Source organism: Blennius ocellaris, assembly GCF_963422515.1.
Source record: "Blennius ocellaris genome assembly, chromosome: 16".
NCBI lineage: Eukaryota > Metazoa > Chordata > Actinopteri > Blenniiformes > Blenniidae > Blennius > Blennius ocellaris.
Genome location: NC_137665.1, coordinates 6,948,863 through 7,068,126, shown reverse-complemented (window position 1 = coordinate 7,068,126; position 119,264 = coordinate 6,948,863). Strand labels below are relative to the sequence as shown.

General features: G+C 42.8%; 12 protein-coding genes across 14 annotated transcripts; 8 read left to right on the top strand and 4 right to left on the bottom strand.

The window, feature by feature from the left end:
- Positions 1-3,874: 3,874 nt before the first annotated feature.
- Positions 3,875-5,581, bottom strand: smim10l3 (small integral membrane protein 10 like 3). The gene is made up of 2 exons (XM_080512249.1): positions 5,219-5,581; positions 3,875-4,190 (listed from the first exon to the last, which is right to left on the bottom strand). Exons 1-2 carry the CDS (start codon positions 5,396-5,398, stop codon positions 4,170-4,172), a joined length of 201 nt encoding a protein of 66 aa, XP_080368375.1. The 5' UTR covers positions 5,399-5,581; the 3' UTR covers positions 3,875-4,169.
- Positions 5,582-7,547: 1,966 nt separating this feature from the next.
- Positions 7,548-10,967, top strand: LOC308141466 (ras-related C3 botulinum toxin substrate 1-like). The gene is made up of 6 exons (XM_080511642.1): positions 7,548-7,888; positions 8,680-8,751; positions 9,115-9,232; positions 9,382-9,444; positions 10,495-10,654; positions 10,789-10,967. Exons 1-6 carry the CDS (start codon positions 7,854-7,856, stop codon positions 10,917-10,919), a joined length of 579 nt encoding a protein of 192 aa, XP_080367768.1. The 5' UTR covers positions 7,548-7,853; the 3' UTR covers positions 10,920-10,967.
- Positions 10,968-12,761: 1,794 nt separating this feature from the next.
- LOC308140838 (inactive serine/threonine-protein kinase 19-like) lies at positions 12,762-15,839 on the bottom strand (the record flags this gene model as incomplete). 2 transcript variants are annotated; one of them, XM_080510781.1, is made up of 7 exons in its annotated part: positions 12,762-13,038; positions 13,539-13,686; positions 13,779-13,876; positions 14,066-14,301; positions 14,396-14,538; positions 14,633-14,734; positions 15,756-15,839. In XM_080510781.1, the coding sequence occupies 6 exons, from the start codon at positions 14,730-14,732 to the stop codon at positions 12,993-12,995; spliced, it is 771 nt and encodes a 256-aa protein (XP_080366907.1). In that variant the 3' UTR covers positions 12,762-12,992. The 2 variants fall into 2 exon arrangements, with proteins under 2 accessions (XP_080366907.1, XP_080366906.1); XM_080510780.1 differs by lacking the exon at positions 15,756-15,839 and having other exon boundaries at positions 14,633-14,747.
- A 93-nt stretch (positions 15,840-15,932) lies between these two features.
- Positions 15,933-19,309, top strand: dxo (decapping exoribonuclease). The gene is made up of 7 exons (XM_080511433.1): positions 15,933-15,992; positions 16,565-17,030; positions 17,123-17,349; positions 17,877-18,096; positions 18,186-18,321; positions 18,411-18,505; positions 19,035-19,309. The coding sequence occupies exons 2-7, from the start codon at positions 16,567-16,569 to the stop codon at positions 19,168-19,170; spliced, it is 1,278 nt and encodes a 425-aa protein (XP_080367559.1). The 5' UTR covers positions 15,933-15,992; positions 16,565-16,566; the 3' UTR covers positions 19,171-19,309.
- Positions 19,310-19,360: 51 nt separating this feature from the next.
- On the bottom strand, positions 19,361-24,391 carry slc25a17l (solute carrier family 25 member 17-like). The gene is made up of 9 exons (XM_080512103.1): positions 24,192-24,391; positions 24,044-24,104; positions 22,944-23,010; positions 22,609-22,763; positions 22,225-22,341; positions 21,956-22,101; positions 21,775-21,870; positions 21,360-21,442; positions 19,361-21,263 (listed from the first exon to the last, which is right to left on the bottom strand). Exons 1-9 carry the CDS (start codon positions 24,264-24,266, stop codon positions 21,116-21,118), a joined length of 948 nt encoding a protein of 315 aa, XP_080368229.1. The 5' UTR covers positions 24,267-24,391; the 3' UTR covers positions 19,361-21,115.
- A 1,170-nt stretch (positions 24,392-25,561) lies between these two features.
- On the top strand, positions 25,562-28,051 carry anks4b (ankyrin repeat and sterile alpha motif domain containing 4B; the record flags this gene model as incomplete). Its single annotated transcript, XM_080511738.1, has 2 exons — positions 25,562-25,722; positions 26,905-28,051. The coding sequence occupies 2 exons, from the start codon at positions 25,562-25,564 to the stop codon at positions 28,049-28,051; spliced, it is 1,308 nt and encodes a 435-aa protein (XP_080367864.1).
- A 7,408-nt stretch (positions 28,052-35,459) lies between these two features.
- On the top strand, positions 35,460-42,236 carry LOC308140953 (kelch-like protein 24). Of its 2 annotated transcripts, XM_080510932.1 has the most exons (11): positions 35,460-35,874; positions 37,222-37,356; positions 37,455-37,646; positions 37,919-38,062; positions 38,630-38,816; positions 39,679-39,825; positions 39,916-40,044; positions 40,189-40,365; positions 40,822-40,968; positions 41,063-41,228; positions 41,443-42,236. In XM_080510932.1, exons 1-11 carry the CDS (start codon positions 35,557-35,559, stop codon positions 41,600-41,602), a joined length of 1,902 nt encoding a protein of 633 aa, XP_080367058.1. In that variant the 5' UTR covers positions 35,460-35,556; the 3' UTR covers positions 41,603-42,236. The 2 variants fall into 2 exon arrangements, with proteins under 2 accessions (XP_080367058.1, XP_080367057.1); XM_080510931.1 differs by having other exon boundaries at positions 39,679-40,044.
- A 389-nt stretch (positions 42,237-42,625) lies between these two features.
- On the top strand, positions 42,626-50,520 carry uqcrc2a (ubiquinol-cytochrome c reductase core protein 2a). Its single transcript, XM_080511171.1, has 14 exons — positions 42,626-42,737; positions 44,064-44,165; positions 44,337-44,486; positions 44,731-44,795; positions 44,919-44,975; positions 45,073-45,197; positions 45,865-45,962; positions 46,154-46,211; positions 46,684-46,779; positions 46,858-47,057; positions 48,169-48,249; positions 48,346-48,422; positions 48,513-48,666; positions 49,468-50,520. The coding sequence occupies exons 1-14, from the start codon at positions 42,705-42,707 to the stop codon at positions 49,549-49,551; spliced, it is 1,380 nt and encodes a 459-aa protein (XP_080367297.1). The 5' UTR covers positions 42,626-42,704; the 3' UTR covers positions 49,552-50,520.
- Positions 50,521-51,346: 826 nt separating this feature from the next.
- On the top strand, positions 51,347-75,450 carry mosmoa (modulator of smoothened a). The gene is made up of 3 exons (XM_080511425.1): positions 51,347-52,419; positions 61,988-62,200; positions 71,234-75,450. Exons 1-3 carry the CDS (start codon positions 52,314-52,316, stop codon positions 71,416-71,418), a joined length of 504 nt encoding a protein of 167 aa, XP_080367551.1. The 5' UTR covers positions 51,347-52,313; the 3' UTR covers positions 71,419-75,450.
- An 18,079-nt stretch (positions 75,451-93,529) lies between these two features.
- Positions 93,530-105,516, top strand: sdr42e2 (short chain dehydrogenase/reductase family 42E, member 2; the record flags this gene model as incomplete). Its single annotated transcript, XM_080511910.1, has 12 exons — positions 93,530-93,949; positions 94,741-94,836; positions 95,919-95,976; positions 97,085-97,203; positions 97,328-97,403; positions 98,858-98,940; positions 99,757-99,894; positions 99,977-100,042; positions 100,122-100,185; positions 100,280-100,353; positions 102,704-102,934; positions 105,433-105,516. The coding sequence occupies 12 exons, from the start codon at positions 93,530-93,532 to the stop codon at positions 105,514-105,516; spliced, it is 1,509 nt and encodes a 502-aa protein (XP_080368036.1).
- Positions 105,517-106,315: 799 nt separating this feature from the next.
- On the bottom strand, positions 106,316-112,641 carry cdr2a (cerebellar degeneration-related protein 2a). The gene is made up of 7 exons (XM_080511184.1): positions 112,461-112,641; positions 111,240-111,352; positions 109,947-110,095; positions 109,648-109,821; positions 108,298-108,612; positions 107,910-108,192; positions 106,316-107,820 (listed from the first exon to the last, which is right to left on the bottom strand). The coding sequence occupies exons 1-7, from the start codon at positions 112,537-112,539 to the stop codon at positions 107,545-107,547; spliced, it is 1,389 nt and encodes a 462-aa protein (XP_080367310.1). The 5' UTR covers positions 112,540-112,641; the 3' UTR covers positions 106,316-107,544.
- Positions 112,642-113,079: 438 nt separating this feature from the next.
- Positions 113,080-117,669, top strand: mfsd13al (major facilitator superfamily domain containing 13a-like). The gene is made up of 7 exons (XM_080511658.1): positions 113,080-113,418; positions 113,650-113,964; positions 114,058-114,477; positions 114,794-114,948; positions 115,100-115,183; positions 115,355-115,498; positions 116,126-117,669. The coding sequence occupies exons 1-7, from the start codon at positions 113,218-113,220 to the stop codon at positions 116,265-116,267; spliced, it is 1,461 nt and encodes a 486-aa protein (XP_080367784.1). The 5' UTR covers positions 113,080-113,217; the 3' UTR covers positions 116,268-117,669.
- Positions 117,670-119,264: the final 1,595 nt, after the last annotated feature.

The window sequence follows — 119,264 nt, the reverse complement described above, 5'->3', positions numbered from 1 at the left end:
CATTCGCCTCGAGTATATTACCAGCAAGTTGATACTACAGTTTTACAGTGCCAATACATTAATTAGACAAACATAAATAAAACAGAAAGTAAACGAAACCTATAGACTTCATTGCAGTGATTATCAATGAAGAGATTACACCATCAGCATGCGGGCTTCCGAAGACATGGGGGTGCAACACACAGGATCAAACAAGCATGAGATAAAAGCATGTCTGTCCCAACAAGCACCAATGGCTCAACTTTGACCCTTTAATTCCACGGTATGAAACATAAGCTTCTGAGAGTTTACACAAACAAATCGGAACATATTGTGTTTACGCTGCTGCTGCTGCTGCTGCAACAAAGCTGTGTCTTTCTGGGATACTTGAAAGTCACGAGAATGAGATGATGTTGCGCTCGCAACAACATGAAACTGTGCAAGTCCGATGAATAAAAACATGAATCCACAGCGACATAAGAAAATAAAGTTCACACATGAATATAGACAAATGTCACATTATAACGCCTCCCAAAATAGGAACAAAGCTTAAAGCATGTTTGTGTGGCCTATTTCAGTTTCACAATGTGAAGACGGATAATATAAGCCTCCCTTCCTCTTCCCCCTACTCCTCTTACTCCACACCCCCCCCCCCCCCCCTCTCTGTCTCTCCTCCTCCCCCACCCCTTTGATTTAGTTTTCAGGTCAGCTTGGAGCTCATCTCAGCACCTGATCTCATCCTTGTTAACATTTTGCATATGCCTCGCTTCCCCGGTCAACAGCATTTGAAGTGCAATTGTAACCTCGGTTGATTTGAATCCCACAAAGACGACATTAAATCCCCTCTCCAACTGGAAAAAAAAAACAACCCAAAAACCGGGGGAGGCGAGAGGCTTTCAACATAAGTCACAGTTTAAAGACTAATGCATCAGGAATTTTAAATCGTGTGGATTAATGTTTGATTACATTTAACATCAGTAATCTGTTCTCCATGCCCTCACACGTGCATTCATGTGTGCCATTTCAAAAAAAAAAAAAAAACTCATGCATGTCAGTCATGCAGTTAGACGTGTCATTTGGTGAGCAACCAACTGATTGTAATTTCACACACAGGAAGTCACCATGCACATATGAGAAGGTTTGTTTTCTTCATTTTTGGTGTTTTTATTCTCCTGGTAGCTTGAAGAAGTAACCCAGAGCTGCTCCAAATGATTCACATGCAGATAGTAGCTATCTGGGTTTGTCCTGGGTTACAGAATCTACCCACCAGCACCTCTGAGGATCGTGTCCCTACAAGTGTTGTCTTGTATTTTTAATCCACGGCAGAACTGAAGAGTTACGAGTGCATAATAATCTCCTGTAAAATAGTGAAACGTTGCATTTACACTTCAGTTTTTCAAAGTATATCCTTGTTTCCCGTGTTGAATGAGAGGAGCTTCGTAGATAAACCCTGCAGACATCACAGTAATTCTGTTTTTTATGAAGACGTGGGCAAAAATAAAACTTTCGTCTATGTGGAGAAAACAGAACCTGAACTGAAATGAACAAAACCGATGATTGGAACACAAACAAACAAACAAACAAGCAAAAAAACAACAACACTGCGCTGGATAATGAGCATCTCTCCAGTGCTTAAACAACTGGGTAATGAGGTTAAATATATTCACATCTTGAGTGAGAAGAGGAGCGTCTATTATCCACCGCTGGAGGATTGTAAAGTTCGACTGTGCAGGCTTTTGGAAACCCAGAAAAATAAAATCACTCTCAGCAGTTTCACATGAAATCTAATGGGGGGGGGGGGGGGGGGTGTTTGTGTGTAAAAGACAGTAAGTTGGAGGCAAAGGCTGCAAAACTGTAATTAACCCGGCAGAGAGGTAAACAAAAAAACAACAACAACAAGAAAACACTGAAATCCAAATGAATTGAAATACAAATCAATTACACGTATGAATAATGTGTTCCTATAGAAGTGGGTCGCGCATTGAAACCCTGCATTGCAGCTGTAATTGAATCCCTGCCATTTGTATTTGCGGCACTATCACCCGTTCACACTCGGTCAAATAAAACGTGTGAGCTACTGCGAATGCCAAAGGCTAAAACTCTGTTATCGTCATTCAGCTACCCCCCCCCCCCCCCCCCCCCATCTTTTTTCTAAGGTTACAATTAGTGGTTGGTGAAAAGAGAGAAAAAAAACCAGCGTAAAGATAACCCGACTTATCTTTCATCTATAGATCCCTCTGTCTCTCTCCATGATAACCCTATTAAAATATTTCCTGTAGCAAATCCCTGAGAAATAAATCCTCTTTTTTTTTTTTCTAGAAAAGGGGGGCAGGCACGGAGGTTTGTCAGTCAAATGGAGAAATGCAGTTGCCGTGGCAACCAGTGATGGTTTAATGACTGTAGCATCAGAGTGGCTGCTGGTTACAGCAAGTTTAGTGGGGACATTTTTTTTTTCAGCACCGAGTGAGTCTTGGCTTAAAAAGAAAGGCTCAGTCGAAGCCAAATATTTCTCCAGAGTGTGTTCATGCCTTCTGTAAACACAGACATGAATGGCATGGGATTTTCTCTTTTAATATAATTGATGGTAACAAGAAGCGAAAGAAATGTATGAGTAAACTCAGATTTGTGACACACTTTGAATGAATGAAAAGCAGTAAATCACTGCAGGAGTGAAGCTGGTGATCATTCATTCCTATTGGGCCATACAACAACAGCACTTCTTCTTTCAGCGGCAGACTAGGTGTTGTTATATTTGAGCTTCAGGCACTACTTTCTTCTTCTTCTTCTATTTATTTATTTTTCCTGCATTGACACGTTAACTTGAAAGAGGTGGACAGGAATGTGATAGGCTGCTTCCCCCAAGTGGACACTTGTTACCACAACACTCCCTCAAAAAGCAGAGCTGAGATTTATGGGATTCAATAATTCAATGAGCCTTATAGTGGTGACCTGCGCAGGGAGAATATTTGTCTCATGCAAAGAGCGGAAAATCGTTTATTTTCATTTCTGTCACTTCAACATATTTGCTCTTTTTTTGGAGATAATAACCTTTCCATCTTCATTTCTTCCACCTTTCGGTCTGAAAGGCTGAGGATGATCCCAGCTGACAATGGTTTAAAGGAAAATTACCACCTGGACATGTCAAAACTGTCATGATATAACATGGCACATGTATTCGGGTGATGGTTAAAAAAAAGTGTAGTAGAAAGGCCACAATTGAGAATACCTACTGGGAGTAGAGGGATTTGTTTTTAACATTTATATTTACATTGTGCTTCAAGATTAGATAATAAATTTAAAAAAAAACATTATAGAAGCATCACTCTGTATGTAAATAACAGACAAAAGGCTGAACATTTGATTTTATTCATTTATTTCTTTCAAAATTCAATCATTCCCACCTTCAAATGTTCTCTCTCTCTCCCACATATTTCTCACAGAAATGAATACTTAAGACAAATGCTGCTAAAAAAACAAACAAACATTGAATTTTGCATGTAACACATTCCATTAATATCACCGTTCCGGTGCCACTGAACGTGTGAGTGTGACAGCCCGTGTCTACAAACACAAAGACATGTGGTGTTGATGCTGCGCCGCTGGACAGACTGCGTGGAACGCACTGTTGCTGCAGCTGCGCCGAAAGACCACGTACCGCGCACGCCGCTTAAATAAACCTAACGATAAAGCGTCCCAGCCAGAGAGGACAAAAAAACATGCTCGCACGTGTCATGCAGTGAAGATATTCGCTGTTAAAAAAACAAAGTGAGATGATTCCATGTTCTGAGATGTTTATAACAAGCAAACATGAGGAGCAACAAAGTTTCCCAGCCACAATCATCTTTTTTTTTTTTTTTTTTTTGGACTTTTCATTTTCACATCTATGCCAGTCCACTTTTGTTTTTTTCCTCCCCAGAGTGCAGAAACCGAGTCGAAATCCTCCCGGACGTGTATCTTCCTCCTCCACCTCGTCCCATCTCTGCCCTCCTCCTTGCAAAGGCACTGAGCTTGTGTGACGGGAGCCGACGTAAACAACCAGCCGAGTCACTTTGTTGCATCGTCACGAGGTTTCGCGGGATTAAATGTCGTCCGCCTCCACATTTCTGTGTGCAGTCAGCAGGTGACTCTCACCGGCTGAAACATTTGGCAGTGCTCGCTGGTCATTGTCTTAAGTGCACAACGTCGATGACTCAATGGATTTCGATGTGGACCTGGGAGGAGACGGAGACCGTTAGTGAATCAAACACCTCAGACTCTGTGGATAAACTTTAAATCAACCATTTATAAAGGGATTACTGGTTTAACACAAAGATTACTGGTATGGGGGCGAAGTGCAGAACCACGTTTAAGGGGCGCAGATTAAAAATAAGGAAACAATTCAGTGAACTGAGAATGGCAAGTTGTTTTCTCCACATTTTCTTAAACTGACAGTTATCTAATACTTATTAGGCAGAGATGTTTCACATGGATTGGTGAAAAAAAAAGTCCCCCCCCCCATTTTGCTCCAAAACACAGACAAGGGATTTGCCAATGTGTCCAAATGATGAGCAAATGTCTTTTTAGTCTTTCTGTGATGCTAAAAAAAAAACACCCCAGCAATATTGAAGCATGATTATGAGATAAGTTTAGTTTAAAATATTTTTTTAATTGCTCCAGGTCACATCAGAATATCAGAAAATTGAACGAATTCAGATTGTTTACATATTAAGAAATTATTAATAATTTGAGCATTTTTATGAAAAGTGAACATGTTTTCAACAGTATGCCATTTGTAACAATGCTGCTTTGTACAAAATACAGTGAAATTGAAAACTGCTCTCGTTTGTGGGCATCTTAACTACATTTTAACATAATTAAATGTGATTTTAAATACTGTGATACACCATGACATCTAGGCAATACCTCTGTATCGCAAATGTTCTTCTTCAGTATGATTATATGTGACTTATTAAATGTTAAAATTGCTTTGCAGTGATATCCAAAGTGTCATCGCATCACAGACAAGCTGACACTTCATCTCAATCCTAAATTTGAAAGAATTGGCTCGAGGAAGTTCCAAATGTCATTTCATGCCACGTTCTGAATCAGAAGTGGACGTTTAATTAGATGATCTAACGTTTGTTTAACAAAAAATAAATAAAACACGTGGGGGTGTCTTCCACCCCTCCCGTCAGGCCTGCGATCAGCTGTTTACATTACCGATCAGCGGAAGTAACGTTTGGACAGGTGAGACGTTTACCTGTAACCTGACGTTAAACATCATCGACGCCACCAGGTAGATGTATGGGAATCGGATCCGCAATCGCCACGCCAGATCGAAGAATATCAACAAAGTCCTGGTCAAGCCTTTGGAAAACACTCCATATGTCCGACCAGCGGAGCCCGAGAAGCGGAGCACTAAATAAGACAGACCCGCCATCGAGGCCCCCGTCCGTCCGGTGAGCTCTTCGTCACTGCGTCCGGGGGCGAGATCCGACAATGAAAGTGCTGAGCGAAGGGTGACAGTTCATATTTCTACCGAAGACGGACATGGACATCCATTTTTTTTTCTTTTCGCCGTTTGTTATGCTGGCGGAGCAGCTCCACCCAGACAGCTCCTGCAGACTCCTGTTATGGTATCAGGCGGACTGAATACGGTGTGACACGCGGAGGTAAAGGGAGCACTGCGCCCCGAGTATAGACTGGCAGGAGTGAAAAGTTATCAAAACATATAAACCAATAATATTTTCAGCGTTGCATACGTGTTGATAGGGATGACATGTGCTCTCATACGGTCCCTGAGTATTAACTAAAGTCCAGTTGATTCAATTGCATTGAGATCAACCCATCTGTATGAATAAACAAAGACATCTCGTGAGAATGAGCTGAGTCTGATGGAACCAATGTGTGCAAACAGACAGACGGCACTTTCCCAATTCAGTGAAGGTACCAGATTGATGTAGAGAATTATAATATAATAAAATAGAATAGAACTTTATTTGTATAGCACCTTTCACAGACATGAGTCACAAGGTGCTTTAAAGCACAAAAAAATAGAAAAAATAAATTGGCAACAGAAATCCCTCAGCATCATGTGTTTTACTTATGACAATTTATCCTTTATTTTTATTTTGACCCCCTCGGGATAAATATTGTGTATGCAACCAAGGCCAGTGACAAGCAACAAAACTATGACTGTGTCCATAAACAATACATTCATATTATGAAGACCTTTTAAATGTAGTAAAAAGAAACACGTCTGTGAACCAGAAAGTAAACTACTTGAAATTAAAAGAGCTTGAACACATTCTTTCAATCTTAAAATATTAGGTTCAGACCGGAAATATAGATTATTTGATATTGAAAAATAACATTGTCTCGTGATTTAGCTTAAACAGAAAGTCATCATTCACGTTCTTGTCACATAGCACAAAGGTAAAAGAATATGATTTGTTCTGCTAATTATGGAGACTATTTTACCAGAGGTAAAGAGGTGTCACTTTGTGTAAGATAAAATGATCTTGCATCATACAGTGATCATCTCGTGTAGAATTATAGCAAGTGATTAACTTAATTTCAGAGCGTATTAATTTAAAATATTAGCGTTTCCCACCTAAATTATGTGGACTGACATAATACAAAAAGGTCTCCAGCCAGTTTATCCTTGCACACATTAATATGACAGGAAGGATGATGTCAAGATTTTAAAGAGCAGCCTTAAATGCCTCACTCAGGGAACAGAACATACAAAAAAAACATACATACATTTTTAATCAGCGAGGCCTGTAACAGTGACGTCACCTCCGCCTCCCGTGTCACACCCAAAATAGTCCGTCTTCTTTATTTTCTCGTGTTTTGATTTAACAGAGCGAGTGAAAGTAAGGTGTTTTTGCTCGTGTTGTTATTTGGTAATAATTGATACTAGCACATGGGTAACCAAAAGCCCGTATCTGCTCAGTTGTTTGCTCAAACGTCTCGGATCATCGGAGTTTGTGTGGGCGTAGCAGCCGAGAGTGCTGGTGTTTCGGTTTGAGTGGTTTCCCTGTGAACTGCTGACCGACTTCCTTGTTTACGAGCGATGACAAAGCACCATATGAGCTAAACCCAGGGCATTTCATTTGAAAAAAAAATCTGATTGAAAAAAATAACATTTGAAAGAATGTTTTGAAGGTGAAAAAAAACCTAAAAACAGGATTCCAATGTGGGGGAAAAAAGATCCTGATCAGAAACCATTAAATCTGCAACTGATAAAAACCACACCCACATTTTTAAAAAAAATACATATTCAAGAGTGAAAATGAATAATTGTATCAAAAGAATTCTAGAGCTGAATCAAAATTTTATTCAAGCATTGTCATACAATTATTTTTATTTTTAATACAGGGTTTAAAAAAAATTTTTAATTCAAGGTCAAACCTTGAAAATTCAGTTTCAAATTTTAAAAAAAGTCAATAACTTCTTTTCTTTCCATTCAAATGAACACAATTTTAAAGAATCATTTTAGCCTGGATTCGCTCCACAGTCACGCTCAAGGAAGTCCGTCATCAGTTAACAAGGAAACCACTTACTCCGAAACACCGGATGCAGCTTCTTCTTTTTTTCCACAGGGGTGGTGGCTGCTGTTTGGCTTCACAGCTTTCAGCCCACGAAAGCATGGGAATGTCGCGAGCCGATTTCTGAGCAAACTTGCGTTAAAGTGCGATCTAAGTGACCATAAGTCGCCCCGCGTGTTTTCTCCACAGCTCAGGAGCTCCATCCGCAGCACCCAGGGCCGACAGCGGGACGCTTGCTCGGGCGGTTTCACCAGAGAGCGAGTCCGGACAAAGGAAAGAGAGAAGCCGAGCTAACGTTAGCTTGCTCCCGGGCTAACTTAGCATTCCTCCAGCTGCGGCGCGATGCAGGCCATAAAGTGTGTTGTTGTCGGAGACGGGTGAGTTTCGCCACCATCCAGCCCGGTCGGCCGCCGGCTCACTGTAAAGCGAAATCCCAGCTGGATGGCTGTCACCGGACCAGCTCACGTTTAAACCTCATTTATTCCTCACGGGTAAAGTTAGCTACCGAGCTGTTAACTACCTGTTATACGAGAGTCATAAACTCCGTCCACGAACAGCGAGCCTTTAGATTCCTGACCAAACTGGTTGTTTTTTTATTACCAACTTGTTCAGTGGCTAATGTTTGACCTGGTTTCATTGTCTCCCTCACATTTGGGTGAGTCAGCTCTCGCTGGGCAGCTCAGCTCTAACTTGAATTAAACCTGAGTTTGGCAACAGTCTCACAGCAGTGGAGTGATTTCAAGATTTTAAGCTTCTTGTTGCTCATACCTAACGTGTGTGTGAGACATTATAATACACGTCTTAACTGTTTACCTCAAGTTGTGGATGAAGTTGTGATTTGCCCCTGACAGATGTGTTACATTGACTGGGAGGTAAACACTCTTGAACTCCTCGACATAGGGTGTGGTAGCTGCCAGCACACTCATTCACTGCCTTGTGTTTGTGATTTCTTTTTTGTTATTATTATTATTTTCTTTGCAATCTGAATATTTTCAGTCCTACCAGGTTCACACTGAAGTGTCTCGTGACTCATTCAAATAATACTGTCATTTCAAAGCGTATAATCAAGCGTATATAAACACGATGGACATTTATCGTTGTGAAATAACCATTGCTTATATTCGTACGGGAGCCAAGCGATTCTTAATGAGTGTTTTCTCTCCTCCAGCGCTGTGGGTAAGACCTGTCTGCTCATCAGCTACACCACCAATGCCTTTCCTGGAGAGTACATCCCCACAGTGTGAGTGTCTTGAGACTGCACTGCAGTGTGTATTTATTTATTTATGTCCAGCCCAGCAGTCAATCATTTGTCTCCACCCTTGTTTCTCAAGCAGTCAATTGCTGTGGCATCCTATCCTCTGGCTGCCTTCGTTTTCAGATAAGAATTATGTTCGCTTTCGCGAAGGGGCTGCAATTACTCTGATGACACATTTTCAATTTCTGAGGGAAAACACAGTCATTTTCTGATTCCAGCTCTGCTTCGCGTCTATCATTTGAGCTCGAAGTGGCTCAGGAGGCACTCGCATAAACAATGTTTTAGTGACATCTCGATTTAAAATCACCCTCGGCCAATGTGAATCCTGATGAGGTTGCCTCTCATCAGGTTCGACAACTACTCTGCCAATGTGATGGTGGATGGGAAACCAGTGAACCTGGGCCTGTGGGATACAGCGGGGCAGGAAGACTACGACAGACTCCGCCCACTCTCCTACCCACAGACGGTAGGACAGGCGACACCGTTATGTATTCGCTCAACACACTTGTGTTTGGGAACTTTCATCAATAGGCTCGAACGAGGACGTGAAATAAAAAGCACCTTTGTGAGGCAGCCCGCAACAATCCTCACGACTTGTATTCTTTGTCGCCCCAGGATGTGTTCCTCATCTGCTTTTCGCTCGTGAGTCCCGCCTCCTTTGAAAACGTCCGTGCCAAGGTGAGTCAGGAACACGCAAGGTGGCGTTATGAGAAGTTTGACCTCTGGATACATTTATTCTAGTTTATTTGAGTTTGACTACAAGTGGGATTTTGTTCAATATGCCCTTGAATAACCAGGATCGTGGGTGGGTTATGGGGATAAATGTCAATTTCTTGAAAGGCATATCCCACTGCAACCTGGACTCTTTTTTTTTTTTAATCATTGACTCAGCGACAGATTAGAAGTAAAACTTCTCGTTCAAAGTAAAAGCCTCACTCAGCTGGCAAATGATTGACACCCCTGCTTGCTAAGGAAGTGTATGTGTAATCAGTAGTGCACTAGTGAACAAGTGCTTCCCGTTTGAAACATTGATATTAAAGTTAACAGTGAAATGACTCGGCATAAATTCAACATGTTTGACATGAAACAAATTATTGCTGTTTTTCATATTGAGGGTAAATCTGATCACACGTTAACACGACGACGAAGTTAATCAATAATTGGATTGTTTTTTTCCTTTTTGTTTTTCTTCCTGTTTGTTTTTATTTCTTCCTTTGACAGTGACTCAGCGATTTATGGGCAGTATTTACTTCGTCTCTCCTCGCATTACCCTAAAGATCTTTGTGATCAAATTTTTCGGGGGCTAAGATTTGAGATTAAAAACAATCCATTAAATCATATTTCCACTCTGGACACGAATGCGTAAATATTTCCCATCATCAAAAACAGTCACGACGTGAACGTAATCATCAATTGTGGCTTTGAGTTCCACAAACTTTGACTTGTTCCAGTAATGTGCCGAAACATTGTCAGAGCTGATGAAAGTTCCATATTCTGGACAATATTTTCTTGCGTTAACAAGGGTCACGATCGCTTGTTTGCGAAGGAAGTTTCTCCTGGAGATAAACCCACAGGAAATGATTATCTGGCTCTCCAGTTCCCCTCGGCTCTTGTTTTCTCAGCCCCACTGAGGAGCACACAGCAGGCGGGGCTGGGGGGGGGGGGGGGGGGGGGGGAAAGAAAGAAAAAAGCTTGAAGTGCTGATCTTGCTGTGTTGTCTCGGTGCAGTGGTACCCCGAGGTGAGACACCACTGTCCCAACACTCCCATCATCCTCGTGGGCACCAAGCTGGATCTGAGGGACGATAAGGACACCACCGAGAAGCTGAAGGAGAAGAAACTCTCCCCGATCACCTACCCTCAAGGACTGGCTATGGCCAAAGAGATCGGTACCTTAAACATTGTCCTTGTAAAGGTTTAGGGAGAAACGGCAACAACAACAAAAACCTGAAGTTAACCAGCATCTCTCTCTCTCTCTCTCTCTCTCTCTCTCTCTCTCCGCCTCTCCGCTTGCCTCCGCCAGGTTCTGTCAAGTACCTGGAGTGCTCCGCCTTGACTCAGCGTGGCCTTAAAACAGTTTTCGACGAGGCCATCCGGGCCGTGCTGTGCCCCCCGCCCGTCAAGAAGAAGGGAAAGAGGTGCTCACTCCTCTAAGACTTCTCCCACTGGAGCATTTATAAGGGGGAACATGACCGCTAGTGGCTGAGGGGGGGGGTGGGGGTGGGTGTGGGTGTGGGGGGGGGGGGGCGAAAGACAGGAGAAAAGCACCAGTATACACACTTCAAAAAACAAACAAACAAAATAATGTACTTCAGATTCTGTCCTATAAGTGTAGCTACAAGTTATACCAACCGCTTCCTTGAAAAAAAAAAAAAAACTCCATTCATGGTCAGATTAGGAGAGGCAGGGCTAAAAGACAACTGTAGACCCCAGTTCTTTCTTAACAATGTATCCTGTATAGACGAAACTCTGAATTTCTTGAGGCCTTCTTAAATGGATTGGATGTTTTGTAAAAACAAAAAGACTGTGGAATGTCTCCAATTAATGTTTCCACTGGTTGTCCACCTTTTGATTTAAATCTGTTTGTTTTGTTTTGTTTACAGTCTTAGTCGTTTGTTGAGTGGAAGAAATATTGCCAAATACATTCTGCACACTTGCTGTATTTTAGCCGTAAAGGAACTTTTGTTCCATTGTCTCAACAAACAAAAAAAAAAACCCAAACAAAAGAACAATCCCAGACCATTAAGGGTTTCCGATCAGTGGCATCTTCATAGTTTCACTTTTGCCTGGTTGTGTCGTCGCTCTTGTCAACAAGGAGTAAACCACCTGTGAAGTTCATTTTGTTCTGTTTTTTTGCCTGAAACAACCGTCTGTGCTCCGTGTCCCAGTAGCCTGTGTGATTCTTGTAAATCCATTCTTTTTTTTGCATTGAATGATGCTTAAAAAGTTCTTTAAAAAAAAAAAAAAAAATCCAGACTTTGTAGGAGGCGGGGGGAGAAAAGGTCTGCTGACACCAACAGTGCTTTTATTCCCTTCGACATCCAGACACTCCAGTATTGTCCACATTTGGCTCCAATCGGACCCGTCGACTCGACGGCGTTCCTCTTTTGTCGTCTTTGTAAGATTTCCCCTTTGAAGTGTCTGAGCTGCGCAGGAGCGACGAGCCGAGCGCTTGATTACATATTGGAGTAGAAGTCGCCGAGGTGCTTTGGTGACGGGGGAACAAGAGCACCTTCGATGCTCTGCGGGCATTTATCGGAAAACCTAATGTGCAGCACAGTTGTTGTTTTTTTTTAAAATTTATATTGAAATCGCATCACTACTGGCTGAGCAGCATCACTAAGAAGAGCATCTCCGCCTGCTAACAGCAACGGGGCTGCCGTCGGTTATGATGTAGTATAAAGTGTACTCATCTTTTCTTTTTTTGTTGTTATAATCATGTGATCTGACTATTTTGTATCTTTCTTGACAGAAGTTACACTCACTCACTGTATTGTTTAACTAACACTATGAATATCCTTTTGTTTTATTACCTCCACAGTTAACGCTACCTTAATCTCCCTACAAGCCTAGCTTTTTGTAATTAATGCTGACAGCATGTATGTGCATCATATACTGAAAACTAAGATTAGAATTGCTACAGTTATATTTTTTGCCTATTTACAAGAAGAAAAAAAAGAAAATGTATTTGAACTACTAGATCAGGGGTTAAGTACATGTTGCTCATCTGTCTTGTATTCAGACATCAAGCTGTGCTTTAATTCAAGCCAATGTTGTGACTCTTTAGTTTTATGGGTAAAAGCTATTGTCACTTTTTGAAAAAGCCAATAAATTCCTTTAAAATCGATTTGTCTGCCTGGTTGTTTTTTTTTGCCCGTTCCAGACACACCTGATAGATCAAAACATGTGATTCATTGTGCGTCGAGAAAGAGAAACTATCCGAAACAAGGTAGGGCTTGCGTGCTTAGACTGGATCTGAAAAGTAATTTCTGAAGAAACGTTTCACATTTTTATTACAATATAAACCAGAACCTTACACAGCCGTGTCAAAAAGAAAATTTGACAATTCATCAACCCACAAGGGTTTTTGTAGCGCGTTTAGCACCGAAGCCAAAGTAACAAATCTTAAATTAAGATCGCTCGGTCGTCACACGAATACTCTTCACAATCTTAGTACATTGTTCAGTCATCTCGTCGTTTTCAGGCTGACGTTCGCCTCCCTGCAGCTCAGGAATCCACAAATCGCAGCAATGTGCCTGAAGTCGTCGGTATGCTGGAAAGAAATGCAGAGGGAGGTTCAGTGAGTCAGATCAATGTACATTTGAACAGAAAGTACATTGAATCCTCAGATGTCTCATTAAATGCACATGTGCAATACATTTGGTTTTTGGTCAAAACTTTTATCATCTGGAAAGGGGTCATTATTTTAAAAGCTTAATCTCTACAGATTTTATTTCTCAAGTAAAGCATCTACTAGAAATGGCAAAATCTAGGTTGTTTTTTGTTTTTTAAGATACGTTAGTATAATTGGAATGTAAGGGTGTGTTGTTATACTGGCTTTAAAATAGCAGTTTCCACGCAGTTTATTTGTAAAATATTAAAAACTGCATTGGGTTGTGTTCGTTTGGAGATGTGAATGCAATCGATTCCTGACATTAGTGCCATCAAAGCAAAGTCAGTTACTGAGGCAGGTACGACTATAAATACTTTTCATTTGAAAAATCTTGAATCGCACACACAAAAAAAAAAGGTCCGTATTAAGTCAAACATCACCTTTCTACTAGCTCTGCACCGACAATATCATGGATGTGGTATTTCATGTGGAATTTCACTTGAGAGTTTGTCTTCCGTTCTTCTATCTCCGCCTTTAAGACTTCACCATATTTGGACTTCTTCACCATGGCGAGCACCGCTTTACGACCTGTGTTCAAGTTAGCAGGACACCGTCAAATACATTACAAAAAAAAGAAAGAAACGTGAGAAAGTTACGCCGTAAGCAGGGCGAAGCACAACCTTTTATGAAGTACTTGGTGAACTTTCCAGAGTTGGGGATGGAAAGCCACCAGCTGCCGGCGTCCCTCACCGTCAGGACACCCGACTTCACCAGCTGCCTAGGTGGGGAGGGGGGAAAAAATAATCTGCTGACCTTTGAAAATACAAGTGTCTGGTGTCAAACGTCTTTTACACCGAATACTGAAATTCACAGTGACATGAGGTGAAAGGATCGCGAAAAAAACTAATCTTGACCCTTGGATGAAGAGTAAAATAAAGAATAGAATCAGACACTTTGCTTTTCTTACGTTATCTCAGAGTCCGTGAACAGGAACTCTCTGAGCATCTTGTCTTTAGTGAAGCTCAGGTCGGTGCAGACGGACACCACTTTCTCCAAGAATCTCTCCACCGTGGCCTGCGTGACTTTGCCCTCTTCCCCGGCCAAAACTTTGGCCTTGTAGTCCGAAGTGAGGACCAGTCCGAAAGCGTCCGCGTCGAACCCGAGCTGGAACATCAGCAGGGATCCTTCTTCACGCAGTCTGTTCTGTGTGCGACAACAAACAAAAGAGGATAAAGCAGTCACGCAGGGAAAGGTTGAATCAAATGTGACGCTTCCGCGAGCGGAGAAGCCACCTTACCACCTCCTTGTCCACCAGGGTCTTGTCGTTGTGGATGCTGTAGAGTTGATGCTTGAGCACAATTTGTGGCAACGCGTCATTAAAGAGCTTTCTGGGAAATAGCGTCCGGAGATACTCAAGGGTGGATCTGACGTCGGTTGGTCCTTAAAAAATAAAGAAGTGAGCATAAAGTGTGACTTTATTGAGTTTTCTTTGAGAAAAAAAAAAAAAAAGCGATTCGCTTATTTTTGCAGTTACCCAAACCGTCTCCGTCGCTGACAGCTCCAAATGTCTCTGAGCCATTTCTTCTTTTCTTCACCATGAAAGTGTCTGAAACCAGAGCTCGTTTCCTGTTCATTACTGGATGAGACATAAAGATTGTCAAGAAATAACCAGCATTGGGGAAAAAAAATATGAATAGTATCTCTGATGTAAGCATGTAGTAGTAGTAGGAAACATGGATTCGATTTGGCTTGAGGATTAATTTTGGATTGTAGCGTTTTGTTATTTTAGTAAGTTCAATAAAATGTGGAAACCTGTTTGACGTAATCAGTTCAGGTCAATCCAATCCGTCCCTACACCCAATAGTTAATTTTTTTATACACAATCAAACAAACATGGTGCTGCGATATTAGGTCCCCTGTGCTATTCTTTTGTTGTTTTATCAAAATAAGACAAAGCTTTTTTTTTTCTTTTTTTTAAGTTTTTGATATGATTCCAGTGCATTAATTATTAACAGATGGTAGCAATACAACAGCACATTTTTACAAAAATATATAATCAAAGGAGATTGACGACTTGGTTTACACCATATCATCTCAACGGAAGGTAAACCACAAACTGTTGAAAAAGACAAAACATTGGATGTCATCCCTTGCACGTTTTTGTTCGCCTAATCCCAATACTATTTGGCTGAATTCTGCTGTTCGGCGAAACGCCGCTATCTAAGATTTTTGCATTAAGCATAAAAACGGCATTTATGTAAAGTCGGGAGCGTGTTTCGGATTAAATGGTTTCCCTGTTAACTGGTGACCTACTTCCTTTGTTGCACCTTGTTCCAGCAAATAGAAAAAAACCCAACAGAAGGCCGTAGCTGTCCTGGCAAACTTCGTTTGAAGTGTATTGTATATACACGATTGAATGGAGTTCACCAGGAGGACTACGGATTTCTGTCGGGCTTTTAAAATCTGGTGTTCCTCGCAGCAACCAAGGACGATAAAGGAAGTCGGCCACCAGTTAACAGGGAAACCAGTTAAATTCGAACACCTGACAACATCCCGAAGTGCATTTAAATCAACCTACCAGTTTTATTTCACTTTTTGTTGCGAACTAGGCTCGCACCGTATCGTTAACGACCAAGCGCTTTAAAACACTGTCTTACCTGATGATAACTGTTAATAACCGTTCGGTTTATCATCGTTTTGGATCCACTCAAGTCTCACACGTACTCACAGTCACAGCAGCTAACGCTGGGTTTAAAGGTTATTTATTTAGAAGACGTGTCGTGGGCGCCACGCAGCGGCGTGGAGGAAAAACTTACACCCGGAAGTAGCCTTACGTTTTGTTGTTAGCATGTGATGCTAGTTAGCTGCCTTGTTCAGGGAAACCAAACATCCCGGTTTGTAACGTTTATTTTGACGTTTTTTCGAGGTTATCGCTAAAGATCTTGCAGCGTATGATTAAATCAGTTTTTGTTTTAACTTACTTTACATTGCTACGATAACTTAAAGTTACAATGATTTTATACAACATGCATGCGTGCAGTGAATCACAAAATGTGAGTGATCTGGATTTGCTTCAAGTTAAGTTTGTACATCTCATGCATCAAAATGTGCAACAGAGATGATCGGGAAAGGAGACTTTAAGCTCAGCAAATGAGTTACTAAACACTGAGAATGGTCACAGCCATGTTATTGTCTGTTAAACAAAGCCCACCGTGAGACCAAGCACACAACCACAAATAAAATGTTTGTAGTAAGAAAAATGCAACTGCGTGTGGAGGAATTCTCGATGTTCAACAAAACAGCTATACTTTATATCTATATATATATCACCTTAATAACACCTAACAAATAAACATATGCACAGAGAGAAAAGGCATGACATGAAGCATTACTTTAAGCTGTTTTTGTATTACTTACGGTTACATTTCAGTAAAGGATACTATTGACTATTTGCTTCTTTCCTCAGCAATGGACCGCCACAGATCACGCAGTCCAAACTCCAGCTTCCACAGCCGGCAGTCCTCACACAAGAGAGGAAGAGGTGACAGTGGGAGAAGTTACAGTGAAAATAAAAGCTTCCAACCGACTGAACGGCAGCATCAGTCTGGCTCGGCGCCGGGGCAAAGCACACCGAGAGCTCCATCTCTGAGCACCAGGAGGGAGTTCTACGAAAGAGACTTTCCCCTTTACAAACAGCCCGTTGAAGTGGGATGTTTTTCCCTGGATTCCGAGCGGCGGTTCTTCAATGACAGCAGGCAGATGAGGTACTACGTGGAACCGGACAGAAATCCCCACTTTGACCTGAGGGACGGATACAAGGACCGCTTCATAAAGAGAGACGACGGCGTCAAGGAGAAGCTGGACCATCTTCTTCGCTGGGTCGTGGCCAACAAATCGAAGCTGAAGTCAAAGGTGCCCTCGGCCTCGCCGTGGTGAGTCAACGCATACAGACGTTCTTCTCGCTGCTCGTCATAACTGTACCTGCCGGGAACGTGTCCTTTCATCAACCTCCTGCTCCTTCCAGCGCTTTAGACGTGGACTTTGTGACGTGGAGGGGTCACCTCACCAAGCTGCTGACCACTCCGTACGAGATGAGGGACGGCTGGATGCTGGCGGTCACCAGGTTCGGAGGAACACTTTACATCAGCGAGGTGGAAACAGAAGCTGCACGCAGGGAACAAGAGAACCGCACTGAGAGGCACGAGGAGATGATGTACTGGGGATACAAGTTTGAGCAATACACATGTGCAGGTAGGTGGGCCTGTGGGGTTCTTTTTTTTTTTTCCCCCCACATTTCTTTACCGATCTCAGTGTTTTTATTCAGCTCTGCAGTTGACTTTTACCTCCCAGATCAGTCAGCCTAAATGTGAGTTATCTATTTCACATAAATTCACATTTTCAGTTCACAAACTCAACACAAAACCGTCAAGCAAAGACTCGGGACGGGACATGTCCTCGCTGTGAGTCGACAGTGCTAACCACTACTCCATAGTGCCCTTCCAATATTACTTGAAAAGCTCTTTATTTTTGTTATAACATGTCATGTTCTGGGGCTGAATCAAAAGTTTATTTAGCTACGAATTGAGTCCGATTCAATGTTTTTGTTTGTGTTCTAATCGTTCTTGATCCAGAGCAGTTAAATATAAAACCCACAAATAAATCAAAGTAAAGTTAATTCAGAAACAGTCCACAGATTCTACATATGCAGGCCTTATTTATTTATTTGAGGAGGGGGGGGAGCTGAAGCGATGACCCTTCACCTCCCGCCGTCTCTGTAGATACCGTCCACGCTCTGCCGGACCCCGGGGGTGTGGTCAACACTAACGAGGCCTTCTGCACCGTGGTCCAGACTCGGCTGGCTGACCACAGACTTCTGTTCTCTGGTGAAGTGGACTGCCGCGATAAAGACCCCGAGGCTCCTCCTCCTCCCGCCTGTTACGTGGAGCTGAAGACGTCTGCGGAAATCTGCACGCCGAAACAGCGCAGCAACCTCCACCGGTAGCCGAAGTGCTGAATCAGCAGGTTTTTTTCCCCGTGTCGCGATTTGCCGCTGACGACCCCCCCCCCCCCCGCTCTATCCTGCTCAGGTTCAAACTACTGAAGTGGTGGGCGCAGTCGTTCCTCCCCGGGGTGCCTCGTGTTGTGGCTGGTTTCCGGGACCACGAAGGAGTCGTCGTTTCCGTCGAGACTTTTCACATCTCGAAGATTTCGCATCTCATCAAGGTACGGCGGCGTTGCGATAAATGAGCATTTAAGTTATTTTATCTGCCGGTCATTTAAGAGAAACTTGAGCTTCTGTGTCTCTTGAACAGAACGAACACAACTGCTGGAAGCCAACAGTGTGTATGAACTTCTGCTGCGAATTCCTGTCCTTCGTGAAGCACGTCGCTACTGAAGACTGTCATCGGTGAGCCACATCAACCGAGGGCTCTCCAAGACAAGCGCTCCATACCTTCTCCTTTTTTGTGAATCCTTGAGGAAACATTGAGGGTCTTGAAAACCTTGTTTACATTCATAAAGTCATGCTGCACGATGAACCAAGTCGGGCTCCACAAGTGAAGGTCAAAACACAAAAGACGTCTTTGTGAATTTGTCATCGATGCTTCACAGTCTGTGTGGGGAGACGTCTTGAGGCTGGATGCAACCAAATTGGAACCTTTTAGTGATTCAATGCATTAGTTTGTTTGTAGAAATTGTGTTGATACCATGAAAAAAAAAAAAAGTTTCTTCTGGTGCGTTCAGTGTCAAAGTGAAAACTGCTGAAGATTAGCACTCTATCCACCAGTGTCAGAAACATTTGGATTTTTAAGCAGGATGAATGAAACTGGTGCACACGGTCCTTACATTTCTTTTATGTCACTCTAGGAAAAAAATAATGTTTTATTAATTCTGAATATTTGGATAAATGTTCACATTAGACTTTGCTTCCGTTTCAGTGTGGTGTACCTGTTCTCCTGGGATCCACACAAGGATGTGACCTACTCCATCCACAGGGACTCTCAGTATTCCTTCCTACCGCAGTGGTACGTCGGGGAGATGGCCACGAGTCCAGACTCACGCCACCAGTCGTGATCCACGTTCAGATCCGACGACTGAAGACGGGAGTTTCACGAAACAAAGCGACTCTCGAGGAGTCTCCAGTCTCAGTGTCAATGAACTCTAATCCAGGATCCAGTGGAGATTTTTATCTGTAATGCGCCGCAAATCTGAACACAGCATGTATTTGTTTTAAATAAAAGGGAGCCGTCACAACCCGTTGTCAGTATCGTTTCTCAAACTTTATTGTTCCCTGGCGATCGCAGTAACTTAAACCTCAAAAAACATTATTTGTTATTTAAACAAAAATGAGAAAATGCATCTTTCAAAAACTGAAGATAGAAACCATTAAGTATGGAGAGATTAGTGGCAAAGTGTTTAAATGTAAACATGTCAAAATCCACTTTGGAAATTAATACCGGTCATTAAACAAACGCTGGACAGCTTTCAGAGCAGCTAAACCTGGTGAACGTGTTGTTCAGATAAACAGTCGCTTCACACCAGACCACGGCAAAGACAAGTACAATGAATGGTGCAAAGGCTTAATGTGGCTTTGGGATCCACAGCTATCGTGACGTCATTACAATTCACGCTGAGTAACTGGTTGAACCGCAGCAATAAAGTGTTGATGTCAATAGAAACTCATTGAATCAAGAGAACCGTGACAGTCGATTAGAATAATAAGAAACCCATGTGAGAAATGGTTGGTATACTGACCTGCAATAATAAAAACTGTAGAAAGAACTCAGTGCATTAGATGTTTGTCATTTCACATACATTTAAAGGCACTTAAATAGCTACTTTAGTGTACACATATCTTTACTATAAAACTGTTAAGTTAAACTATTTTACAAGCAAATTAATTTACTTTCCAGTATAATTTAACGTGACAATGAAAATTCATGACATTTCTGATTCAATACATGCAAACCGATGTATTCGCGGCCTTTTTGTCTGTATAATTTCATAACTACCATGAACATGTTTCTGATGTGAAACAGTAGGTCCAGGTTGTGCACACTGCAATAGTAAACATGACATCTCAAGTAGACTTATTTGTGGAACGTGTGGCAGTGACTTCTTAAGGTTTCAAAGTTGGAAACACAAGAAAAGAAGAAGAAGAAAGAAGTGAACGGACTTCAGAGTGTTTGTCACATTCACACACTCACAGACACAGACAGTGACAGCTGCCATACAGTGAACACGGCACTCAAGGTTACAGTGGTTGAAGACGGGTGACACCCCTGGATAAGCAAGTATAGAGTTAGATGTCCTTTTATATATTCATCTAGACTGGGAGTCACACTGCTTATCCAAGCTATGATTAAAAAACAAACAAAAAAAAAAAAACAGATTCCACTGCATCTCATACACACACACACACACATTTAACCCTACTGCATATGTCACTAAATCAGTATCTTTGAGTTGAACCAGGAATGTTGCCGTGAGTCAAAATCTGATTTTTCACCCACAAATTAATTTAAAAACTATGATAGGTTTCAATATTAACAAATAAATGTTTGTTTTTTTTCTTCCAATGACTGCAAATGAAAGAAGTTTAACATTCATTTTTCATGTCAACTATTCAATTCAAGATTGGTGCCATGACACCTTAAGGAAAAAAAATGATCCGTTATACAAGAGCTCAGTAGGACAATCTGCTTTGAGACTAAACTGATTCCTTAAAGAAAACAAACAAAAAAAAATACTTAGTATTAACTGGTATTTACCAGTGGAGGTAAAAAAGCCTACATGTAGAAGTTTAGAGTTAAAATGAGAGGGTAATAAGCATTAAACCCGTCATTGGTCGAGGCTTGTATGGTAATCTGGCTTGAAAAGCCACCAATCCTATCTCCTAATGTCATGTGCATGTCAATGAAACAACTTTGAGCAACAAACAAAAAACAAGCCGTTAGGCACCAATCACACCTACTGATGAGTACAACGATGCTGATCCACTTTCAAGTACTACACCTTCTCAGTGCTTGACTTTCTTGTTCAGGCCCATGGCTTTGAAGGTGGCGGCAGTGATCTTCTCATACACCACGAACATGAGCGCAGCCGTCAGCACCGTCTGGAGCAGCTTGGCCTCCAGGCCTTTGTACAGACCAAGAAACCCGTTCGTCCTGGAAGCAACAAGAAGTAGACGTTTTTCCCTCAGTGGGCACCGTTCAAACCCGGTGAGCAGCACGGCGCGTCCGGGGTCACCTGCTGCAACTCACTTGATTCGGTCCATGAGCAGGAACAGGATGTTGGCGAGGCTTCCGAGCACGCCGCTGCCCCCCTCACCCCTGTACTGGCCAAACTGACGAGAAAAGCTCAACGTTACTGGAGTTCATTTTTCATTATTCGACCTGAAATACACCATATTTCTATATTCTCACACAAAAGAGTCAACATTTTATGAATACTTCCTCTAAATAATCAGCAAACTACCGTTTACTACCAATCGACAAATAAATAAGGGTCAGCATGTATAGCTCACTGGTTTCGATGGCTTGGAACACAAAGAGTTTATACATGTGATACAGTAAATGTATTCAGTTTCATTTTTAGTCTTTCATTGAAATGTGGCCATCAGTGTAAAGAAAAAAAAAAAAAAAGGAAGAGCACGAGTTTGCATGAAGCCGCACTCACCCTGAGGACGGCCTGAACGGTCTGAAGAGGATACGTCGCAGTGGTCGCGACGGCCTTGGCGATGGCGCCAATGACGAAAATCTCTGCTGAAGATATCTGTGGTCGCAGAAGATTTAAAAATTATTATTGGGTTCCCCCCCCCCCCCAAAAGATCTTTCAATCGTGTGCTCCATCCTCTCACCCTTCTCCCTCCCTTGCCCGCTCTCCTCTTCATGGCCTCATAAAACGTGAACTGCACAGCCGGGTTGAGGACGAGGATGAGCGAGGGCAGCGTGCTGCTCCACAGCGTTCCCACCCCCTCGTTCGCTATGATCTGCGAGAAAGCATCTGGAAGGGGGCCGAAGAACAAACAAACAAAACGAAACAAAAAAATCCAAACTCGTTCAAGTTAAAAAAAACAAAACAGCAGCAAGCTGACAAAAGAGAGCACATGTGAAAGTGTCCACATACCGAATATGCCTCTGTAGCGGGTCTGATGGAGATCTTCATTCCTGAACTTCACCCCCTGCAGTTTCAGTCGAGTGTTGACCACCCACATGGGAGTGGTGAGGATCACGTTCACAACACCTGCACAAACAGCAGAGGCTGAGCATCGTCCAATCTCGGAGCGAAGGGCTCCTTAAAAAAACTAAAAAAAACTCCTTTACAGGCATCAGCAACAAAATGGGAGCCGATGGTGGAAACTTTTGTCCAAAAAGGTTCCCTTCTCTAGACACTGCTGAACAAAACACATTTTGGTGAACGGCACAAACGTTTGCTGATGAAAGCCAAAGCCACTTTGATCATGTCAAATAAATGACTATAAATGATTCTTTTTTTGCATTATGCGCTTACCCGACACAACCCCCATCAGCAGGTCTTTGCCGGGTCTGGACTTCCCTGCACCGGCTGTTGCCAGCTTCTTCAGCGAGTTGAACGTGTAGAAGTAAACAAAGTTGGAGCAGCAGAGGCTGGAGATCACCGGGAACCAGCCTCTGTACAGAGACCGGCTGGGAGAGGAAGTGGAGAGTCAAGTCTCAGATGCCCAGTGAACTGTTAAATATCTGGTGAACAAATGACCATGGTCCAATACCATTTTGTCCACTTAGATTGCAATTGTTCTTAATCAAACCAGAAATATGCATCATTACTTTGAATTTTGAGACAGCAGGAATGCCAATGTTACTTACAGGCCTTCTTCCTTCACGATCTCAGCCAGTATGATGTGGGTAGATTTCGACTTTCGTTTCTCATCCACTACAAGACACACAGAGGTTCTTGAAGAAGACTATCAGACACAGTACTTTGCCCATGCATAAATACATTTCCTACAATATTACATTTTCATGAACCTATATGTATATTTGTGGGTTGAAATCTAATTTTTATATTCGAAGAATGATCTGATTTGCAAAACTGCATGCCCACCAAATTTCAAGACTGCTCTAAACCAAACTTATGGTGGTATTAATAACACAATTTAATGTAATAACTCCTAATAGGGGAAACAGAAATGAGGGTCATTCAGCATGATATTTGTGAGCGTAACCCTGTGGCAACAAAACATCAATATATATCCCTATCTGGAAGAAATGATTGACGCTATGGGCTCAAAGGTCAAAAAGAGGCCTGAGCCTGATCCGTGGCAAGATTAATTTCCCTTTATTTGATTTAAACAAGGTTTCAGAGGCTGTAATTTGATCATTTGAATAAAAATAAAACTCTGATTTGATCCGACGAGCAGGTATATACACTATTCACCCAATAGACCTAACCTGAACAAATACATCTACCATTCAAAACCAAAAAAAAAACCTCAATGCTACCACCCAAGGTCCAGCCATCCATCCTGTGCACTGTCACAGGGCGCTAACTGTGGGTGAGGTCAGGGTACATATGCAAAGGCCACCAGTCCATCACAAGGCAAACACACACACACACATATATAATATATATATTCACATCTATGTGCAATTTAGGGTGATCTATTAACCCCAGACGTGCATGTTTTTGGACTGTGGAGTACCTGGAGAACATGCAAACTCCACACAGAAACCTCCAGCTGGTAACTTGAACCCATGAACTTCTCGCTGTGAGGCAAGAGTGCGAACCACTGCTCCAGTACACAAGTTATGAAATGTTATGTAGTGCTGGCCCCTTGAAAAAAAAAACAAGCATGTAGAAAGTGCAAGCTCAGATTTCTGAGAGTGGTTCAAAACTAAATCGGTGCGCTTTTCATTGACTTAAAGATTGTTGTTAAAGCTTTTAGCTGATAACAGTTGAAACTCACCCTGCAGTCTGCTTTTGGCTGTATCCAAAGGGAAGAAGACGGTCATGGCTGTCACGCTCCCCTGAAAGAAGCAACAACACCCCCCCGACATCAATATTGCGTCATTATTCCCATTCCTCTTCCAACAAAGCTCGTCGCCTTCGCTCACCATTGCACCCGCCACAGCGTGAACCAGCGTCTCGTAAGACATGAGGCCAGCAGCCGCGCCTCCGTTAGCCGACATGCCTGCAGGTTTTTTACCGTAGAGGACCGACTCGAAGCACCGGGGGGGAAGACGGGAGATAAAGAGGTTGTCGGGCCGGCTTGTCAAGCTGTGGGAACGGTTGCGCAACAGGCTAAGTAGCCAGAACAACAACTCTCAAAGTACAAGGAAGGCGGAAAGCTGTCCAAGAAGAGAAACAGAAATAAAATATGTGTGAAGTGAAGTTTCCTCCCAGTTTCCATTGATTGGTTAAAGTTGACAGCTCTTCCTCCTTCGACTCTTCTTCGCTGGAAATGAAGCGTGAACATTGAGTTGCTGCCACCTACTGGACCGGAGGGTGGCGAGTATGACAATGGATGGATGGTTTATTCTGCTCATAGTCCAACTGAGAAAATACGAATACCAACAAATATCGGTCACTTTAAATGACTAAGAAAATGAATAGACTGAAGCCAGTGCCTTATCCATGCCTGTCCAATACATTCTGTGGAATAATCTTGAGCAGGAGTGGGGCCACATACAGTCCAATTTCATCTTGGCACTTGAACACAAGTGAAATAGTCCCATTAAGTTTAAACTGTATAGTTTTTCTTTATTTTGACGTAGAGTATGGCCGATTGGAGCCTCTTGAAGGTCGATTTTGGCCCACAGGCCTTAGGTCTGAGACCCCCGAACAAGAATATTCAGCAAAAGAAAGAAATACATATAACATGTTATTTCTTATCTGTTGTTATGGGGCTCCATGCTCATGTACTGCTTAGCACTCTCGCCGCATAGCTGAAAATATGTTGGTTGGTTAATAAGTTTGCATTATGAATACATTACATTTTGAGACATGTAGTTTTAACTGTACTTAAAGGTCTGCAATTTATCCACACTGAACTTTTTCAGATTGTATAAATAAAATGATGTAAAATGGCCCAAAATAATTCAAAGCCCCCAAACAGATCTATGAATATATGAACATACTTTTTCACACCCTTCATTTTACTTTTGATGTATTTTATATTTTGTTCATGGTTTGTATTCTACTGAACATATAACTCTTTATCTTTGAGGCATTGGACTATGTCTTTCCCTTGATAATAAATCTGATCACAATGAGCTGTGGTGTGGTGTGGTGTTGGGAGGAAATCGTGTTAGTGACAGCAGTGAGCTGGACTTTGCTTTTGTTTTATGGCACTGAGCTGCTGATACGCCCAGTGACCACTTTGTTTGCTGAGGTCGACTGTCGCTTCTGCTCATCAGACGTTGGTGGGTGGACGAAGTGAAGGAAAGCGACAGACTTGTTTCAACCTCTTCTGCTTTTCTGCAAGATGACTCGGTACCACAAAGCAGCCACTGATGGACACTTGGACCTCTTGAAAGAGGCCACCAGGAAGGACCTGAACACTGGGGACGAGGACGGAATGACTCCCACTTTATTGGCTGCTTTCCACGGACATGTCGATGCTCTTCAGCTCATATGCAGCAGAGAGTGAGTAATGTTGAATCTTATCAGCCGCCTGTTCTTCATCACACTCATACGGCGACAAAAGGACACATAGATTTGCCTTTAGATGATTTCAATTAGTGTTCATTGTTATTTTCTTAATGCTGTGCAATAAAACACCATATTAACATGTCCTTTAGAAAGCAACCCAATTGGGACCTAAAGTTTATAGATTTTAGTTACAAGTCTAATTACAGTATTTTACTTTGGACCCTTTAAATAACTCAAATTACCACATACTGTAGATTTATAAAAAAGAGAAAAAGCTTTTATTTATGTTACAGCAAACTTATGGCTGAATATGAACATGATTTATGTGTTTTGGACATTACAATAGCTTTTTAAGAGCACTTTCTCTGAACTTTGAGTACACGTTACAACATTACACAATCAAAACCGTCGCTACACATTTTATAATTTGCTCTCCCAGGAGCTGAGCCAAATGTTTAATGAAGCAAATCCATCCTGTAAAACAAAAGAGCCCTTTATTTACAGTCCCCACCCCCTGCTCCAGTCCTCATTCAGCACAACAAAAGACAAGCTCAAAATGAGCACAGCATTCTGACTGAAAAAAAAAATAGAAAAAAAATCTGAGGCAGTAAAAAAGGTTGGTGAGAAACATGACAAGATAAAATGTACTTTTGAGCTACGTGGCCAGAATCACATTTCCGCTTTGGTCACAGGCAGTACGAGTGTCGCTTTATGACGAGTCCTTGCAGTCACGCAGCAGTGAAAAGTATTTATTGCTGAGATATTGTGGCACAGCTCGAGAGGCCTCACAGGCTTAATGGCTAACTGATCATTTACACTCGTTTTTCAAATGTTAATTTGGAAAAATGTTGGTTCTATTCTACATTTTTATGTGTTTTGTTGTAGTACTCGTAACCGTTGTTGTCGTAGTCGGGAAGGAACACGCTGTCTGAAATTAAACATAACAGTCTGGTATATGTTTCGTTGTAGTTAGAAGATGGACACCGAGGGAAAAAAATTATCCAGGCTTTGTCTTGCGTGAGCAAAATCTACTCATCAGATTAAAAGAAATTCACAGTCTATATAAATTCAGGCTGTAGTTCATGATATTTCCTGCTTTTCTTGCCAGGACAATGTGGAATAGGTGAAATAGTAATGAAAGTGTTTCAAGTCCCATTCTACGTGTGTTTGATACAGAGGGGATCCAAACAGGAGTGACATCTGGGGGAACACACCCTTGCATCTTGCAGCGGCCAATGGCCACATGCACATCCTCAGCTTCCTGGTCAACTTTGGCGCCAACATTTTCGCACTGGACAATGAATTCCACACAGCCATGGACGTTGCTGCGTCCCGGGACCGGATGGACTGCGTACGCTTTCTGGACGCCGCCGCCTCGCAGCAGACCAACCAGAATGCAAAGAAGGTTGCCACCCTGAAAAAAGAGGCCGTCAAAGAGGCGGAAAAACGGGTCAAACTCTGTGAGAAGGTGAAGAAAAGGCACCAGACCAAGATGGAAAAAATGCACCGTGGAGCGGGCAACACTGGGACTGTGTCGGAGGCAAGCGTGGGATCGGCTTTCTCCAACGGCGGTACCGTGAGTGGCGTTAATGAGCAGTTCTCCAAGCTGATTGCCGCAGATAAATCTGGCTCCCTCACAGCCAGGATGAAAGGCACGCTCCAGAAAAAGCTTGGGAAGAAGGATAAAGGCACTCTGCAGAGGCAGGGAGGAGATGGCAATGTCATCTTTCTCAAACAAGAGGATGGAATGTCCGGGAAACCAGAGTTCCTGGATGTCTTCAACGAGCAGGACGAGACCATGCTGGCGGATGGGATGCGGGGCTTCGACGACAACGACGACGATGACGATCGCGGCGAAGAACCAGGCCAAGTCACGCAATCCATCTTCAACCGGCCCGGCCTCGGAGGTCTGATCTTCATGAAGAAGATGGGCCTGGAGTCGGAGGACATCCCCAGCGGGAACAACGAAAGTCTTGGTTATCTTGTTCAGAACGAGTTGTTTGCGGCGGGGGAGGACGCTGCAGAATTTGGGGATGGCGTCGACACCGACCTTCCATGGAATCAAGACGACCTGGGCCTGGACGATGACGGCGACGAGGAAACGACTCCTCTGGATGTGTTTTTGTCTGCCATCTCGCTGCCTGAGTTTGCACATGCATTCAGCCGAGAGCACCTGGACTTGGAGGCACTCATGCTGTGCTCGGATGAAGATCTGAAAGGCATTCGAATCCAGCTGGGACCAAGGAAGAAGATCTTGGAGGCTGCGGCTCGCAGGAGGAATGCACTGCAGGATTCTGGGATCATGAAGGACACCAGCTTGTGATTTAATTTTTTTGTAAATCTGTGTAAAACCTACAATTATTCAGTGAAGTAAAAGAATAGTTAAATCTTCTGTATAATACAAGGATGATTCAAGTGTGTTTAAAAAAAATAAATGCTTCTTTTTAAAGTGCTAGAAGTGTGACCACATGGAAATCATAATATGATTCAATGCTGATGCCACATTATCCTTATTTCTTCCAGCTGAAAGCTGTGACATAACTGAAAAGTATCTTTACATTTGGTTAGAAAAAAATGTGTGAGAATTTCTACAAATGTGCCTATACTATCTCAACTCAAAATGTGACTGTATATGTGGACAAACAAAGAGTGTGGGATTATTTCTCACCTAGAACGAGGCAACACAGTAATGAAGCCATACACATGAATGATTTATCACAGCTGAATGTTCCTTCAAGCTATATGATCGTTAAACAAACCCAGATCTCATTATAGTACTGTGTTGTACTTTTGAATAAACAAAACATTTACAATTTTGCTTTAGTGTCATTTCTAAAAAATAAAAGTTGTATGAGGAAAATGGTGCCTACTTTCACAGAGCGGACTCTCACATTTGTTAATGCTGTTGACATATCGTGTTCGGGAAGGAATCAAATCTTTTCTCAAAGCTAGAAACACTACCTTTGTAGGAAGGTACTATGTATTTCAAAATATTCCTATTTATATTCCATATTGTTGACAATGGAGTACAAGTGTACTAGTGTCATAGTTCGAGAGACACATTTCAGTTGGGGGGTAAATATAAATGTAGCAATACACATTGTCTTCACAAGCTATGAACTTTGTAATTTCATAATTAATTTGCAGTCATTGTTGTACTGCAGTACTTTCCTGTGAGAATAAACTTTGTGTGAGGAACAAAGCTAAGAAACTGTCCCTATAAGGACATCTTGCACAATAAGGACTGCAAGATTCACACAATTAATCCTTTATGGGGCAAATTACCATTAAGGATAACCCTTATAAATTAATATCGGTTAGAGAACTGCCTCACTCTACCAATTAAAATATGTTGCAGAATACTGGTAAGATGTGATCATTACAATGAATCAGCAGCATTATGAGTTTTCTGGAGACACCCAGGGTGCACTTCAGCCTATTGACTTATCAATCTAATTGAACTGAACATAATTTTATTTAACACTGTAAGTTAGGAAATACAACTTTGGCTAAATATAAATAACATTCACTCGTGGTATTAAGTTGGTCTTAAAACATATTTTAACCACACGATAGTGTAAAAATTGTTAACTTCTAAACGTTTCAACGGACGCCATATAAAAAGGGGTCGTGATGGAAATGACTAAAACAGTGACCACTGACACCGTCATAGCCTACAGCAGTGGATGGGCACTTGGAATCCAGATTAGATTAATATTACTGAGACTGATTCCAAACTTAAAAAAATAAACTTTTGTGTTTGATTTGCACATTACGGTTTATTTATCCCATCTGTATGTGTGCATTACCCTTACCGTCCATCAGGGGCCGCTGCAGCGACATCAGCACACCTGCTTCCCAAGGCCGACCTGAAACTGATGTTTTTAATATTCAATCAGCAGGATGGAAACCGAGAAAATCCTATTTGCGAAACAATAAATATTGTCACCACACATCCGTCCTGGAGGCTGCATTTCATCTGGACACACCTTCTCCTGGAAACCACTTGTTGTGTTTGAGCGAAGCGGCGAGAAGCGGGGGCGAAGCCTCCCGGTGCGGCGGAGGAGGGCGGAGCTCCCGCACACGCACACGCACACCGAGGAGGAGGTAAAGCCTCGGCTGCCACCGACAGGAGCTACCTCGACCATATGTGGGAGAGTTTGGTCACGACTATGTGCAACAGGTAGTATCGTTCACGTTCGCAGGCCGTTTCCCCTCAACCTCAGTTGGTAGTGCGTGTCCGGGCAAGTCGTGCCGGCGGAGGGACGCTCAGTCCGCGGAGCTGCAGCTCCGCTAAGCCTCATTAGTGACAATCCCAGCCTCGCTACTTCTCCGCTCCTGCAGAACTGCCGTCAAGTGAGACCGCACTCAATTTTAACTGCGCTTTTATTAGCACCTTTACGGTAAAACACAAACCAGCGTACGACCGCATTTGGAGAAAAGTACATGGATTTTTTGATCGAAAATGATGGTCTCTCACCTGTTTTCAAATTGCAACAAAATTGAATCCTTCATAGGTTTATGCCTGATTCCACTTTAGGGCAATACTAGACATACTCCTTTACTACTACAAGCAGTATCAAATAATATTACTGTAGGGATTTGGAGAAAAGTACTTTAAAACTTGGATCTGTTGATCGAAAATTATGGTCTATCGCCTGTTTTCAAAATGCAATCAAATGGAATCCTTCATAGGTTTATGCCTGATTCCACTTTAGGGCAATCCTAGACATACTCCTTTACTACTACAAGCAGTATCAAAGAATATTACTGTAGGGTTTTGGAGAAAAGTACTTTTAAACTTGGAGCAAAGTAACAAATTAACAAATTAAGTATGAAGAGCTCTGAAGCGGTCAGATTCAACAAACTTTATTAACAAATCAAAAATAACTATTATACAATAACAAAGAACACGATTTGAGTCTCAAGGTTAGGAACTAGCAGTTCCCACAGTTCCAAGTGGAAGGTTTTTCCACGTGGGCGGCCCACTCTTCATCCCTGATGGACAAACATTGAGAGTAGAACCACTTCTTGCACTTTGTGCATTCAATTTGAAATAATGTAAACACAAATATGATTATACGCAATAGCTTTTAGGAGTACTACAACTCTCTTCACTTTTAACATCAACACTAAAGGGAAACTCTTCATACATGCATTTTTATATGTTTTCATTATAGCATTCCTCTATTTATGTCTTACCCATTTGGTCTCCTTGCTTTTTCCAGCTGGGTTTCGTTTACCGTAGCTGGAACAATGGTCTATTAGATGGGAAACTGAAAAGATAGTTTGATTTCAAATGGTTAACACATGATCAGGACATGGTTTGTGCTTTGAGAAAACGGAGTTTTTGCAACATACCAGAGCGTTGGAGGATGAGTTGAGCCATCTCCTTCCTGAGCATCTTCATGTTGTGTCTGGAACTATTTATATTGATTCCTTGCTCAAAGCCGGGAAGTTTGAAACCAGGATTCTGGCCATCTATCACGTTCAATGGAAAATGTCATAAAAGCATATAAATCTATAACTTAGAACATACCATGTTGTTGATACTCGCAACTTTTTCCCTGTAGAAAAAACAGTGTGGGGCATTTAGGTTGACTGAGATTTTTGTTTTCTCAACTAAAGGACATTTACCTGCATTACAAACACACCACAGCTGTCGCTGTCTTTCTGTGTGCTGTGGTTAATCATTCCAGGCTGCCACTTCACGTTTGTCCACCCCTTTTTCTGTAGTTTGTTCTGTCGCATTTTCAGGTACTGACTGTATTGAAATAAAAAAAATCTATTTTAATTTCACATGAATTAAATCTCAAACCACAAAATTTAATCTTATCTTGCAATTGTTAACTTTTACAAAACTCACATAATGCTTTTTGTCAATAATGGCATCTGTCTCCTGTGATAATTTGGTTGTTGCTTACAAACTATGAATGAGAAGATCAACAACACAAAATATTGATTGATTTTCTAATAGCTCATATGTTAACATATGAATGAAACCTGGTTTATAGGACATTGCAACACTTAACACTTGTCAAAGTTCTGAGGATAACAAATTGCATCTAAAAATCATTAGTTTCAAATCTGTTCTTTATATATATATAAGATATTTCTATTTAGATCGACCTGCTCACCATTGACTTACCGAAATCTGTCTGCAGCGACTCTCGACTCTTTGATCTCATCAACAGCGAGTGGATCCACAAGAAACACTTTTTCGAGTGGCCTGTGTATGAACTTGAAAAACAGTCATTTAAAATAATTTCTCAATAAATTTATGGACGGAAAAGAAAAAGATTCTTACCAGTAGGTTCCAATGGTTGACGTCGTTGAAGAAAGTGATAATTCGAGCTCATAGCAGAACGATCTTCTTTTTTGGGGTCTGTGTCACATCATTCTGAAAGGGAAAGAGTCATTGTTAATGTTTTAAATATAATTTTATAAGATTAAAAATCAATCATTTACATTTTCAAATGACAAACATTGAAGAAGTAAGAGCACCTTGAAGTCTTCTTCTGATATAGTTTGTGGATCGGTTTCCACAATCCCTCTTTGCTCCATGAGCAGCTGCAGTTTATTCAAATGGATTTGAACCTCCTTTCCTGTGCATGGACTGGAAAACAGTACTGTGGCACTATGAACAACCACATCCAACTCCTGCAACGTGGTTGAACATGCAAGCAGGCCCATCACATTCATTGCCAGCCTATAATTGTTTGGGGCACTGAGGGGGAAAAAAGCATATTAAGTCAACTATTTTGTTAGTCCCATAAACATACTCACAACCGATGGGAGATCTTGAAACATAAGTAAAAGATAAAGTTTCATCAAGCTTACTGTTTTCTGCAAAGGTCTTTGGCATTTTTCATTATGTGACTGAGACACCGGTGCAGAATAGGCAACTTCAAGTCTTTGGGGCTGCTGTGTTGCCCGGTGATGATTTTTTGGTATTTTTCCAGCAGCTCCTCCAGACTCATTCGGCAGAATGACATTGAAATTGCCTGCAGAAGCACAAGAGAACCGTCACATATGATCATAACCGGCCTATTTGAAGATTTGTGTCCATATTGTCTGCTGACATCGGTGAGAAATGCCAACAGAAAACATGTCACTGAGGTCGTTGTATAATCACATGTGACATAAGTTGCCACTGGAAAAGGGGAAGCCCCTTTGGTTGGATTTCTCACAACCAACTCATACACATAGTGCTGCTGTTGATTTTTCTTTTTGGACTGTACTTCCAGTGGCATCCAGGTAAACAATGTCTTCTTTGCATCGCTTGTGAAAAACTGCAATGGGTTTTTTTTCCGACCAAAGCTTAATGCCATTTGGATGCATCAACACCTTCTGCAGAACTTCATTTTCTCCATTTGCCCTTTTCTCAATCATTTTCTGCAGACTTAAAAGCTCATTGGAGTGTGGCCTTTGTGCTTGTCGGCAGCTCCACCTCGATGGTCCGAAGCACAGCAGGAGTTGGTACTCCATCCCTGCATCCGGAGTGCATCACATCCTCACTGATGCCTTGCAGTCACTCCAGATGTAGTTTGTACTCCCAACAACTTGTTTAATGATTGTCTGGATTCTGCATGCACCGGTCTTCGCTTTAGTTCTATGAAACTGTGGCAAATCTGCTCTCCTGTAAAATCCACATCAGCTTTTAGGGTGGCACTGTCTTGTATTGTCACCTTTACCTTTACTGGACAGTCACTAAAGCGGCAATATCCAGTGCAGGTGAAAAGTGGGCCAGTTCTTGAGGATCCTTTAATTTTTATGTTATGCCGCTTGAATCCAAAGCTGCAGTATGGCTGGACTGATTTGATCCCCTTTGAAATTACGTTTGTCCATTGCGGTCCTTGAAACTGTCTTCCAATTTGTGATTGTTGTAAAACCTCCCATTCCTTCTTCTCAATCCAAAAAAAAACAAGGGTTTGGAGGCAATGGCTTTTTGAAAAACCTACACTCCTCTTCCTCAGTTGTGTCGGATGTTGTTGTTGTTGTTGACTGGGAAAGCTTGTAGTGTTTTACTACATCCTGTAAGAAAGAAAAGGTTAGGGTTATATGTATGAATAACCATATATATATATATATATATATTTCATTGTGAATCCAAATCTGTATGTAGTGTTTTTCTGTTTAATTAAAATCACGAGTCTTGCATAAAATTTAAAACCATAATAGTTTATGTGACACTGGAAGATTCATAAATTATAATACCTCTTCAGGGAATGATGGAGATTTGGAATCAGGCAATGACAGGTGTCAACAGGGTTTCAAAATGATCGTCATCACTTACCAAGGCGGCCTGAATCAAAAAACGAATAGGTTCGTACTTGTAGCATTGCAAAAGTTAAACGACTGTTCCTCTACAACTTATTCACATTTTTTTAACTGGAGATTTTAGGCTTTCACCTAAGTTCTTTCTGTCTGCTATTATCTGCAAGATAATAGCATTAGAGACTCCACCATGGACAAATGAATACACTGAAAATGAGCTCCAATAATTGAGAAAGAGAACTTACTGGGGAGGTGGAGTCAACAACCCTCTGTAAGATCTCCATCTTTGTCTACAGTGATGTCCTGGTGGTAGGAAAAAAAAAGTCATATTGTTTAATAAATCAAACTATTGAGGCCAACGGAGGGCCCAGTTAGTGCTTAGGCAGGATCAAACCATTTTGTACAGATGCAGGAAGGTGATAAATCTACATTGGTGAATTTTGTGGCCCCCTGCTGGGGCCCTTGGAGTAGTCCAATCTTTTCATCCCTTCAGTTAAGATGTCTGCAGTGCAGTAGAATTACCTTCAAGTGTTCCAAGTATGCCTTTCTGATTTTTAGCCGATTTATGGAGGTGTTTGGAAGTTTAAGATCTTTGCAGATGTCTCCCCAAAATCCATTGGCCTGGTTAACACTGCACTCCTTGATGCACAAGCCATGTTGAGGTCGGCTTTCTGTGCTTGTTTTGATGTGAGTTATAGTTTTCACTGTTTTCCGTGACGACAATGAAAGACAAGATGTACAAGTTATTGGCATGACAGAATTTCAATAAATGTAGCATGAAAAACATATTCCAAAGTGAAAGGGAGTTTGGCCAGGAGTCATTAAAGTACTTGCCTTTCCAAATGTCGCAAACGTGACAAGGCTGGAAAAAACAATAAACAAGTCATTCAGAGTTATATAAACAGCATAAACCTATGAATGATTCCTTTTTATTGCAATTTGAAAACAGGTGAGAGACCATCATTTTCGATCAACAGATCCAAGTTTAAGAGTACTTTTCTCCAAATCCCTACAGTAATATTCTTTGATATTGCTTGTAGTAGTAAAGGAGTATGTCTAGTATTGCCCTGAAGTGGAATCAGGCATAAACCTATGAAGGATTCCTTTCTATTGCAATTTGAAAATAGACGAGAGGCTTTCATTTTGAAGGGTTTATTTTCACTGTTTTGTCCATACACTGATATTGCATTCTTTCCATCCATCCATCCATCCATCCATCCATCCAGTCAGTCGTCACTGTTCAATCAGTCACTATCATTGCTTTCCGTGCTTTTATTTTGAAGGGTGGGCTTTTATTTTTAAGGGTTTCCTCTCAGCGCTGAGGCCGTACACTTGGTTGTGTTTTACCGTAAATACGTCACCTAAATGGGCAGTTAAAATCAAGTGCGGGCTCACTTGACGGCAGTCCTCCGAGACTTTTCCAAATCCCCCCCCCCCTCCTTCCTGGGATTTACAGCCTGTCCTGGAGAACTTAAACGGACTGTCTCGTCTATTCTCTGCGTGAAAAGTGAGCGACCCCCTCCCTCTCGGGCTTGCCTCGCGGAGTCAGACATGACTGAAAGCAACGCTGTCGGTTTGCACTCGACCGTTAACGCCACCTTCTCGGTGCCGGGGCTCGACTGCGCGGCGGCGGCGACGACGACGACGATGACGACGGCGGCGGCCGGGGCCGGGGCCGCCCCCCCGCCGGCTACCCCGCTCAACAACGAGGACTACCTGTTCGTGGAGAGTTTACACCCGTGCACCGTCCTGCAGGGCCTGAACAGCCTGCGGCTCAACAACGCCTTCTGCGACGTGACCCTGTGCTGCGGCGGCCAGGAGTTCCCCTGTCACCGCATCGTGCTGGCCTCCTTCAGCTGCTACTTCCAGGTAAACGCACCTGCTCATTCTCAGGTGTGTCGGGAACTAATCACAGGTGGAGGGCAGCCATCATCATCATCATCATATTATTATTATTATTATCAGGAGTAGATTCCCCCATCGGACACAAGACAGGAGGAATCTGGCATTTAAGGGGCAGTTGCCTTGTGATTTTTGTCTGGAGGGAAAATAAAACGGCAACAAAAAATATTCTTCACCCCTGTTTTAAAAAAGCGACATCTAATCTGGAGAAAAATGTCACACAACTTTGTGATCTCATTGTAGAGCAGTTGTGTCAAATGCACTTCAGCTCAGGGGCCACACACTGCAATTTCAGCTTGACTGGGCCAGATGATAATGTAGGTGCAGTTACTATAGAAAATGACGTTTACTGATTTTCGGTATTAACCGTTTAGTTTTGTGAAACCACACACATTTACATCACGTATTCTCTGTGCCGCAACAAGAAAAGCTTAGGTTGTTATGGCACATTAGAATAGAATAGACTAGTATTTTGTGGCAAGAGGGACAATAGAGATCGATTCTATTCTGCAGTGCCATAAAAACCTTCAAAACTTTTCCATAGTTGGTGCATTATGCATGCATTTACAAACTTGCCCTGGTGGCAACTCAAGCAGGGTACACCCTGGACATGGTGTAAAGTACATTAGTAAACTATCAAGTTTGACAAAGTATTCCCTGTGGGGGATTACTCTCTGGCTTTGTTTTGGGGAATCGTTGTCATTGTTTTGTTTCTCATCCCTTTTTATACATCCAGTATGTTTTGAGATCATTTGCATCTGAATTTTCCATTGGTCTCTTCAGCAAAATAAGGGTTCAGTGTTGTTTTCTCCTGTGTTGTTCCTCTCGGGGGGCAACAAAGGGGAAACGGAGGGGGGGGGGGGGGGACTGTATCTGTGTGAATGGGTGAGCTGCCCCGCAGGACTACACAGGCACGTTAATGAGGAACATGCCATGTAGTTGTTCCATGAAGCTGACTCACTCTATGCAACCACAGTTAGCGCTGCTGGGACTTGGGTTTTGGCTTCGTAAAGTCAGAGTAGAGACAGACGCAGTGAGATTTCTGCAGGAAAGCTGGATCAGTAAGTTTGCATTCAGTCTGTGGGATTTGTAGGTCCATGTTCAACTGCGTTGTCATATTTTAATTGGCTTCTCGCGCCACATCTCCATAGGATTAACTGTTTTTATAGCGGGGCTTCCAGCCAATCCTCATACGTATGTATGAGTTTAAAGCAGCAGTTATCTAAGAGGAGTGGGACACATGGAGTGAGGACAACGTGCTACCTCCTGAATCGAGTCATGCCAGCGCTCAGGTGTTGTTTCCTTCTTCCTCAGGCGATGTTTTCCAATGACCTGATCGAATCGAAGCAAGAGCGTGTTGCCATCAATGGTGTTGAGCCTCAGATGGTTGGCATGCTGGTGAGCTACGCGTACACATCAGAAGTCTACATCTCTGAAGCCAACGTGCAGGTGAAGTAGCAAGGATATTTCCTTTTCTTTCCTTTTTTTTTTTTTTTCCTTATTTGGAAGATGCCTGTTCACTGAAAGCTGATTTAATTTCTGTTAAGGGCCTGCTGGCAGCAGCTAATCTGCTGGACGTGATGGCCGTTCGAGAGGCCTGCTGTCGTTTCATGGAGCGTCAGATGGATGAGATGAACTGTGTGGGGATTCACTGCTTTGCGGAGGCCCATTCGTGTAAGGAGCTGGAGCGACGCAGCATGGACTACATCCTTGAGCATTTCAGCACCGTGTGCCAGCAGGTGAGCTGTGGATGGAGACTTACTTTAGGAGCTGCAGAGCAGCAAAATAAGTGAAACCGAACACAGGAAGACGGAAACATTAGCTGTGGAAGTGTTGACTTATTATTGTAGCGGTTGTTTGATTTGTGTGCAAGGATTGAGGGGGGGGGGGGCTTAACGAAGATAATCTACCCTCACAGTCAGCAGTCAAGACCGGAGCGGCTGCTTTATAGATACTGTGTCTAAAATCACACTCCGATACTCTCTTATTTTTTGTTTCTCTTTCTGCGCAGGAGGAGTTCCTTTCCCTGTGTGTGGACAAACTTACAGAAATCATTGCCAGTGACCTCATCAATGTGTCCAAAGAAGAGATGGTCTTTGAGGCCGCCATGTTGTGGCTGAACAAGTGTCCGTCCCGCAAGCAGAGCTTTGGAAAGGTCAGATTCGATGCCTCGTATTGTGCACCACAGCCATTGATTCCTGTTGTACTGCGTTCTCTTTGTCAGCTTTGTGGTGGATGTATAGTTGTTGTTGCAGAAATTCCAGCAGGAGACATGTAGTCTACAGCATATTCCATAACGATCCCCGGGTTGAAGGTTTTTTTTAGTGCCGAACCTTCAACTCGGCAGCTGTTGGTCTTACAAATGCCCATAAATGAAGACATGAAAGCAGCGCTGCTTTATGAGCCAGTAGTCCTCTTGGGTGCAGACGTGTAAAAGGATCGTTCTTACTCGCTGGAGTTTATGGTTGTTTTTTTTCATCATTTTGTAGCGTGTTGAAGTTTAAAAATAATAAGTCTTTTTGTACAAGTAGTTTAAATGTGTTAGGCATAGTTTTGTGTACCTGTACTAAGAGAATTTGGTGAAAGTTACTCTGAAATCCTCAGTGCAATTTCCTGCAAGTCTGGATCAATAATGTATTCTGTCAGACAAAACATCTGTCATTTAAAGGTGCAATAAATGCATTTCATGGGAGAGCGTTTCTATTTTATTTGTTCACTAAAGGTCCTGGAGCACATTCGCCTGCCGCTCATCAGCCCTTACTACCTGCACGACGTGATCGAGTCCATGGACGTGGTGACGGAGAATCGGGCCTGCCAGAAGCTCATCTCCGAGGCCAAGGACTACCTGCTGCTGAAGGACCGCAGAGGAGAGCTGTACTGCCCCAGAGCGAGGCCCCGCAGGTCCACAGGTCAGCACAACCAGCGGCGTGTATTTTCATCATGTATGGCTGCACACGCCGTTGTCGCTGTTCATCTGTTAATTCATCATTTACTTTCTGGTTTTGATCCATTTTGGTGTGGGACTTTACTGGCTGGAGATCTCTTTCAGGAATATGTAAGATCTCAATATTTGACACTTATTTTCCATTTCTATTTTGTGTCGTGTGGTGTTTTCATGCTCATTTTGCCGGCTTCTGTGCATCTGTATGGTTTAGTTGACTAATTGATGCGTTATCAGAAAGCGACTTTCATGTTTTTTTTGAAAATTCATTCTTTCCTAATATTAAACTATTGGAAAGATGTATACAGTGTAATTATCTCATTCACATCATGCTATAGACCAGGAGATGACAACTTTGAACACTTTGACAATTCTGCTTACTAATTTGATAAAAAAAAGGGTTAGGGCAGAAGATCTATTTTTCTTTTTAATGGTGCCACATTTGTAAGGATCATGCATTTGTGGGATGAGCAGCAAAGCTGTCTTGTCAATGATGTCTTCTCTGCCAATGCCAAAGAGGTGATCCTACTATTGACTTATTTCTGAGTGGAGTGTGAGAGAACAAGACCCATTAGTAATTTAATCACCAGGAGCCTTCGTAACCGGACTCCCTCCCCAGTCTGCCGTTCATCCCACAAATGCATGTTCCCTACAAATACAAATTACAAATGTATCTACTTTCTGTGCGAAATGTATCAATGGGACTGTATTGTTTAACTACTGCTGGTGTTAATGCATGATTATTAAGAATTCTCAGCATGACTCCATAGGCCAAGATGCTTACCACCATTTGTCTGTGTTATTTCCCGCTCCCTTCGTCATGGCAACAGGGACGGCTGAAGTGATAGTGACGGTCGGAGGAGAGGACGACAAGGTGGTGCTGCGCAGCGTTGAGAGCTTCGATCCCGCGACCAGTCAGTGGAAGAATCTGGCCTGTCTGCCGTTCGCCGTGAGCAAACACGGGCTGGTCGTGTCAGGTGAGCTTCAGTCATGGGTCTCGATAGCCTGCGTTAGACTTCCTTTTATAATGGACACTTACAAACTAGATTTCTTTTTTTCCTGTTTAGACTCGACAATGTATTTGGCCGGAGGGGAGTTTCCCGACGGCTCAGCCAGCAGAGAGATGTGGCGTTACGACCCCTGTTTCGATTCCTGGATGGAGATGGCTCCCATGAATGTAGCTCGCTCTGAGTTGGGTAAGATGGTTATATTTATCCTTTAGCCTGTAAAGAATTCTACTTTATGAGCAAAACAAAAAAAAAAAAATCACCTTAAATGGACCACATTTTGGAGTTCAGGATAAATGATTGTTGATATTTTCCTTCCCCTTCTCCTCCTAGGCCTGGTGATGCTGGACGGATTTGTGTATGCAGTAGGAGGCTGGGAAGGACGCTCGCGTCTTGACTTGGTGGAGTGCTACAACCCTCAGACCAACTCCTGGGAGTTTACAGAGTCTGTGAAGATGGCAGTCACAAGTCCTGCTGTGGTGGCCCTGGACGGTCTGCTCTATGTTACTGGTAGGAATAGAAGTTTATACATGTCGCGGCCCCTCGGGATTCATTTAACGGGACGACACGCCATGTCATGATCACTGCCCTCCTTTTTATAGGCAGTGGCACATGGATTTCACATCAGGAATGTGCAAATCTGCAGCATATGTGTGATGTTGGCTCGTCAATATGAACCAATATCTTTCATAAAGTTTTTCAGCACCTTATTGAATATATACCACCAAGAATGAAGAACGCTTGGACTGTAAACAGGTGTCCACCATGCCACTAAAATTGTATAGCTAATGTTTGGCGTGTGTGTTTCAATATAAAATGATTTCCCCTGACCTTCTTGCATACCCATGCAGGCATTTTATTTATTTTTTTAAGTTTTTAAATCCACTTGATTACTAATGGACTGCCTTCAGTTTATCACAAGTTAAAATGCTCTTCCCGACGTGCACATTTTTCCACGTCCTGCAGGTGGCGCAGTTTTGGAGGATGGTGACGGCACCGACGTCGCACAAGTATACAACCCTAAAACCTCAATGTGGACGGAGATCGCTCCCATGCAGATCGCTCGCTCTGGTTCGGCTGCTTGTACACTCAAAGGAAAAATCTATGTTATTGGTAAGACGAGCTGAGCAGCTCACATTCTCAAGTGGAGCTCTTTTTCTTCACACGTTCGGAGTGACGACTTTTAAACCCACTTGCTATTTCTCAGGTGGATGGCATGCTTCGATAGAGAACACCGATAAGGTGGAGTGTTACAATCCCAAAACCAACAAGTGGACTATGTGTGCCCCCATGAAAGAGAGACGCTACAGGCCCGGAGCTGCTGTAGTGGATGGAAAGATCTACGTGTTGGGAGGAGAGGAGGGCTGGGACAGGTGAGCAGCAGACCAGAAAAGGGTCTAATGTCAGCAGGAGATGCTTTGAGAGGACACTTGATTCAATGTAGTGAAGCAGCTTAGAGCTTTATCCAATTGAAGCAAAGTTTCAATGTAATTCTGATTGACATGGATTGAAAACCCATTTGCTCTTAAAGTTAAAAACCACAGCTTGATGTCATGATGAAACGTGCAAATCAATTTTCCGCAACAGGTATCACGACACTATCGAGAGATACTGTGACGAAACGGACACGTGGGAGATTGTCGGGGAGATGCCCACCAGTCGCAGCTGGCTCAGCTGTGTGTCGCTGCACCTCAGGAAGGACACCCCAACAAGCGACTGCTGTCCTGAAACGACGAACGACAACTAAAGTGTGCCGTTGAACAGGGGAAGTCTTTTCAACGCTTACTCGTTCGCTGCCACTTTTGCAGCAGCGCGCCACAGACCTCAGAGGTGTGGGGCACCAGCGACCTGAGAGGCCACGCCTTGGCAGGCACTAGGCGGACGGCCGTCTGGGCTGTTACAGCTAAATTAAGTGTAATTGGTTCTTATGGGTGACGACTGGTGGGATAAGACTCACTGGGTGCGGCTCGTCCCGTTGATGTGGCAGTTACTCCAGTTACTGTGATTCACGACCAAGTCGGCAATTGCGACTCGTTCTGTTCAATGTGAACGTGTTTAGGGTGTCGTTTGTGTGTTGAAGCACATCAGGCTGACAATGCTTGCAGCCATTATGGTGTCTTTTTTTAATATTGTCATGTGATGTATTTATTGGGGGTTGGTGAGCTATGAAAATCACAATTTTGGGAAAATTGGAAATGATTTTGTGGTATTAAGAAGGGCCAAAAACTTTAGTCCTGTAATATTTTTTTGAAGGTTACCTGTGAGAAAGATTGGGCACATGTGAGCTCTGTTTTGTAATTAATATTTGTATGTTCAAACAATTGTCTTTACTACCTGTAATATGTGGAGTTTATTAAAGAAGTTCAATTATCAACACTGAACTCCTGTTTGGTTTTTGTTATCATGCCAACAACGTACGAGAAGCCTGTTTTAATATATAATTTCATATTTACATAAGCTTTTTTACAACTTGTTTTTTTTGTGTGTTTAAAATGCGTTATATTTTGCCTCTGTGCGACTTGAAGCGTTTTGGCGCCCCACAGTGGAGACTTGGAGACCAACCCCATACTTTGAGAGACACTGATTTAAGGTATATGTTGTTTCGTTGTGTGGTTCCGGTGACGTATGTCTCGTTACAGGTGGAAACATTCACAACAAATATTTTTTTTACAATCATACACGCTTAAACTTCATGTATGCAGGGTTGTTTTCTCATGTTTTAGTAAAGGACGGCTTCATCTTGCTCCCTGATCTTTGGTCAGCTGCGCGCCGCATTGCATGCTGGTTATGACGTCAGCCAGCCGCCATAGTTGTCTTTCTGTGCCGGCTGAAGGAGAGGGTCACGAATCATGAGAGGAATCCGGCCTCTGAGCAATATCTCCGTGAGTTTTTCTACTTTTTCGAGTTCATGTGAACGCTGTCACGCACTCCACGTAAAACTCTGCGTGTCCCAACATCAAGACGTGCACCCACGGCTCGCAGTTAGCCCACTGGCTAGTTAGCTCGCGATGTGAGCGGCTAATGCGGGAACGCCGAACGTGTGGCTCGTTTATACTGTTTCGCTTCCGAGTCTCATCCGATCATTCACTTCAACCAAAACCAATAAAATCGCATTGACCCGTTCAGTAAAACGGCTTGTCTCTGTCGCTTGTTGTTACGTGTTTATTGATGCTCCTCTGACAGTAACCTGAAGGTCATCCCTGAACCTATGAGATATCTTGATTCAGCTTTGAATAAACTACTAAGTCCCGTCTTATGGTACTCTTGATATGGGAAAACGGATAATATTGCTTATACGCGGTCCCAGTAACCTCGGGTGTTTGTTGACAGGTTATGTGCAGGTCCTGGCCTCCCTGGACTAAATTTGTCTGGGTCATTTCAGGTCATCCAACTGTCTTCTTGCAGAAACTCTCACTCACTGTCACCCAGATTACACAGCTCGAGATAGTCATATATCTGATTGCGGCCTGTGGATTAAAATCAAGTGGATGTTATAATTTATATAGGACTATTCTATTATTTCATATTTATATTCAGTTAAAGCAGTTCTATTCTACCCAGGAGATGAGATATGTCTACTACCATAACGCGAGAATCTCCAAAATTTGAATCAATAAAGTACACTCTTTTAAGTCATCCAAAAGAATTTGAATAAATACCCCCCAAAGAAATGCAGTGGTGAGTTTCATGTAGTCCTACCTTAATCAGAAAGTGATCTTTCAACTTTTAGAAGCCACAGGAGGTTTAAACCATACTGTTATTGGTGAGTTAATCGTTGGAGGCGGAAAAGCAGAATTGTATAATTACTGTTGGGGTTGTTTGACAATTTGATAAAATGGAACTATATGTAAAGTATCAGAGTATTAAATGTAATTATTATTGTATGTCAAAGTCAACTTTTCTGTATTTATTACTGTTATGAATCTGATCACCAATGTATTGGTGCTACATCCATCAAACTAAAGGACTGTTTTGTTGTTTGAAATATGTTCTCTTAAGCCAGCTGGCGTCTGCATTATGTATAACATACTTCTTTAACCAGTTACACGACTGATTGTTTATACAACATAAATGTGGTGCACTTTTATGAAGGCAACTTTTAAAATTCAGTCTGACTGTGGAGACATCATCTTGTTGTTAATTACAAAAACAAATACATGTTAGTGCCAACTTCTGAGGATTCTTGTATTTTACATGCTGCCATACAGAAACGCTGCTATGCCACTACCAGAAGGATCGAACCACTGACCGAGCCCCTCGGCGGCAGGACACCTGCTACAGCTGCACCTCTCACCGCCCAAAATGTCCAGGTAGGCTTTTTAACGGCTTAAAATAAAATCGTGGGTCTGTTGTGTTACCAGAAATTCATGAAAAGCATGTACATTTTCAGGAAAATGTCAGGTTTGCTATTTTTAATCCATATTTATTTGTTAAAAGTAGAACTTCTCACCTCCAACAACATTTTCCCGGTGTTGCTTCAGGTGTCCAAGCTTCCAAACGGTCTGGTTGTGGCATCGCTGGAGAACAACTCCCCGCTGTCGAGTGTCGGCGTGTTTGTGAAAGCAGGCAGTCGCTATGAGACGATGGAAAACCAGGGTGTCACCCATGTGTTACGACTGGCAGCGAACCTGGTAATTTGTGACGCGCAGACGCCTTCAGGGAATCGACGAACTGTGTACGCCGAATTAAATATAGTCACGGCGATCCTCCTAAATCATTCTTCGAGTGACAGACTGCCACACGGACGCCATCTGACAATCTAGAAGAAGCGATACTACGGTTTTCATTTCAAGCGGCACTCTCACCCTCAGCATCTCTGCTTACACTTCTTCACGCAATCTAATTTTTTTTGTGTGTGTGTGTGTGTGTTTTTAGACTACAAAGGGTGCGTCTGCCTTCAAGATCTGTCGCAGTCTGGAAGCAGTGGGGGGCAGCTTGAGGTCAGAGACTTTCTGCACACATGCACATTCAGAGATGGTGCTTTTATTCTTGTGAATAAATTCCAGTGGAAGCCTAGCACCACCACAAGGAATCAACTTTGTTATGGTTTGTTTTTCATCCAGCGTGACTTCAACACGAGAGGCCATGATCTACCGTGCAGACTGTTTGAGGAAAGACGTGTAAGTTATGAACAGTTCTGCCTCGTGCCTAATTATATTGGCTATATGTGGTGGTTTGGATGCTTTAGTGACTCCTCGCTGCCCTGTTTGCATTCAGAGATTCATTATTGGAGTTTCTGGTCAATGTGACCACCACTCAGGAGTTCCGGCCATGGGAGTTACAGGAGCTGACGGCCAGAGTGAAGATTGACAAGGTCCTGGCTGAGCAGTGTCCTCAGATATGTGAGTAACTAAGAGAAGAAACTGTACACTTCTTATCGGGAAAAGCAGATTTTGAGATCTCATAAGCCAGAGCAGGCAGCCACAGGAATTGTAAGATATGTTTTGCTTGTAAGTGCTTTCTGCTCATTGATTCTTCCTCACTATTTAAGCCCCTCTGCCCCGAAATTTAAACTTTGGGCACCAAGAGTGCTGAATCTCAGTGGCACAGATGCATTAAAAGCAGTAATTCGACATCGATCGTTATTCCCCAGGCTGATAAAAAGCACTGAGGTCAGTCTCCTCAACGAGAAAAGGCTTTTAAAAACGGCTAAATATTGGCTGCGTCAGGCACTGTTTGCTCCAAAGTGCTCTTTCGTGAGCAGCAGGAAGATGCCGCACACCTGTAAAAGTGGATGTAGCTTTGACGGTGGATTCCAATGCAAGATACACTCATGTTCTCATAGAATTCTTAAGTTTTGCCAAAAAAACAGAAATGAATGATTAACCAGAGGCAGCTACATGATCAATCTGATCTATAGCTTTGAAATAATGTCCTATAATGCTTAAATTGTATTTGGTGGTAATCAAATGCAACTGATAATCAGCAGATGCTGATCAGCAGTATCATAAATATAGCATTCAATTATTTTAAGTGTTAATTTCAACTCAATTTTGTGTTTCCCTGCAGCTGTAATCGAGACATTGCATGAGGCAGCATACAAAAATGGCCTGTCCAACTCTCTATACTGCCCTGGCTACATGGTTGGTCGTGTTTCCTCTGAGCAGGTATGGCTGCGTGTGTGAGTGTTTTGTTTTATTTGTTTTTGTTAATTATTTTATTGCCTAATCTAAACAGACACGTTGACTGCAGGTATCATGTTGTCGCTCTGAGAAAGGGAATGCTGTATGTGCACTTGATCCACCCTTTCAGGAGCACTGTCCGTCTCTCTGTCTCTCACACACTCCTTCTCTTGTAGCTGCATTCATTTGTTGAGGACACTTTCACCAGCAGCAGAATGGCTCTCGTCGGCCTCGGTGAGTGTTATTGACTCTCGATCACTTTGTCACAGCTGCTCTTTTCTTTTTTTTTTTTTTTTGCTTATCAAGGCTCCAGTTTCCTAATAGACACCAAGTCACATTCAAGCCTCACAGCTATCTTGGGGTGTGTGTGTACGTGTGCACACGCGCTCATGTATCAGTTTTCACTTGGTTGAAGTGCCTTTAGGCCTCAAGCCAAATACTTGGCGGTAGTGAGTCAGTGCTTGCATGTGCTGGCAGGTGCAGCTTCTACTATTTGAAGCCAGGTTGTGTGAGGTTCTTATCATTGCTTAATGGAAACTAATAAAACAGCGCCGCCTTAAAGAAGGCATGTTTAAAAAAAAAAAAAAAAAAAAAAAAAAGGCAGTGCCTACTTCATATAATATGTTCTATATCAGTAAAATAATCATACATCCCTCTCTGAAAGGCCTGGAGCCGTCCTATTAATCTATCGTTTTCCTACATGCAGGTGTAAAACACTCCGTCCTGAGGCAAGTGGCCGAGGAGCTCCTGAGTGCCCGCAGCGGCTCCGGGGCTCCCGTGGCTAAATCTCTGTACCGTGGAGGTAAAAGTCAATTTCATCAAAGCGGCGTCGGACCCCTCTAACAATTGCTCTCTGGTCATGGTGATATTCCGTGTGAAGGTGAGCTGCGACTGCACAACAACGACGACCTGGTGCACGCGTTGATTGCCAGCGAGGGCGGCGTGGCGGGCACCGCTGAGGCGAATGCCTTCACCGTGCTGCAAAGGATTCTGGGAGCGGGTCCTCATGTAAAGAGAGGCTCCAGCCTGACCAGCAAACTAAACCAGGGTATTGCCAAAGCTACCACAAAGCCGTTTGATGTAAGTTACAGAGAAAGAAGGTGGCCTCAGCTTTTTATGTCATGACGTAACACAATGGTATTTAGTCTTATACTGAGTACCATATTTTCTGCCCTATAAGGCGCACCTACATTGATTGACACAATTTAATCTTCATTCATATATAAGGCGCACCGCTCTATAAGGCGCATGGAATAGACCAGTGATCAGCAACCTTTACAGCTCAAAGCCATTAGGTTACATTTTCCACTGATTCTAACACCCAGAGAGGTGCACACACTTTATTTTTATAGTCCTACCTGCAGCCTATGCCAGGAGGACACTACACACAAAACCTTATTCACTACTGGTTGACAACTTACAACTACCGGTAATAATAATAATAATAATAAACTAAACTACATGAACTAAGCAACAAAAACACAACACAACACAATTATTACCGACACCACAAACCAAATATAACCCCCAATAATTGCATTTAAAACATCACAAACAGCTGCAATGAATTATGGGAGTTTCTATCGGCTGCACTGAGGAGCTCAGGTTGAATTTGTCGCTGCAAGGCATGATGTCCCATCATGCCTTGCAGCGACAAATTCATGTTTTGTGTTGTTGGAGGTTATTGTGGGTCGTTGTTGGGCTTGGTGTTGTGTTGATTGTGTTTATGTGTTTTTGTTCCCCAGTTTAGGGAGTAATTATTTCATCTAGTTTATTTTGGTTTGTTAGAATGTTGGTGTGCAACCATGAGTGATTAAGGTGTTGTGTGGAGTGTGGTCCGCTCTGAAGATCCGGTTGCGAAGTTAGAGTTGTCAAAATAAAAGCTTCTGGTTGTTCAGCTGTCAAATAGCAGTCTCAAGTAGAACAATCGTCCATATATAAGGCGCACCGGGCTATAAGGCGCACTGGCAGCTTTTGAGAAAATTTGAGGTATTTAGGTGCGCCTTATAGGGCGGAAAATACGGTAGTAATATATTGTATTTCATTATTTCTTATATTATATTATAGTAATTAGCCTTTAGAGTCATTCAACTTTGCCCAGCTTAACGTTTTCCATGACAGGTGGAGGGAAATCCTGGTCTTCACTGCCAATATCTGGGTTAGTATATATATATTGCTGCCTCTCTTTCAGGCCACTGCCTTCAATGCCTCGTACTCCGACTCTGGCCTGTTTGGCGTCTACGCCATCGCACAAGCCGACTCTGCAGGAGAGGTGCTTACCAGTGTTTGACCATACAGTTTGCAAAACGAGCCGAAACACCAGAATCTTTTATAACACTGGCGTCATCCATGGTGCCTTCCTCTACAGGTGATCAAAGCTGCCATTGCTCAAGTGAAAGGTGTGGCAGAGGGCAGTGTCTCAGAGGCTGAAATCCTCAACGCAAAGTGAGTAACTGACTGACTAGCTAACTAACCAGCGACAGCCGACGGATGAGCTGTCGTTGACTCTGGACGGTGTTTGTCGTTTCTTCGCAGGAACCAAGTGAAAGCAGAGTACCTGATGTCACTGGAGACCACCGAAGGCCTGCTGGAGGAGCTCGGCGCTCAGGCTCTGGCCACCGCAGCGTACCAGGCCCCCGAAGCCGTCGCCCAGGCGATAGATGCTGTCACCCAGGGCGACGTGGTCAATGTGAGTATTGTCATGGCTCTTATGTGACTGACCATGAAGGGGAGAAAAAAAAGAAGAAGAACAAAAATAATGTTAAATAAATGAAAATGCACCTGCTATTTGTTTAAATTGCCTCACATCAACCGACGTTGCAGAACCGTTTTCAATCTTTTCATTTGCAATGCCTGTTACCTCTTTTGACTTCACATCCGTCGTCGTGGCAACTGTACTGTAATGGAGCTGTGAAAAAAAGCGGCAAATATCCCCCACCTCTGTGTGTGATTCTTTCACTTTAGTCTTGTTTTTTTTTTTTTTTTTCTTCCCCGTTAATCGTGGAGCAAAAGTGTGTGGTTATAGCCAGTCACAGCTCTTCTCTGCTGGAGAAACAAATCTGTGTATTTCAGTGTGGGCGGTGGACCGAAGGAACAGGATAGTAGATCAGCTAAAAGAACATTTATATATTTATTGTGTCACCAGTTGAATATTGTTATTATAGTGTATATAATTTAGGATTCCAATATATTTTGGACAAAAATTTGAAATGCATGTTGGTTTAAAATGGTTGTTTATTCATATCTGTGTCCGATTACCATTTATCACTTTTGATTTTCTTTTGGGTCATTCAAATAAGGAATGAATGTTGTAGTAAGAAGTAGCCGTTGTGTATCCGAGGATTGAAAACGCTGGAAAAAAGTTTGCCTTACATTTGTGTTCTTTCATGTGTGATTTGATTTTCAAAAGCGAGTCGGTAAGAATTGGTTAAATTATAAGTAACACAAAGGAGCTCGGTAATGACTGAGCGTCTCTGGCTTCTCTTTACAGGCTGCGAAAAGATTTGTGGCTGGCAAGAAGACCATGGCATCAAGTGGACATCTCATCAATACGCCATTTGTGGACGAAGTATGAACATAACGCATAAGAACAGCTGATTTTACCTCGTCTCTGCTGCGCTTGGTGGTTTAAAAAAAAGAGAGAGAGAAAGAAGACAAGCGGACCTCAGAGCCTCCTGCAGCTTTTACAAGTCACCCAATCATTTGTAGTCTGTCCTGCAGTTTGTGTAAACAACAACACAATGCAGTCTGTCCTGTGCGTTTGTTTTGACAGCTCCACTGTATATCTATGTAAATTAAAATACGAATAAAACAGCTTATTGCCGCTTGAGTTTTGAATTCCACACAGAGCTCAGTGTAAAGTGTGTTTTTATGGGTTTTAAAAAAGAAAAGCTTCACTTCTCTGAATGGCTACATGCACATAAAACTGTTTTCTTGTGGAAGTGAAGTCTATACAAGCATGGTAGTTGAGAGCTTTTATTTCATCTAAGAGTGCATTTTTAACACCAACAAGTATTGTATCTTCCTTCAACCAGTAGGGGGAACCAAAACCACAAAAATTACTTTGTGAGAGAACGTTGCCTTCCATCCAGAGCTGGTTATTTCATATCTGTGCTGCCAATACACTGAACAGTTGTAGATCATTCACTGAAAACCAGCAACATGTACATAATGAATCCAATAAAAACTCCCCATATGTGTTTGTCCATGTTGTTTTTGTGTTACAAGTACAAGATTATTGCCACCTGCATTACTGTAGCTGCATGTTGGCAACCTTCGTGTGAATCTTGTGTTTTAATGTGGTACAAAGTTGACCCCACCAAAAAATAAATCTGAGAATGGGGCTTAGTTCCTCTTAATCAGTGCATAACTTTATTGAGTGTTACTGCCCTACAAAACAGTTTGTCATGTAATGAAATGGACACAGAATTTTAACAATACACGGGCAGTTATGTGCATTGCTAATATTAAAACAATTTTTCATATAAAGATAAAGGCATCACTCAGGTGGTCTATCTGAGAGATCTTTTACTGCAAATGACCCAACTTGTCAGCCAGTTCATTTTTCTTTTCGCTCTGTGCACTTTTGCTTTTATTCCAGGGCATTTTATTCACATTCATTTTAATTGGTGGTTTTATGGGCTGCAGATTTTACTTTGGCATCTGCTAATTTAGTGATTTATTTATTTCACATGTTTTTGGTCTCATTTAATCCGTTTTGTATTTCACTGTGAGGTCTCTTTATAGACATATCACATTATGCGATTTCAATATTTTTATTTTTTTTAATTCTCTGGACATTTTAAACCACTTTCTTCTTAGTTTTTATTTAAATGTGATGTTTAGTGATTGTTTTGTCACCACCTTTACATGTTGCTGCACTCATTCAATAACTTTTGTTTACTTATTTTTATATTTGTTTGTGCTACAATGCAAATTACTTCCTGGCTTCTTTTTTGATTATGAGAATACATGATTTTCATTTGAAAATTACATTAAAGCTTCTATATGTCCCTGGTTTTTACATTTGTGTATCATTGTGGTTGTTTTATGTTTCTCTGATCAGCCGGTTTTGTGTCTCATTCTGCTGCTTTTCATCTCTGTGGCTTTTTTTCATAATTTTTTCTTTTGTTTTTTTGGGTCCTATTTTACTATTTTTATGGAAATAAAAAAAAACAGAGGGTCCTGGGCCATCAGGGACCCTCACCACACAAACAGTTCGACTCAGGACAACAGGACCCCCGTTTTTTTCATAGTATCGCGAGAAGAGAGCGAAAGTCTGTATGTGTGCGCGCGCGCGTGTGCAAATGTGTGTGTGTATGTGACGCTGCGTGGGGGTGTCCGCCTGATGTCATTTGGCAGAAGGGGAGGCTGAGCTAGCGGTGGGCACACGGCTGGAAAGCACAACAATACCGTTACCATTTTTTTCCCCCCTTTCTTTTTGACCGTCCAACATCGGGAGCCAGCACGCCGCCTTTCGAGGCTGAGAGTGGGGAGACGCTTCCAAGCTTCGCCACAGTGCCGCCGGGGTCCGGCAGCCGGAGGGAGAAGAGAAGAGGAGCGGAGAGGAGGCTGGCTGGCTAACGGACTGGAAGTACCAGATGCTATTCCAGCGGAGACGGAGGACGGGTTCGCAGCAGCGGGAGAGGGTGATGGCTTCTCGTTTTCCTGACGGGTAAACGGCTCTCTTGAACACGGGATATCACGGAGCGAGCGGGACCGGGGGCTTCAGCTCTTCTCCCTCGGCTGTGTGTGTGTGTCTGTGTGTGTCCGTCTGAGAGAGTACAATGCTAGCGCCGTCGCGGTGTCGGCCGTCGAGCAGCCTCTGGGCCGCAGCTCGGCGCACCGAGCCCGAATCTGGGAAGTAGCGTGCTAGCCGTCTGCTAGCCGCAGCTGTACCCGATGCTGCTGCTGCGGCGGCTGCCGCTGCTGCTGCTGCTGCCGCCGCTGCTCAACGACCGATCGGAGAGACGACACGCGCCGTCCGGGGCCTCCGCGCCGACCGAGCTTTTGTTTCGTGAGACTGGACCACAGCGGGGCGTTTGAGATGTGATGCTTTTGTGCGCCGCACTTGAGCCTTGTGTCACTGGAGGCTCTCGCCCGCTCGACGCGAAGGAGCTAACGTTGCTGCAGAATGCCCGGCGGAACCGCGGCGGCGACCTGCCGCTGCTTCTGAAGGGGCCGAGGTTAGACTGACAACAGCCCACCCCGAGTCCCTCCAAGCCCGGGGTCACATTTGGACTGCGACCGCCGCTTCCCCTCCTCCTCCTCCTCCTCCACATCCTCATCCTCTTCCTCCTCCCTCCTACATCACTCAGCGCTTCATCGCCTGGCGATATGGATAAACTGACGATCATTTCAGGGTGCCTGTTTCTGGCGGCAGATATCTTTGCAATAGCCAGCATCGCCAACCCAGACTGGATCAACACTGGTGAATCAGCAGGTAAACCGAGCAGAGAGCTTCTCTGTGTGTCATGTGTGTCTTGTTTCCTTCTCCTCACATCACAGAAAGAAAAAAAAAAAAAAGAAAACAAAAAGCTTTCCATCAGATAATTGTCTCAACAAAGAAATGCCCCTCCGCGTGCAGACTTTCATCTGCAGCAGCATCTTTTGTCCTCCACTGCAGCATTGTTTGTGTGTTATTATGGGGATTATGCTAATTGGTCCTCTGGAAGAAAAAAAAAAGAGTGATGGAGCTTGTATGTTTCCAGTAATTTTCAAGTTTTGCATGAAATCTTCCTGTTGTCAGGAGAAGTGATCCAGTCCATTAGGATTTCAGTAGGATGTCTCTACCAACAACAACATTAATATGCGAGAGGAAAGTGAGGCTGTTATGAGAGTTTTCTGTTGACTGAGCTTATATTTGCAGATACTGCATACACAATATACTTTTTTTTTTTTTTATTAATCTTGCAGTATACATTTTCAACTATTGAAGCATCAATACAAAGGAAATAACACGTACTTGGAACAGTTTGCCGGTTGTTTTTGTTTTTTTAATCATTGATTGGAAAAACCAAGCAATGTAAGAAAAGCTTATTTAGATGTTTGGCCTTTTTATCAGGTCAACCTTAAATTAAAAGAAACCTGTAGGTGGCTGTTGGTGAAAACTGGCTTCAATTGTGATTTTTTTTTTGTTTGTTTTTCATGGCGTCAAATCGATGAAGGGTCCCATTGCAGCATCCCCTGTTAGTAAGGGCAACTTGACATTTGCTGTGACCTCCATGTGATCAGACTAATCAGCAAGTGCAGAACGAATCAAAGCAGGTGCTTATTTAAGACCTCCCTGGTGTTGCTCCAGAGTCTCATGTGCTCTGGGGTCCTCTTGTTTTATTTGTGACAGGCTATTGACGGACAGCTGCTACTCTTTGTTCCCTCTGCAGTGAATGACAGCTTAGTAACTGGGTCAGGGAGGGTTCATCATCCACCAGGACACATCCAAACAGTGTTGGCTAAATGGGGGGGGATAATCTGGACAAAAAGTAATAACAGGACGCAGATGAAATGAGGACATCGTCGACAATGCCTTCCGTTTGATCACGCTGCTTAATGGGTCTCATCTCCAGTTAGGGCCGTCTAAACTTAGCACGCTGCAGAGCAGTGAGACAACCGCACTGAGCTCTACTCCCGTACCTGCTTGTCCTGCGAGTTTAACCTTTGCTATATTTAGACTGCAGTGTTGTGATGTGTGCGCGTGTGCGTGTTGTTATTATTAAAGTGGAGATTGCACAGTGACAGTGTTCCGCCTCACCGTCGCCCTTCTCACTTTCCGATCCAGGTTTGGCCTTCTGCTTTGATGATAGCGATCTGTGTGTTTGACGGTTTGACGGGTAGGTGATCGTCCGGGGGACATGTAAACTTCCTTCTCACCTGCTTTTCACAGCATTTCTTTTGAAAAACGGTGTGTTTTTGGAATAGGTAGTCAGAAAGAATGAATAGTGTAGAAAGCCGATGTCGGTCAAAACTATAGGCTGTCTTTGGTCTGAAGGGATCGTTTGATCTCTTGTGAATTTTGGCTTTGATGAATGGAGGTTAGATGTTCCAGTCGTAGGTAAAACATCAGCAGAGATTTAGATTTTCAAACCATTTCCAGGTGTTGTCACTCTGATGCTGTAAAGAAACTAGAAAATCAACATTATGTGCACTTTCAACTTCAAATGCTTGATGAAAATATGGTGTAACGTTGGTTCCCCTCGTCATACATTTATCGTGTAAAGTGCTAAAAAACATTTGCCAAACTAATATTCAAGTTTTATTAGATGTTTGGAATGTGGAGTTGTAGTGGAGTTATATCTTTTTACCTCCAGTTCAGTTTTTTTTTCTTTTCTCTTACCTTTGTTTGTATTATTCTGTGTTTTATGTAAGTTTTTCTAAGAGTTACATGTCTTCTAAACGTTCAAAAAACAAAAATGCAGATTCCTCTTCGCTGTGCTGCTTCCCTGAGTTTAAAGTTGACTGTTGTTTTTTTAGTATCAACTGCTGACCTTATCTCCTCCTCGACTCCGTTTGTAGTGTTTGATTATGCTTCAAGGTGATCTATATTCGGGTGTTTATTCAATAGTTTCTCTCTTCCTTGGAAGCTGCATCACTCTGTGTTTTGCATATTAACATTTGCATGTTGCGCTGTTGACTTTAAGGCCACTGGTACGGCTGAGCTGACATGCTGCTAAATGGAATTCAAGCCACTTTTTTAATTTTTTATTGTGATTGTTTTAAGTTTAGTTTTTTCAGTATAAAAGCCCCTGATCACTGCCTTGACATAAGTATCTCCAGTCACTCAACCTTTCACCCCATGTTGTGTTGTTGTTGTTGTTGTTGTTATTTTATTGAAGGCCTCTGTGCTCTTGTAGAACCTCAGTGGGACATTTTTGTTCTGCAAGCACTCCGACATTGACGTGACAGCATAGAAATAAGCCGACTTTGCTGAAAACCTTTTGGACTTTTACCTTCTTTTGTTTTGATGCCTGTTTATGTGTCAGCTGGTGAAGGAAAAAAAGAAACCAAGGGAAATTGTTGGTGCTGATTGTGGCTTGATTTAAAACCCATAATGACGGCAGGTAGGAAAATTGGCACCACTGACGCTCAACGCCACACATTGTGAGTCAGTGACAATGTCCTCACTCCTGTGTGAAATGCTCGGAAGAATTAGAGATGAAACTGATTTCCCTTGCTGAGCTTGAAGTCGCAGCAATTGCCGTGGCGGTGTCAGACAGAAACTGTGATTCTCGGCTGCTCTGCCAACGCTCGCCCTCCTGCAGATCCCCGTCACCACAGTGGACGTCTTTCTCTCCAGCCTCAATCACCTTCGAGGCGTTTTGTTTACACACCAAATCATCGTCGGGTTCAAACTGGCTTTTATCAGGCTGCTGTTTCAAAAGCTCGGTGGACCACGGTTTTCTTTACTATTAAACTATCCAAATGTAAAGGTAGCTGTTGCACAAACTATTTTGGACAAGTGCTCTTGTCATTGGAGCGTGCTAGCACTTGGCTTCCTCACGCAGCACTATCCTGTGATTACTTTGAGAGTGTTTTATCGCATTCCGTGAGCTGCTGAATGGAAGTGAAATAAAAGACGGCAGTTGATAGTCGAGCCTCTTTACAAGTAAGCAGCTTCTAAAGACCTGACAAAAAAGCATTTAGCATTTTCATCTTCTTGATTGTATTGTCTTACCGTCGGTGATTGTAAATAATCTCTACGCGACGGACGTTCTTTCTGAGAGCGGAAGATGTTTATTGCCCCAAAGTGGCTGCTATTCAGTATCACTTGTGTAATAATAAACAAGACAAATTTGTTTTCCACTCAGTACTAAGGAGCTCCAATATGCTGCTGAGAGTTTTGATTACGCTCTAAAACCTCAGCAGAAAAAGCTTCATAGTAGTTGGTTTTAGTGCACTGTGCAAGTACATCTGGCTTTCTTTTTATGAACGCTTGTATTTCACCACACAAACAACTACATAGCCCCCTGAAAAGACGGGTAGTACCCTTTGTCGAAATCGCAGGACATAATGAGTAGCGCTCACGAAGTGCTACTCCAGTTATAGTCTGAATCTGACCTGACCTAAAATAGATGGAATGAGAGACTATTAAATTCTCTTATTTTAGCTATCCCTTTTCAAGGCACAAGGGCACACAGTGACACTGATGCAGAATAACTGAGCTGCGGTTTCGCCAGTGCCGTGGCACTGATGGGCAAGAACAGAAATCACAGGCACAGACGTAGGAGACATGACAATGCTCACCAACGTCAGGAAGAAAAAAAATGTCTTGGCTTTCAAGTGTCGAGCGAACAAGGCTGTGATCCCGAACGTCTGCAGCAAATGTTTGTATCTTCTCTACCAACCGTGTTTTTCGAGGGTGCAAAGTGTTTGAACTAGCCCTGAACCCTTTTAAACAGTAGTTTTTTTTTTTGTCCTGAGTTGATCAGTAACGCTTTGCCACCTTCTTTTATTTCCCCCCCTTCAAAACAGTGTGTGACGCATCACTTGGTGATGTTATGAAACAGATATGCGCACAAAGCTTCCACAGGGGGAAGCAATCTAATGCATTTGTTTACACTCTGATCATGATTCCAATCCAATCGAGCCAATCTAACGAGACTGGAGTGTTTAAGTGATGCTTTTAATCGGATCACTCCACGTCCATGTGACTGCAGTTAATTATTATACCCCCAAAATGGGAGGAGATGCTCACACAAGTCATGTCTGACACATGTGGAGATAAACTGTTATTCCTTTTCTGCATTACAGCAGCATTTTCTAAAGTTATATTTTTATGTAAATGGTAACCGATCAAGGTTCCATTGTCCATGGAACACAATTTCACATGCGTGTCTTAACTGCAGATATGTGTGCAGCCTGATATTTCTTTAGCTTTGGGCAAAGCTTTGGTTCGCAGGTGAGTGAAGCTTGTTTTATTTAAATGTATTTTTATACGTTTGTGCTGGTAGCCTATTCTTCCTGTCTTTCTATGGGAGTTTGGGCTGTAGACAGCTGCGCTCCCGTGCCCCCAAAAAAGTAAGTGGGCACTGCTCAAGCCTCCAGCAGCAGCAGCAGCAGCTGTTTGCTGCTTTAGCTTTGCCTACTCGCCGCCCACCACAGCTCAGAGGCCGGTTTGACTCATCCCTTCAGAGCTTACAAACATCAGCACCCCTTGTACTCCACTACTAATGACGCCATCATCACGCCAAGGATGTGCAGACACGGCACTCATTTCCCCTCATTTGGACCGAGACATGGCGAGAGGAGTATTTTTTGATCATCGTGAGCGCAGGGCTTACTGCTGGGTAACGGGGTGGAGCGGGCGTCAAAGCGAGCGCGGATTCCAAATGGAGAATCGGCCCATTATTTTTCGTAAATGGCAGACGAAGGTCCCATGTGGGTGATTGTTGCAAACAAAATATATTGTGATGATTATTCTTGTTTCTAGTTTGCCAAAGGAAATGCTTAGACACACACACACACACACACACACACACACACACACACACACACACACACACACACACACACACACACACACACACACACACACACACACACACACACACACACACACACACACACAAGTCAATGTTTGCTGTTTGGACACAGGTTGGTTTCGTTCGTCTTCCTGTGACTCGGAAGATGTGGTCAGGCTCGAGAAATGCTTTGTGATTTTAACCAGAAAAACAAACATCTTTTGTTTCCAACTTTTTTTATTTATTAACACCAAAGGATTTGTAGTTTCTGACCTGCCTTCATCGCCTACCACAGAATTAATTGCGAATTTGTGGTCGCATCTGTAATACTGCTTGTTTAGGTAATAAATGGCAAAAAGCCACTGTAGGATCTCTTATGACACCCAGCAGTCCTCCATATTCACACATGGTGATAGAAGAGTTATTGAGAACCAGCTATGTGCTTTTAGTGTGGCTACCGCTGAGCTTTCCACTTTTCCAGCCACTTTTCACACCGATTAGGATACTTCTTCACTATGACTGCGGACACAAGGGAAGCTCAGCTCTTTGGACCTGTGGTGCGCCGTCGCTGAAGTCACTGTGACTTCCAGTCGGACGTTTGTGTCGACATGACTGTGTAATGCACCATTGTACACAGCCGCCGTAGACCCCGATGTGCGGTGCCCGTGAGCACATTTAACAGATTTTGAGACACACTTTCATGAGTTTTGACGCCATGAAAAGCTGCTGCAACCAGGTGTCATTTTTGCTTCGTAAAAACTGTGCAATCAATGCAAGTGCGTCTTGAATATTTAATTCGTCCAGTGAGAATGTAGAATTGCAGATTTCCAGAAGAAAATCTGATTTGGATTTTAATTTATGAATTATTTAATTTATAATTTAAGTATTTGAGAATACAATGTATGTATCTTCAATGGAGTGTGTGGAGGATTTTCCTACATCGGGCGCGAGCCTTCATAATGTGTTGTTTACCTGTGTCCCGGTAGCCTAGCGTGCCTGCCTGCTGTAACACAGGAATTCCACGGAGAGCTTGTGAAACAGCGGGGGGGCCCGAGGATCCAGGGGAAGTAGCCATAAACCGGTGAAACTGCAGCTTTCAAACTTTTGTCTAAAGTTCTCAGCACCAGCTTGGATTTCTCCACCTCACTCTCCTATTCTGTAATTTGCTCAGAGTAGCTCCGTGATATTGGGCTCACTTTTGAAGCAGGCTATTGAAACGAGCCAGTTTTGTCACGAGCCATGACCTCCAGTTTGTTTTTTTCTTCTTCTCATTTCACTGCTATTGCATAAGTGTTCCACTCGGTGAAAACCAGATTACCATAGCAATAAGGGGAGCGATAAGGTAACAACATCCTGGTTCTTTTCCCCCACCATGTGCTTAATGGCATTTATATCGCTTTTACTGTATTTTTGTATAGACGATCTCAAATGGGAGCTTTTCATGCGCGAAACGGCAGAAGTAGAAAACCCTGACTTCAATGTTTCCATATATAACAACATGCTCACAGACTCCCTGTGCAGACTCCCCAAGGCATTTCTTTTCAGCCGCCAGTATTGTTTGTGGGCTCAGAAGGGCTGAGTTAGTGTTTGGTTGTTACTGTAAAAGCAGTGCTTTCTCTGGGTGTTATAAAGGCGACAGGATTTCCTCTGGACAGCCTGCACAAACCCACCACACCCGCAGGAGCAACAGGAAGGTTTTCCTGTAACGGGGGGCTTCTGCTCTGTTTGCGTTCAAGAGTTCAGGCTCAAATATTCCTCGCACACAAAGGCGATAACAGGCAGGTTGTTAGAATTGGGTGCCAGACAGCCCAACAAACACTTGACCTTTTAAAAAAAAAAAAAAAAAAATCAGGCTGGCGTACTTGTCTCGTGTTTTTGTGTGCCCACCTGCCGAGCCACTGTTGAACTTTAATCACGACGCCAACACGGTTACTGGTTACCGCTTGTCTTTGAGACATTTGTGCTTAATCATCATTTTAGCTGGATACTTTATGTGGAATCATTTATAAATGAATGCTGATCAGTAGGAAAAAGAAAAAAACACAGCGGTCTGGGGATGCCTTTTCCTAAGAAAATTTAAAAATTGAATTTTTTTTCAGCAATGCAAAGCTTCTGAAACGGATGCAGAAATGACACGTTTTCACTTGAAACATCATGTAAACAGGGCCCCGAGTTTCAACTTTCTGGGTGAAATCATTGCAAATGTGTGAGGCGAAAGGTTCAGACCCTGTGCTGTTGTTTTGACTGATCCAGGAGAAAAATAGATTTGAGGTTTTTCTCTCATACAATAATTAATTATTATGAGACATGTCATCAGAGCAAAATTCACCCTTGTAAAACTCCTGTTTGTGCTCAGAGTTGAGAGAACCTCTGCCAGAGTTGTCAGATATGGAAAAGTTTAAGTGTGCTCAAGAGTGTTACGTTATGGTCGTCATTATTTCACATTTAAATGTGAAAACCCTGTTAAGTCTGCGAACGTGTCAGTGCCTGAGTTCTGGCAGCTTCTTCTTAAAACCCACTTCACACAATGTACATGTACCAGTGAACCCCCCCCCCCCCCCCATCTTGTCGGCCCTCTTGATCTTCACAGGCACTTCCTGCCCTTGCAGCCTCTCACTGATTGCCTCCCGTTCATTGTCGGAGCAATGTGACACTTTCCTGCTTACTCAGGTAGAAAGTCCCCTTGAGGAAGCGCTCCAATTGAACGGCTTGTCCCCGTAGTGGTTTGCGCCACTGGAGCACGCTCCTGCTCCGAGTACCGGCCTTCACCCTCCGCTCGAGTTTCACTCCCGAATCCATTTGTCTCCCTCATCCGATCAAAGATGAATGGGCACAGTGGAACATTAAGGCCCGTCATGTTTTCAATAACAGATGTGCACTGGCGCTCTCTCTCTCTCTCTCTCTCCCAAGATCGAAGACGCATCACTCAGAAGATGGAGAGCGCGGTTTGTCAGACGTGGTGGGTTTAGCTGAGCACGGCAGACTCTGATGTACATTACACTCGGAGACGAAGCGGCTGCAGATTTGTCCAGTGCCTCAGCAGTTTCCTGCGAAACTGTGCGCCTGTGATATGTGTCACGCCTGCGTGGGATACATTCAGTAATTGGCTAGATTGATTTGGTCTTCAGCCTCTCCTGAGGGCGGAAACAAAAATATAGCTATTGCTATAATTGCGCCCACCAGCATGAAGAAGGTAAACCTTCAGCGCATTGCCATCACTGAATCGGTGACATTTTAAAGCAGGTTATCGTCTTTATGTTCTACTGTTGCTTCACTTGCTGCTTCCCGTTGCAAACCCAGCCACTGTTACACAAACCCATTTGTCTCCACTTCACTGGTTTTTTTTACAAGAGGCCCGAACTCTCTCTCGCTCTCTTTTTGGGGTCTCGCTTCGAGTTTCTAGTTTTTCTAGTTCGGGCATCACTCTCAGCAGTGCTGAGTCAGTGAATGCTGGCTCTCAGTCGTTGGCCTCTGCGTTGGGAGTTAACGTAGGAGGAGTTGTTGCCGCCTCACATGAAAGTGTTTCCTCTCCACTGCAGAAATGCACTGTGCAGACATGGCCAGAATTCCTCCGAACACATCAGTACCTCATAGGTTCCTAGTTTGCTGCTGGAAATAGGTTGTTCCATGGGTGTGACAGAACTGCGGATAGATTCAATTTGACGCTCAAAAAGTCAAGATGCTCATTTGGGTTCATGCTAGTGAATATGGGGGGGGGTTATGTCAAGGTTCCAACTGAGTTTCATCCCAAGAACTTGTACCGTATATCCGAGTGAATGGAAGCATTTCTGTGCATAAACAGCAACTCCTCTTTCAATAAAATCTCAGCCTTTTGTAATTCAAACACAATCACTTTTAATGCAGAAGATACTCGATTAGCAATTTTAAGGAGCAGTCCTTTTGACAAGACAAGGATTACCTGTAATTTAGTTTTTCGGGTAAAGGGATGTCTGGCTCGTTGCCCATCCTTTGGATCCAAATTGCATCATCCAGGGAAATGTCCCTGTTCAAATGTCCTCAGTGTAAAGTACGAGTTTGGATTTATCCTAATCACCGTTATATTCTTCAGCTTCACTCCAATTCAGCGTGAATTTCATTAAGTAGCAGTGCGTCGGGTGTGTTCCTTTTCGCTGCGCTGCTTTAAATGGTTCTCAATCATTGGTTTTGGAGCTTTGTGCAATGGATTGTTGTTATTGCCCCAGAGCAGGCACTCCACCGCTGAGCAGGTGATTCAGCCAAAAAAAACTGTGTCATATCAAGTAATTGCTTAAAATAAGAAGCAATTTCGGTGGTATTTCAATATCTGCATAATCCATTTTTGCGCACGAGTTCTCCACACAGCAAACATTCAGAGTTCGTCTTAGGAATTCAAGAGGAGTCGTCAGTTTCCATTTGGTTGAAGTTTAAATTTATAGTCTCATCTCGCAATCTCTTAGGCTGCTGTTGAACAACGTGAGCTTTAAATATGCCAAATTTACAGAAAAGCTGGCAATACTTGTATTAATGTGTTTCAGCGTGACTCAAATAGCTAATTAACCTTGCTCGTCTCTGCAGGTGCCCTTACGGTCGGTCTGGTCCGGCAATGTCAGACCATCCACGGACGAGACCGGACCTGCATCCCACCGCGGCTGCCCCCGGAGTGGGTCACCACGCTCTTCTTCATCATCATGGGCATCATCTCCCTCACGGTCACCTGCGGACTGCTGGTGGCCTCGCACTGGCGCCGAGAAGCCACCAAATACGCCCGCTGGATCGCCTTCACCGGCAGTAAGCGTCCCAGACGGCGACACTCACACTGAATGAAAGCGCTTAGCTCACTGGACTTGCTGTCGGCGCATATTCCCTCAGAGGGTTCTCTCAGTCTTGTCTTGTCTCCCCGCATCTGTCGTGGTGTGTAACCTCTTGAAAATCACCTTTTGCCACATCACATATTTATGCGACGTTTATGTATGATGGGGAGGGGGGGCTTTAAAAGGAAAAGACACTTTCAGTCCAGCCCTTCTCTCCTCATTTACATTTGTTGCTGACCTGTGGGACATAAGAAGCAGCTGCAGGACATCAGTGTGTTTGTTTCTGAGAGAGACGCGAGGTCCTTTGTGTGCATTTGGCTGTGTTTGCATATGATTTTTTTTTTTTTTATTCTATTTTTTTTGTTCATGCTTGACAACTCCTCTTGCTCCCTTAAGCTGATTTATTAAGTAATGCAGCTTGTCTGCTCCCCGAGTGGGTGGCTTATGTGCCACAGCGTTTCTCTCGTGTTTTATCTCCCCGTTTGCCTTGAACATCGCAGCTCTTTTTTTTTTTTCTCTCTCTCTCTCTCTCAGATATGATTTCTGTATAGATGCATTTCCAACACTCAATAATAACTGACTGGGCTGATTTCGTAAGGCTGCGTGGGAGCGTGGAGATTGATCGGTCAGTTGTTGGAGGCCAGAGACGGTTTTATTATGTCAAAGCCAGATGCATTTTTCATGACGACAACTAACCTGTGGATGCGCACAAATGACCTTGAGCTCATTTCCTTTTCTGCCGAATGCAGATTGGCAGTTTTGATTTCGCAAACCTAATCACTTAAAAATACTTCAAGAATCACCACTTTTCAGAGTCCCACACATACCGGTCTGTCCGGCCAGCGCAAATCTGTGTCACAAGCTAAATTGAATTGAACCCAGTGGAGCACGGTAGTTAACGATCACACTCAAAAGAAAGAAAGTAGGTTTCCATGGCAACGGTTGTCACCCAGGCCCCCTTGTTAAGCTTCTGCTGGTGATGTTAGACAAAAGGTATATTATTAATCCACTCTTTTACTACACTGAATGCTTCGAGCTTGATGATTATCGCTGAGGAAATAAATGAGAAAATAAGGCTTTATGGGTGAAAAGATCTGTTATGTAGTCAAGGATTTTTATATTTTTTATTTGCAAAAAAATTGGTGCGTTGTTAGAGAAAAGAAAAGATCTTTATTTAGTATTCCCATTCCTAGATTTCACAGACTGAGCCTCACGTACCTCTGAAGGTAAAATTTGATTTCTGAAACCAAAATCAAATTTATGAATCAACTGAAAATCGTTGTAAATGATGCATGCAAACTGCTTTGCTTTTATTTTATTGTGGTTGTACCTGTACCAGTCTCCAATATAATGACCGGCAGCGCTAGCAAACGTATAACTACGGGCTTTGTTGTGATTCTGACAAGATCCGGACTTGAGTTAAAAGTTGTATTCTCACTTTGTGGAGAAACTTTTTTAAAATGTAAAAAAAATTTATACAGCGTCAACTGACATTATCACTAAATTTAACAAAAAGTATCAGAGTAGCTTTCCAAATCATTCTACTTTTTGTGAAGACATATATTAATATTGGCAGAATTGAGAGCCGCTTGTAATCCTCCCTCCACAGCAGTCCTAGTTTCATGTGGCCCTGCAGGAATGAATCACCCAGGCCTCGTACGAGTCTGGAAATGGTACCGAAAGGAAGGTTTTATGTTGCTGGATTTTAGCTACGAAAGGCCGACACCTTTTTCGCCACCCGTCTTGCGTGTGAGACCAGATGGGAGTAAATAAGGTGAGCCGAGTGAATAATTGGTGTTTGCAGAGGTCAACAGCTGGTGCTGTTTGAAAGTTGGAGACGCGTGCCAACGTAAAGACGGGGATGGAAAGGGGAGAGCGGGGAATACAGTGCAGTTCAGAGAGGAGACGGGGGAGGGGGCGCGGTTCATTCGGGGTGAACAGGTGATGAAGGCTGGGCGGAGGTGGGCGGTCGGTCGGTAGTGTAACTGGCCGCAGGCCTCCAGTGCGTGAATGGGCAGCTTTGTATGACCGGCATAGGCTTGCCTCTGTGTCTCTGTGTACACCCACACACCAGCAGGTCATCTGTAGGGGTGGAGTCATAATAAAATACAAGTCACAATACATGAACTGTACCGACACAAGCTGTGGTAACTAATGAAGTTACAACATCTAATTTAGTATAATTTACACAAAGGCCCGTTCCTTCTTTGGGTATTAATTCCAGCTTCGACAACCATATAAAATGGGATGTACTATAAAGGCCCTTTTGAAGAGAAAGCCTTTTTCTTTTTTTTCCTCCTTCACAAAGAAAAGAGTAATTAATTCTGTTCTCTAAATCCCTCAAAAAAATTGCCACATTTTCCCTCGAGCGTGCAAGGAAACACAGCATCTCGTGCACTCGTGTTTGCATGATTTAAAGCATCATATTCTGGCTAAAACGATTCTGACTTACAGACACATCTGAATATTTCCACATTTTTGTTGTTCAATTTGTCAGCTCTGTGTACCTTGTGGGAGTTTCTGGTACATCTGATGTGTTCTGGATGATTGATTTGCTGAATTCTTGGTCGTTGTTTATACAGTCAGTCATGTATAAAATACAAACAATGACTAGTAAGAAATGGCAGCTCAGTAGATTGATTTTAGATATAAATGAACAGTATCCATATACATGATCAATGATTGACTCCGAGCATGATTGACCCTGAACAACATAGGCCAGTGGATGTCACGCTGGGTTTTAGGCCCCCCCTGGTGGCCATCGGCGTCATTGCAGAGGGAGACACCCATGAGGAGAAAAATAAACGTGATTTATGTGATGATATATAATATATAACAATTTGTCAGTTTGGTCCCTTTAAGCACTAACATCAGATTACACTGACCTCCTATCTGATCATATTGAATTAAGGTATTTCGTTTAAAGAGATCACTGTTGAAGCTGCTAATCCTCATTTCTTCATCAACATGAAGACAAAATGTTTTCGTGTACATCATTGTTGATGTTAGGAAATTTGAAGGCAACCATTCTATGGCTTGATGAATCCCCACAAGGTCAACATAAAGAAATGTGTTCAATAATCACATTGTTCTCCTTTGACACTGTTTTAACAAAAACTTACCAACATGTCAAATCTCAAAGAAGCAAATCTCTCAATTTTAATGAGAAATACTTTAGATGCTTTCACTCGCACCCCCATTACCGAGCATTGCATTTGTTGTGGTTCTCGTTAACAGTCCTGGTGCAAATTTAACAGGTTTTATTCGATCGACTTGTTGGGAATCGGGCAAGATGACTTTTATTGGCTGCAATGGAGCTTTTTAAAACTCCTCCATCTTCTTCTGTCAGCCTTGTTACACCGTCTGTGCACTGTGTTTGCTGCACAGTGACTCTTTGTCAACTCGACGCACATATTTTGATTGTGTGTTGAAAGTGGTGAAGCTGCGGCAGATGTCTCTGTGCGGGGTAAACGCCTCATCAGTGAATCCACCCCCGCATAACCATCACAAGCAACACACGCTATCAAACATCGTGGATCAAAACAAGTCACGACGTTGTTCGTCGAGAAAATGGGGGTCACGCAAACGAAATGTACACACGATAGATTAATCGTATACGGACTCTCTTGGACCAGATCCCAATTATAATTTCCTCAAGCTGCTTATTTGGTCTTCCGATTGATGAATTAATCAATTGGATATTTGTATTTATCTCTGTCATGTGAGTGCAAAGATAATTGCCGATCCCTGTGGCAGCCGCTGCTTTTTGATCAGTGTAAGTCGCTGCAGTTTCAGCAGCAGCAGCAGGTGAGCAAGGCTCCGTATGTCATCAGTTTAGGCACTTTAACGAAGCAGTGGACTGCGAAGTGCACCTCAATTAAAGTCTCCCGCGACGCTCACAGGTGTAACGCTGAGCCTCGTATTTCTGGCCGCCTTTTTGCTTACCTTTCACCACGTCCCTTTTCACCATCGCTGCCGCTCTCTCGCCTCCAGGATGAACGCGTGGCCAAGAGTAACGAGCAGCCGAAACAACAAGACATAAATATTAACTTGTGTCTGTCCCGGGATGCGGGGGCTTAGCGGCCGGTGGTCATTTGTGCTCGCTGACGGATTGGAGACGAGTCAGCACGCCGCTCATTCAGGGAGCCTTAGTCAACATGCTGCATATCTAGTTTTTACACAGCTCTCCCCGAGCGCCCGCTCAGCAGTCTGACAAGACCGACCAATTGAACAATACCCCCTGGTTTTAAGTGAATCAAGTCGCCGCACGGGCGACATGAGTGCTACGTTTGAGATACTTTGGATAATGCTGCAGACAGACGAGCCAGCAGGAAGTAATGATTTTCAGATGGCATATGTGTAAGTATGATGTGGTGCATGTCATGTAATTAATGAGGTGCTGAATCATAAAGACATTTAAATCCTGATGTTACATGTAGACTGGGGGGGGGGGGGGGGGGTGGAATAATCCTGCACACAGGTTTCTCCTCTTCAGTAAAGTGAAATCAGATTTTACAATGTGAAGATGGGCAGCGCAGCGGCCGAGCATCAACGGCATCAAATAAACGGGGTAAAAAGGTGGGATTAGAGGCTCGCAGGACACGGCAGGATCATGAGGATTTGTGGCATTTACTTCCTATCTGGCAGGTTAAACTCTGCAAACACTGCTGTGTTCACACAGCTACATGGCTAATTTGAGAGATTATATGCAGTGATGCGTCATCCCACATGCTGAAAATACACTTGTATGTAAAGGTTACGGTGTTTGGGGGGGGGGAAATGTGGATCACAACATTTATAATGTAGGCCAACCTTGTTATTTCCTAATTATGCATGCACGCTCTGAATTATGCTTGGCAAGTCAATTATTTAACACATTTATGTCTCAAGGAAGGATGCCTCTCCAATGCGTTTCCATAGCACTTGCGATATTGTCCAACTTTGGTAGCATCGTCCATGCACTTTCTTTAACCATTATCATTATGTGCATGAGACATGATGCATTCAGAAAGGATTCACTCAATTCCAACACTCCCAACAACAACAACAAAAAAGGCTAATCCTGCAAATGTTGCTGGTTTGAGATGAGATTCTGTGGCGTTGCTCTGATAATGAAATTGAGAAAGAAAGGTGAGAAGCTCACGTATGCCAAGGACGAACATCCCTGTTTTTATTAAGTGCTGGTGCACTTTACATTGTAGGACAGATGAGGGTGAAAACCACCTGACTTGGCGAGTTGTCAACAGCCAATTACTTGTTCATTCCCTTAAGTTTGTTTCCTACTGTGTGAAAGATTTTTTTTTTCCTCATTTCCTGCACCTGAAGAGACATTTATTCTCTCGTCTTTTATTAGATATTTTATTTATTGCCACGGCCGCCTCTTGACGCAGCATGAATGTCAGTATTGTGTTTTGTCCAAACTGTCGACATTAACTGACGGCACTGTGTCGACTTACTCAACATAATTACACGCGACCTTCCGGGCGCCGATTGTACTTAATAACACACAAGTCACACTGCTGCGCACACTGGTTACGTGTGATTGTTCACAGTGCAGCTTTGTGGACGACCTCCCACCGAAAGCATTGCAGCTGTGGGATGAATGCTCTTCTGAGGCAGAAGAGGAGCAGGACAATATCTTATAATACGTCAACTGTTGTTTTTAATTGACGATATACAATTTGCTATTCAGGAGTCAGGCCGTTGGCGTCTAACGTCACCGCGTGTTGCATAAATGAACTCCGCTGGACCTCGAGCCACAGTTGACGCGTCTTCAAAGGAAGCGGAAGAAATTACCGTCATCCTGCTTAGCGACAGCCTTTTATTCTCCAGTCACATCCGCTTTCCTCACCGGGCAGGTGAAGCTCCACGACGACGTCGTTACAGACCTCCGCGCGGGTCCGCCGCCGCAAACGCAACCGACACACGCCGGGCAGATCACACACTCTGTGGAGAGCGATTTTTTCCCGTCTTAACGATCCCCAGCATGCGGCCGACACATCCGGCTAATTGGTCCCGCTGGGTTCGTTTGCCGATTTTGAGAACCCACCAATCCGTTGCGTTCACACATGAAATCGTCAGGAAATACAGAGGACGCCTGGCGGAGCCAGCGTCGGATAACAAGAGATGGATTAAATCCATATTCAACAGGAGCAATTTGTCAAACTGTGGTCTGAGAGACACGCAGTGCAAAGTGGATTTTGCGTGAGAACATGTCTGACATATGAAAACTACTCTAAAGGTTTGCACAATAGTTTCTGGTAGCAAAGTGCTTCTGAGTCTTGACCTGAATATTTGATTGACAAGTTGCATTGTGGGGGGAGTTCGGTGGGAGGGTTACCGAGAAAGAATGTGCGGAATGGAAACACAATCCCATCTGACTCTTACGGGAGCGTTTCTTTTCATCGTGTCAGAGGTCGGAGGAGTACGTCTTTTAATTGCGTCACCCGCTGGTCACTTCAGAACACAATGAGACGACAATCTTGCAGCGGCGTCTATCCTCTGGACCACTCGTTCAAAACATCCACGTCGGGCAGGACTGAAGCCGATATCGGCAGACTCTTAACAGTCACCAATTAGCGTCGGGTGCATGCTCAAGCTAAAATCTCGTCACCAAAATAAAGCTGCTTCTTATGGAAACAAAGGCCAGCTGACCTCGAGTGACAGCTCTTTCTAAGCAACAACACCTGCGTCCTCGTGGCGTCCTCCACTGCTTCCTTTTTTTTCTTTATATCGAAAAACACTTCTTCTGGAAAAAGCTGAAAAGCACTGTGCTTGTTTAGAAAGCTTCCAATTGTACTGCGTTAATCAGCCCGAGGTGGCTGAACGAGTTCGTGTGGAATAAAGTATACTCAACATTCTGCAGCTTTTTTTCTTTTTTTTTTTAAGGTGAAAAATGCAATAAACTCATTTTAAGCTCAAGGACAAAACCGAATGATGATTTAATTTTGCCTACAAATATTTCACACACAAACTCTACATCAACTTTACGCCCTTAAAAGCTGAAATGAATGCCGCTGCTTCAAGGTTTCTTGTTGCCGATATGTGACAGAAATTAAACTGTGCCAGAATGCTTCCTTATCTAGTGCCATATTCGAAATATTGTCGTTTAGATTTGTAAATACAGAAGCAGCGGCGTGGAATGCTCGGCAGTAGATTTCAGTGAAAACGTCAAACCAATTAATTATAAATGGTGGTTGTTGTTGCACATTCATAATGACCAGAACTGAATCTGCTTCCGCGTGCAGGGAAAGTCAAGCGCGACTTCAAGTCAATATTTTATGAGGTTTTTGCTGCCGAGGTGCACATTTATGGTCAACAAACATCTGTAGAGAGAGTGCGGGGGTGTGTGCGCATCACATGTATTGTGTATTAGCACCACGGCTCCATACTTGACATACTATAGTGTTTAATCATTGGATTTGATGTAGTGTAGTTTATTATACTGCTAAAATTAACGTGACCTCTTGTGCTTCATTAAATGTAATACCACAGCCACACGGAGACGCATTGAGAAAGGCTCACGAGGCAGTCGCAAGCTGTTGATGGCGTGCAACATGCAGGTGTTGTTTTCATAATCTGTTACAAAGGCCTCAGTTAACCACCTTTGTCAACTGTTAGTTTATATCTGTGCAGTGTTGTTCTTGTCATGTAAGTCTACCGTAGTGGAAATGCATGATATTCTGTATCATGATGCCAGATTGGGTCATGCCGAGTCGCCGTGCAGCTCAATGTTATGTTGGGTTTGCACAAAAGCATCTGGCTGGGCTCAAAGGGAAATGGCACATTTTTGCCTGAATTTGGAAATCGTGTGTTTCTCATCTGTTTGTAAGTGTAGTGCAGGAGTGGGTTGTTCCTGGGAATTGTTTCCCTTTGGGACTTTGCAGGGTCGTTTAAAGAAAAACACACACACACAAAAAAAAAAAAGCGCTTACGGAACAGTCAACATGTTGCAGCGTGTAATCAAGGCTCAACCTTTTCAATTAACTTACCGAAGCCTTCAGTTTCAACAAAGTGGCAGCTCCTCCCGTGATGAGCTTGTGTTTGGTTTTACCACAGTTAGAAGGAGCCGCTCTTCTGTTAGATTTTATATCTCAGTGTTTTCAGTTGAATGCAATTGTGTGTTGGTCCAGTGCTTACATGCCACTTTTCTTTCCGACACAGCTCCCTTGTCGCCGTTTCCCCCGATGAAACCGGCTCAGTGTCTCCAGCCCATATTAGTGGCCGGCGGCTGCATGACGGCTAAGCTGCTTTGTTCTCGAACTGAAGAACGGAATGGTTGAACAGATGAATATTTATGGTGCCGACTAGCGAAGGGGGCGGGCGTTTAATTGTTCAGCTTACTAATTGTGTGCCGAGCGACGGCCAAAATCCCCTGCTGACGGCCGAACGCGTGTTTTAGTGTCCTTCGCCATGAGCAGCTCATTTAGCAGCTGCAGCGACTGTTGGCCGCCCATAAATTTTGGAAACTTTGCAAAGGCAAGTGCGGAATGACTGCAAAAATAATAATGAAAAAAAAAAAATGGATTGAAACTACTGAAAATATGCTTGAGGATTTGACTCGAGACTTTCAGTCGGATGTGAACAGAATGTGCACGGTTGGATTTTAATCCAACAGAGACGGTCCCACATTTTACTTGGCGACAAACGCTCTGAAAGAATCCCTAATCTATGACAAATGTTGAAACGGGGAAGTTACATAAATTCCATGTACATAAATGACATTTCATCTTGCAGATTCGCGTTGAACACCAGCATGAATCTCTTTGGTGTAATTGTTCCTTCAAAGCCATTTGAAAGACATTATTGTCTCTCACTAATGAACTTGCTAAAATTGACTTGTATCTGGACCGCCCGCTCAAACTCGTATGATTATGCTCAGTTTTCTGAGTCCAGTGTGAAGAACAAAGACGTTTTAACGTGTGTGACGTGTGGGTGTGTATGGATCCGTGACGCGGTCATTATTTCGACGTGGGGCGCAAGCTAACATTTCTCGTTTCTCTCTTTTCAGTGATCCTGTTCTGCATGGCGGCGCTCATCTTCCCAATAGGCTTCTATATCAACGAGGTGGGAGGCCAGCCGTACAAACTGCCTAACAACACGGTGGTGGGCTCCTCGTACGTGCTCTTCGTCCTCTCCATCTTCTTCACCATAGTGGGACTGCTATTCGCAGGGAAAGTTTGCCTCCCGGGCTGAGGACTCCCGACGCGCTCGCCTCCGGACTGACACGGGAGGCTCTGAAAATTGTATGGGGATTTACAAAAACACAGCAATGACTGAAAACCGAATACAACAAACTGTGGCCCGGAGCCCGAAACGGGGGAAGCCTCTGCTTATGCGTCAACGGACCGCAGCAGCACGGAAGTACCTAAAACTACTAAAAGACGAAAAAGAACAAATGAACCAAACGCTAAAAGGGGGACCGCGGGCACAAACGAGGGAGGAGGAGTGTGAGCCAGGGCAGCCCGGGCTGCCGCAGCGCCCTGCCACTGTTCATTTCAAATATGGCCGTCTCTCTGTTGTTGTTCTGTTGGAGAAGGGTGCTTAATGTGCCGCTGTCATGGCAACCGCGGCCACAGTGCTGGCGCACATTTCTGGAGGACCACTACAGCCACTCCTCGACTTGATTCCCAGCCGTCCGCCCCGCCGCCGCGCAGCAGCAGCAGCAGCACACATCTGCTTCGTCACTACCGCTCCTGTTGCTATTTTTGGCTTCTCTCGGCTATTTTCAGTTTCAGCCTTTCTGTTGTACAATTTGTGTTCTCTTTTCTTCTCCCCGCTCCCCACCTCCCCCGCCATCACCTTTTCCGATGAAGTAGTTTGCGTGTTATTGCCCTTAAAGGGAATTTGGGTTTTTTTTTGTCTTTGTTTAGTTTTTTTTCTTTTGTTTTTGTTTTTTGCCAACTTGTGTTTGGAGCAGGATTGATTCCCGCCAGTCATGTCACATGGTCGCAGGTGTGTGTGTGTGTGTGTGTGCGTGGGTGTGTGTGTGTGTGTGTGTGTGCATGTGCGAGGGAGGTTGAGGAGAGCAGCTGTGTTAGCAGCTGTCTGGACCCACACATGTGATGCTGCGGGAGAGAGAAAGACGCAGGTGTGCTTCCTCTTGGTCTTCGACCGGCTCCGGAGCAGGTAGCTGCAGGCGGGTTTGGGCGGGGCGGCGGGCTGGAAAGGGTGGTGGTGGCGGTGTCAGACGACCCCGAGCAGCAGAACAAGAGGTCACACACCATAAAGGAGAATGCCACTCAGTTATTCACACAGACAGTGGAGGACTCGTAGTGAGTGTGGACAGCAGGTGATTCACTCGGCTCCACCCGTCATGCCCATACACAAGCTTTACCAATAACTCGGAGACTGTGAATTTAGAGAATAACCACCCTGAACATAAGCACACTTCCTGTATTTCTAGTAATACTCTGATTCATTTCGTTTAGCCACACACAGAGTAGTCTGTTTGAAGTAATTTTCAGGATATAAATGACTGAGGTGTCACTTTTCAGGAGGTTAAGGTGATGACATATACTCCAACGGACAGTATTATATTATATTACATTACATTACATAGCGTTAAAAAACAAACAATGCTGAAAAATGGTGGTATTCTCCTTTAATGTTGGACGGGACTGAAACGAGCCAGGAGTGGGGGGGGGTTTTCTTCTTTTCTTCTACTTCTTCCTTTTCTTTTGATCTCGATTTGTGCAACTATGAAGGCACCGGGACTGCAGGTCAGGTCCAAGCATATGTGGCTGTGCCTCTGTGTGCTGCTCATAAGGGCTGTGAATGTAACACACACACACACACACACACACACACACACACACACACACACACACACACACACACACACACACACACACACACACACACACACACACACACTGCAGTGTGCATTCAGCAGCTGCAGCAGATTATTATTTTTCATCTGTACTATTTCAACACATCAACATCCAGCTGTCTTCTGCTTTTTTTTCCACGATGATTTCCGAGGTTTTGAACGCCGTGGGTAAAGTTGCATATTTATTCGTGACGCACAGTGTTGGATTTACTTTCGGACCTTTAGGAGTATTTTTACACACTTTTAAAAATTCAATTGCAAGCAAATCTAAGGCTCCCCTGTCGTAGACTCAGCAGTATTATACGCTCTTTATGATAACGGCTCAATAGCTTGTTCAGACATTAAATACAGGGATTTCAAATATGCACACAGCTCAATTTGATATGTAGTCACGCATTAAGTTTTCAGCTTTATTGAAGTAGAATTTTATTGGCTCTCACTTCTGCAGAAATGTCAATGGAGACATTATTAAAAAAAAGATCAACGATCAACTAACTCCTTAATGAGTTTTATATTTTAGATATAGATCAAAAGAAAGGTCAAACGGCTTAAAATGATAGACATGATCATAGTATGGGAGCGTAAACATTAAAATAACATTGTGAAGTCTGATATACAGTTATGACCAAAAACCTGTCTCATATTTATGAAAGAATTGCAACTAAAAAAAACAACGAAAAAACATGAATTCACTGAGGTTATAGAATATTATGTTGAATGTTCCAATACAAAATAAAGTCATATTTTAACCTTCTCTTTCTGGTTTGTGTTTCGTCACATTTGGGCAGATTTGCAGCACCAGAAATGAGAACTAATTATTTAACAGTTCCTTAAACTTCTTCACTAGATTCACACTTATTGCGTGAAGAAAAGAAAAGAGAAAACACGAGAATTTTCAGGCACGTGCTGAAGTCATCAGGAGCCTCTTTTAAAATGTATTTCCTTCGTCAATTTGCAGACCTGCAGCTCTGTGCAGAAGAATTGGACTGTTGTGATGTGATTCTACTGATCCATCGCGTCATAACAGCATGACCAGCTCCAGATTTGACAAAATAGGGAAACAACCCTGAATGCATCCACTGTTGACTAAAGAGCAAGTGATCCTGGAGGTGATGCTGTGGCGCCATCAGAGCCCTGATCTCCACATCATGAGCCTTTCAAGGTTTACAGAAACGGTCATTGTAACAGTGCAGGAGGAATCTGCCTTTTGGGGATTTTTTTTTTTTTTTTTCCTTCTGAGAAATAGTTGTGTGGTTGATTATTATCAATTAATTGCAGCGTTGCAACAATTTACAGCGGAGACGCATTAAAATGATCCAGTTGGATTTTAAGCAAAACTATAACAACAGCAACAGCTGCTGGCTGCTTTTATAGACCGCAGAGATTTATAATTGAAAGCCTCTAACTCGCAAGCAAGGAGACAAATAGTTTGTATTGCCTGTGGACCTTCAGAGTCATCAACAAGAACACAAGTCGGGGCGCGTTACATAAGGGACAGCATCCGGGCCTAAATGCACAGTGCTGTATATACAGGAGGTGTACGTCACTGGTTTTAATTTTCTTTATGTCTGCGTGGATGTTCGGCTTCGTCTGACTCACACCTCTGCTATCATCTGACCTGGCCATTGAGAAACACACAGCCTCAACATCTCTGCTCTTCAGCAAACCTTTCTGTATCAGTTTGCTCCCCGTGCTGCACACTCGTCACTCTCCAGCCCTGAGCTTCCGATCCCCCACCCCTCCATCACACACAACCAGTTCAGGATGCTCAGAATATTATCGGCGGTGTTATTTCTACTCAAATCGATTGCAACTCTTATTTTCAATCATTTGCAGCTCTTTCATGAGTCATCCCAAACTGTACAAGCTCACACCGGACTGTGGTGCGAGCATGCAAGCTACTGACACTCAGATCTCTCCTGGAAAGTGTGCGTGTGTGTATGAGTGTGTGTGCGTGTGCGTGCGGCGCACAGTCTTAGCGTTTTTGTACTTCTGTTTTCTGCTCAGCTCTTCTTCTTCTCCTCGGCTCGATGATGTATCCTGCTAAAGTCTCCACTCTGCAGCGCCCTGTCCTGGTTGGTTTTAGTATTGTGCCATGAGCTGTTTTTGTTTCATAATGTACAGACACAAAAAGGCAGGATTTGTGTATTAGGAAGCACTGTGCATTCAACAGTATAGGTAACAGACATAGAAGCACCACAAATGTATAAAAAAAGAGAACTTCTTACCTCATTGTTTTGTTTTTTTGTTTTTGTTTTTTTTGTTTTTCTGCTATTATTTTCTAATGGTGGCAACGTGTGTGCCCTCTAATTTGTCTCTTGCCTTGATCGGATGTCTACACATAAAGCCTATGATCATAGGAAATTATTTATCACTGAATAAAAGAGGAAAAAATTGATGTGTGTGCGACTCTGACACAGTCTGTGTTGTGCTTATTTACATGGAGGTAATGACGGTCTACTATGGGGAGTGGAAGGCCGACAAAATAGTTGTTTACTCAAGGCCTTTGTGACAACTGGCGGCAGAAATTTAATATCATTAAATACAAGAATGATGTGTGAGGCGATACGGGTGTGTTTGAGTAAGGCAGAAAGGAGTTAATCGGTTAACCAATGAGCAATGGTGAAGCTATGTCAGAATTAAAAAAAATAAAAAATTAAGTAGTGCCAAAAAACGGTTACAAAACTATCTAAAGATTTTCATTTATTGTTTGTAGCGCTTACTGGAGCTGTGGGTTTTCTCCATATGTTTCACCACGTTCATCTGAAGAGAAACCTTTAGGCAGTATCTAATTATAACAAAATGTCAAGTAGTTTCGATTTTTATGAAAAAGTGAATTAAATGAGTCCATATTTAGGAGGACATTTGTAATATTTGCATTATAACCAGCAGCATTTTAGTATTTATTTGGGAGATGATGATTGTGTTCGGCTCACATTGGAATATTAACATTCTTGGCTGACTATCATTTAAAAACCATCCCTTGAAAATGTAATAAATGCAGCAAATAATAATAAAAAAAAAAAGGCATAGCTGCTGTATTCATTCACTGAGGGTATGTACAAGACACAATTCTTTCTCAATGATGAAATGTAATGTTATTTTTTTATTTGGGATTAATGCCTTTACGCATTGCATTACTGCTTGCTCTCGGCTGCACTCGCGGTTAATCACACTTGAGAGTTTTGTGGGTGTGCTGCATTAATTTTGCTTTGCTATTTCATCGTCAACATAAATCAGCAACGACAACCAGTTTGATGCAGTTTCAAAACAAAAGGAAATTTCAAGACGATGCAAATAACTTCTTGTTAGAAGTCGTCACCTTCACCACATGGATGCGCCGTAACGTCACTGATTGTTTCCTTGCTCTCATAAATAAAACGGCAAAACGAAACATCCACGCTCGTCTCAACATGGACCTCAGCCTTACATTTTCTCGTTTGTCGTTGCTCAGCTGAAGGCATCTCCCTCATTTATTTGTCATTTTCTTGCCGTCGGTGTGTGCAGAGACGGCGCCATTCCCCGCGGGGGGGCTACACCTCCATTAGCTTCACGGTGACCTGCAGCTCCAAGATGAGCCTGAGTGGTGTTTCCATTTCGGATTTTACAAGGTCACGGTAATTCAGTCCTCTGCGCGCTGCTCTCTGAAGACAGCTGTTTGCAGAACTGAGGGGAAAAAAAAGAAATAAATGTGCTGGTGAATATTGAATCCCAGCTCTCATACGAAGGGTTCTTGCATAAAGTGTGCGTCTTCACGGCTTGAATCGTACTGTTGTGCTGTCACAATTGCAGTTTTTACCTCCTAAAATATGCATCATACACATGAGAAAAGCTTCTTGCTGGTTCTTCGGAGTTTTTCTTTGTTTTTACTGAATCTTACTGCAAACCCCCCCCCGTGTTATGTGTGTTTGCATGGATCTGGCTGCACACCGAGCCAAACCGAAGGGCTGAGACCAAAAAAGCAAACCAAGACGACTCACACAGATGAGTCTGCTTGACTTGATTTAGTCGGGCGCTCCCGATCGGCAGCAGATACTTAACAGTGAGACATTGGAGGGCAGATCAACACTGACACTTCCCAGAATGGCTCCAAACTCTTGTGAGACAATTTTGGCCCTTTTTTTTGTTTCTGCTCCACCCGCCCACGGGCAGTTCGCTGCTTTCACAAAGACAATTCGACATGTACACGGCCATACATTCAAACATGAAACGCATTAAAAGCCATCCGTCATCTCTACTAATTTATCTTACTCGACAGTCGTGAGAATGCCATGCTCAACTAGTCTCGGCAAACACCACGAGCAGGTCGCAATCAATCTTTTATTCTGCTTTGACCACCTTTAGGGTCGATCCTTCCTTCACCAGTCTATCAGATTTACAGAAAAGTGACCACATAGTGACCTGACTTTTGAGAATAAATCTTTGTCAATTGGTTAGAGATGGAGTTTAGCTCGCCATACAGACCTCGCTCATGTCAAAGTGAGCAGCTGCTTATCAAGGATTGCGTTTCCACAGGTGGCCGATACGGCGAAGATCTCCGCCGTTTCAATGAGGCCAAATGACGAATCAAGTCGCCATTCAGCGACGGGAGAATTAAATGAGCAATGCTTCTTTTATTGAGATGTGCTGTTGAGCTTCACGGAGACAACATCCAGATGTAGTCCTTTGCAAAAAAAAAAAAAAACTGCGCACAATGCTCCTCCTGTGAAGTGTTGGCGATGTTACCCCCGGTTACTGTTCTTTTGCCCTCCGTGATAAATTATAGTGTCAGCAATCTGCCAGGCACACTTGCATGGAAATATGGCTGCCATCTGTTCATGTGAGGCTGCTCCGGCTTTCTGAGCTCCACCTGAGGAGCAGGCTGGCATGATGATGATGATGAAGATGATGAAGATAAAGTCATCTATTTGTGTATCTACTTTGCAATGTGATGTGGATTTCCAGCTTAATGGATTTCCAGCTCCCCTTGTATTAATACTCTGTATCTAATGCTGTATTCCACACTTAATTAGATGAATTTGAATCATTATTTGTATCTTATTAGATGACTCCCTAATTATGCAAATGCTCATCCTAAAGTTTTAATTTGAGATATACTGTAGATGCTCTCCTATTTCATGGGAAGGTTTTTGACCAGTCACTGCAAAGCTTCCATGTCAAAGTATTTGAAGATGTTTGCAAAAAATACAATAAGAGATTAGAACCCACTTAAAATAACTGTATAAATCACCATAAATCTTCAAACTCTGTATGCTCTCGTCCATGGAGCTGCTTCAATAACACAGTATAAATAGAAGCGTCTCTGTGTTTCCTAAACTGACAGCTTGAGATGTGAGCAGATGTGAGAAAGCCCAGCACAGCAGCAAAGGTGCAGCTTACACACCGCATTCAAGATTACACATGCTTATTATCAGGCCTGAGGGGTGCCGCTTCAACCGGCGCTAACTTCAGCTGCCTTGAGTTTGGATTGATCTTTAAGTGGGCGATGGAGGCCGAGGCACAGGATGCAAGCGACGCTTCCTTCCAGACGGATGACTGCCTGCTGCTGGTCAGCATCCGTCCGCGAGCAAAATGCTGCTGAGGCGAGGAAATCAGAGGCAAGTACAGGGATGTCGAGGGAAGCCAGGAGCTGCAACTCATCTGCCATCTTCCTCACCTCTTACAGCCCCTTTAGATTTTACTGCTTATTGCTCGTTGCGCTCATAAGCTTCACTTCCAGCTGAATCAAGCGGCTGCGCTTGGCAATAAAAAAAACCCCAGAGCAGCTCATTTTATCTGTCCGTCGTCGAAGGAGAGATGGCTCGGAGCTGGGGAACACAGAACCAGAATCCCCCCCCAGAAGTTCGAGGAGGTGGAACGAAGCAGAACAAAAATGGAAATGTATTTGGTCTGTGTCTGCTGGATGTGTGAGAAGATCCGTCAAAGCAGTTTCCAACTGCTAATTAACACAATTATCTGGAAGCTACCCAATTTATTTGCGCCATTTAAATATGATTACCAAGTAAATTACCAGGAATGTGAGAATATAGCAAAAAAACATATTGTGCCAATTACTGGTATAGTCTTTATTTTTGCATCTTTTAAAAAAAATAATAGTATACTCTCCTGTTCCCAATTAGTGCACCTCATGTCTGCATTTTCTTAAAGCATACTTACAGTGCACACAAAGAAACTACATCAATATACTGTACCTATTCTCAACATGCCCATAGGACTGTAGCAATCAATAATGTATTGGCAATCTTTGAGCGTCTAAAGAAATGGAAGAATATTTAAGGTTTATGTCAATTTACATGAGATTTTTGTCCCATGAAGAGATCAGATGCTTTAGATTCCTGATGATTACGTTCAAATGAAGCGTCAAAGTTGGGGAGTAGTTACCGTTATTTGTCACCACAATAATCTCTCAGGTTCACAGAAAATTATTTTAAAAAGAAACTCTCCAGTGTACAGCAATCCTTGATAGAATGTTGTTGATTTTTTTTTAAGTCAGGGGTCAGAGTGAAATGGATAGATGAGTTTAAAAGCGGCTCATCGTCCAGCTCACACAGGATCTCACAAAATGACTTGATTTCAATCGCAGGGCCAGAATTTGGTGCAAACAACATTAAAAGGATGCTTCATTTTGTTACAACGGGGTGTAAGGTGAACACACTGCACACACACACACACACACACACACACACACACACACACACACACACACACACACACACACACACACACACACACACACACACACACACACACACACACACACACACACATCTGATGCTGCTATTGTTGGAGAGACCGCCTGCTGACTTGTGTTTGTGCTGCAGGCTCCTGTTGTTTCCTGGTTTCCAGCTCGGCTGTAACAGGACAGAACCTGCCGAGCCAGAAGACGGGTGTTCGCTGTGCGTGTTATTCATTATACAGTCCTGACATACTAAAAGAGAGAAATGACTGAGGAACAACAGTCTGAGTGGTCAGCATCTACAGATTCATTACAACAACACTACAGTGTGTATTACTGAGGGATCAATATGCTTTCTAAGCATAATGAATAGTTAAAAGGGGAAGACAAAAAAAAAAAAGCTGCAGACCCTCCCAGCCCCTCCTCCTCATCATCATCATCATCATCAGCAGCAGCAGCAGCAGCATACTGACTTTGCCAAGCTGTTATGTGGTTTTCACAGTTTGTGTCCATGCCAGAAAAACACTCTGAGGAAAACAACAAAATGAAGCCCATGGTGCTCCAGCGCATTATATTCTCACAGATAGTTACTTTATGAGAAGCAGAGAAGAAAATATAAGCAGCAAGACATCTATCAAACAGATTAGACATTTCAGGGCAATTTAATGGTCACAAAGGTTTGAAAGGTAGATCAGTGGTTACTGTTGAGGTAAATCCCATTCATGAGCAATAAATATTATAATTATCACTATCAATATCATTATGATGGCAACTGATTTGCTGATTATTCCATATTAACTGAGCTAAAATGAGATGATGTGTGAGAGCAGAAAACAGCTTTGGAAGAAGAAAAAAAATTCCATTTAAAGGATTTTTATTCATACACAGACATCACTCACTGTGTCTTGTCTTGAACCAGAGTCAATTATTTACTACTAGTTTGATATATCGATTGTGATAATATACACACTCAGACTTCTTGTCTATGACTGTGGAATATGGTGGCCCAGAAGGGCCAACAGCACAACACAACCGCAAAATTCCACAACGGAAGTGTGCAGCGGACGGACGATTTTGATTCGAGAGAGTTTATTGACGAAAGTTAAAGACTGCTGCATGATGATTGTGATTAACGCCGTTATGTGTCTTCAGAAATCACAATTGTTGGTTCACCGTGTCGAAACGGGCGTAACGTTATGTATGTGCTCTGCCGTCCATCGTTCCGTCAGAAGATATTGTTGCGACCGCAGTGGACTGGGGGAGCGGCGCAGGGATTTGTGGGAAATGCTTCCCATGACCTTGCTTGGCCGTTGCCATGGTTACGTGTTGCAGCTCTGTGTTACAGTTATTGTGTTACTGATTGTTTTCATTCCTAGCTGTAATCATTCTTATACAGTCATTTTTGGCTTATTTTGAATGGATTTGTGTAGCACCATGGTGGAGCGATCCCTCTGTCCCAAGTATTAGAACTTGTGGCAATATATTATAATTTAAAATATTCTAAGCTCTAAGAGTTTCTAAACTCCTAACTGTTCTCCTACTTTGTACACCCATGGCGTCACTTGTTCCCTTGGAAGCAAAACCTGTTTTCCCACCACAAGTTTGTCAAAAAATGTAACCTGATCCCCGACTGCACACTTCTATTCTGGCTTTTTGTTGTTGTGTTGTGCTATTTGCCCGTCTGGGCCACCGTAGTGAAATATATCATAGAGGTTATTTGTCTGACACTGACTGTAAACCTGGGATGTTTGAAGATGTGGTGCAGAAGAAGGATGCTGAACAAACGGGATAATCCTGATCATCCTCTCCATCACATACTGGACAAACAGCGGGCCCTTTTGCAAACAGACTGCTGCAGCTTTGCTGTTACAAGCTCCGATTCAATAAGTCTCTCCTGCCGACAGCAACAACACTACACAATGCGTCACCTATACAATACCATTTCTATAATCCTCTTGTTTGGTATTTATGGCTTTACTACGTACATGTTCATGTTTGTTTTAATCTCCTGTGTAATGAACGACATATACTCCTGTAGATATGGATGTGGTGCATCTGTGTGTGGGCGTGGTGTTTTCTAATTGTGTATCTATCTATCTATCTATCTATCTATCTATCTATCTATCTATCTATCTATCTATCTATCTATCTATCTATCTATCTATCTATCTATCTATCTATCTATCTATCTATCTATCTATCTATCTATCTATCTATCTATCTATCTATCTATCTGTGTAATCCATGCGTCCATGCAGTTGTAGGACACTGACTCACTGAGCAACAGACACAGCTGTTAATGAGAGCACAGTGTTCAGAGATGTGTGCTCTACATTTCCTGTAGTACAGTGTGAGACAGCCTCGGTAGACTAACCACAAGGAGGAATCATCCTACTCCTTTTTTACAAGTTTATTTTTAGCATTATTACCTTGATGAGTACAAACTCCTTTACATTCCTCAATGGACCCGAGTATTACTACTGACCAGGGTTGGGTAGTAGCGGATTACATGTAACGGAGTTACGTGATTAGTATACAAAAAAATACAACTGTAATCCGTTACAATACATAAAAAAATGTGTAGTCTCCTTACAGGTATATTCGAAAAAAACTGGGATTACTGAGCAGGATTACAATAGAAAATAGTTTTATTAGCTCATAACCTGTCCGTAACCTGCCAATGCCAGTACTGGTGCTGATGGTAGGAAGCCATTCTAAATACGTTTATAGGATCTCTTGTTTTAGGTGTTAATTGGGGCAACACGTGCCATAACTTAAATTTTTTTTTAAAGTCTGTACGTTGACTGAATAGCGGGTTGTTAGTTATTATCAATCAGTGATTCATGCTGCCAGATACAGCCTCTCATCAACCATTCATATTTACTCCGGAAAAAAAAAAAACCCCATTAAAACAAACGAGGAAATGGGACGAGAGAGAGAGAGAGAGAGTGTTTTGGAAAAGATGGGCACATTTTCTTGAATAGAAATTGGAAGCTTTATTTGTATTGTGGTTTTGATTCTTAAAAAAAAAAAAAAATTATAAAAAAAAAAATCAGTGTTAGGCACCTGATTGGTTACTGAGTTTTGATAGTTCAAAACTTGTTCAGTGCAATTTGCGTATTCTGTGTATAAGATGTGTCAGTACACTGAGCAGACGACACATTCCATTCCTTCTTGTCTTTATTTTTTATGTTTGCTGGTGAAGTCATCCAAAAAGTAACTCAAAGTACTCTGGTACATTGTAACTTGTAATTGTAACAGATTACAGTTTTCAAGGAACCTTTTCCAACCCTGCTGCTGACACACATCAGTAGGAGTGTTTTACCCGAGCGGACCTCTGCGGTGCAGGTACCCCCGAGGATCCTCCTCTATTACTACAGTCTTAAGTTTTCCCCATCCGTGTGTTTGGTATGTTGTTGTAAAAGTAGGAGCTGGATGAGACACTGCAGGCCCTGCAGCCCCACGGCGGACAAACCCAGCCCGCTGACCAGTGTTTGTTTCTGTTAGGCCCCTCCGTTTATTTTCACGAGGGTATTATTGTCTATTTTGATATGCCTCTCGTGTTATTTTAGATGACTCACTGGGGAATGTGTGGGCACATGTGAGAACAGTCTGTGCCTGCACAAGGATGGCAAGGTGCACACATGCGCGATGGAAGATTGTTTTGTGTGTGCGCCTGTGCACTCGTTGGCTCCACAAACCGCACACTCACACGATAATGTAGGCTTTGGCATCCCCGCTGTGTGGAAGAGAAGCTTGTTCCTTTATTTGAAGTCGACAAAGCTACCGAGACATGAGAAGAGACGGTTCTGAGTCTGAAGGAAAGTCTCCCGTGCACGCTGGAATCCAACGACGTGGGCTTTGCAGACGTTACATAATGAGTCTTTTTGTCGCTAATTTGAAATGAGCATGAAGAGCTGGGTTTCTAATGGTGCTGATTCAGAGAATACCCCCTCCGTCGTCTGTGGTTTTGTCCAGTTTGTCATGTGCACCCATGTGAGTTCTATCTTTCTTGACATCATGTTGTGAAAAATGAAAGTTTGTTCAGAGAAAGACAGGAAAAAAACTAATTCTCACTCAGCAGATATAAACGACATATTTTTCCTCTTTACTTGTATTTATTACAGGAACTCTTTTGGTGGTAATCTATTTAATCCTCTGTAGAAAGTATCTTTGAAATGTCTTTCATCATCATTTTTTTGTTCCACTAACATTTATTTATTTTTTTAAATAATTTTGCCGTTAAAAATCCTGATACTATTTATCTTTGGCAGTTTTTTCACAAATGCATGCCTCATACAAATGTAAAGGACCCTTGAAACAGGGCACAAACAGTCTTTCCCAAAGTGTCATATTTATTGCCAAAAAGGAACAATACAGTCAAGAAATAACCCACTAAACACAAATCTCACTCATTTGTGCTTATATTGTTTTATCATTGAGATGAAAAAAAAAACAATGAAAAGAAAAGAAAACACAGAGTGTCTGTGAATGAGTCAACAAATAAAGCTAAAGCTAATTTAAAGAGTGATTGTGACGAGGAAGCATGTCTTTGAGTCCTGCATCTGGCCATCAGGTGTTTTGTGTCAGGATTTATTTGAAATAAACATTTATTAGGTAGTCCCACTGTGACATAAAGCGTTGTCTACAAAGAGTGACAGGAGTGACCGTTTAATGCAACTGGACCTGCTGGCGTTGATCCTGACAGACTGACTGACTGTGGGCCAGGGGCATGCTGGGATTGCTGCAGCAGTCATCATGAAAAGACATCTGTGTCACAAACAATGAGCGCTGGGTACACAAAGAAGATATTGTTTTATTCCTGCCAGTGGATATGAATGATTAATGCAGGTCTGCTTTGAGTGAAAAAGGCGGTTGGCTTCTTGTTGGGTTCAAACTCACAACATGCCTGAGATGTGAGAGCTTTTGCTGTGTGGTTGGAAACGGTACAGGATGCGCCGTGTGATGGAGGCAGATCAGAGCAGAGTGGGTCTGGTGGGTCTCTGTCACAGGGACGACTGGAGGACGTTGCAGTCATTGAGATAGCGTGGTAATCCTGTTTGTCCTCTCTTTGTCTTTCATGCTGTTACAAAGCAGTGTGCCCGTGCATTTTGTCATCCCTTGTTTACTTCCACAGCTTGTTTGACAGCAGCTGATAAATGCAGAGTTTATATACGAAGCTGCTCTCCTCTATCCCCTCTCTCCTCCTTCTTTACGAGCAATCGTTTGTATCAGGATGGCTGCCCGGCTGATTGGGCCCTGGCGCAGTGGATTGAGAGGTAACTTGCCAATTATTGATTCCCGGCAAGCTTGTGACCTCGACAAGAACAGGCTGAGAGTAAAATCTGTTTGTCAAACTCAGCTAAAATACATTGTGAGTTCTGCCTTCTGCAGGGTTTACACAAGTGTTACCTCTGAATAAACTAATAACGTGAAAATTGTCCATGCTGACGTTTGAGAAATAAATGATGCTGGTTCACCGAGTAAATGTTCTAATCATTCCTACAAATGTCCATAACGTTCTTTTGTATCAGGACAAGGCCTTTTTCCCCAGACTGAAGCTGCTCCTAAAACATCCTATTTCATCTGTCCTTGAAGCAACAGCACTGCCGTCAACTTTGTCTCAAGCCTCCAGTTTCATCCTCTTAGGAATTATGTGCTTGGCTGTCACTTACTCAATTTCTTTCTCTTTTATCTCTTGGCGAAAGACAGGAAGCTCGCTTCATTGACAGCCCCCGTCAGCCAATAGCCTCCAAAATCCATCAGCTATGTAATTATACCATCATTATTTCTGACATTTCCATCATCTTTGACAGAGGAAGAAAAAAAAATGTAATAGACTTATTTTTACATTCTGATGTTGTTAGGTGTATTGTGATTGCATTGCGTGTGCTCGGACTGCAATACATGTGCCATTTAGGTGTTTGTGTGTGTGTGTGTGTGTGTGTGTGTGTGTGTGTGTGTGTGTGTGTGTGTGTGTGTGTGTGTGTGTGTGTGTGTGTGTGTGTGTGTGTGTGTGTGTGTGTGTGTGTGTGTGTGTGTGTGTGTGTGTGTGCAGCTTTAGACAGTTAATGAGCAGAGTAAAATGTGAACTCCCACAGTTTCCACCACATTAGCTTCTGGTGCTGGAATGATAATTGTAACACGGTAACACTGACTTCTTCTTTTAGCAGAGCTAATCGCATTGGTGCAGAATCTCTGAAGCAGGAGACGGGCAACCCATTTTCACAAGGGATCCAAGTAAACAATGGGAGGAAATGAATATAACTTCTAATGTAAAAGGTTAATCAAATGCGCACAGCAAAGAGGCAGCATTCCTCTTGTAACCTCTTCTCTTCTGCTCTTTATATCTGCAGAACGAGAGGCTCTTTTACTGAACCAACAATTTCGAAAGGAAGTCACACACAAACAGAAACACACAATGAGTCTAATATTCTGATAGTAATGGTTGAATAAATATTTAAAATTCAATATTATGCAATCGACAAATAAACTTAATCTGCTGCCTCTCCCCTGTTTCTTTTTTTAACGGTACAGTTTCTTCTCCGCCGGTGCCCCAGTTTATCACACAAGTGATCAGCGGATGTTCTGCATAAAGTCAAGTTAATTGATTTAGCCTAAAATCCTCTGGGTGCATGAGCTGCTTTCACTCCTGAGTGTGACCTCGCAGACCCCGCTTCCTGAAATCAGCATGAAATGAAATGACTAATCCCCTCCAGATACTAATTCCAACCGGAATAAGAAGGAAAGAAAGAAAATACATAACTTGCCCATTTCTCGCTAACTTTCAGTGTTAACAGGGATCTCGATTAATTGCTGTCTTTTCCACCCAACCTGCTGCGGCTGCAACATTTGTTCATGACAGAATTGCGTGATGTGCACAGCCGTGACAGTGAGACCTTATATGTGCGTGAACGTCACATTTTCACGTTCGCCTCTAATGCCTTTAATATTTGTGTATTTTTCTGTCACAGCAGTGTACCAACCTCTCAGATGAGTCACATTTCATAGTTGCACGGGAAGGATGGCGTGCGCTGCACGCCGGTTGTGTTCTGCTGGAGGAGTTGAGTTGTCTTCTTCTGACAGCTCCTGATAGCAGCGCCTCCTTCTCCCTGGAGCTCTTTCAGCTGCTCCCAGCCGTCAGAGACCGACTTCACATGTTCCTTCCTCCAAATGTATCGCTTCAACTATTTTCAACTCATCTGTCATGAATCCCCACTGAAGGTCGCAGCCGTTTGTCGGTGCTTGTCTTTTTCAAGAATACGACCTTGTGAAGAAAGAAGACATTTTTCTTTTTCTTCTTTTTCTTCTTCTTTTATTTGTTTTTTTTATATCAACACGATACAACTTATATCTTCATCTTTTGTCTGTCACGGCAGGTAGAAGCCACTGGGAATTTTAATCTATCACCTTTTTAGCACATTTTTTATTTTGTTTCAGAAGCATCCAGAACAGGAGCCACCCAGTATTTTGCAGTGGAGCATCAGAACTGTGTTCCGGTGGAAAAGCATCGTTGACCTTTGATCTGCAGCGTTCGGGTGGGCACAATGTCCCTAAATGCTGTCCTCTGGCGCCCCCTGCTGTTTGAATTAGCACTGTTTGATTTGATTTCTTTTAAGGGCTGGACGTCAAATAGACAATATGAAGATACCAATGAACAAACCTCTAACAAACATTCTGGACTCTGGGAGTGGTATTAAACCAATATACCTGGATTAATACCCAAAAAACAAGCAAATGTTAAGCAGGAAGTCCCCTTCCCCAAGACTCAAACCAGGACATCTTTGTAAGGTGGGACTGATAATCACTACTCCACTGTGCCAGCTTGTTTTTTCTCTTCTCACTATTTACTCTCCAGTTAGACGCCTGACAACAAGCTGTCTTCAGTTCCCCCAAAAAATAAAAGGAGAGATAGAAAAAAAAAAACAATAACAGAGAATATGACATTTTCTCCCGTGGAAACGATGTTGTTTCTCCCGCGGAAACGAGGAGGAAGAATGCTGAATGGATGAAACGAAAATGCTAAAACAAATTGATACTTGCAGAGGCTAATTCTTGCAGACACATTGACCAAACTGTCACTAATCCCAAGCTCCTATGCCACAAATGGGGGAAATAGTTCTAATGAAGACAAGTTAATGTGATTCAATAATTGATAACTTATACCATAGATGTAACTGGTGTGAATGCAGGCTGTGTAAAATATTTACTATTACTCAAATATTTAAAAAAAGAAGCAAATGTCTCTTACCAGCAGAAATTTCTCTCCTCTATTTTTTTTTTAAAGTCAGCAAATATTTTCTAATATTTATTTAGGTGAAACGAACACCAACTTTAGGGTCCCAGAATTCCATCACAGGTGCCGTGGCGGAGTGGCGACCTGTCCACAATGTAATCTGCTTTCACTTAAAGTCATCTGGGTCCGGCCCCAGAACTCTGTGACCCTGAAATGGATATAGCGTTCTGAAAGGTTGGATAGATTTCCTCCCGTACAGATTTTTTTATGTGGTGGATGATAAATAGGGTCAGCACACGTGAATTCATGTGAAGAAAAGTTTCCCCACAGAAAAAGTGCAATCATCCCAGCGTCACAGTTGTAAGTGTCACACACTTTAAAGTCTCTTCATCCTGTCTCTTGCATGTTTCCCCCGTCTCTTCTCGTATGCAGTGTGCGCCACGTATCAAGTCCAGCTGCCTCTCTTGTTTCCAGCCCTCTCAGAGGGGATCATCTCAGCTGAGGCTGTAGACCCGCTGTGAGGCAGGTCAGACCAGGTGAACACACACACACACACACACACACACGCTAACCCCTACGCCACTGTGTTTCCATTCACTAACACTGTTACTGTAATCATTATAGGATGGAATTGCTGTAACGTGTCCCAGTGAATTAATGAATGAATGATATCTGACAAATGTTCAGATATTACCTCGGTTTGTTGTGAGATTAAACTAAGATCTGACAGTTTCCCACTCACTTCTTTGTGTAGCAGCTTACAAAGCCACACCAAGGACCTTTATTACTACATACTTCAATCACTTAATAGAAATAGTGATTATAGTGATGTGATGTAAACCATTCAGCCATGTTGCCACAGGGCTTGTGGTGTGGTGATGCGAGGGACACTTTCTTGCCACACTTGGGCACCACATCATCAACCGACCATTAGATAAACATGTCAGCCATCTGAGTATTGTTGGTGATCATAACCAGCCCTTGATGACCAAAGTGTTTCATCTTCTAATGGCTCCTGTGAGAAGGATCATGTGTCATGTCACAGAACATTTTATCATTGCATGAATAAATGTTAGGGGTGATGTCCTCCGGTTACCAAGTAACCAATTTGAACTGAAGTTGGTGGAAATAAAATTGTCATCTCTATTTGTGTGTACAAGTGAAACACACATGAGGCTTAACTGAAACGTGGATAATGTTTGCTGATGACTCAGCTAAATGACTGACAACTAAAGTCTCTATTGCACAACCGTGTTGTCAGGTCCCAAAACCTGCCATAACCTCATATCCTACAGAAAAAGGGCTGTTTTTAAGGTCAACAAATCTTTAACTAAACAAACAAACAAAAAAGTCTTTCCACAAAGTGTTTTTCAAAATAAAATTAATTGGTCAAATGGACCCAAGTTTTTGTTTTTGTTTTTAATAAAGTGGTCTGTGCCACGGCAACACTTCCACTGCTGCCTTTTCTACATAATAAGACTAAATGCAGCCAGAGGTGCTGAAGTACATCAACACATGTTTCATTAAAAAGCAGGAGAGTGCATTTATAAGTGTGCCATGATTCGACCCTTTCCCCCACGAATACCCGCAGTTTATTGCCAAATTGCTTCTACATGAAGGCGCTCCAATCATCTGGAGCTTGAGTTTTTTTTCTCCCCTCTTTAATTACGTTCAGTGCATTCGGCTGTCCACTCAGGTTTGGCAATCTGTCTTCTGTCTGCTAAATAAAACATGAAGCCTCTATTTCTGTCCTCTCCACTATGCTCAGGAAGTGGCTGCTGCTGTAGCTCACCTAGCCCGTTTTCACATCTGAGACACGTCTTCATTTGATGCCTGAGCTTTGATGGCCTCCAGCCTTTCTCCCACAACAGATCACTCTTTCTCAGACAATCGTTGGGCTTTCCTCTTTGTTTTGTTGTAGGCTGCAATTATTGTAAATTTCTTGTGCTCATAAAAGCTGAATGCGTATTGCGTCTTGAACTTAACCCACTTCCCAAAAACATGCTGCCATTAATAGTTATGTAAGTTCATGGAAACTTGAAAAATAGTACCTTAATATAAATTAATGATAGAAAAGTGTATGTTAAACAATAGAAAATATTAAGACGAAATATCGTTGGAGTTCTGATAAAATGACAATCCCCCCCCGAAAAAGACCAATGATTGCATTTAAGTCCAAATATTTCTTATTTTCAAATGGTCATCAACTGAATTTTGTTGGCAGCAGCTGAGTTGGGCAGAGGGCTGGACTTCACTGCAGGTCAAAGCTGACTGACAATGAATCTTTTTCTGATTGAATATTAATAGAGGAGTTATCATTATGCAGGGTTAGACAAAGTGAGGCACCTTAAGTCGTTCCTCTGTGTCTAACAGATAAAAGTGAAGACACTCGTTTGTCATTGAGACATGAGATCATGTTAACAAGTAAAAAAAATAAAAGGCAAACATGAGTAGATTTTGTTTTCCTGCCTTCACCCGTTGTAAGCTGGGATCAGCTGCAGATGGTATAAACGATAACCTTTTCCCCTTATGTTTATTGCTATTAATGATATTTGAACTATTAGTGTTTATAGGTAAAGGTCACACCACCTAATTTTTGTACACTGAGATGTAGTTACTGTATGATTCCCACACATTTCATTATATTTATGAACAAAATGTACATTTGAGTATATATCTGCGTGTGTGTGTGCGTGTGTGTGTGTGTTCAGACTTTACGGTAGAGCCGCGCCGGCCCGTGCGCGTCTCCTCCATTCATTACGGTAAAGCTGCTCAGGTGCGCGCGGGTGATTGACAGGTGAGGCCGGCGGCGCCTCGGAACAGACGAGAGTGCGTCTGTTGGATTGTTCGGTGAGCCACACGCAGGTGTGAATGCAAGACAACGACAGCGTTAAAAAGGTATGTTTATTAATTTTTCTGTAATTATCTCATGAGTCAGATTCCAGGTTAGGATCACGTGACGGCACAGGGACTCACATTGGGTTTTTTTTTTTTTTGGCGTTTGAATACTTAATATATTTACTCACAATGGTACTACAAAGGTTCTGTCACAATACATAGGAGGGTTTATTATTGAGGTGAAGTTGGTGGTCAGAGGTCATGGATGCCTTCTTTGCGATGCACATAGAAACTATTTAATACCAAATTAGTGGCATCAAAATCACAAGCAATAGAATGATCTGCAGGAGGAGCTGGCCAATGTGCTTCTCCCACAATCACAGACGATTGAATTATCCGCGGTTGGAGCTGTCCAATGTCCATTCTTCTCCCCGAATGGAAGGTCTGGCTGGTTTAAATACCGTTCAAGATACGGCTGAATATGTGAGTTACATGGGGATTACATATTCGGTGCAAAACAACCAGATTGAAAAGATAAATCAGAACATCAAGATCATCACAAAACATTGATCTTTGGTCAGAGACCCCTCACCATAAGTGGCTGAAACATTAACTTTTAGGTGTCTACAGTGTCTTCCTCATATTCTAAGGGGCAGAGCCCTGTTGGCAAGTGAAAAGAGCTGTCCCAGGAACTCCACCTCGCAAAAAAAAAAAATTAACTATGTTTAGTGTAATGTCAGACGTTGGAGTCCAAACTTCTCCATCGAGCTCCGCAAATCACGCACACACAAACCAGCTGTTGAGAACAGCATCCATCAAACAGTGGGATTAAACACAAAAACACATTCACTGTGAAGATCGCATTCATCCAGGATTCCTATATGTATACCTATTTTTCATTACTCTGGTCTTTCGTGGTACTCATCACGTATTAAAGTAGTACTTCATTACAAAAAGGGACGTCCCTTGGGGCTTATAAAAAAGCTTTCTCGAGAGAAGTTCATTGAGTTTTAACAAATGTCCCCAAGAAAACTTCTAAATATGTATCCTAACTAGTTATAATAATTATTGGCCCATGTGTATCGGCACATGATTATCGGTACACATATATCAGCACATGATTATCGGTACATATATATCAGCACATGTATATCGGTACTTCACAGCATGGAGAAACACAGAGAGAGAGAAAAAGAAATCTCTCCTTGAGACAGGCACAGAGAAGGAGAGAAGGGAGGGTGGGGGTGAGCTCGCTCTATTAGCACTCACACCCACACACACACACACACACACACACACACACACACACACACACACACACACACACACACACACACACACACACACACACACACACACACACACACACACACACACACACACACACTTATTATAGCCGCTCCCTTCCTCGGCGCACAGCCGAGGAGAGACAGGTCTGGAAAAATACTGCAACCGTAGTTTGAGAAAAACACTATAACAAAAATATATCAAAAGCACAAAAATCGTGGAACAACAACACAGATATCCACACAAACAACAAGACAACAAACAAACTCAGATAGTCGACTCATCCATACATCTAACCTACCAGCATGCTTTTGACGGCATTATTTCACACATAGTACAACATTTTTGCTACCTAAGGTATATAACGTTTAAACACCAGATAGCATCAGAAGTCATCCGTCTTCAGAGTGGGCATCTTCTGCATTTAAACATAGTTTTACACCTTCAGTCCAATTTAATGTCCTATCTCAGAGAAACATCTAAAACAAACAGACCTAAGGTCCTCCTAAAGAACTCTCAGGGTTTGCAGCCCACTTTCTAATGTGGCCTCATATAGAGGGCTTTTCAAACTGATTAGCGGCTTCTTACTATTCCAATTCTCACATATTCTCACATAGTTATACGTGTATTTACCATTTTCTCGTCACATACACTCTAAAACTCCAGGCCTTATCTTACTTCACAAATACGCATACATTCAGTTCCCAGCAAATATAATAAAAATAAAAACGTTAGAGAAATAAGGTTCTTATTAATTTCGAACAAAGCATTTTCCAAACTCTTCGCACAGCTATTCAAACAGGTATCGTACGGTACGAGGAACAGCAAAAAGATACCTCACAGCTTCAGAGTTACGCATCCATATGTAAAAAAAAAGTCTCATCTTCTTTATCTTTTTTCTTCTGATTTTTTTTCCATTGATTTATTTATTTGACTTTATTTGTGTGAATGCTGGATCTGCTTAGTGCATATAATTAGTCAGTGATATATGTTGCTATATGTCATGCACATTTATTATAAATAATGTGAATACAAAGCTTTAGTTGTGTTAAAAAGTTGTAGTGTGACAAGACATGAGAACAGAGTTTATCTCAGCATCTTTGAGAGCATGAATGAGCTGAGACTTACCTGGTTGAGTAAAGGATATTGATTGAAAGTAATTTGATGAATGATGGAAGAAATACAAAAGCTATTGAAGATGGCTGATGCATATAATAGATGGAGTCCTCAGTTGGAAACAATACAATGATTTTCAAAAGCTCCTGCAGTGATTTTAGAGTTATTTATTTATTCGTTGTATTTATTTGTGTTAAGAAATTCAAAGAGTTTGAAAAATATTGAAACTGTAATTCAAAAACTGTGCTGCGATTTAGCTCTGAGTAATCGCGCTCGCTGACACGACAGCGTTTATCTGCTTTTTAACCCAGTCAGGATATTGATGGAGCTGTGTGGCCCCAACATGAGTGAGAGCGGAGGCTCTCTTCCCTGCCATGGTGTCCCGCTCTTCCGCCTCCAAGCCGGCGGACACCACGTACACAACCTTCCTCACCTCACTCACCAGCCGTGGGTCAACCATCTGGCCCCGGCCGTGGCCTCCGGCCCGGCTGCGGCCGTGCGACACAGGGGGAACGGAGCCACGGCGGCCATCTGCAGCAACGTCGAGTGTGCGGTCTCCAGGCCGGCAGAGGAGGCGGCGGTGGGCCAGGGGGCCTCCGCGGGGAAGGTGGTGGTGACTGGAGGCGGAGGATACTTTGGCTCCAGGCTGGTGAGACAGTTGGCCCGTGAGGGGCTGCTGGTGGTTCTTCTGGACATGAACAAGCCTCCCTGCGATATTCCTGAGGGAGCCATCTTCTGTCAGGTATATGGGACACTCGAGTGCGTCTAATCTGACTTTAGTAATTTAGTAATGAATTCCAAATCATCCGATTCAGAATTACAATATAAGCACAAATAAGTTTGTCAGAAATGGTGATTTCATTTGACTTTCAGGTTTTTCCCTGATTCGTGTGCACAGTGATGCATATATTAATCCACTGGCCTTATATTTGCTAATTGTTTCTAATTAAATCTCAGTTTAGTCGCATTTGTAGGTTTTATCCCATTTAGTTTGTTTACCCATTCAATCCCAATTCTGATCGTTTTCCTTTATTATTGTCCTCTGCAAATAAAAAAATGTGTTACTTTGTGATGCGGCTCTATGTGGACGCTTGCATTTGCTTGCGTCGGTACGTCTGTGTGTTGGTGAGCGTGCTGGGTGGAAACAGACACAGATGAGTGATCCGTTTCAGTGCAGCAGCTGCTGACTGGGTCAGAGAGGGTGGAGGCATGATTCAGGTTTCACCTGCAGGCCCCTTGGCACACTTACCTTAATGATTAGTGTCTTTTGAAGGCCCCGTAAGGACTCACGCATGCACACTATTTGCCACACTTCCTGTGAAACACAGCAATTTGTCCAAGTGTTTTCTGGAAAGACCAGTCTTGTGTCATCAATGCAATCCAAATTAAATTTGCGGAGTAGGTTTGAAGCATGGAAACAGCTCCAGTTCCTTCAGCCTGACGGTACAGGAGGCGGATGGATGGTCGGACGTGTGTGTATAGTTCACAGGCATCTATCGTCTGATGGCAGTTCTTCTTCTATCTTACTTACAGGGTGACATCCGGGATTATTCTTCCCTCTATAAAGTCTGTGAGGGCGCCGACTGCATATTCCACACAGCGTCGTACGGCATGACCGGACCCGACCAGGTGACTTATCTTCACGCCACAATTCAATCATTTCATTAAAGCACAAGGCAGGCAAGTCCTGGTCGACTGGTTGTTTGTTGCCACCCTTTAGTGACATTCCTACGAAAAGGAGTGGCAGTAAATATTGCAAAGACATGCTCTTGCATCGTTATGCTTCTTTATTTCGAACAAATGTAGATGCCGTAAGCGGTGCAAGTGATCAAGATGTACCAAATGAGCCACTTAAAATTTCATGTCTCGCCTGAAGTAGGAACTGGTTCGTTAGTCTCAGGAAAGTTCCAGGTGGAACCTCGGGAGACAAAGAAATCGGACTGTAGTTTACATAAAAACAAATATAAATAAACATTTTATTTGATTTTTGCTTTAAATAGAGAGGTAATAAGCCTTCATAATTATATAAAATCTAAGTTTTTAATCAATGAATACAAGTGTCAAGAAAATCTACTTGACTCATTTTTTTCCCGAGAAGTATACGAACTCTCTTGTGTTATATTATATTAAATTGGCCTCCCTCCACATGAACTTTTCTCTTCTTGCCCATTACCTTTTTTTAAATTTAATACATTTTTTTCAACTTAATTGCTGGTGGAAAAAAACACATGAATTTCACAAAATGGACATGCTGAGGGAGATCTAATCTAATCTAATAATAATAATGATCTAGTTCATTGTCAATTTTTAATGTAACCAGTGCAAACTTTTCTTTAAACAAAACCATTGATGAAATCCTAGCTAACTTTTATGACCCATGAAATGCTGGATGGAACTTTTTCAAACGTTTTCAAAGTGAAGGGAATTCTCCTTCATGGCTGACCTTTGCCATTTTTGTTAATTATGTCACGATCAATCAATAAAACGATCGACTCCTCATCTCAATTAAAAACATTTGATCTCCTGACATATTCCAGTAAAGATGTTCATGCACTCATATGTCTTCACGCATCTTCACGAGAGAGTCCCATGTCGTGTTCATGGTGGTAAACCAGGGTAAATTGCTGGAGAGATTCTATTTTTTGTTTATTACCACAATGCCCTCATGAAAGATGCACGGAATGATTTTTCTTTACTCTCTGGCTTCCAAGTTGAGGAAAGAGCAGGTGGAGTCCATCAACATTGGCGGGACCAATAACGTCATCAACGGTGAGACGATGTGAAACTTTTCCTCCGCTGTGCAACGCAGATGTTATGAAATGATTGTTGATTATCGTTAGAACGCTGTTCGGTTTGGCGGTTGGGGATCGCGGCGGGAAACGATGGTGTGGTGTTCACATTTTCATGATTTGCATGATGTGTAAATAGTCCACGTTTGGATAAAAGAGTCCCGAGACCTGTACTACGAACCGTGATGAACATATCCAGGATCTCGTTCTGTTTCCTGGGTTGACTTATCCAGACATGTGCGATCCTGTTCCCATCCGGTTGTTTGGAGGCTGAGTTTCTCTTCTGTGAGTGTTTTGTGTTGGAATATTAATTCATCGCCGTGACGGCACGACGAGTTCTGCATTCCATAAATGTTTTTGCACTTCGGTCCGGTGTGATCGTTAACCTCATTGTTACAGATCAACCCTCGTGGAGCGAAAAAGACTTGGAACAAATCAAGAACAAAAACGTCCTTCTCAGTGACCAGGATTTATTTTGTTACGTCAAAAAGATCGCTCTAAATTAATTCCCCCTCTCCGCTGCAGCTCAGCGTTGAACCCGCACACCAATCACCATCATTTAAGAAAAGGCATTTTCCAAGACATCTGATTGGTCAGGGGGCTGAGCTGAGTGTCGTCGTAGGGAAAACCCAGGGTTAAACCTGAAGTTATCGCAATATGAGAAAACCCAGCGTCGTGGTACAGGCCTCTGGTGTAGTTTACAGGTCAAATCAAATCAAATTTGCCGAATAATCCAATTCTAAAAAAATCTTTGTCAACATTTAAAAGAAGCCAGCACTCTAAAGAATCCTGCTCTGGTTTAAATACAAGTGTAGTTAAAAGACTTAAAGCAGCAATAAAGCCTAACAATAAAGCTTTTCCAAGATTCCAGGTCTGGGTTAAAGAGCCAGACTCTTATTGAAAGAATCTGGGTGTGTTGAAAGACTTTGAATGGTCAGGCCCAGCCTTTAAGAGTTCCCATCAGGGTCTTGTTTGAGGAGTTTGGGTTTTGTTTAAAGAATTCTGGTCTGTTTCAAAAAAGGTCTGGCTAAAGTGAGAGTACACTCGTCTGAGTATGCTACCTTGCTGTGTGATTTGCTCTGTTTAAGTGTGTAAGGAGAGGAGCATTCCCCGCCTGGTGTACACCGGCACCGTCAACGCCGTGTTCACGGGCAAACCAATAGTGAATGGCGATGAAGCTTCAGTGCCCTTTGTGTGTCCTGACGTGGTGAGCACGAATCCAGTTGGAAATGATTGACATATAAACAAACACAGACACGGAATTCCACATCCGCAACGCTTCGGAGTACTGTACTGGGGAATATACTGTATTCTTTCTCTCTCTCTTCCAGCACACTGACCACTACTCCAGAACCAAAGCGGTGGCGGAGCAGATGGTGCTCTCTGCTAACGGATGCTCCCTGAAAGGTGTGAAACAATGCGTGTAATGACAGAATTACACGGAGAGGGGCAATTCAGAGGAGGCTGCCACCCACTTTCTACCTTCTCTGTAAAAAAAAAAAAGAAAAAACAACCTGTTTGCAACTGAAGAGATTGGCCAGGACAGGACCAAAGTGGTGGTTGCCATGGCGACTCGACGTGCAATTCAATACATAGCAGTGACGCCGGTTTAAATTTAGAGCCTGGCCATCAAGGCAGACACACACACACACACACACATACAACATACACATTTTACTAATCATCTGATACAGTTGGTGAGCTTTACGTGAGCGGGTGTGAACCCCGCCGTTCTCTCTGTAACGCTACACCCCATCACTGACCACCACCTTATATATCTAATTAAGCTCAGGGCAGGGACGCGTCTCACTCCTTACAGCAAGTCAACATATCTGCTTCCCACTGAAAGACATGGTGGCAAGATGAATCCTGAGAAGTTGTGCAAAGGAAATGCGGTCAAGACTTCTTCTCGTCTTATTTAAATGAAGAGAATTCATGGGTTATTTATATATTTGATTCTTGTACTCTTTCACTATGGTGAAAATTGCTGTACTTTAAAAAATTTTTTTTTTTTAGGTTAACTCAATTTTCAGCAACACAGTGGATTCTTGGAAAACCTATTCAAGCTACTACACGCTGGGGCCCTTTGATTCAGATCCACACTGTTGAAACTATAACCAAATTCCTCAATAAATGTTTAAAATCTATAAACAGCAACTGGACTAAACCCAGACTGGAGAAACACATGGGCTCATTTACAGTAATCCTGAATTCTTTGAACTAATTACACATGCAAGTTTTTCTAAGTTTTGGATGAAATTCTGTTAATGTTGAGTAAAAGTATAACAGGCGACACACGTTTGCCACAGAACTTTATCCTACAATGCCCTTGGTGTTGCTCCTAATAATGTAATGTGGTTCTATTACTTGTGCTTTGGACACTTCAAATACATTAATGAAACCTTTAGAAAAATAAGCCCATCTCGTTTAATGTGGGATGGCTCGCCACTGGTAGTGTGTGGACAAAACAGAAGTTGATTAGTTCCATTATTTCTACATTTTCTCAAGTAATCTAATATTTGTTTGATCTATAAAACATTAGAAGACCTTGAAACGTGTCAATTTGTCAAACCAACAATAAAACATGTTTAATTTACTATAATGGCAGAACCAGAAGCCCCCAGAAGTGTATATTTTTCTTGAATTGATTTCAGTGACAAAACATATTATTCCTATTTTCCAAAAATAGTCATCAGTTCAACACTTGATTGACAAACACAAGGAGAAACATTTATGCATTTCTATTATGAGAAATAACTTCTCAAAATAACTTCTTGTCCCCAATAAATTAATAGATTCATAAAAAGAATAAAGGAGCAAACAGAAGGCTTAAATCACATCTATTGTTTTTTCTTCTGAAGATGGGGGTCTCCTGCGGACCTGCGTCCTGCGGCCTTGCGGTATCTACGGCCCTGAGGAGAGGAGACACCTGCACAGAGTGATGGTGAGGCACTGATCTACGACGATGATATAGGGTCTTTTCATATTGAATGACGTCTTATGCATTAGAGGGGGAAACACACACGCCGTTACACCCACAGCCTCCCTTACAGAAAGCATTCCAGTCTGAACTCTTTGCATTATTGATGGAGCTCCACTGGTGTCCGGTTGCAGCAGCCCTTTTTTTAGTCTTTTCACTATGAGGGTCGTCAGCGCAGCCTGGTGAAGGGATGCACGTTGGTTGTGTGTGGCGTAGAAAGGCCTCGAATCTGATTTTTACTCTTCTGCTTTTTAACCTTTCCCTATTATCCTAGAACTAGTGTGTGTGTGTGTGTGTGTGTGTGTGTGTGTGTGTGTGTGTGTGTGTGTGTGTGTGTGTGTGTGTGTGTGTGTGTGTATGTGTGTGTGTGTGTGTGTGTGTGTGTGTGTGTGTGTGTGTGTGTGTGTGTGTGTGTGTGTGTGTGTGTCGAAGTCTTTGCCTTGTGATACAAGTCGAGCAAGTTGATTTCTAAAACATGTTTTTATTTTAAAAAATCAGTGTTTTCTGCTGGTGGAGATCAAAATTCCCCCAAAATATTAGCTTTATCTCAGAATGGGACTTTAACTCCCTAATTTTAATGAATTACAAAAAAAAAAGGTAACCTAATAAATAGACAACGCCTTGCAAATAAGAATGTTTTTTTTTTTTTTTTTTTTTTTGCTTTTGCAATGCTATTAAAATGTAAAACAACATAATGTCACATTATATTCTAGAAGGAAATCCCTTTTTTTGGGGGGGGATAACATCACAAAAGTGTCTTCTCGTCATCCCTCCGTCCAGATGAACGTGGAGCGCCGGCTCTTCAGTTTCAGGTTTGGTGACCCCCACGCCAGGATGAACTGGGTACACGTGAATAACCTGGTGCTGGCCCACACGCTGGCAGCCGAGGCTCTGACCCCCAAGAGGAGCTGCGTCGCCGTGAGTCGAACTACAAACCCTGAACATCCACGATAAAACCACGCGTTACCTTGTCGACATACTAATATCACTCCTGTTGCAGAGTGGACAAGCCTACTTCATCAACGACGGCGTCTCAGTCAATTTGTTTGAGTGGCTGTCGCCTCTGGTGAGTCGGTGACAGAAGACAGACGAGAATGCCTGAAGGCGCTCGCCGACTGAACTCAGTTTGTATCCTATTTTTCCAGTTCGAGCTGCTGGGCTACAAGAGGCCGTTACTGGGTCTGCCTGTCTCACTCGTCTACTCAGCAGGTAGCTCACCTCTCTCGTTCTCGTCGCCTCATCGTTTGCTCATATCAAGTATGGCGAGTTGCGGCTGACCTTTTTCCGGTTCTCCTGTTTCAAGCCATCCTGGTGGAATATCTGCATGTTGTTCTGAGACCCGTGATAAAAGTGCCTCTTCTTTTGACGAGAAGTGAGGTGAGTTTTCCTAAAAGCGATCGAGAGGACCAAAGTTGAGCGAATCCCAGACTTATAAGTATTGGCACTCTTTTGGATTTTGACATGACTAAAGATAGCACACACTTGACAGAGGTACACTTATAGCCCTTTAAGCACAGAAACACACCAACGAGGTAATAAATATGTCCACAACAGTATGTGGACTGTGTTGTCGAAGAGAACAAAGCAGGATGCGCTATGAACAAAAAGTGGTTTATCAAAGGCAGGACAATGTACCAGACATCGTTTCAAAATGTATGTTACTTTGATCCACGTCACTTAATAAAGATTAAAGGTCTCTCATCACGACCTCCAGGGGTCTTGTACTTACATGTTGATGCTTAATACCACAAAATAACTTGGTAGAGTTCAGATTTTAAAGGCTCTGGGTTGTTTTAGTTCGACGGGAAACAAAAACCTCCATGTAGAAACGTTTTGTAAAAGCAGCTTCTTTGTAGCCTGACCTGAAAGAAGTTGAAGTGAAAGGCGTTAACACTCATGAAGAGGGGGACTCACTCTGTCCTTGTAGAGTTTCCAGCACTGTGGGGCTCGTGCATGCAGATGTACCTACCTAATTGAAAGTATGTGTCTTGAAGATTGGGTTACCTCCTCACTCATGAGTAGGATCTTGTTTAAGTCTCTCCTGCGACAGTGAAGGCAGACTTCATTAAGGTGGGTATTTTCCTATCACCCCCCCCCCCCCCCCCCATGTTATCTTATGTGCATCAATTATGGAAAACTACAGTAAACCTTGAATCAATTCTGCAAAATTGGCAGATAGAATGAGAAAAGGCACGTTTGCATGACCATACCTGAAACCATTCCTTAAAAAAATAAACAACAATACAAGAGGTTATGAGGTTTCTGTTATGGTCAGATCTTTTTGATGCGTCTTAAGGAGCGTGTGCGTCGAGGACTGTAAGGTCCTCATGAAAGTGTGATGAGGCAGAAACCAAAGCTGAGGGCCTTCACCTGGAGCCCATTCTGTCAAGCAGCTGCTGCCCGGGGGATCGATCGTTGTCCTCTGAATAAATCATAAACCGCTGCGGGTCAGCCCTGGAAGTTCGATATAGAGTTTGCAGGAAGTGACCTCAGCGCATCGGCTGTTGCCATGGCGAGCGAAGGTGGTCAGCATCTGGCCTGGGCGTCTCGGGGCTCTGACAGAAGATGTGTGTAGATTTGAACATTTTCACTACCAGATAAATGACTTAAAATCTAAAGAGTGACATCAAGGTAGATTTTTTTTTTTTTTTTTTTTTAACTGTAAATAATCACAAGACTCTCTTAGAATATCCACCTCTAAATATGACACATTTAAACACGCTCTCAACGTGAACACTGAAACCTGACAAACTCAAGTAGAACTGGATTCCATCCCTGTTGTGAAGACGGGATCACTGCCAGAGCCGTTCACTTTCTCACATTAGACTGTTTACCCGGTCCAAATGAAAATAGCTCATAAAGTCTATTAACCCATTAAGCACTGTGGCAAAATGTACATAATCTTGCCTTTGGAGGTACTTGTAATTTGAACATGTTTTCACAATATGTGTCAATATATGTATAAAAACCAGCCGATACAGTGATGCATCTGGTTTAAAAAAAAAAAATACAGAAAAGTCAGAGGTTATGTTTTATTCTTTTTCAGCAGATGAAGGTTTCACGTTACATATTTTTTTAAGCAGTATTTTTATTCTCCTTTCACTTTGTACCGACTACCATTCTTTCACTCCCCTATTCCAAGCAATTCAAGCGACGTCCTCTCTGACAATCAGACTTCGCCGTAGCGTCTGGGAGCAGTGATTGATTTATCTGATGTGTGAGAGACCAGAAGGAATTCCAATGGCTCATCTGCGTAACGGACCAATGTTTATTCATGATGACTGTCGGGTCTAACTCAATGAGCAGGGATCGGTTTGGTCTGTAGCATTTCTAAGAAACTGCACATCATATGTCGGACAATTTGTCATTCAGCTGTGGATACCTGAAGATGTATGTCGACTGATGCCGTTTCACATCACGTGGCAGGAAAAAACATTTATGTGGGAGAATGAACAAAGTACTTCACTGCCATCTGACCTTCTTCCATCAGTGAGTGCATGTGACATGCAGACACCTAACCCCCCCCCGACAGTAAGCAGATGCAGTAACTGGAGGCACCCATCAGTCGCAGGTTATCACAGTGTAACGCTAAGCTTGATGAATTGAGGTTAATCTGAAGCAATTAGCCCAACTGGCCTTCAGCCTGGTCCACTAGTCTTTGGTCTCCAATATGGGAGATTTTCTAATTAACGTCAACTCCTGATAAGAATGTATATTCCACTTCCAGGTCAAGAACATTGCTGTGACCCATACCTTCAAAATTGACAAGGCCCGCCGAGAGCTGGGTTACAACCCCGACACCTACAGCCTGGCGGATTCCGTGGAGCTTTACCTGAAGTCCAGAGAGCCGAGTTCCAGGTCTTCTCTCTTCGACCTCTCACTGACCTCCCAGCTGCTTCAACACCGAGTCCTGCTGCTGCTGCTGGGCCTCAGCCTGGTGCTACTCACGTTATCCTGTGTACTTCACTTTTAACAAGAGCCTGATGTCTGCCAAAGGTTGACCTGGATGCAGAAAAACAAAAATAAAGTGGAATTTTCCGTCTGTGGTGAAAATTTCCACAAAATCGCTAACAGACAGCAGACAAATATATACAGATGATTTTATAACGTCCGTGGCTGACTCAAATATGCTGGACATACACCAACATAATAAGCTATCCTTGACATTTCATACCAAACTCAGTCTTTATCACTGTAACATTTTAGGTTGTTTTTTTCTGATGAAACGACTTTGTCAAAGCTTTTAATAATGCCTAAAAGTGACAGATGTCAGTTTTAGATCAAATTCTACTAATGCAATGAGCTATGCGATAAAATACACCTCAAGAATGTCAGGTTATGTGTATCTTGATTGTTAGTATGTGGCGTTCCTCTTTAAACCTTTACATTATTAGAGTGCGTCTGATTTGAATATGCTGAAAGTGGCTGAAAAGTATTAAAGATAAGCCATGTGAATGTTTTCTTGATGGAATCAATTTATGTGTATTAATGCAGTATGGATTTGCTATGAAATGATTTTATGAACACAAACTCCTCACTTTGTATTAGAGAATATGCAAATTCTTGTGTTGTAATCCAAGCATGCTTCCAATTTGTATGATAAAATTGTTGTGATTTGCACATATTTGGAATGCAATTACTATTGAAGTAGTCATTTTGTACACTTTTAGAAATAAAACCAATTCCAACGGATGCAATGGTCATGTGTGTACGCTCCAATTTGGTTACTTTAAAAATGGCCGGTGAAGCGTTATACATGAATCGGCCACATGAGGGCGTACTACAATAACCACCAGAGATGCTTCCTGCGTAGTAATCCTTTATCAACAAAAGCGATAAAAATGAGACGCGTCTTGTGAGTCTTTGGGAACCAGTGATTCCGCCGTCGAGATGTATTCAAGTTAAAAGAACAAAACCGAAAATTGCTGGCAGCGGTGGGATTCGAACCCACGCCATCGAAATGACTGGAGCCTAAATCCAGCGCCTTAGACCACTCGGCCACGCTACCATACAGCGCGCTTAACCCCAGGTTTGGTTAAGTAGTGTATTGTGGCATGTGTAGTTGACAATGGTTAAATATACATTTTTTATGTTCTTCTAAATCGGGATCTCCACTCCGAGAAACATCCACTGCTGTCGATGTACCTAACCAATAACTGCAGTGGGGTTTTGAGGAGTTTGTACGCAATGGTATTGTAGTAAGATTGGATTTCAAAACAAGAGAAGGAATGTGGCCACAGTGAGCACACCTGAAATAATTATCTAAGGTCATGGTGTTTGTTCTTCTATTCAAGCAAAGTCATACTGGAACATTCTGGGAGTGTGGTTTAGTTTAGGATCTTTGATCTCTCTCTGAACAAAGCAGCGGATTTACACTTTGATCAAATTTATCGATGACCTCATTCTAATTCAAATGCTTCACCTGTAAAGAGAAGTAAATACTTGATCAAATGAAAGTAAAACTCAACCCAATGATTCGAGACTCAGCTGGGATGATGAGCGCTGCAGCGTCCTCTGCTGGACGGTGAAGGTCCTGCATATCTAACCTACAATAAAACCTATTGGAAAGGCACAAAAATGCAAGTTTTGCTATACAATTCTTGGAAGCAATCAATATTAGTATATATTGTTAACAATAGTATCATGCAGTGCTGTATGGCGTTTGGGAAAGCTATAGGATTATGAAACAATGACTGCTTTATTTAAAAAGAAACATGAATTGTGTGAATGCAGCTCCTGAGCAGTCAAAGGCCTTGCTTTATGACTGAATAAAGAGATTATTCATTTCACTGATAAATATCGCATGAACAGACAAATCAGAAATTGCATGATCATTCAATTGATTGGCATTGCAAACATATGAAACAAAGTCATAATCTTTAAAGTGAAACTAGTTTGCCAGTAGTGTTTGAAGACTATACTTTTTAAAGTGGAATGAAATATTAAAATTTATGTGTGACCGATTGTTGTGACTTGTGACCAAATGCAGTTGCTACCAAAGACCATAAACTAACAATATGCATTTAAACCAAAGTTACTCTTAACCGTTTCACCCATTGCTCACAAACAAATCTAACCGGGCCTTTGTTTTGAGGGCAACAATGTGAAAATACAAACACTGGTTGTCAAAGGCTTGTTTTCTTGGCATTGGCGTGGCAATACAACAAAATATACATTTTATATTTACAATAATGACTTACCTACTAATGCTGATTACGGAGCCATTCAAATGGAGCATTTCACAGATGGAGCAGGTCTATTTTACATGCATGTTCATGTGGTGTTACATACCAACCGTTGACATTGATAAAGCTTTTGACAGAGCACCGGAAATTATAAGAACCCATTAACCCATTGCTCTTTGTCACATCTTAAACCTGTTAATTGTGCTCCGTGTAACTGATTCATGTTTGTCCAGCTGACTGAAGTGTGTAAGTCTGACCTGGATGTGCACAGACGGTCACTGTTTTTGAGCTGGCGGAGCTCCAGGAGCTGTCAGAGAGCCAGGAATGTGAGGAGGATTTGGCAAGGTTGCACTGAATTGGACCCAACTGTGTGTTCGTGGGATCGCAGCAATTCAATTCTCACGGAAAAGTTTACTGACACCAAAGATGTTTGAAAGTCTGCGTTTACTACTTTACCACCCACTTAAATAGCCCACGACTTAGCAGTGACATTGGGCTTGTTTATCTCATTTCCAAACAGTGACCATAAAAAAAGCCTCCGTTATGCAATGGCACAAGAATTTTCTTGTACATTTTAAAGCTCTTTAAGATCAGTGAGGTCATAGTGGCCACAAACAATGAAAACTACTGTTATATACAGAGAATATACCACGTGATGTGAATGCAGTGAAACGTAACTGGTCGCGTATAACTTAACAAGTCCAGGAAAGGCTCGCAAGCTGTGTTTTCAATAGATAACCCTTTTTTTTCTTTCCCTTGCCACAAAGTGTGATTGTCCATCACCCCTTGTGTTCTTGGTTCTAAATGAACTTGTTTATCATTGATCCGACTCTTGATATGAAGCTCCGGCGAGTGTGTTATCTGGTGCCTTTGTATAATCGAGTGACCGCACCATGCAAGCCCCTTGTATGGAAGTTTAGTGGATTTGCTGGGTGGAGAAATCTCAGTTACATAAATCGTAATTATGAAAAGAGACAAGGCTTGTTGATTGTTTGCTGAGCCAGGATACACGGGGGTGGGGGTAGGGGGGGTCTTGTAGAATCAGGACATGTTTGTGTTCTATAGGAAGGAAACGGTCCAACTGCTAATGCATTTTACTCTCTCGCACCGAGAACAAGGAAGAGACACAAACATTTCCTGAATCATAGATTTTTATTAGTTAGTTGCGAGACAAACATGTTAAAGCTTCGTGAGGATTGTCTTGTTTGTCATACAGCAGTCAAAAACCGTGAACCTTTTGGATTAGGTTCAGATATCCCGATGCTAAATCCAAATAAACACAATTTGTGATTCACTTTTTCTTTCATTCGGCAACCGATGTCAAATTTCGAGGACACTATAACAACAGGACGTGAAGAGAAGTTGTCAGCTTTAAAAAAATATTTTCTTTTGTGCTTTGCATTTTCATCCATCAATCATTTTTTTCACCTGCACCAAATATATTCACAGCATACAAAAAGCACCACAGTGTACATTTATATTTTTACTCCAGTCAACTGACCAATCTGTTCAGAACATTTAGCAAAAAAAAAAAAAAAAAAACCCCCAATAAATAAGCATTTAATTATCACTAAAGCTCCGTTAATAAATAAAAAAATATGCAATACCATTATGAGTCAGTCATAAAAGTGCAGACTTTATGTGTCCTTCCGTGCAGACATGAGTCAAGGACTTGAAGATAGATAGCTCTTCATATGAAGTTTTCTACCGTCCACTTAGATTTTTACGTCGACACGTCAATGACCCTCAATTTATAAGCCACCTGTTACAAACTTACAGAAACCAGCTCACGCTCACCATTAAGCTACTAATCATAAAGTCTTTTTTTTTTTTTTTAAGTGCTACAGTTCTCCATCCTATTACAACATTCCAACAAATCCGTTTATACAAGTTGTACACAAGAGCCGATTTGCCCAGTATTGTATGTACAAGCTCTGCTCCATGTTCCTTCGTCTTCAAAACAACCTCCCGCCCCCCTCAACAAAAAAAAACAAAAAAAAAATCAAGAGGTTTACCACGATATAAACTTTGAGAGTTCTGTTGGACGACTTAATACTTGTGGTTTCTCGGACAAGAAACAAATACAAATGTTCTTTCTATATACTGAGGCCTTGATAGCGTTTTAAAAACCAAAGTTTAAATATCTCAGAATACAACCTTCTTAATCATTTAGCTTTTTGGAATAGATTCTCATTAAATATCATATAGCTGCTTTACATATTCTTACTTTTTTTTAATAAAGAGGATGGAGTTTAAGAAACAGTGCAGACTAACAAAAAGCTACGGCAGGATTGTGCTGCACTGCTTTGGACAGCCGCTCCTTTGTCAAAACGATTCACAGCTACAGATGAGTGCAAGTCCCGAGGACAGATGAAGGACGACGTCACTCGGCGGCGCCCTGAGATTCGCTGGACGCGTCTCGGTGAGAGCCGACGTCCTCTTTGGTCTTTTGGATGCAGGTGAAGATCTCCCTGAAGAGAGCCTTGTACTCCGGCTGCTGGCCGTCTCCCAGCAGCGCCGCTGGGTCAGACGGGGACGACGCCAAGCTGGAGCGGCGGCCGCGGGTCTTTGTGCTCGCTAAAGCGGGCGTCTGGACAGCTTTATGGCTGAGACCATCTGATGCTTGCTGGCATCGCCGCAGCAACTCATCATATTTCACCTGGAGAAAAAAAAAATAAAAATTTCCACATACAGTATTCAAAAATATTTGCAATGGGTCGTTCGAGTCGTGCAGTGTGAATACGCCACCTGTAATGCGCTGTACTGTGCGTCCACCTCATTGAGCAGGGAGATGCCTCGCCGTTTCACCGCCTCCGCTCGCCTGATGCACAACTGCTCGTGGCCACGGCGGAGTTCATCGGAGTCGGCCGCCCTCACAATGCTGTCACTGTTGCACCGCTGTCGGCCGTATCCGTTCTGTTCCACGCTCGTTCCTACCTCCTCCTCCCGATCGTTCTGCTCGGCGCCGGCTGGCTCCTCGGAGGCGAAGAACACCGCGTCGGGCCACAGCAGCTGCTCGGGTCTCCTGAAACTGGCGGCGGGAGGAAGGCACGGGGACGCGATTACCCGAGGGAAATATTTCGTGTTGCGTGTCGGCGCTTGCGAAGTGAATCTCTCCATAACCCCCGCAACACACCTTCTGGCAGAGTCGGCTCGCCACAGAACTTGGAGCTGCTCTACTTCCGCCTCCAGCTCCTCTTGCCGGGCCCGGCAGCCCGTCAGCAGGGCCAGCCGCTGCTCCAGGCTTCTGTTGTCACTCAGGGTCAGCTCGATCTCCCGCTCGGCAGCCTCCCGGCGCCCACGCTCCGCAGAGATCTGACTCTGGAGCGTCTGGATGGAGCGCTGGAGAGACCGATTCTCCTCCTCCGGGTCTTGGTGTCCGTTTCGGCCGCAGAAGGAGTCCTGAGGCGACCAGAGGCCATCCATCAGGTGCCCGCCGTGGGCCGGAGACCTGAGGCAGGAAGAAGTGCGCTATCTCAACGTCAAGGAGAGAACTCTCTCCAGAGCACCGAGGTGATCATAAATGTGCTAAATAAAACTGACAGAGTCCAAAACCTGAGTTTAGAAAATCTTTAAAAATGACCACTACTGCACGGCTTCAATATAGTTGACTGTCAAGTTGACGGCTGTTTTCTTGGCAGAGGTGATTCACTAAATATGCTGAACGAGAGGAACATTCTGGACAATATTAAGCACTTGAAAAAAAAATAAAGTCGTTTACTTTCTTTGCCTTCAAACTAAATTAAAAATACAACACACACACACACACACACACACACAATATGTTTACGCTATACCTGTTGTCAAATAATTGTGAAATTACAGGAAATTACCATTTTAATAATGCCGTTTTCAGTAAGCAAGATGGAAAAAAAATTGGAATATTTGTCAGCATGTACAATGACACTGGATATGAGCAATCCAAAATTATACACCTGGGTGTCGTAATTACAGGTTTTCTGCAAGTAGATTGCACAGATTTGTGTCGTTTCTTTTTTAAGTAGTCCTCTGGGTCTCACAATTAGCATAATGCCTCCACGAAAATCCACCAAACTTAGATTAATGAATGCAGTTCACTTGCAGGAAGCAGGACTGGACATGCAGTGAGTGACACTCCATTCCCTGAACTCCCCTCACAGTGCAGCGAATCAGCGGCATGAACTCGAGCGAGCTGAAGCAACAGTTGCGCAAAAGTATTAGTGGCCTGCTGACAATAGGTGAGGATTAACTTCCATATCCTGCGGATTATGTCTCAAGTAAGCACTCTAGTCTGGTCTGGCTCTGGGTGACCTGCCACTGTCCAGTCAGCACATGGGAGCTGAGACCACTTTCACCGACACTCCTTCTTTGTTGCCGTCGTACCAAATGACATTATTCTTGATGTAAACACCTGGTTAAAAGGATTTTTCGCTTCGCTGCTCTCACTTCTGAAGGCGCACAACTCTTTGTGTTCGGAGTTCTAGCTTAACGCACTGGAACACGTTACCTGCTCTGGTGCAAGTCGTACAGCTCTTTGAGACACGACACACTCTGTGCTCCCAGGTTGCGCCGCTCTGCCAGCTCCCTCTTGTTCCGCTCTGCCTGCGCAGCCTTGAGCTCGTCCACTTGGTTCTGCAGGTCGTCCATGTAGGTCTGAAGGCCTTCGATTATCTCCGTCAGGCTAAAAGGAAAGAAGAGTCGACATAAAAACAGTGCAGCACATTCAGTATTTAACGCGGCCTTTTAAACGTGCACTCGTTCATTGAGTGAGCAATAAGTAAATCGGTGTCTAAATGTCACACTCACCTCTGGATTTTCTGTTGGGCCACACGGTTATCCTGCACTAGCCTCTGGTTGCCTTGCTCAAGATCCCGGGCAGCCATGTCCAGCTGCTCATACACTTTGGCATGCTGGTCGTTCATCTGACGCAGCAGGTCCACCTGCTTGGTCAGGTACTGATACACAGTGAAAAAGTTTACACTCGAAATATACACACACATAACTAAATAAAGTGAAACATATGCTTCGTTAGATATGGACCTGCTGAGGTCGAGAACTCTGAACTACTGATGTGATTACTTGAACTGGATTCAAAGCAGTTTCGCTTTAAATCCTGGCATAATTTTAAGAATATTAAAAGTTACTTTGAGTCGCTGTAATTTTAGACATAGAAAACAGAGTCACGACTGTGCATGACCCACATTTTTTCCACTCAGATTTTATCACCCAACATGATACATTCCATCACAAACAGACTTTTGCCAAGGACTCTTGAGTCTGAAAGAGTAACACAAGTTTGTTACTTGTTTATTTGCAAGGTGTCGTTGGATAGCTCCACCCAAAAAAATGCCCCACTTTTATAGAACTCACTATTTAAAAAAAATGTGTTTCAGTATTTGATGCTGTTAATGATGTGCCACTTTGCGTGGCGGCGGATTTCCATATGAACGTCGATGAAAGCTCAAGCCACTGCTGTAAACAAATTAAGGCTCTTATCTGCATTGATCTGCTGAAGGCAGCGTCCCCCGGCTCAATTAGGTCAGCGCTGTCTTGACATTGGAATAAAACGTGGCTCAATAATGTCTATTGAAACCATTTTGTTTGAAAACTAACAATAAAGCTCAAATTCAACTTCCAACTACAACATAGAGGCTGGTATTGCTTTTGGGAACATATATACTGTGTCTTTGGGTACTTGGCAACGCCTTTAGGCAAAAAGAAGCAAATGAATGAAGTTGAACACCCCCCCCCCCTCCCAAAAGGTGTTAATTAGTTGGTGAAAGTTTTCTCATAATGAGCCTTACAAACATCCTGCCAAATGGAAGCTCCGTGCCAAAGGGCTTTTAAAGCCAGCCTCAGTAGGATTATCTTTTACTCCATCCTATTTACAGCTGAGAAAAATTTTCACTCATACTTCTTTTCCAGTGGAAGAGCTTACAGGATTGCTCAGCATGGGTTGGGTTTTTGTTTTTTTTCCCCTTCAATGACTCATTGCCTGTAATCATAGGCTCTTAAAATCCAAGTGTAGACAGCTGAGGAAGTACATTTAACAGGGGGTGGCGGCTGCTGGAGCCACAAAAACGTCTGAACATGTATCACCTCTATCTCCTGGAGCTGCTCCTGGTTGGTGGAGTACATCTGCTGCAGGGCCTGCTCCAGGTCGTGGTTCCTGGAGAGGAGCGTTTTCCCCAGCTCCGCTGCCAAGTGGAGGTCTGAACGAGACAAAACACGACATGTCAAAGCGAGATCAAGCGAGGTGGCTATGCTCAAACAGAGGGCGTGGATAGAACAAGATATGTGAAACGTATGTAAACACGGCTCTGCACCAGTGCAGCTTACACCAACACACAAATCATTGTGTCACTGTATTAGTATTTGGCACTGGGGAATCACAGAGGAATCTCAAGCATGTCTTACCCCCCCCATTTCCCCCCACTAAATTCTGTTAAGCCGTGGATCTTGTACAGTAAGCAGTGCTGCTGACCCAATTGCCGAAAGCGATGAGAGAATGTACTGTGAAATTCAGTGGATACAAATGTGACTAAACTATCGTATCGTCCAGAATCCATCTGAAAGACTTTTCTACATAAACTTCCTTCTACTGAGGAATGTTACAGGAAGTCCTTCCTGCATGCTGCAATCACTGGATTAGAATTGCCTCCTTCATAGATTAAGTTGGATGCTCAGCCATTTTTTAAAAAAACAATTTCATAAAAATAAGACAGCAAAGGCTACGTTCTTTTGTGTGCCAATTACTTTTTGACAGATTTTGTTTTTCTTTACAGTATTAAGTAAAAATGTGTGTGCTTTTTCAGCTCCATTACAGTAAATATTCATTTTAGCATTGTATTTTGGTAAACAAAAATGAAAATATATATAAACATGAAACTTAAACAATGGATGTTTTCTATTGCAATTAGACATCAGGTCAAAAAAGACATACGCACGCACAAAAAAGCCAAACAGTGAAAATTAAATGATCTCCTTTGTTAAAACAATAAACACTGGACCGGTGAAAGCCTGAAGGAAATCCTGACAACAAAGGCATTTCAGGATGTTTCAGCATTTACCCCATGACCAGAGTCAGTCTGTGTCACAAGCAATAACTTTATCCTCTTCAAGTCACAAATTCACATATTGGTCTCTTTAAAAGGGCGTGAGTCAAGTGAACGACACAGAGAGGAAAATCAGGATGACTAAAATCCACATTAAACAGACAGTATCACGCCTCTGTGATATGGGATTTGGTGTTAATAGATCCTCAAACACACTGACAGTCTTCAGGGTGCGACCAGGCAGCAACAGCTGAGCGGCTCCTACCGTGTTGAAGGTCCTGCGGGTCGTACCACGGCTCCCCACTCTTCTCAAACTCTTCCTCCAACATCATGTCAGCCAACATGTTGAAGTCTCGAGAAAACCCTCCACCCGGTGGGAGCCCGACCCGGAGCGGTGTGTGAGCCCAGCGGCAGAGGAAGGTGAACTACATCCTCCTCGCTGCCGAACGGGCTTCAAATCTGTTGCCTACAGCAACGTGGCAAATCCGCAGTGCTCCCCGACCACCGGTAGGGGGCGTGAATACGACTTCAAAATCGAGTTCAAAAGTGTCACTCGGGCTTTTAAGATAAAAACTCTAGCCTTCACTAAAATGCTATTTCATCAGTCCACGAACCAAAATTGAAAATAACAAAAAAACATTCTAATTAAAGCCTTTATTAAAAACAATATTTGCTGCCGTAACTTCCTGTTAGTATTGATTGGCATTTTGCTTTGGCAAATCACAAAGCAGGAAGTGGCCAGAAAAAACTTTCCCAGCCAATCGTATTCTTTGTTTGTCATCTCGAAGCCCCGCCCACATCGTTGGCACGGGGAATCAGGAACTCGATTATCAATGGAAGATTTTCTGCTTTTGTCTCGGGAAGTAACGCCTTCAAATTAGTTTTTTGTTTTTCTTTTCAAAACGAGACAGCTCGGACAAAGGTTGTCCCGCGGCAGTCGCGAGCGCGCATTTCCTCACGTGAAACAGCAACGCGGTCAAAGGAAAGCCGATACCTGCAGGTGGTCACACCGACAGTTTGACATGACAGTGGAGGAGAGGGAGTCTGCCTCAAGGATGAAGCTCGTCAGATACCTGGTGAACTTTGGGATCAACCCCGCAGCGCTGGCTTACGCCATGACCACTCTGGGCTCGGCTATGATCAACAATGTCTTCAGCTTCTACTATGTCAAGTTGTTCCTGAACAAGTACAAAATATCCGAGGGGGCATTCCACCAGTCGCAGGTGAGCGTCCTGACAATGTTTTCGTGATCTCGCTGAGAAAACCTGGTGATTGTAAGTGTCTGTACTTTTGCCGAGTTTCATCATCAATTCAGTTCCCTACTATATCTTCATGTCGCCTTAATGTTGCTTTATGGCTGCTTTATTTCTGTTCTGACTTGCAAGAATAACCTGTCATCAAACTGGTAAGTATCCAGTAATCTAATGTTAACATTGTAAATGTCCTCTCTACAGGTGGTGTACATGGTGTGGAATGCAGTCAACGACCCTCTCTTTGGTTACCTGCAAGATAACTCCAGGGCGCCCTGCTGCTCTCAGCGACGTCTCTCCATCCTGTACGGCGCCCCCCTCTACTCGCTGGCGTTTCTCGTCGCCTGGTTCCCGTGGCGGTCCTATGGTCCTGGCGACTGGCTGAGTGGCTTACACCTGACGGTGGCGCTGTGCGCGTTTGATGGCTTGCTGACGTTTGTGCTGCTGGCACAGTGCGCGCTGTTTGCAGAGATCTCCAGCTACCATCACAGCAGACTAAGACTAGTGAAATACAGCCAGGTGAGGCCTCCGTCTTTCTTAAGCGTGCACTCGAGTCAACCCTTCCACCTCATTTATTCACTGTGTTTATTTATTTTTTTTAACATTTCCCAGGTGGCTTCTCTTGTCGGCTCCTCCAGTGTCCTCTTCTGTGGTGTGCTCTCCAAAAACATGGAAGACTTTGCGGCGTTTCAGGCTTTTACCGTGTTGATCGCCATTCTCAGCTGCGGCTGCATGCTCTACACAGGAGTCCACAGTGAGAGCCGCTTTGATAACAAAGGATCTGACCCTGGGTCTGTTGACCGGGCGTCCCAGCAGTCAGTGGTTTCCTTGTCCTTGTTAAAGACGTTAACGTGGCAAATCTTGACCAACAGGGACTTTCAGGTGTTCGTTATCATGAACTTCTTCCAGGTTTTCATGTTGGCTTTCTTAAATAATTTTACCATGATATTTGCCGAGCACCTGATTCCACCGGATGTACTTCCATCTCTGGCCAAGAGCATCATGTATGGAGCAGGATTCCTCTGTCCGCAGGTGCTGAATGCTTCTGACTTGAAATACATGTTCGAGATTGTTAGTGTTTTAGTTTGTGAAGTTGAAAACACAAACCTTTGGTTTATCGTCCAGGATTTTTTTTTTTGTGATGGGGCTGTGATGCTGCGAGAAGCTCTTTTCACACCACACTATTGTTTGGCTATTTTATATCCACAATTTTTTAAACACACAATAGGTGACAAATTGAGCTGTTAATCCACCCACACACTGATTCCATCAAATGTCAAAGCTCCCAAAAAGGATTTGAGGCTCATGTGTGATTTGTCACTCGTCAATGTATTGTCTGCATCTCCAGCTGTTGGTGTTGAGCGGCCAGAGGCTGCTGCACAGTGTTGGCTACTACAAGATCATCCTCTTTACCTTCTACATTGAGGCAGGAATGGCGGCTGTCATGCTCGCACTCGGCCCTCAGTATTACTACGTCCTGGCTTTTTTCCTCACCGTTAACATGTAAGGAGTTCTTCATAAATGTTTGATTGTGTTGGATTTTCATTTCTTTCACTGCACAGCTTTTTGTTTTGTGTCATCCTCATTTTTTTTGTTTTTAATATATCTCCACTTATTACATTGCACCTAAACTGTGTCTCCTCTCTTTCGTCAGGATTGTAATTCAAGCTGCCTTCAGTCTTTTTGGCTTGCCTTTGGCTGACATCATTGACACAGACCTACAAAAATACAAACGGAGGTAAGTGAGAACAAGACTGAAGCTCGCGGCCCAGCGGGGTTGAATTGTTGCATACCTTTGTATCAAGCTTGAGACACAGTATCACAGGTAACTTTTCTTGTTAGGCAGGTTTGTTGCGCATGTCTGATTGATATCTGATGGGTACTACAAAGGCTTTAATTCCTCCGACAGCTCCCCTCTCTCCTCCATGGTGTTTGGAACAAATGCTCTGTTCACCAAGCCGGCTCAGTCCCTGGCCCCCATGATCGTCCTGACTATCCTCAACCAGTTTGGATATGAACAGCTGAAGGATGCTGGAAGAGACTCAAATCCAAGGTACCTGTCATTTCGAGCCACCCAGTCACTTATTATTGTCGACATTCATCCGATTGAATTAGTTTGTGAGTGTGTGTGAGGTTGCCTTGTCTCTTGCGTTTGCCTCGTGATGGACGGGTGACCCGTCCAGAGTGTAACCTGCCCTCGCCCGCTCAGCTGGGTGAATAATAACTGTTATTGTGGAGGAAAAAAAGAGACTGATGGTTCCCGATGTGAACCAGAGAAGCTTGGTTTCACTCGGGAATTTAGGTTTTGGAGACTTGTCAGTTTGAACTAAGTCCTTATCCAACCCTCTGCGTGGCTGTTGACTTGTATCTCACATAAAGACGTATTTGTGAGAACACTGGGTGCACATGAGCGTTTGGTTTTTGGGGATGCTCTCGCCAGATGATCAGTGTTTCTCACATCATCAGACAGTTAGTCATAATGTCACTGCTGATTTCTGTACGTTTCAATTTCTACGTTGAACCATCTCTGGTCTGATTCTGCACCTCACCCGTTGTCGCCTGCTGTGTTTTTCCTGGTGGGATTAACCTCTCACAAAGCGAACACGTGCTGACTAATGAAAAGATTGTGTTATTACAAACGAAATACCAGCAAACTGTCTGTGCCTGTTCTTGTTTTCAGTGCCTTGGCGAGCCTCCACAGCGTCATGTTCCACCTGGTGTGTCTGGTGCCGATGTGCATCGCCGCTTTACAAGCTCTGGCTTGGAGGCCTTTCTCCATCCGCAACAGTCACACAGTTGAAACAAAATACATCGACGGGTAGCATCCCTTCAAAAGGAAGCCTTGTACACTCAATTAGAATTTGGTGAATTATTTGAGAACCGTGCTGGGAGTACTGGAAAGTCAGTCACATTAAATCATCCTGATACGACGGATGACTACTCGGATTAAAGTTTGGTAAAAACGGGAGGAGTAATGAACCCGGCAAAATGAAATGGCTTCACTGCCTCCGTGATTCACATCAGCTGCACGGACAGTTGAGACTGCAAATGTTTTTCTTCTCAAAAGGAGATTCAGAATGTTGATCGCTCTTACTTTTATCTGGACATCAGCAGATTTTAAATACCATATCTGGAGAAGCCACTCCTTAGCCTTTAGGCCAAATTGTGATCCTCCTCAAACGGTTAGCACCTTGATGGACCAAACAAAGGCGAGGCTAAGATACTTGATATCTCAGCATCATTCCTGGGAATGAAAGTCCCACGTACACCGGACCTCTGCTGGTGATTAGTGGGAGTATCTTCTGCATGTAACAATATGTGTTTATGGAGTTTAAATGTTTCTAATTGGAGAGTGGAAGAAATTGGAAAAGTAATGAACGATTCTGAAACTCAAAATAGGAGTAATGCATCCTGTTAACTGATCTCATCTCACTTCACTTCATACACTCGCACTTCTTTCAGGCCAGATTTGTCCTTATTTTTTTTCCACTAAGTAACACTAGTGTTGCTACTCAAACTCCTTAACCAGCTCCTCTCAGATTCTCATTTACTGATGTGGAATTCACAGATCCCTTTCATGCAGATAGCAAATGCACTACTTCCAGAAATGCAGAGCTGTGCCTTGTGAATGTCATTTCTTTTAAACAAAATGTGTTAAAAAAGTGAAAAAGAGGAAATGGGTGTTGCTTTCCAGACACGAGTGAAAAAAAACATTTTTGGGAGTTTTTCTTAAAGGCCCTAAATGTTGACTATTCCTCTTTCTTATGAATCAAGTAAATAACAGGCTTTCTGCTATTTTGCTTAATGAGCAGAAGAAAAGTCTGTGACCACATTTCCAGGCGTGGTGCAATATCATTTGTAAATTAAAATTAATGGGTAAAATGTTGTGAATCAAACACAATCTTGATTTGAGGGTTTACAGAGGACAGAGTAATGATACAAGGGGGTCACAAAGTGTTTGAATTAATGATTTTTGAATAGGTAGGACAAAGGTATATATCATTGCTTGTAAATTGTAATGGGTTGTTTGTGTGCCCAATGGCCAGAATATGAAACTATTCAAGGCTGCCTTGAGTTTATTTTTGATGCTTTATAGAAGAACAAAAATGACTTGTTATTTAACAAACACAAGCTGTATTTAATAAATCGCTATTTCTACTTTTTGGTTTTGTTAAGACAGTGTTTGTTATGCTGTTCACTGTGAATTTTTGAACATTTATGATTAAAAAGGTGTTTGTCATGTCATGCTTCTTTTTTTTTTTTTTTTTTTGTCTTATTTGAATTATTTATTGTGGCTTTCTGTCCACAAATCTGCACAATATCCAAAATGACCAGTATCAATTTTCTAATTCAGAGGTCATCTGCCCAACAGGTCAGGAGATTATTATTTCCAAACAGCTTTATTCACAGTTTTTCTGCAAGAAAATGTGAGAACAGTGCTCTGCACTTCCAAGTGAAATGTTCATACATGTTCTTATATCACACAGCTTGGTATCCATACGATATGGTCCTGATGCAAAACATCAGGAATTAACAAGAAGAAAATTACAAAGCAGCTATGATCAAGACAACACGTCGAACTACACACGCCTTCAGAATCGCTCCTCCACTGACACTGGAACTGTGGAACATAGAGGAACGGCGACTCGGCGCTGTTATTGTAGCGGCCGTGTCTTGTCCGATGAGAGGAGGCGAGCAAACGCATCACAGTCTTGCCTCCTTTCTAAACTCCGCTCGTCTCCTCGGCCGCGGCACAGCGTTGCACAGTCGCGCGTTTCGTGGCGTGGAAGTTTCCTCTCGAGATCAGGACGATGGCATCCTGAATCTGACGCTCCAATGATCCTTGAACGACTCAGACGTTCTGATAAATTTCCTCACCGGAGCTGTCCACGTCACTGTGTGCTGCCTGTAATGTAAGTGACGTTACAATGTGAAACGGTGGCAGATTTGAATTTTTTTTTTTTTTTTTAAACACAGGCAGGAAATATTTCACAGGGGGTGGACTGTCACAATCAAACCTCAACATGTTGCAACGTTTACCTCAGCTTGAAAATGGTTTCCACTCGCTGCTTGTTTGCTTTTCTCCAAGTTCCCTTTTCTGTACATTTCCTGCAGCACGTCGCGGAACTGTATTTTTCTGCTCGAGTTTTTCTGTTTGGGGAAAGTAAGTGTTGTTGTAAGGTGAGTTATCCGTTTCTGTATTCTCAAGAAAAGTCAAGTGGCCCAATTGCTTCAGTGGTGGCGTTTCGACAGTTCCCTGGCTAGTGATCTACAGATGCCATAGTTGCAGTTCCCCTTTTTGAATCAGGACTTTTGCCCTTTTAGAAAACTGCACTTATCAAGCGGAAATTAAAATAGAAAAGACAAGACGCGTTTCTCCAACCTTGTGGGATTTCCCCGTCTTTCTGCATGCTTTCATACCGCGGCCATACTGGAAAGGAAACGGAATAAATTACAGATCGGTCGGACGAAAGCACAACTTTCAAAGTAAAATCGGTACGTTTGTGCAATTTACCTTCTTTAGAATGATAAGTGTTAATACTGTCAAGCTGTAGACTGCCGAGAGGGCAAATAATAATAACAGAAGAATGTGTCTCACCATGGTTTTATATTTATCTGAAAAGATAAAAGAAAAAAAAAAAAAGATCAGTTTGCCCAATTCATCTCAAACATCTGTATTTGTTTGAGGAGAGGCTTCCCTCCATCCTTTCTCCCTTACCTCTCACTATCAGTGTTTCTCCGGTTCCCACATGGTGCGCACAGCATCCCGACTCTCCGCTTGAAACGACCGCACAGTGGTAGATCCCGCTGTCGTTGCC

What these genes read in the sequence shown, in the direction of transcription:
- mosmoa (XM_080511425.1), top strand. Translation starts at nt 52,314, where the DNA reads ATGGATAAACTGACGATCATTTCAGGGTGCCTGTTTCTGGCGGCAGAT. An exon ending in CAACACTGGTGAATCAGCAG is followed by an intron (nt 52,420 to 61,987) that starts GTAAACCGAGCA and finishes TCGTCTCTGCAG; the next exon opens with GTGCCCTTACGGTCGGTCTG. An exon ending in CTGGATCGCCTTCACCGGCA is followed by an intron (nt 62,201 to 71,233) that starts GTAAGCGTCCCA and finishes CTCTCTTTTCAG; the next exon opens with TGATCCTGTTCTGCATGGCG.
- mfsd13al (XM_080511658.1), top strand. Translation starts at nt 113,218, where the DNA reads ATGACAGTGGAGGAGAGGGAGTCTGCCTCAAGGATGAAGCTCGTCAGA. An exon ending in CAGGATTCCTCTGTCCGCAG is followed by an intron (nt 114,478 to 114,793) that starts GTGCTGAATGCT and finishes CTGCATCTCCAG; the next exon opens with CTGTTGGTGTTGAGCGGCCA. An exon ending in TTTTTCCTCACCGTTAACAT is followed by an intron (nt 114,949 to 115,099) that starts GTAAGGAGTTCT and finishes CTCTTTCGTCAG; the next exon opens with GATTGTAATTCAAGCTGCCT.
- cdr2a (XM_080511184.1), bottom strand. Translation starts at nt 112,539, where the DNA reads ATGTTGGCTGACATGATGTTGGAGGAAGAGTTTGAGAAGAGTGGGGAG. An exon ending in CGAGCCGACTCTGCCAGAAG is followed by an intron (nt 108,193 to 108,297) that starts GTGTGTTGCGGG and finishes TCCCGCCGCCAG; the next exon opens with TTTCAGGAGACCCGAGCAGC. An exon ending in CACAGTACAGCGCATTACAG is followed by an intron (nt 107,821 to 107,909) that starts GTGGCGTATTCA and finishes TTTTTTCTCCAG; the next exon opens with GTGAAATATGATGAGTTGCT.
- smim10l3 (XM_080512249.1), bottom strand. Translation starts at nt 5,398, where the DNA reads ATGGCGGGTCTGTCTTATTTAGTGCTCCGCTTCTCGGGCTCCGCTGGT. An exon ending in TGTTTAACGTCAGGTTACAG is followed by an intron (nt 4,191 to 5,218) that starts GTAAACGTCTCA and finishes GTCTCCTCCCAG; the next exon opens with GTCCACATCGAAATCCATTG.
- slc25a17l (XM_080512103.1), bottom strand. Translation starts at nt 24,266, where the DNA reads ATGTCGGCTAACGGAGGCGCGGCTGCTGGCCTCATGTCTTACGAGACG. An exon ending in GCTGATGGGGGTTGTGTCGG is followed by an intron (nt 22,342 to 22,608) that starts GTAAGCGCATAA and finishes CTGTTTGTGCAG; the next exon opens with GTGTTGTGAACGTGATCCTC. An exon ending in CCGTTCAGGCCGTCCTCAGG is followed by an intron (nt 21,443 to 21,774) that starts GTGAGTGCGGCT and finishes TTTTCTCGTCAG; the next exon opens with TTTGGCCAGTACAGGGGTGA.
- dxo (XM_080511433.1), top strand. Translation starts at nt 16,567, where the DNA reads ATGGACCGCCACAGATCACGCAGTCCAAACTCCAGCTTCCACAGCCGG. An exon ending in CAGCGCAGCAACCTCCACCG is followed by an intron (nt 18,097 to 18,185) that starts GTAGCCGAAGTG and finishes TATCCTGCTCAG; the next exon opens with GTTCAAACTACTGAAGTGGT. An exon ending in GCTACTGAAGACTGTCATCG is followed by an intron (nt 18,506 to 19,034) that starts GTGAGCCACATC and finishes CTTCCGTTTCAG; the next exon opens with TGTGGTGTACCTGTTCTCCT.
- LOC308141466 (XM_080511642.1), top strand. Translation starts at nt 7,854, where the DNA reads ATGCAGGCCATAAAGTGTGTTGTTGTCGGAGACGG. An exon ending in GGAGAGTACATCCCCACAGT is followed by an intron (nt 8,752 to 9,114) that starts GTGAGTGTCTTG and finishes GCCTCTCATCAG; the next exon opens with GTTCGACAACTACTCTGCCA. An exon ending in CACTCTCCTACCCACAGACG is followed by an intron (nt 9,233 to 9,381) that starts GTAGGACAGGCG and finishes TTGTCGCCCCAG; the next exon opens with GATGTGTTCCTCATCTGCTT.
- uqcrc2a (XM_080511171.1), top strand. Translation starts at nt 42,705, where the DNA reads ATGAGAGGAATCCGGCCTCTGAGCAATATCTCC. An exon ending in GCAGTGGGGGGCAGCTTGAG is followed by an intron (nt 44,796 to 44,918) that starts GTCAGAGACTTT and finishes TTTTTCATCCAG; the next exon opens with CGTGACTTCAACACGAGAGG. An exon ending in AATGGCTCTCGTCGGCCTCG is followed by an intron (nt 46,212 to 46,683) that starts GTGAGTGTTATT and finishes TCCTACATGCAG; the next exon opens with GTGTAAAACACTCCGTCCTG.
- LOC308140953 (XM_080510931.1), top strand. Translation starts at nt 35,557, where the DNA reads ATGACTGAAAGCAACGCTGTCGGTTTGCACTCGACCGTTAACGCCACC. An exon ending in GAGGCCCCGCAGGTCCACAG is followed by an intron (nt 38,817 to 39,678) that starts GTCAGCACAACC and finishes TCATGGCAACAG; the next exon opens with GGACGGCTGAAGTGATAGTG. An exon ending in TGTAGCTCGCTCTGAGTTGG is followed by an intron (nt 40,045 to 40,188) that starts GTAAGATGGTTA and finishes TTCTCCTCCTAG; the next exon opens with GCCTGGTGATGCTGGACGGA.